At 47.5% G+C, this 143,189-nt stretch overlaps 1 protein-coding gene across 2 annotated transcripts; it reads left to right on the forward strand.

Annotated features, from left to right (window-relative positions):
* The first annotated feature begins 18,730 nt into the window (after positions 1-18,730).
* LOC141464325 (gamma-aminobutyric acid receptor subunit beta-4) lies at positions 18,731-92,143 on the forward strand. Of its 2 annotated transcripts, none has more exons than XM_074147153.1 (9): positions 18,731-18,810; positions 22,816-22,904; positions 45,664-45,731; positions 68,737-68,957; positions 81,735-81,817; positions 86,080-86,217; positions 87,864-88,016; positions 90,755-91,011; positions 91,485-92,143. In XM_074147153.1, exons 1-9 carry the CDS (start codon positions 18,731-18,733, stop codon positions 91,860-91,862), a joined length of 1,467 nt encoding a protein of 488 aa, XP_074003254.1. In that variant the 3' UTR covers positions 91,863-92,143. The 2 variants fall into 2 exon arrangements, with proteins under 2 accessions (XP_074003254.1, XP_074003256.1); XM_074147155.1 differs by having other exon boundaries at positions 90,755-90,999.
* Positions 92,144-143,189: the final 51,046 nt, after the last annotated feature.

Raw genomic sequence — 143,189 nt, forward strand, 5'->3', positions numbered from 1 at the left:
CAGCTTTAGCATCACCTTCCTTTACAATACGTTAAGCTAATCCAGGTCATTCTCCATAGAAACCCTGAAGAGTAGCTGCTAATACATCCCAGCCCATTTTCAAGGAAAGACCACATACGGAGTTTGCCAGCTTTCTTATATCCATGATAATTCTATATCACTTCATTTTATTACCTAACGCTGTGACACAGAGCAGCCCAGGCTACAGCTGGAACACCGTGCCCAAATTTGCAGCAGCATCTAAGAGCCTGTAGACTCACTGCCAGGAGAAATGAAAAGCAACGGAGGCTTATTAGCCTTGTTTCTTCAGGCTGAAAGAAGTGCTTTGAAGACACAGGCAACAAAGGGGGAAGTTTCGACTCACCTGAAGCATTCTGCTAAAAATAGCTACTCTACCCCCATCACAAGCTTGTGTTAGACTGTTGTAGTATTTTTAAAGAAAGGTTATATATACAGCTTCCTTCTTTTACCTCGCCAAATTTCTGATCAGCGGCTGCAGCACATACACACACACACATTATGGCACGCACGGCACCCTGGCAACCATTCTGCCTTTAGGGCTCGCCAAGTATTAGGTCCAGCTCGATAAGCAAAACATAACACATTTGCTATGGGGCAGTAATTGCTTGGGTCCCCTCAACACTTTGCAGAGGAATCACAAAACTCAGCAACTCGCTGCAGAAGGAAGAAGGCTAAAATAAACGGCAGAAGCAAGAAATAGCACCTAATTAGAGCAGGGACTGAGAAAAACCCAGGGTCTGTAGTGTCTTAGACCCAAGCCTCTGAGGGCATCTGGTTGGACTGCTGGCATTGGGTCCCTCACCAAAGTCCAGAGCTCTCTGCCCCACAGCTCTGCTGCAAGGTTGAACCAAGTCTGACCTGTGAGATCTCCCACAGCAGCACAGCACCTACCAATGAGTAAATATGCTGACTGTGATCTGCAGGTGATTAATTACAGATGATTTTACTGCAGTCTGTGGGGCAGATACAGGGGGTCCCTACAGTATCACAGGTGGGCACGGTTTGCTGCTGGAGGCTGGCACCTCCCTGTGGCTGGAGAAGAGATGGATGCTGGCAGCAGTGCCAAGGCTGCTGCTCCTCCTAGGCTCAGATTTTGTTCCTGCTCAGGTTGGGAGTGCCCTGGGTGAACACAGCACTTCGCTAAGATAATCAGAGCTTAGAATAATTCCTCAGCAAACACCCCACCTGGAGAGCAAAGCCTTCCTCTCTAATGCCCTGGTTTTGCAACAAGATGTTTTTGCAGGAGGGCTTTAAAGTCATCTAGTCTGCTACAGATCACCAGCGAGAGATGATGTTTGGGCTAATGTTCAGCTACATCTCCTAGGGCAAAGGCCAGCGCGAAATACTGCAGGAGAGCGGAGAGGGAGGGAGAGGAATTCCCTGAGCAGAAATTATTTTGAGCAGAGAAAGCTGCAGAGCGGTGTGGAGTGAGGCAGAAGAAATGCAGGAGAGGGAGGTGGCTGTGCTGGGGGAGACAAAAGAACAGAGGAGAGTGGAAACTCAAAAGGCTCCTCCAGGGAGGATGAGGGGGGAGGTAGGATGCTGCTCACTGGGGCTCTGTAGAGGATCCCTGTCAGGAGCTGGCTGGGCTCAGCAGTGCTTCCCCCTGCAAAGGGATTCCCTCTGCCACCCGCTATTGGTCCTGGCGCAGTGACGAGCTGCTGGAGTGGATTTCTCTTCCCTGCATATGTGGTAAAGGTATAGGAAAACAGCAGCCCCATCCCCCTCCAGAGCAGCAGGATTCCTTCCTTTGCCATCACTGGATGCTCTGCACCAGGGCTGAGCACTCACACAAAACCACACGACCTGTCCTCAAGGAAACCTGCTGGGGTTTGTGCTCAGCTGCAAGATGCAGGGGGGAAAGGCTGCTGTGCCAGCAGAGCACTGGGGAAGGGGTTCAAAAGCTCACTCCCTGGTGAGAGCCAACACATCTCCATCTGCTGCTGGCACTGAGACACCCCCTCAGCCATGCTGGGGTCCTGTCTGTCCACACAGAAGCAAACACCCAGACGCTAACCAGTCTGGCAAATCTGTGGTGCGCATGCAGAAGGTGCAAGCAAGGCAGCCCAGGAGATGTGGGACCTGGGCTGCACGCTTCTTGCTCACTGGTGCTTCTGCCTTTTTCCACTTGTGAAAAAGGGACACGACTGTCTACCCATCTATTCAGGATCATGCCCAACCATGTCTGAATGCAAAATATTACAGCCTAAAACCCTACCTTAAGTTCAAGTTTTATTTTAGTGACAAAACACTGATCTCTGACATAGACCTTCTAGGTGACCTTAGGACACTCCTCTTTTCTTGTCCCTATTGTTGAGGGTAAGATTTTCTTAACTTACTACCTTAAGGGCCACTTAGGAACAGGAACTGGGTCCTTCTCTGCCCAGTCCCATGGAAGGCTCTGCCCAACTGGGAAGTATTGCAAGAGAGATTGCAGTATAGGGGATTGAGTTCATACCTTCTTTCCAGGAGCACATCTGCTATCTGCGTTCCTCCTTGGATATGAGCCACAGAAGGATCCTCAGAGGGCTGCTCCCACTGAGCACTGGGGAAGCAGCAAGAACAGGGCTGCTATATGAGCAGGAGAAAACCAGGAGCCAGAGGTGACCACTGCTACTGAGGTGAAGCCCCACCATACCTCAATATGGTAGGGCAGTCTCTCACACAAGGCAAGGCAACAGGTCAGATCCAGGGAATCCAGCCACAGACAAGGCTGCAAAATATGTATGATGGTCGTCCAAAAGACAGCTATAGCATGATCCAAAGCAAAAGGCAGCTCTGTGGGCCTAATCTTAAATGGCTTCATTGCCCAATGGGTGGGTGGGTGGTGGTAAACATCCCAGGTGGGGCTGGCTGGGGAATTGGGGTTTGCACTCAGAGTCCTGACACAGCTGAAATGTTGTAAGGCAAAACCTTCCAGGGATGAGTGTCCTGCTGGCTAGGTGCTTTTAGATGTCACAGGTGACTTTTCTTCTCATCAAATCTTGTTTTAACCTGGACCAGTCTGCACTCCTGGCCAGAGAGAAAGCAGGACCAGATTGAAATGTCCCCTTGACATACCCGGACAAAGAGCAGCAGAATATTTAGCCTGGCATTAGGCAGAACTGTGTGGAACGGTGTGGTGTGTCACACTGTCCCAATTTACGTGCATGGGGGTAACACAATTGCTTTCCATGGGTGCGTGGACAAACCCTTTTGGGTTGGGAGGTAACCTCCAGGGTGGGGAAAGGGACTGCTGCCGTTGCCATTTGCGTGGTGAGTCCTGGTGTCTTCTCCAGCATCTCAGAGATCCTGTGTGGAAGCAGTGCAGGTTTTGGCCATGCAGACAGACCTGCTTTTTTAACCTCTCTACTTCTTCACTCTGTTCCTTAGGGAACACTGCATGATTTCTAATAGTGAACAAGATTACCTAATGCTTGAGAGGCCCAGGATCTTGAACCATTTTTTTAAAAATGTAATTCAGAGTCACCTTCTCCATTGTGTAATGGGGAGGGTAAAGCTGTTCAGAGTAGTGATGAGATTTGTGGGAAGTCATGGCACAAACAAAGCCTGAGTCTCCTGCCTGCACCCCAGGTCTCTGTCCACTGCTCAGCTTTGCCTTCCCAGGGAGAGATGTTTGGAAGAAAATGGGGGGATATCAAGAAGAGAAGTGGTTAAACCCTCTCTCCCCGCCTCTCCCTGACAGTCGGGACACAGATTATGCTGTTTTTCTCCCACCACAATAACATCGTTATTCAACTTGGCAGCACAAGGTGGAGTGAGTGAGTGAGTGAGGGAGGGAGAGTGCGTGCGGTTGGTATTTTTTTAATCTATCAAACATTTCCCCATTCTGCCGATCGCAAACTCCTGCCTGGCTGTCCCTGCTGCAGCATCCTGCGTTGCCGTGCCAACAGAGGCTGTCATCCCCTGTGTCGTGAGGGAACGCTCCGCTTTCCTGGGGGCCGGGGGCTAGCGACAGAGGGATGTGCGTGTGCCCGGCTGATGCTGACCCCTAACCAGGGCATTTTTCAATAATTTTTCCCCAGAGGTTCCAGTGCCGGGAGATTTACCCCTCATCAGCCCCTTTAAGATGTCATCATCAGTGCTTGACTTAATCGGGACATCTTGGCATGAAAAACAGCCTTCTCCTGACCCCTGTGCTTCCACTGCGAGCTCGGTATCATAAAGCAAACAGCTCTTCCACTCCCCGCAATGCCTCGCCGCCTTCCTGCCCTCCCTACCGCTGCAGGGGTTTGCAGGGCTGGAGGGCATTCGTGGATCAGGCTGGGATGCGGGGCTTCTGCCTGCTTACTTCTGCGCTCTCCTCTCCTCCTCTGCGGGAGCAGAGGCACCGCAGAGCCCAGCTGCCCAGCCCCATGCCAGCAGGGTTTCTTTTAGAGCGTGTTTAAAGCACCGGCTTCCCAGGGAGATGTCCTGCAGGGCTAGTCAGGAAACAAAGAAGAGAAAGTTTGATGAGCTTTGCTTCTTTCCGCCAGGGTGAAGATGCTCGCAGAAGAGTTGTGGGTGTAAATGGGAGTGCCACCACCAGGAGACAACAGCTTCCCCCAGGATGTTGGTTGATTCCAAGGACAGGGAAGCAGTGGATCTGCTGCCTGGTCCCAAGCTTACATCAGGCTGTCCTCCCTTCTGTCCCTGGGGGGAAAAAGTGTCAGCATGGCAACATGGGGAAGGGGTACAGGGCTTGGGCCAGAAGAAAAAGCAATGGCATGACAACCAGCACTTACCTGAGACCAGGAAAACAACAATCCTCTCAGATCAGGAGCGGCCCTTGCTTTGCTTGCTGGTTACAAGGTGTGGATGGCTTGCAGTGTGAGGGAAGGTTGGACTAGATGATCTCCAGAGCTCCCTTGCAACCAGTGTTCCTATGATTAAATCTCTGGCCATCACCAACTTGTTGGTTTAGTTTACTCTGCAGAACTGGGCAGCAGTTGCTGGAAGAAATGTTGGTGGTCTGGAAAACACCTTCACAGCCAGAAACTGGGACAGTGGGCTGGCAAGCAGGCTGGAAAGCTGCTGCTTCTCCTGGGAGGTTGCTGGCTGAGGCACCCTAGGTGCAGATTCCTTCGGGGACAGAGATATCCAGCTCTGTCTTTGCTCCTGGGCTTGCTCCTGGAGGCTGTCGCTTATGGTAATGTCTACAAAGTGCTTTGTCCTCTCCAACTGGAAGAAAAGTTGCCCCTGCTCTGGGTAACAGCAACTGGAGGAAGAGGATAGTAGAAATACAGGTCACCTCACTCCAGTATGGGTAGTGTTTTGCTGTGTCCTCCTTTGAAGAGGACCCAAGAAGATGTGAAGGTCTGGATTTAGCTTGAGCTGTGGATTATTTAGGCTTTGCAGTACACATCCGATAAGGCCCCCAGGGAAGGCAGCAGTGGGATTTACTTTTATTCAATTACAGAAACAAAACAAGATGCATCACTGGTATCTGGGAATCCAATATGGCTAGCTGCTGGCTTTGAAAAATCATGACCAGCCAAATGTACAACTATACCGTGCCTGTCTTTCAGCCTAGCTTCATGTCACCTCCTATAGCCTTTTGGTTTGCAAATGAGGGTCAGAAACTCCAAAGAAAGCAAAGAGAAAGATGAAGTTTCCACGAACTGGGAGTTCAGGGTCAAATGGCAGCCCATGGGAGCGTGGCAGAAGCCAGCGAGACCCCGGTGTTGGCACCCACCACTGATCCAGCCAGGAGCCAAGCTTTGCTGGGTCCCAGGGCAGCACAGACCAGGTCCTGCTCACCTGGGTGCTGCTCCTCTCTGCAAACCCCTGCCTGCACATCCCACAAGAAGGCCGAGTGCTATGGCCATTGTTATTTCCCATTCATAAAGAAAACTGCCTTTCCCTCCCGGAGGAGGTTTGTACCGAGCAGCGTTGCGGGAATGCTTTATACTTCCCCTTCCAGTTGCTTTGTTCTCTTGCCTCCCTGCTGTTTCCTTGGAAAAGTTAATTTTCCCTATGGACTTTCTTTAGATGGAAACATTTCCCCTCAATGGATTTGGTGAGCACAGAAAACAACAGTTTGGAACCTGAATGGAAATAATTTGAAACACCTTGGTGAAGAAAAAACGGGCATGCTCTGAGAAAGCTTGCACCCCTATATCCATGCCTCGGTTCACAGTACGTATGAGATATGGCCTAAATTTATGTCAATAGCTTTCCAAAAGCTCTTGTGCTAGCTTCAACTCGCTTTCTTCTACCTTCTGCAGCAGCTGGCACCAGCATAAAGCAAATGTAACATGCTACTAAAGTGTTATGTCTTTGCACTCACTTTAGGCTGGTGCTAGCTGCAGCAGGAGGTGTTGGCTGGGGGAAAATCAGATGTTTCAGCTATTGCTTCAATTATAGATAGCTCTTCCTGAGAAAAGACTTTTCTGCCTGAGAAAAAGGCAGTGGAGTGAGAGGGACAGCAGCCCAGCACGAGGACGGCTGAGAAAGGATTCCTAGCTCCTCTCCAGCCTGCACAGGGAACAGGCTGTCAAGTTTTCTGGGTATTGCTCTTACAAAAAAAGTTCTTTTTTTTAAGGCTATGGCAAGGACAGACATGGTTAGATACACAGCTGACACAGGCAAACTCAGTGTGACCAGTGCACACCCTGCTCTCTCATCTCTTTTACCCTGCGAGCATTAGCCCCAAGGAATGCTGCCTCCCCTTAGGCTCCCGGGTGCTGTGCTGAACCTTAACTTTTAAAGAGAAAACAATGGATCAATTTTCTCAGAAAACACTTCTGGTATGAAATGGAAATGTCCCTGTGGAGAGAGATTGATTATTTTTTTTTCAATACTCATGATAGAATATTGTAATAGGCTGTCTTTTTAAGTGTTGCAGTCCTTAGCAGTTTATATTTAGTTTTGCCTCATATTAGAAAAGACAAGAAAGGTACAGCTAAAACAAAACTTTACCCTGAACATCTCAGAAGCAGCTGTACTTAGAAAAGGTATTTTTGCTCATCTTTCCAAATTGGGATAAATCAACCGCTGGATTTATTTGGGATTTCCTGCCAGGTCAAAGTCCTGTTACAACGCTGTTTTCAGTGAGGCTGGGTGGAAAAGCATCAAGATGGAAAGAATGGAGCTAAAAGGTTTATCTTAATTATTAAGACTCTAGAGCTGAGCATGGGGAAACCACAGTCTATCGCAACCCTACTACTTCCTCACTATATGAGCGCGAACAAGATACCTTGTTTTATGTGTCCCAGAGGCAACATGCATGAATGCCTCCTCCTGAGGACACTGCGAGATAGTGTGGTTACTATAAAAAAGCGAAAGAGAAAGCCAGAGGGTGGCCAAAGGGAAGGCTGACATCCTTTTTGCATTGTGTTCTGTACAGGAGCAGTCTTGTGTGGCACCAGGGGACTGATGTGGAGGGCTGAGCTGGCAGGATCCTGTCTGATTCAGTACTGAAAACCAGCTGAAATGCAAGCAGAGAGAGGTGAGGAAACCTCATGCATGGGACAAAACAGCACTCAAAAAAAGTCTTTGGGATGTCTGGGGCAGAGGTCTGCAGCCAGGACTCATGGTGCCGTGCTCCACATAAGGGGGATTATCGCCATCCCCTGGGAAGGGATCAGCAGTGGTGAATGAGTGACTTACCAAAAGGCTGGCATTTCCTGGTGAGAAAAGACTGAGTGTCACTTCAGTTGGCTTGGTGGCCTTCCCCAGGGATCTTCCTGAGAACTGGCTGTACCTCCTCTCTGCCATCCCTCTCTGAGCCATAGCTCAGCTCCAGGCAGGGCATCCCCTCCAGTCTGCCTGTTGATGTGGGGAAAGGGATCCCCAAAAGTTGCGGATGCAAATAGGAGGACAGAGGTGCAGGAAGACCTGTGGCTTTGAGAGGGATTAACCAGACCAAAAGCATTTAGCATGGTTGGAAACCAATTGCTTTCCTTGTCTGTTTACGCTATTCCTCCCTCCCTCCATTCCTCCCTTCCTTCTTTCTTTCCTTCCTTCCTGACTTCCAACCAATTAGAAGAAAAGGAAATGAAGACCAGACTCACACCGTCTGTGCTGGCCAAGCCTTACCCCTCAGCCTGATTGTGGTCCCTTTGGGACAGCTGAGCCGAGGGTGGGATCCTTTTTGGTATTTGTCCGAAAGGCGGTGTTTGCTATTCCTTGTGAAGCCTTTTGTGGGTGCTCCTTGCTCAGAAGAAGTGTCTCTTACCCCAAATCAGTGCAATCAGCTTTGAAACTTGTCTGAAGTCTCTGGGGATTGTGAGGGCAGCAGGATGTGAATCTCTTAGAGGTGAAGAAACACTACTGATGCTCAGAGGAAAACTGCTTTTTCCTGCAGTTCTTCGGGTCAAAGCTAGGACACATCTGAATAGACACTGCAGCTGTCCCTGGGAGGTGACAGCCAAGAACGCTTGCAGCTCAGTGAGTGCCCAGATATCTTCCCTGGGATCCCGTTCCCTCTCTCTCTGACTTCTCTCTTTTCCCTTACCCTCAGTTAGACTTTCATTTCCCTCTTGGTTCTTCTCATGTTTTTGTGTTTGTGCCTGTGCTCCAAGACATGTCCCATTCTGCTGGAGCACGCTCCCCTTCCCTCTGCTATGTGCACACACGTGCAGGCACCGAGGCTGGAGATGCTCCTCCCCAGTACAGCCCTGGAGAAGAATTGCCCTGTGCTCCATCACTCCCGGCCTGTTGCCAGGCAACACAGCATCACACGGATTTCACTCCCAAGCTCCAAAATAAACTGTATCTACCGGGGATTTTCCTCCTGTTTCTCCAAAGAGAGACTTCGCAGACATGGGGACTGGCGGGTCTTAGAGGGTGAGGGGTCTCCAGCAGTCACAGTTGGCTGCTGGTTTTGCTGGGGTGCTGCTCTGCCTGGAGCAGGAAAGCTGGGACAGGGTGAGGTGGTGAAGGCAGAAAGGAGATACCTGTAACTCCTGCTGGGACCAGCCATGGTTTGCTTGTCCCCTCTGCATGGCTTGCTCACACTTGACATCTACCTCCCACGCTGCAGTCACAAGGGATGGGCAGCAAGACTTCTGCCAACTTGTGAGACCAACACTGTGTTTTCTGTTCCACTGGTGCACATCAAGGCAGTTTCTTACCAGTGTAAGAGGGAACACAGAATCCATCTCAGCTGTCTTCTCTTCCGAGGTGGAGACATACTTAAAACACAACTCCTCCCTTTACTTTCCCATCTGCCAGGTTGGCACCTGGGAAGTCCCACACTGAGTTTTCGTTGAAGGCAGCAGCTCCCTCCAGGCACAGCCCCACAGGCGGCTGGAAGCCAGACACCTGGGAGCAGTAGGAAACACTGGCACAATCCTTGTCTCCCACAGGAATGTGTTTAACAGGTGCCTCACCTTCAGCCTGCACAGGACTGGCAGTCTGCAGGCTTTAATTTGGTACTCTGCATACTTACACAAGAGTTATATTTCCACATCTACAGAGTGAATGCTAAGATGACTTCAGAAGTGGAGGCATGACCCGAGCTTACTTGTTGTCAGCAGGGTGATGGACTGTCAGACCTATTTCAGGAGCAAGACACATGTCTCACTGTCTTCCATCCTGTAATGTACAAATTGCATTTCATGACAGCCATATAACACTCCTGAGAGCAAATTTTGGCACAATTATCGCCCTTTTCAGGTCGTAAAAGTCACTCAGCTCTCAGCCACCTGTTTTAGAGCTGTCAGCCAAAGCCCCTTGCAACCATTGCAGTGGTTAAACACCATGGGAAAGCACATATGAATGTTATCTCACATAAAATACTGAGCTAGTGAGGAGCACACACCATGTTTCCAGTGAGAACATATTGCAAGTACCCCACCCCAGGCAGGAGGAATCCTAAAGGAGGCATGTCTTTCCCAAATCAGCATACGCCTTCAGAAAGCACATTTCAGATGTGTCCTCCTGCATTTCCACACCAAACACTGGACTCAGTATACTCTCTCCATCACAGAAGTTGACTTAGGTGTCCAGTCAAAATGAAGAGAGACCAAATTTGGACAGTCAGAAACCTCCCAACCGGGAATGAGGCACTTACACTACCAGTGGGGACCTCTCAATCCAGCACGTAATTAAAGAGGTCCTGGTCCGTTCCAGAGAAGCAAGTGAGCGGAGTGGCTTCCTGGCATGGTGTGACACTGGAAAACTGCAGGCTGACTTTCTGCTGTCCTAATGTCCATGGCCCTGACTAATGCTAAATGCTCTACAGGCACTGGGACACAGGAACATAAGTTTCTGTGAGAGAGGGAGACCTTATAGCAGCTTTCCAGTATCTGAAGGAGGCCTGCAAAAAAGCTGGAGAGTGTCTTTTTACAAGGGCATGTAGTGATAGGACAAGGGGTAATGGCTTCAAACTGGAAGAAGGGAGATTTAGATTAGATATCAGGAAGAAATTTTTCACTCTGAGGGTGGTGAGACACTGGAACAAGTTGCCCAGAGAAGCTGTGGATGCCCCATCCCTGGAGATGTTCAAGGCCAGGCTGGATGGGGCTTTGAGCAACCTGGTCTAGTGGGAAGTGTCCCTGCCCATGGCAGCGGGTTGGAACTGGATGATCTTTAAGGTCCCTTCCAACCTGAACCATTCTATGATTCTATGATTCTAAGTGCCTTCCCTCACAGGGGCCAACTGTGGTGTAAATCTCTTCGGAAGAAGCAGTCATTGGGATTGGTGCCACCTGACACTAAAGGAGTTTTTCCACCTGGTTTTGGACTCCCTGCATAAATAATCACCCACGCCCAGTCTCTCTGACTCAGAACAAAATCAGAGTCTTCCCCAAGACAGGAACATGTCACCTGCCTCTCCTTCCTTACTGAAGCATTTTGTACGTCTGATCCCCAAAAGTGTCAACTTCTCATTCTGAACCAGAACTAAGTATTAAAAACCTCTCTGAAATCATCAGTGAGCTGAAATATCCCACTGACTGAACAACCCAAAGAACTAACCTTTGCCTTTTTGACTGCACAAGTCCATCATGTTTGGGGCTGAGATTCTCTTGCAACATGGCATTGCTCCTGCTGTGCTTTCCTGGGTTCTTGGTCCCTCACAGAGCTGCTCCTGGACAGAAAACTTTCTGGCTCTTGATTTAAACCATCAACTCAGGGAAAATTACTCTTTCTTACTGTCTTTTTCTTCATGTTAATATCTCAGATGTCATCTTACAAAATTCCAGGGTATTTAAATCTTCTACAAAGAGAATAGTTGAATAGTTAAAAAGGAGGCAGGAGTTTTAGAGGATTGAAACTGTGAATTGTAGGCAGGTAATTAAGTTAGTATCTGCCTCAATTTCCCTCCTGAAAAATAAAACCAGGAATTTTTGATGAACAAAGGAGTAGGGTTGTTCCTTCTGCATTCAGTCTTGGCAACTTTGAATGCAGTTTTATGTTCTCTCTTTTAGCTCTGCTCAGAGTAGAAGGCCCAGATGAGCACCTTGATGTGTGTGACATCAGTGTCCTTCACTGGTAAGCAATGTGCTTACTCAGGCACCTTCTATGTTTTTCCCCCATGACATCATCACTTGACATTGCTCTCCACCCATGACATCATCGGCCATCTTTCCCTGACATTGTGCAGAGCATGACTCTGCCTGGGTGATCCCTACAAACCCTGATCCATGGCCTTTCTTGTGCAAGAGACCTCTGCAAGCAAGCAAGCCCAAAGCCAGTGACCCAACCAGCCCCAGCTGAGCAGGAAAGTCATGGGAGAGAGCCCCAGCTGCCTCCAACCACCAGGGCATTGCCTGTGGAGGACACCACCATGAGCTTTGTCATGGGATAAAATACAGTCAAGGTCTCACTCTCTCCTACACGTGTGGGACGCAGGAGACATGGGCTTGACCTTCTTGAGGCTAACGGGGGAATCAAGTGCAGGTGTCCCATGGTGTGCAGGAACCATCACATTTACTGTGGCCCCTCAGTGCAGGTGGTGGATGCTGCAGGGCTTTGGGAGAAGACAGCTCCAGGTGGCACCTGCTCTGGGAACACATTGTTCCCATGGCCAGCGGGGACCAGCAACTGGGTTTCACAGCTCTTCCTGCCCCCTGGGTGATGGTGTTGAGCCCTGACCCTACTCAGAGCAGGAGAGCTGCAGGGACAGAGGGAGAAAGAGGAGCTGAAATCATCTACACCTCCATGTGGTGGTCAGGAGTGGAATTTTTACCTAAATCCTTGCAATACACTTCACTGCTGCTTCTAGCACTTTTGTTGGATCTCCATGACTCAGACCAGGAGCTTTGATTTCTCTGCTGGCGTAAATGGGAAGGAGCATTGCTAGAAACGAGAGGTGCTACACCCTCTGAAACAGGATACTTCATGGGAGACATGGGCTCAACATACACACTCTGTGTCAGAGCAAATCTCCATTGTTAACAATAATGAGCAGGGAGGAATTTTTTGGCACTTCTTAACTGTCTGCAGGGGCTGAAGGGCCTTTTCCTTGCCTTGGGCCCTTCACACTGCCAGTCATAATATGAACAGAAATGCCAGTCCCAAAGGGCATCGCTGCCGCTCCTAAGCACCATCGTGGAAATGCAAAGAGAAAATAAACTTGGGGCCTTTTATGTGTTAATCTCAAACCTGAGCAGGCCTTTGCCACAGATGAGGAGTTTGTGTTTACAATCCCGAAGTGAGATGTGCAAGCAGGATAAGTCCATGACATGCCGCTGCACTAAGCAGGGCCAGGCAGGCTGACACCACCCAGGAGCTGGCCCCGATCTCCACAGCAGTCAGTAGCCAGGGGATACAGCCATACATGCATTCACAAGATGACTAAGGCTCTACATCTCTCAACACACAAGCAGGAAAGAATTCACACCTCTCAGGGTACCACAGCTCTGCTACGGCTGCGCGTCATCCCTAAGGCTGCCCTGCGGACCTGACTCACCTGCCTCCCCCCTCACCAGCCTTCAGGGGTGGCTGAAGCAGATTGTCCCTGTGCCACAGGCTCAGCATGGAGTCACCGTCACCCTACAGGTTATCTGTGCATGTCAAGAGAAGGCTGTGGCATGGGGAGACCAGCATGCATTGGGCTGTTCTTTCATGGTAGATGTGGGAGCTAAACCTTCTCAACAACCACAGCTATCACAGCACTTCTGCACTCTCATAATCAAAGGTCCTTCACTTGGCCGTACCATTTTTCAAGTGAAGGAAAGCCCAAACTAGACTGTGTTTGTAGCCTCTTAAGCTAAAAGACAGGCGGAAAAGGGAGCTGGTGCATGAACCCATCTCCACACTTTCCATCCTCTAGCTAAAGAGATTTGAGCACAGAGGAGATGATACAAGACTGCATGTAAAGCTCTGCTTACCAGTTCACCCGTTCATGGTTCCTAAAATGGTCAACATTTCCACTTACTCTGGAGAAGTCTGCACTATCTTGCAAAGTGATGAAGGATCTTTAACTCAGCAAAGATGGGGAACCCTGTATATAAACTATGTCTTTGGGATATTTCCTTAGGGATATATAACATCTAGCATATGGTGCATCCAAGCAGAGAGGCTCCTGGGCTAATACATTAGGAGTGATTTGCTGGCTAGAAGACCAGAATTGCCGGAATGACAGTCCCAGTTGTCTAAGCAGTTACTGGCAGCTGTCAACCCCATCAGTACGTGGGGGCAGCAATTGTGGTCTTCTCTTTCCAATGTCTGAGGGTGAATAGGTGGCCCTGTAACCGCTGATGGAGCATTTGTCCTGCGGGACATCCCGAGAGAAAACTTTCCTGCTCGAACTGCAAAGGCTCTCTGGCTTGGTGAGTTCAGTCCTGGACACAGCTACACCAGGTGGGAAAGCTTCCTTTGTCTCTGCCCTTCTCTATTTCCACCTCATGAGATGCACTTCATTTACTTTCAGGGTATTTTCCACCTTCCACACAGAAAAGCCAGCTTAGAGACTGAATATTTTTTCCCTTCATGCAGGACTTTTATTAAACTTCTGATTTAGTGCCTGTTTTGTTTTGCTTTCTCTTCTCTTGTCCTTTTTCTGCTTGAGAAAAACAACCATCTTCTGCTGGGAATTGTTGGCTTGACAGAAGAGCCAGCCATCCTGCCAGCGGGGAGAAGGAATAGGAAGATTGTCCACCTTGATGGCAAGCCCTTGGGAAAAGCAGCACTTAAGTGATAATCATGATGGCAAGGGAAAGAGCTCCTCATTCCCTCCTGCTGTGAGGGAGACACATGACACCTCCCCATGGCAGGAGGTGACACAGCTAAATGGTACTGGTGGACCTGTATTTTGGATGCTTCCTACTGCTAGTTCTAATTATGGTATTTCCTAATGTTGGATACTTTCTACTGAAATATCTTCCCAGAATCCATTTGCTAAGTGCATCTGCACGCTTGGAGAAGAGGACTAAAGCATGCCTTGGTGCTGGCAAAGCTCAGCCTCCCTCTTTCCTTTTTTTTTTTTGTTAAAAGGTAGAGACAATGTGATTCATTGCCTCGCTGCTTTACTCGTGCAAACCCCTCAGGACAGCACTGATCCTTCTCTCCCATGCCACAAGCCCAAAGACAGAAGACAAAGCAAGTGCTCAACCGTTAGACACCATGGAGAAAAAAAAAAAATAGAAAAAAAGGGAAAAAGGAAAGAAAAGGTAAAAGAAGGAAATTGCACTGTCTCTGGTGGCTGTTGTCCATAAGCCATAATCTGTAAGGGCTTTTGGCACAACACTGTCGCACCAACTGCAACTTGGAGTCAGCAGTGGCCACAGGATAAGAAGGGAATGCAGGGTGTGGAGGTTGCAGTAGAGCAACAAGTAAGAGGAGTGAAAATGAATAATTTAATAGTGGAGGACAGCAAATGGCCACGAACAATCCTCCATGGCCTTTTCAGGATGATTACAGCCATAGCATGTCATCTCCAGCAGCCTCTCGCAATGTTTTTTGGACTCAGAATATGAACTTCAGGAAAACCCATCGCTGTGCTCTCACTGGAGAGCAGATAGCCCCTAGCAGGGGAGGGAGACCCAGCATTTGGGATTCTGAGAGGAACTCAAGGACGCCCATCTCCCAGCGGGCAAGAAACAAACACCTCAGTGAGCATCATCACATATCAATGTGCATCAGCTTTAATGAGACTCAGCAGAGATGGGTGACTAATTCCAAAGCAGTCCTTTATTCATGAACATGGCTTCAGGTAGATTATTCAAGAGCACACAACAGCTTCTTTGAATGCATTCATGGTTAAGCAATCGGCTTTCCAAAGTTTCCCCGTTGTGGCTGAGTGGTCAGATAATTCCTGTGACACGGTTTCTGCTCCCGACTGGGTGAACTTGCAAGCACAAATGTCACCATTTGTGAGCATAATTTTTCCTCTTCATGTATGCCTCTGACATTTGCTTTCCACTTACCTTTTTGCCAGTAACATGCGCTCACAGCTGGTGGGAGAGAGCAGTGCTAAGGGGACAGAAAAGGGAGGAGTGGAAGGGCCCAGGAGGGGCTAAATGGGGCCTCTGGTGCCCAGAGCCTTGGCAGAGGCAAATGCTTCTCATCTCCCCAGGAGCTCCTCCCTGGTACCCAGCAGCTTAATTCAGAATAAGTGCTTCAGAAACACGTTGCTGCCAGGAGACCTGTGTGCTGGCAGCAGCGGTAAATACTGTACCTGTACAATCCGAGAGGAGCCGGGGCAGCTTATCCCAGGCTCAGGACTCCTGGTGGTATGCATGCACATGGGGAGATCTTGCAGGACCCCAGCATATCCATGCCATGGCTGGCTGTGCCCTGCACTGCAGAGCCATCCACACCGGGTGATGCACAAGTGACCACACAGGAGACAAAACTGCCCCGTGGAAATGGTGGGACGGGCCGCTTTTCAAGTTGGGGCTGAGCCTGACCCAGCACAGCCCAGATCTGCTGGGCTGGTTCCTCTTCTTCAACAGGCACATGGGGAAACCTTATTGCTTTGGCCTGTCTCCCCACAACCCTTTAGCAAAGATGAACCCCCCAGCCACGGGAATCAGGGAGCCACAATCTTCTGGGGGAGTTGACAAAGCGTGTCATGCCCATGACACCAGGGCACATGGAAGATAGGGGACATCCTGAGGGCATACACCCTCGGCACAGCAGCCAGCCCAGCACTTAGGCAGACAGGCAGCAGTTGCTTTGGGCTATGATGCAGCTAAACAGCACCAGCCATCGCTGGGTGTCATGGTCAAGTCCCTGCATCTAACTGCAGCCTGGGAGGCCACAGTGAGTGGTCTGCGGTGAAAGCCTGTGGGTAGCGTGCTGCATCCCAGACCCTGGCTCTGCACGCGTTCGCTGGCATGTGACAAGTGCCACTTAGATGCTTTGGCCTGAGAGAAAACACAGCGGGAGATCACAGCTCTGAGCTTAACTCACAGAGGTCTGGAGGAGCAGGGATGGTCCATGCTCTAAACCAAGCAGACATCATTTTCCACCAGCCTCAGCAGCAGGTGAAAAGACTTTTTCCCCTCCCATTCTAGCACAGCCTTGTTGCAGATGCAAAACCTTCCTGGAGTCCTCCTTTTCCCCACAAGCCTTACACACTGGCTGCCCCCAGGACCTCTCTGCTGTGACAGGAGCCACATTGGAGATGGACCAAGCTGTGACACCGGGACAGTGCATCACACAACCCAGCTTTTCCTTGTTTTAATGTCTCTGCATCACAATAGCTCAGTCTGGCCTGTAATAGGGAAACTCTTCAAAATGGTCACTCTCCAACCCCCTTTGTGGTAGGAGATGCAGAGTACCTGATCTGTGGTGTGCCTCTGATGAGGAAACCACAAAGAGCCATGCCAAGCAAGAGGGAAGGCAGCATTATAAATCTCATAGCCACGGATTTGACCAGCTGGGGCTGGGGCAGATCTCCTTGCAAAGAAATGCAGGACAAGGGTGCTACCTGGCAGCCACTGTTCACTGCCCTGTGTCCCTTCAGAGGCATTCTGGACCTCGTCCTGCCCAGCTGCAGTGACACATCTGCTTTGCCCTCCTGGCCCAGACAGCTTTGGAGATCATCCACACACAAGTGTCAGCCAATACCAGGGGAGGGGAGACTTACCTTCTTGGAGCTGCCAGGGAGGTACAGAGGAGACAGCATCCAGGATGGTCCTGGAGTAAGAACTCAGACATTTCCTTCTTGGGCTACGGCTGCCAGATTTCTTCTTTTTCCTAGGAAAAAATCCTCCATGGAAATAAATTACTGCATGCCTGACGTAGAGATGTAGAACTCCTTCATTATATTACTTTAAGATAAAAATCAGAATCTGATGCACAGGAGGTTGTGACTGAAATCTTCAAAGGCTGTTACCATTTCAGCAGGCAAAGCCACAGCACCAGGAGCTGATCCTCAGCAGCATTTCTGGAAGTTCAGGCTCCCTTTTCCCACAAACTGTATTGTACCCATAATACAGCACCCTCCAGGGAAAGCTGAACATCCCCTGCTGAGCTGGGCTTCCCTAGCCTGGGAAAGCCTCCAACCCCACCAGAGGCTTCAGATCTTCCCCAGGAGGAGGCCACCAGGCCACTCTGCCCTATGGCATAGAGAAAGTCTCACTACATCACCTTCTTTTTTATCTCTGTGGCTGAAGGAAGCTCAGCCTTTGCTGATCACACTATTTCAGGCAACCACAGCACCCATCATCGCTTGCAGCTGAGCTGCTCTTGTCCAGGCACATCCCCCCGCTTGCCAAAATGCCATCACCTTTCCCATCCTCTCCCCTGCTCCCCCCTCCCTGGGAAAAAAAAAAAAAAGGGAAAAAATAAAAAAAGTCCCCACTGCAAGCCAGCAGGGGTTAATGTTGTCAGCCATGACGTCAGGATCCCAATTTGCCCGGAGAGTCCCCCTCCCCATCCACAAACTCCCTCTCTCCTCCCCTCCTCTTGTGACTTTGCAATGAGCAGCAAAACTCCACAGGAGCTGCGGCAACAGCACTAGGGAGACATCCAGTCCTCCCTCAGAAAGCAGCGCTTTCCGCAGACAGGGATTTATTTATTTTCTACACATGTATATATGTATTTATTTATTTACTGGGCTGCATTTGTTTTTTCTTTTTTTAACCCTTTCAGAAAAGCCCCAAACCTTCCAAGCACCGAGCTTGAGATTTCCCTAAAATAAAAAAAAAAACAGCAGAGTGGGGTTGGGTTTCTTCCCCTTCCCCCTCGGAAAATAAAGAGGGAGGGGGCAGCAAGTAGGTAAAATCCAGAATAAAATCATATTGCTAGATAACTCACACCTCCCCCCTCACACACACACGCACACGCACACACACACTCTTTCTCCTCCTCCTCTTCTCTGAAGGTGGGTAGCAGGAGCCATGCAACATCTGCAGAACCGGATGGCAAAAGAGCAGGAGGAAAAATAATCCAAGTGGAGTGCTCAGGGGACACTGAGTTCTTTTTTTTCTTTTTCTTTTTTTTTGTTTTTTTTTTTTTCCTAATTTTTTCTTCTTCTCCTTCTTCTGCGTACCTGTGAGATTCGATTTCACATTTTGCTGAGCCCATTTTGGGGCATTTTATTTTTCTTTCTCTTGGGATTTTCTCCATTGCCAGAGGATGTCTCTTGTTGAGAGGATGCTGAAAGGAAGAAGAAACGAATTCTTTGACTGGCACTGAAGGAGGGGGGGGGATATTTTTCCCCCATATTTTTTAGTTTTTTCATCATTCTTTTTCTCTAGGAAATCATTAACTGGGGGGGGTTGGTTTCTTCTTTCCCTCCCCCCCATTTTTTGGAGGGGGATTTCAGAAGATCCATCCTTCTTTCCCCTCCCCTCCAAAGATTTTTTTTTCATCCTTCGTCTTTGTGGAAATGTGGACATTTCAGGCAGACAGATTGAGTGGAATTGTCTCTGCTTTAGCAGCTCTTTGTCTCGCCTGCTGTGCGCAAAGGTAAGGATTGCGATCCCAGGCTGCAGGGACAGGGGGGTTGATACAGGATTTGCTTGTTTTGTTTGGGGTTTTCTCCATCGATCCATATGTGGGAAAGGGGTGGGGGTTCTTTCCCCCAAATTGCTTCCCCTGCTGCCTGCTGTTGTTATTTCCCAGCCCGTGTCATTTTAGGGGGAGGATGGATGCTCATACATGAGATGTGGAGCAGGATCTCTGCAGACGGAACCCACCTCACAGCCCACTTGCAGCGCGTCGTCCCCCATCCCCATCCTCCCCCCTCCCCTCCTCCTTCCTCGTACGCGACCTGGGGGAAAATGGCAAAATGAAGCGTTTTGCTGGGGAACATGGTGACGGCAGGAGCCGACGGAGTGCATGGCACCGAGCTGTGTGCATACGCACCCGGCACAGGGCTGCCTTGGCCATGCCTGTGCCTGCACACACACACGGTACACACGCAGCCTCATCCGAGCGTGCTCTGCCTGTACCAAAGCCCCGGCTCTGCCGTGTTCGGGAGGCGATGCCTGCGCCTGTGCCTCCGCGCAGATTTATGGCATGTAACATAATCATCTGTGATCCATTCAGACACGTCCCTGCATGTGCGTGTGCCCGTTGGGGTGCACACACGTGTATCACAACACACCTACAGAGCACAGCACGCTTTACCTGCTCTGCCTGTAGCCATGTCAACGTTTGCACTGACACCCCGCATACTCAGGCTGCAGCTATTCCTAGTATATGCCTTGAGCATTCCGAGTGATCCAAGCAATCCAGGCATCCATCCAGCCTGGACAAGGTGCACGGAGCACACCTGTTTGCTCTCACACGGGCGTTTATCCACTGCCTTCACACACACGGGAGTTTATCCACTGCCTTCACACACACGGGAGTAGCGCTGCCTCCTCCTCCTCCTCTCCCTCCCTTCTCACACATGCGGACAGGTGGGTTTGTACCTCTGCGCTGAGGGCGTGCATGGAGCCTGCTGGGGAGGGAGCTGTGGCATTCCCTTGCTCAGCCGTCCACACCGAGCAGTGTGGCCCCGGCACACACATGCAGGTCCCCGCACAGGCTTGCAGATCTCTGTACACAAAGATTTATGTTCCCATAGTTATAAACATGCACATGCGCAGACTCCTGCCCACCTTACCCACACCATTCATGCATGGTTCCACTCTGTAGGGACACAGGCACAGACATGCTTAGTGTCCAAGCAAATGTGCAAAGAGCAATGCCCGTTTCCAAAGCCTTTGCTCAGACGTGTCCTTGCATGTGTGTTTATAGCTGGACCGATATTTGCCTATAGTCTGCACGTATATCCGTGCACACCTTGGAGACTAAACACTCTCCCATGTGCACATGCCTTCAGCTACTCCCACGCACCCCCGCCAGCAGCACGGTGCGCATATATGTAGATGCTTGGCTGCAAACGTAGTGTGTATGCAAAGCACACAGAGCCAGGGACACAGTATTCACAAATTCAGTTCACAGGCTGGATGTACGTGCTCCCTAAGCGGATGCAGACCCACATTTGCCAGGAATAGCGCTTACACGCAGCTGCTCGCCCACAGCTGGGCCAATGCACAACTTGCCTGTTCAGTGAGAGGGATGTGGTTTTTTGGATCAAAAGGAGCACAGAGAGGCAAGAGACTTTGCTCTCAATCATGATGCCAGTTTATGTCCTCACCAGGCCAACTTCTAGCTGGCAAGGAGGAAAAATCCCCTATATCCCTCTTCCCACTGTGCCCCTTTCTGCAGGGCCCCTGGAACATTGGTTACTGTCTCTGCCTCAATTTCCTTGCCTAAATTAAGAGGCTAACACTGCTTCCTGAGTTTATGTCCTGTGTGAAGCTAAACAGAAGTGTCTAATCCCTTGAGAAATACATAACGTCTATATTATGAATACAGAAATCTATAAATATGGAAATCTATGTACCTAGGAATGACCGTCTAGAGACGAACAAATGTTGGTGCACGCTGTTATTCCACAGTGAGCATATATACATAAGCATATTGCAAAACCGCACATACCTGCATAGAAATCCACAGGTTCAAGTGGACCTTGCAAGCCTAGACACAGTGTTCTGAAAATGTCCACCTGTGTGCACCTCTCCGGCCTTTTTACAGTGAATAAGGCAATGCAATGAAGAGCTGTACCCCTGTAAGGTGCATGCTCAGGAATGCAGCTCAGACACTCCCCCCACCCAGTACAAGTGCTGAATGGTTTGTCCATGCACCAAAGCTGGGCCTGGGAAGTGTTCTGCCTCACATTTGCACATCCCTCTTTGGTTGAGAAATCTCTGCACATACACAGACCGTGCATCCAGAGCCTTAACGCATGCCCAGGCACCCCAGTGGTCCCACATGCCTCCACCCACACCTATACAGAGAGTCTGGGCACCTGGGAACCCAGTCTCAGGCACCCACAAATTCCGGTTTCTGTGCTCCTGGATCAAATGTGTCCACAGCCCAGGGTCTCGTCATCACGCAGTGGGGCAAGATTTGCACGCACAGTCACCTCCACACAGGCCTGGATGTGGTCACACACATGCACACACATGTTTGTGCACGTTTCACAGCTGTACCCTTGAGCTCCAGTGCTTTCATGTGTCCGCACACCTGTGTGCACAGGCAGGGAGTCTGTACATCCTCTGTACAGTCAGAAGAGCGTGTGTGTCTGTGTGTCTGTGCGTGTGTGCAGACACACGGACGTGCCAGCGCAAACCCCAGTGTCCGGTGAGGCACGGAGCTGGCTGGCAGAAGTAGCGCGATGCTGCAGCTTTCCAGCTTGACTTGGATGGATGTGGGAGGCGGTGTTGACAGGGAGACATGCTGTTGTGGTGGGTGACTGCAAAGAGCAGCAGTTGTCACCGGCAGAGTCTCTATTCTCATGCAAAGCAGGGGACGAGGGTGGCACAGAGGCTGGGTTTTCAGGCAGAAAACCTATATACCCCGCAGCACTGAATAGGTTCAATATTTTTGGCATCCTCTGCTTTCTGGTTTCCCACCTTCAGTTTTGCTTTAGCTCTTGGGCTGTTATGAGAGGGAGTTTCCTTGTTGCTGAAATGGCTGGAGAAGCTGGATCAATGGTAGGGAGGACGGCTGCTCCCCTTTTGTGCAAATCAGAGGGTTGGGAGGGAAAGGATCGCTGCCCTGGCACAGAAAGCAAAAGATGGACTCTCCTTCCCTGTCTCTGTCTCTTAATTTGCGTTGCTAAGAAGTCACCGTGATGCTGTGTGACAGAAAATGAATTTTTACATGCCAAAGATCAGCCATATGTTAAGGCCATAGGAGAAAAGGAGCGTTGTTTTTTTTCCTTTACTTCAATAATACGAAGAAATACCTGGGTCATTGAGAGGCAGGGGTTGCGCTGGGATGTGTGACAGTGCAGGGCACCTGCTGGAGGGGGCACTTGTGTAGTGGGGACCTCAGCGTGTGACAAGTCCGTGCTGTGCGGCGTGAGAGCGGGAGCACACAGATCATTTCTGCCTCTCTGTGTGTGTGTCTGTGTGTGTGTGCACCCACCTATGGGCGGGAGACAGCGAGGTGCCCCAAGTGTCCAGGTTGGTGGCCAGGGAGAGGGTGTGTGTGGTGCCCATCTTGAGGGGTATACCAGTCCGTCAGGACTGCTGGGATGCAGGCAAGCACCAGGAGGGAATGCAGGGGGATGGAGTTTAGAGTACCCAGGAGTTGGGGTGAGCCGCAGAAGAGGAGCCAAAATAATTGCTAAGACCTCTGTACCACCCCCAAGGATGGCTTAGGACCCCTGGCAGCCCCCCTGGCCCCTGCAGGGTTTGTGTGCAAGCCAGGGGCCAAGAGCTGCACCAGGGACAGAAATTAGGAGTGAGGAAGGAAATGTGGAGTCTGTGCACATGGCTGGGGTGTCTGTAGGACACACAGGTGCTTTGGTGTCATGAGGCATGAGGGATGCTCTGGCAGTGCTGCCCAGCCAGGACCCCCTCCCGCAGGCGGCACATGAGATGACGAGGACTCTCTTCTTTTGTCTTTCAGCCCATCCACTGGGAATATTTCTGTGGTGAAAGAGATTGTGGACAAACTGCTGAAGGGCTATGACGTCCGCCTCAGGCCTGACTTTGGAGGTATGGTGATGGCCGGTCGCGGGGAGCAGAGCGCAGGGGGTGTCGCGTGTCTATGCTGCCGGCTCAGCTGCTCGTAACATGTACTGACCTCGCAAAATGCTCCCACCTGACTTCTCCCCCCTCCCTGTTTGATAACCCCATCTCCTTCTTGCCTTCTCCCTCACATTTCTTTTTTGCCTCCTGGTTCCCCCCTCCTCTCACCAGCTCCTCTCCTCCTGCCATAACCAATTTCTGCAGGCAGCTGGGGGGTTGTCCAAGGTGGGGCGTTTCTGAGGACATTTTGCTGGGACAGAGGCACTCTGCTTTTCCTCTACTTCAAAGTTTCCTCCATTGCGGATGACAGGTCACCCTCCTCCATGTCTGTTCCCAGTGCCGGATTTTTTAGCTCTTTTCCCTGCAGAGGGTTGGGGTGTCCTTTGGCAGGGCTGTCGGTCATTCTGCCAAATTGCCCCCCTCAGCAACAATATGGGATAAAATATTCCCTGGGGAGCTGCTGGCCTCGCTGCTTATTCAGTAGGAGATGTGAGGATCTGCAATTCCTCTCTAGGGTCCTGTGAGCAAAAAGGAGAATGGGAAGAGCCTTGGGTACCGTCATACTCCAGGGTACACTTGAGGTCCATTTGCTGGAGGTGAGCAGGCAATGGAATACCATAGCTGACCACACAGGGAGGGAGATTTGGAGGACTTCTGGCTACAGCCCGCTGAGCTTGGCTGTTTTCAGTTTCATTTTCTGGACAATGCTATTTCTTCCTCACAGTGAGATATGTGGGATTGGGGGATCTTCAGCCTATGACTGCTGGGAAGCACGTTCGTGCTTGTGCTCTCGAGGGGGAGAGATGCTAGGGCCAAGTCCATGGTGATACATGAGAGGAGTTTCCTCCAAAAGGGTCCAGAGTTCCTTGAAGATGGGGGTGGGTGAAAATCCCCACTGATTTCATCAGGTTTTGAAGTCACCTCAGTGTATTCCAGTTTCCCGTGACCCCATGAATGAACCCATTTCTCCCTGAAATCTCTGGTTTCCTTGCACCTCACCCAAACCTGCCCCCATCCACTCACTGCCCCTTTACCTTTGGCAGAGACTGCCTTCCCTGCCTGCACTCGCTGTCCCCACCGTCACCACCGCACTCTCCCCCGGTGTGGAGCAGGGGTTTCAGGCAGCAACACCAAGTGGAAGCATCAAGCTTCCTCACGGAATAGAGAGGAGTGGAGGAGATTCTCATCCCTCCATAGTGCACAGGTCACTTCAGTGCAGTGGGGAATGCTTCGGGGAAGTTTGCAGCGCTCTGCAAAGAAACAGAGGTTCCCCCTCTCCCATCTCTCCCTTAAACATGGATTTGATTTAAAGGCTGTGTCTGGGAAACATGAAATGTCCCTTTTAGCTGACCAGCCCCAGCCACAGGAATTGGTGCAGTCACATTTTATGAGGGGAAGAACTGCAGGTACAACATAAAAACTGCAAGAAAACCATCTTGTAAGCCATTGAGATGATTATGATACAGTAAAACAGTAGGTGATCTGGCTCCGCGGAGGATCAGAGCAGAGGGGTGCTGCGGGCAGTGGTGGGGCTGGAGGTCCAGCAGCCCAGGTCCATTTCAGAGCCTGTGTACTCTGATGCCAGGTCCCAAGGGCATCCAGCCACCCACCCTCCCCTCCCCAGGACATGGACTACTCCTTCTTTCAGCCTGGGCAAGGCGACGTGGGGCTCGGTGCAGGCAGTGCTGCTGATCCTGCCAGGTCTGTGCGGTGCATGGGCTTGGCTTGGCAGACACTGCGTCCTTCCTGACTGTAAAATGGATGGTTTTGGGGCAACCATTGCGTTTCATTTGATTTTACTCTGAATTCCCAAAGTACAAACTGCATTTCCCTCACTGAAGAAGAGAAATAGAAAGAACCCTCTTTCCTGCACTGTTGCCTTTCACCCTTTCTTGTCCTTTGCTCTGCTCGTGAGTGCAACATCCCGGGTGACAGGACCAGATACGGTGCCTTTGGTGCTCAGTCTGCAGGGATACCCTCAGCATGTCTGGTCCCCTCCCCCTGAGGATAAGCTTATCTGGACAAAATTTCCCCTGCAGCATGTACAGATGAAGGAAGGGTGGGCTGAGAGGTGAGTCTGAAAGCTGGAGATCATTAGCATTACAAGCCCAGGGGAACAGGTTGGAAGTTTCCTTGCATCACTGCTGTCCCCAGAGCTCACCAGTTCTCTGAGATTTTGGGCCAAATCCATTCCTGGGACAAATCCATTCCTGGGACAAATCCAGTGGGATCATGCCAGTGTGTGTCTAACCCTTTGTGGCTTCTAGTTCATCCACAGCCCTGCTGTGGAGAAAGCAAAGTTCCCCCCAATAAATTGTGTGCAGCTGGAAAAGGCACGCTTTGGGCAAAGCCCTGGAAGCGTTGTGTATGCAGACCTGGCATTTCTCAGGGACGCGTGGGACTGGACTGAACCCCAATCCCAGCACCCAGAGGACTGGGCTGTTCTCCAGGACACTGCCCTGCAGCCCACCTCATGCTCCACTTGGACCATTCTGCCACCCCTCAGCTGCCTTCCAGCTGGGCAAGACGGGTGTAAGCCATCTCTTCTAGGGGACGTGATCACTCCAATCATTTGTGCTTTGACCCCGGGAAGACCAGTTAGGATGAGCTGCAACTAGCCAAAACAGCATCTTGGAGGGGTGGCAGGTCCTGCTTAGAGCCATCTGCCCTGGAGGAACAGCGTGGGGCTGTCTTGGGGCTGGCCCAGCAGTGACCAAGAGGTCTGGCTGGAGAGGCAGGAGAAGTGGACAGGACAGGAGCAAAGCAGGTACCGCTCAAGTTTCCTGTGAGCCAGGCTGAGCTGCTCCAGAGCGCACCTTTCTGAGCCAGAGCTCTCGGCCCTCTGCAGCTCAAGGATGAGGACATTGAGGGCAGGAAGATTAGAGCAGCCGGTGATGGGCATCCCAGAGGTGCAGGCAGAGAAAGGTCCTTCTCAGACAGATTGCCATGTGAGAAATACAACCCACAAAAGCGATAAACCAGGCTGCCCTCCCTTCCCACCTTCTCTGCTCTTTCCCTGCTCACTTTCCCCATCTCTTCCTCCTACCAGAGCGTTATTTCCTTCTTGCCATCCTTCCCCCATGTCAGTGCCTGGTGGCAATCACCCCTGCACTGTCCACAACCTGCTCAGCGCTGCAGGCAGGGCACCACCTCCACATCCTGGGATGCCTCCTCCATGCACCTACTGTTGGTGCCCCCAGAGCAGGGGGGAGTTGGGGACCTCCGGGTGCAGAGGCACTGGAAGAGCCTGTTCCCATGGACCATTTGTGATCCTTGCTATGGTGAGGAAGACCTTGCACTTGTCAACCTTTCTAAGAGAGCCAGTGCTCACATGGCACAGCAGCCCCAGGCTACCCTCTTCATCCCAGCATCCCCACCGTCCCCAGGATGTGGTGCTTCAATGGCTCCAAATGTAACTCACGGCTCCCCAGTCCTCTTTTTTTTTGAGAGAGAAAGAGAACTCCGACTAATGCCAAAAGGAGGACAGGCCTGCTGGGGATTGCAGTTCACTTTTTAATTTTGAGATGCCTCGTTAGCTCTGGGCCGAGCTGAGTGGCTGAGAAGCGTCAGCCACTCACTCTCCTCCCCTCTCCCCCACCCCCTTGGAAACCCATTAGGCCGATGAGCAGGTCGGCTCTCAGGGGTGGTGTTGTGGCAATGAGTGTGTCTTGCTCATCTGGGGAGCTGGGCTGGATGGAGGGACACACAGGAGAAAGTAAGAAAGTTGGATCCATGTGGAGCTGATGGGAAAATCCGGGAGCAACTCCTCCAGAACTCCAACCCGGGTCAGCAGGGGCAGTCCAAAGAGGTCAGGCACCAGGTGAGGTGGAGTGGAAGGGCTGGTGTTGAAGGGCCAGCAGGTACATCAGTCCTCAAGGCACACATGATAAACCCTTCCAGCCTTTGGAGGCCGGGACAATCCCTTCTTACTTCTCAGCCACAGTCCCCCAAGCCCTAGAGCAGGACACAAGTTTGGAGAGATGTGGGACAGTGGAAGGGTGGGACATGTAGGACCACAAAACCCAGTTTTCATGGGCTGAGCAAGGAGATGGCCTGGGACTGAACGGAGAGGGGGTTATTGCAAAGTGGGTCTAAGGAGTTTGGCTAGAATTGTGGTGGGAATCTGGACCAGCCTTGGAGGAGGGATCTGCAGGGTAGGAGGAAGATCCAGCCAGGGCTCTTGGGCTGCTGAAGAGGAAGATCTCTGTCCTGGTACTGAAGATCAGCAACGATGCAGGGTGAGGTCTTTTGGCAGGGTGTGCCGAGGAGCCCACTCAGCTCTGGGAACAGGGCAGCGTATCTCACAGGGAGATCAAATCGCAGGTGGGTGTCATCCAGCCAGCCCTGGCCTGGGGGATGGACAGTATGGGGGGACAACGTTCGGTGGGTATTTTGCCAGCCAGGCCAGAGTGAGGCAAGCAGGCTGCTCATGATTTAGGACTGGATGAGCAGGGGATGCTGCAGATCAGGTCTGGGAAGCATTGCAGTGCCACGGGAGCTTTCAGAGCAGCACCCTGGTTCTTGTAAGTGCTCTTAGGCACTTACTTTCAGAAGCATTAGTTCCATAGGAGAAAAAAAAAAAAAAAGAAAGAAAAAAAAGAAAGCAAATGAAGACTGTACTGCCCCAGGGTAGAGAAGGCAATGAAGGAATGGCAGGAGGATCCCACTTTAGCTCAGTGACTCAGCTGCTCTCTGTTGGTGCAACATTTCCAACCCAAAACTTTGCAAGTTTCAAGCAGACGGCTCTGCTTCCCAGGAGCGGGTGGAAAGGGGACCCTTTAAGGCTTACCAACATCATTTACAGGTCTTGTTAGTCAAAAGGAAGGTGAGGGCATTCTCCGCTCCTTGCCCCCAGCGCACCTAGATTGCAGGGTCCCTAGTGTTTCTCCTTCCTGGGTGGTGTGCGCATTTGCACAGTGTCTGAGAATGCCTGTGAAAAAGGAATGATCAGGAACCCCTGAGGATTACACAGTAAATCCTATGTTTCCATGCCTGTGGATTGGGCAGCTTTCCCTGCCCCATTTTAAATTCAAACTTTCCTAAGGAGAATTAGTGCTTTGGGGCTTTTGGACTGAAAGAAGCCTGTGACCTGCTCCTCATCTGCTCTGCGGCAAGGACCTGGCTTCCCAGCTCTCGTCACCCTCACCCAGTCTCACCTCTCTCCTTTGACACCCAAACCCCTCCTTAGCTGCAATATCTTGGCCTCTTTCCTTTTTCTCCCCTGCCCCTCTTGCCCTCAGCTCCTCTGCTCCATCACACCTGCACCCTCCTGGGGACCCAGCTTGCCCCCACGTCATGCTTGTTCCTCTGCATTTCTTCTTCAAAGGACACTCCAAATTCAGCGGACCTCGGGATTAAATCCTCAGCCCTTCCCTGCGTAACAGCATCACTGGAAACCCAGAATTGTAAAAAATAAATGATTGCTGATGCATAAAGTGTTGCAGTGAAGCGTCGTCAGTAGTTCAGGGCTCCGAAACTGGTGGGGCTGGCAGGCTGAGGGGCCACCTTGGCTGGCACGAATGCGGCAGGAAATGGAGGGGCTTCTGAGCCCGGGCCCACCAGCCCTGTGTGGCTGGGAAATAGCAGGTGTCAGTGGTCCTGAACTGGAAGGAATGGCAATTTGGTTTCTTGCGTAGTCAAGGCTGATGGTATTGCACATTGTTAAGGCTTCCCGAAAATGTCCCTGTTTTCTACTGCGTGTAAGGTTCAGCCACAGTGGTTGTGTTTTTTCCATGCAGTGAGCTTGCTTTGACTTTTCAAAGGGGAGGGGGGAAATTTTAGGCAAAATGATTCAGAAATTTCTGAGAACGAGCTGAGGCACGTACGTGCTGGGGTTTTTTCCTCTCCTAAAATGTTGGGAGGTGAAACTGGCAGCATCTCCAGCAGGGCTGGCCCAGGTGCCCACGTAGCAGGCGAGCACCCAGGGCCACCAGCGACCTGGCTGGCACAAGCACCATGTCCCCATCCCCTCCTGTGCCGGTGCAGCATCCTAGGGTGGTGATGCTGGTGCAGCATCCCAGGGTGGTGCAGCATCCCAGGGTGGTGGTGCTGCTGCAGAAGGGCCAGAGAAGGGGACAGGCCTGTGGGGGTCAATGCTGGTCCTGGCTACCTGCCCTGGGGGCAGCAGGAGCTGCAAACATACCTTTCTAGGGCATAGTCCTCAGCTCTCCAGCTCTCTTCTCCTCTGAATCTGTGGCAAAAATGTTTAAATCTCAGAGCAGCCAGATTCAATTTTCCCTACGCTTTTGAGATGCCTTGAGCCAACTGTTTTGCATGCTTTGGGGCAGGGAATTGAGACTTAGCAGGAAGGCACTCCTCCCGTCAGTGCTGCCATCTCCTTCACTGTCTGCAGGAGAAATTGCCTAAAGCTGGACACAGGGTTAACCTGAAATGCTGCACTTCACAGAGACCTTGCTACAGTACGAAATATCACCCTTCCTTCCCTACATCCAGGTAGGGCTAAGCAGCAGCTCTGGATTCGAAAGCAGAGGGGTGGAGGAAAGGAGTAAACTGAGGAAGGAGAGGCAAGACCTCTCTGGAGATGTCTGCAAACCCCAGTGTCACCTGGGGCCAAAGAAGAGGTAGATATGCCACCACAGCTGCCAGTAGTCCCACTTTCCTTCCTGAGAAAAGAGTGTTAAGAAAAGGATGTTCTTGGTCAGTAAAACTGGCTGCAGCTGTGCAGCACCCACTTCCTCCCCCATTTACATGACTTCTGGCTCCAGACCATGGGTCACATCCTCTCTAGGGCAAATCCAGAAGGAAGATGACAACCTCCTGCTGTTGTGTCTTACTTCATTAACTGAAGCGGCAGGAAATGAAAGGATCCAGTCCTTCTTGGGACATATGTGGATGTTAACACATTGCCACATGACGGAATTTCTATTTTTTTCACTTTGCTCTTTTTATAGGAAATACATGCTGTGAAAAGGACTTTGAGGCTGTAAAGTCAGACACTCAGGGCTTCAGAAATGCCAGAGTTGGGGTTGCTCCCTGGAGCTGTATTTGGTCCCCTTCTGAGGGTGCATTAGGAGGCAAGGTCCAACAGTTGCTTCCTCCTGAACACCTCTACAGAGCACACAAGAGATGCCATTTACACGCGGCGCTGATCTTTCTTGTTCCCTTCATTCAAGAAGGGGACAGGCTGGGAGTGTGACAGTGGGGAGTAACTGAGGTGGTCAAGGCAGGTGATTAGGACAGGTTGAGCCAAACCAGAGTGAGATGCACATCTGATGCAAAGCCTGGGACTGAGCAGGCAAAGACCATCTTGGGCTTATGCTTTCTTGGCTGCTCTGTATTCAGAACTGCTATTAACACAGAATTAGCTGTTTTTATAACTGTTGTCAAACACACCAGTACAGCATAAACCTGTTCACACCTCCCCTTCGAGGAGTCAAAAGTATCCTCTGCTGTGGGGTGCCCAGCCAAAATACCTGATTTCCCAGAATTCTTAGCAGCATTATAGTCAGCACAGAGCACGTTCAGCGCACAGCTCCTATTGATTTCAGCCACAGCTGTGAGTGCTCAGCCCCAGTGCCCCAAGAGAGACACACACAGAGTTCATGAAAACCTGTGAGGTTTAGGTGACTTGCATAGGAAGGAACACGTAGGAACCCCTTGTGTTACATCCAGTTGTGGAGAACAGGACTCAGTTACACAAATATCTTTCCTTTCCTGGATGCCTCCCCCTCACTCACCGCATGGGTATCAGCTTCTTCAGCAAATCAGGCAGGGACCCCACTGTCAGCACTATCCTCCGGTATATAATCCTGCGTCATCCTCAGAGCAAATCTATCCTCTATCGAACAAGGAAAAGGAATGAACAAAGATGCTGTGGACTCTTTAATTAAGAACTGGATCCATAACATCCATTCAGCAGTGGGCATCCTTCCACCTGTCTTTCATCCATTTCGTTTTTGCCTGCATTTTTTTGAGTGCAATAATATTTTAGAATATTAGACCAGACCCTTCTTCCAGGGTGACAGAGCTTGTGAACTTCTTGCTGCATGTTGGACATATTTGTGCATTCATCTGTGGCCCCACGAGATCCTTATTATCCTCCCTTACAGACAGGAAGCTCTGAGAGAATGTGGTGGAGGGAGTTTTGGGTGGTGTGATGAAGACAATTGGTGACATGAAGATGAGTTCCCCCGAATCTCAGCCCAGAGTCAAATTGGACTCAGGTTTCTGAGCAATCTGTGTGCCTGCCCTAGAGCTGTGCTTGGTAATACCAAGCATAGTTTTATGGATTTGGTATCTGGTGGAGGACATGAAGTCTTGCTGTCGTTCATTAAACGACTATACTTTCACAGAAACTGGAGGAGATGTTGATTATCGTGTCTGTGCCAAATCCCATGTAGGAGAATTGCATCCGGTTGCCCTTCTCCTTCCTTTTCACCCTTGGCTGGTGCAGCCTTTTGCTGCTTCTCCACACCACCCTGACACAGCCGCTTTCCAGCACTGCTGGAGCTGATCCATGGTAGTGTGCTGTGGCTAACGAGGGGCTCTGAGACATCTCTCTAAAAGAAAAATGTCATCATCATTTTAACAAAGCATTTATTCTGTGAATTTTGCCTCTTTTCTTAGTCATAGATTTTTTTATGACTAAATACAATGCATTCAAGTTATTGATTAACAGAATCATTCCAATACTTCTTAACTAATTAACTGATTAAAAGCAGATTGTTGTTTATAGCCAGTCTGGTGGATGTTTGCCATCTCACCTGGACCCGTCTTCCTCCTTGACTAACATCTACATAACACTCACCGTTTCAGAGACTATTCCTGCTGGTAAACTTGCCTTCAAGGGACTGCCACCGAAAGCAAAATGTAAAAAGAGTGCAAAACCCATTAGTACAAGTCCTTTTGATTACTCAAAATATATTCTCACAGCCCTAGAGCTGTTCATCAGAGCAGCTTTACATATCTGCATTGTTCGTTTCCTAAGACTCCCAATATCCCAGTTAGGCAGAAAATGTTTTTAACCCACATAGCACGAAATATAAAAGGCAAGGGATGTGCTGTAGTTTTACTGCTACATGAAAAACAGACTGTGTGTGCATGTCACTTTTCTCACCTATGTCTGGTTCAAAGGGAAAAAAAAGTTGGAGGCTACTAAAGTGTCAGGCTGAACTGATGTAATGCGGTTCCTCAGCAGTAGTGACAGCATTTGGTGCGGAAGTCTGTAAGATCCATTCTTGCAGATAGCCCTTGGTGGCGTTCGTTAAATGTCTATTTATATCTTGATATTTCATGTGAAATATCATGCACTTGTTAAAACATGACTAGAAACATGGACAAGACAAATGATGTGCCTAATGATGGCACAAAGCCCATTAAAGGAGTTCACATCACATACGTGTGAAAGAGAAATGTTGTACAGTGGAGCCCTATGGCATGAGCAGATCTGTCAAATAAACAGGTGTTCTGGAAATCCAGTGATTGATCCTGTTCCCATTAAACGGAAAGAAACAGAGCTCTTCCCCTCAGCCCTTCCTCCCAGGCTGCAGGAGCACCACTGTTTGCTTTAAATAGGGTATGAATTCCAGGCTGGTTTGGAGAACAGTGATCATGAGTTCCTATAGGCTATTCTTCTGGTTTTGGCACTTATCCTTGGTTCTGTGTCAGAGCTAAAAACTCTTTTTCTTCTCTGATCTTTCTCCCCTCCCTTTCCTGCTTCTCCTGCTCTTTGCAGTCCTGCAGAAATAGTACTGTTAAGTAATTGTGCACTTATAGATGTCTGTACTTGTGACAGGAGTGAGCCTCAGCCAAACCTACCATGGCTTGAATTTCCCTCCCTAGACCTCAGGACCTCTTACTGCAAGTCTATGATGGCTCCGAGTAGAGTTATAGTTGGAAAAGAGCCTCTGTAAAAATTACATCTTGTTGTTCCATATTTATTCTCCCTCAGTGGTTTCCATGTCAAATTTGCTCAGTTTACCAGTCAAAACAAGATATTTCTACCTGCCAGCTCTGCCAGCTCAGCCTGGGCTCTGGAAATCAAGCTGTGCTCTCTGCTCTGGACATCATCACCAGCCAAAAAGGATTCTTGAATCAGGGCTGAGCTGGATGTGATTTTGATTATGCATGAATATAATTTGTTCTCAGGTAGTATTACGGGCTCTGTGTGACAGATAGCAGCGAGGCTTCTGTGCTGTACAAACATCGACTAACAGATCTTCCCCAGCCTGTGGGATGATGGGTCACCACTAGGTCCATTTTACATGCAGGGAACACCAAGAGGGAGCAGCTTGTTGGGGACGACACAGAAAACCCGTGGCAGCACAAGGAATAGCACTGGGAAGTTCTGCTTCCTGCTATTGCTCTTTGTTCACGAGAACAGACTTGAGCACCTTCAGTGCTCTGGTCCACTGCTTGGTCACCAAACTGTGACCTTTCCTTCCACTGCGGTAGCCTGTGAAATCCCCAAAGAGAGTGGGCAGGTGGTCCCACTTCTTGCTGCAGAGAAATGGAAGGGATACAGCCATAGGAAAAGCTCTCACATGCAATAGACATTAATTTTTTTTTCACAAATAGTTCCCCTTCTGGTTGATGGAGCAGGAGGGCATTCCCCACCATCCTTTTCAGAAAAAAAAAAATTATCATTGGCTGAATATATCAAAAAAATTTTATGTGGCAGATAATATATTCACTGTGTATGATCATGTCATATAGTAGAAAAAGTGGGAAGGGTGTCCTGGCTATTGCACCTTCCAACTTTCACTCTTCTTGTTCTTCTGTGATAAATCTCACCGCGGGCTGTCAGCAAGAAGGGACACCAGAACCTTCCCTGCCCCAGTGTGAGACTCTACTCTTTGAGCCTACAGGGTCATTTCAGCCACTGAAAGTCATTTTAGTGGCTTTCATCTACTACACAGACCAACCCCTGCCAAGAGCAATGACGTTCCTCTTCCACAGGTCATAACAGCAGCTGTGTGGCAGAAGCAGGATGGGTTTTCTGATCAGGACATCTTTCCAAACACATCTCCTCAGCTACCAGGCAGCTTCCTGGTGTTCTTCTTGTTCTTTTCTTACACATTGGCCACAGTGAGATAATCCACCTGAGGGCTGCTTTCTTTAAGGAGCTTTGCATTACTGACACCACAGCAGATGACTCCTCCAGGTTGGGGGAAGCTTGTGTCACAGGAAAGGACAGGTTTGGGGGCTGCCCTGGTCAGTTCAGCAGGGAATATGTAAAGAAGTAGGCTACCCAGTGCAGGTGGAAAAGCTCTGGGTGTAACAGCAGAGGCCGTTGCACCAGGAGAGGAGGCCACCCAGGTTATGGGTGGGAGCTTACTGGTGGGTCATTGTCACTGGAAGAAGGAAACTCCAGCTGGGGAGAAGGTTTGGGCCTCTGCTGGCCTCTGGGGAAGGGTCTCAGCTTGGTAGAAAATTTTTGGAAGTGAGGAACAGGGTAGGCTATGAACTGAGTTTTTCTTCTTATCCTCCTTTCAGAGCAAAAATAGAACATTCATCACAAGTTCCCCTACATGTTTTCCTTCCCTATTGCACACTAGTTCCTTGCTAGTGTTTGAAGCTAGAGAAAAAAATTTGATGAGTGCTCAAGTTAATAATGCGTGATTATTATGTTGATGAATTGCTGGAGATTAATATATATGTAAAAGCTCTACAAGATTCGCTCATCCATGCATCCTGAGTGAAAGCAATTATTTTGGTGAACAAATGGCAGTTAGTTCTATCTCTTAATAAGAGGTGCTGGGGTAAAACGTAACCTGGTAACTTTTGTCCTGCTGAATTTCCAGGACACTTTCGCAAACCGATCATTACTGAAATGATGGAAACACCAGCACAGGGGTCAATCTTTCAAAAGTGACAAATTCACAAACTTGTAAGATTTTCTGTGTCTTGAGACTGTGAAGAAAAAACAGAACAACCCGAACAAGGCACGTCCAAGAGGCTCAAAAACTGTGCGATGAAAACATACAATCCCACGTATAACATCTGGAAGGGGGAGGCTTGTTTGTATGTGTGCTGTGCTTCTCATGATTTCTAATCCAAACTCATGATTTTAATGTGAATGTCATGATATTTTCACGCCTGACTCACTCCTTTTTTTCAATACTTGCACTGTAAATTGCCCTGGCTGTCACTGAGCATAAGCCTTGGGCACTGTGTGACCCCAAAGCTCTGCCTCCAAGCCCTTCATAGGGTAAGGGAAGGATTGGGTGCTCAGTATGGGGAGGTGGTGGTGGGAGGCATCTGAAGCCAGCATTAACAAAAACCCTAATAACAGGCTCTGTTGGGAAGGATCAGGTGGGCACCACGAAAGGGCTATATCTCCACAAAGGACGTGATAGAAGTAACAGAAAGGAGTGACCTTCTCTCCCTTGGAGAATCCAGCCACTGACTTTGCGCTGTGTTAGAGGAAGAAGGACCATGTCCAGCACCATCAAAAAAATAACCTCATGGAGGTATGGCAAGGGGGCCACAGGAGGGCTATCCTCTACTGCTCCTGCATGTCCCATCCCTGATTTCAATATTTGTGCAAGTTTAGTGTGTCCTGACCCCAGCCATCTTCTTTCTTCTCTTTTTTCCCCGCATGCTGTGCGTGTCCGGCTGGATTCAATCCAGGAGTTAGGTTCTGTGGTATTCTTTAAAGACAAGAGTCCGTAAACAGTGATGAGGAGGTGTGACTAACTCATTAAAAATTGAAAACAGGAGAAAAAAAAGGAAAACACCTTCTTCTTGTCACTTTGATAAAAATGACAAGTCCAGATATTTTGTTGTTGTTACAAATACTTCCAAGACAGAGTAATGGATTTGATATGAACGGAGAAGCTTGTGTTAACCCATTTAAATTAATTTTGTTCGGCTCATTTTCAGCTAAGGGGATTAGATGGCTCAGGATTTGGTAATGTGTGAGAGTGTTTTCCCAGACAGGTCACATACTCAAGTACAGGCCAGGTCTGCAGTTGTTTGGGGGATGATACTTCCAGTGCACGTAAGAGAGATGCTCCTCCATGTAGCAGACATGTATTGGTAATGTGCCAGAAAAGCCCAGCACTAAAAAGGTGGGTCAGGACCTTTGTGCCCTGGGTGAGGAGATGAGAAGTGAGACAGACTGATGGGTAACATGGGAGAAATTTCCACAGCTGCCAGCTGGGATGTAGGAAAAATTACTAAGTGGCCTCACCTGCCTGCCATCCTGGCAGCTCCACCTGATGGGAATGGAGGTTGCATCCCATATCAGTCTCCTGCAAGCGCTGGGATGGGATGAGGTGAGATGGGATGTCCCACATATAGCATCACCCCTGGCATTAGGAACTATTTAGCTGTAGGTAGGAGGAAGGTGCTGTTGTTTTCCTGGGTAGTTTGCTGTACTCCTACCTCTTGGGCTCCTGCAAGGAGTGTCTTGGTGCTGTGGGAGTTACAAAAATAGGGGTTCAGCCCTAATACTGCTTAAAAATCTATGTACCTGTGTGGACCTTATAGCACTGGAGCTTGTGCAATAATCCAACATTTTGGGATATAAAGAGTGTTTTCCAGGCTATGAGGGGGCCCTGGGAGTGGGTCTGCTTTGAGAATAACCTGGTGAGATGGATATGGGGCAGGAAGGGGCAGTTGTGTGCGCTGAGGCTTGTGGTGAGTGTGCTCTGGTAGAAAGCTGTAGCGACCTGATTAAATACCGTCTCCCTTTTGCACATTTACCTATGGGGTTGAAAATGCTTAAAGTCTATATGCAACCCTTTCTGAAGATCTGCCTTCTTTGTGCCTTCAAAAGCAGTGTGGCAGGCAGTGGGCTAGGAAATGAGGAACAGCAGGGTCCCAAAGGCTTCTGAGTCCGCCTGAGCTGGGGAAGCGGTAGCTCTGGGAGTCCAGAAAATTGCCTGGGCTGGCTGTGAGGAGATGGAGCAAAAGTGAGCTCTGAGGGCCTGAGTGAAATCAAGAGGGCTGGACTCCTTCCAAGTCCCCCACAGCTTCCCAGGCAGGCAGAGCTGTGCCCCACAGCTGCAATGGCAGGGCCCGCAAGGGAGGTGCGTTTGCCTGCCAGGATCTTGACAGAGGTAGGAGGGAAGTCTTCTCAGGTGGAGAAATGTGGGGGTGGCTGATCAGTGTGGGTCTGATGCTTCAAATTGCTGCTGGGGAAAAAAATGCCTGGCTTGTGTTCATCTGCTGTCAGTCTATAATACATGCTTGCTCGGGAAGCCCTGTTGCCCTCCTATTACTACTCTTGGTGGAGAGTAAGAGTCGAAGGGATCTTGGGTGCTCGGTGCCTCTGCTTTTCCCAGGGTTAGCTCACTGTAATTGAGGGAAATGCAATGCTTCATGGAAGTCCCCTGCTCTGCAGGGAGAGATGTGAAAGAAAACACAAAATGTGTGCCCTGCAGGCTGCAAAGCCAGGGAGCTGGTCTGTGTGGAGGACACAGGGAGGAATGTCCCTGGAAGGGGAGGGCAGGTGATCAGTCTTTGCTCTAGCAGCCCTGTGCACCGGAAGGTCAGGGCATTCCTGCATCTCCTGATGGTCAGATCTGGATCTGCCTTCTGCAACCACCCTGCTCTCACATGGAAAATGATGGTTGAGGCAGCCCTGAAGGGTGAACTGGCTGTGGTCTGAGCTGGGTGTTGCCTACTTCAAGGAATGGGTGGTAGTTGGGAGTTGGTGTTCATTGTAATGTTATTCTTAAAAAGACTTGATTGCTTGGGATCCACTGGTGGTGCGAAGTTGATAATGATCAGGTCTGGTAAGGTGATGCAGTTGTGTATGTTTGTAAATGAGAACAAATATGTAGTTTGTTAAACCTGGGAACTTATTTTCCTCTCACTTTGCTGTAACCTTACCCAGTGTGCACTACCCAGGCAAGAGATATGCATATGAAAGGCTTTGGGAGACTATCTTCATCACTGAGGATGAAACAGCTTTAAAAATTTGTCTCCTGAATATTGACTTAGGCCTCTCCCTAGGACAGATTCTGAGTAGTCAGTTGTTTTTCTTAATGCTGAAAGCCCCGTGTGTGTGTGTACAGGTGCTTTGCTGAACTGAGTCCACCAGTAGTACAGACGCTGTAAGGGTTGGTGTCTACTCTTGTTCCATTTTTAAGCCTGTACATTTGAGACCTTGTTTTTATTCAGCTTGGGTAGCTGTCTACCAACATCTTTTAAAATCAACCTTGATTTAGCTTCCTCTGTAATCCTTCAATACCTCTGGGACAACCTTTACACTGTTTTTGCAGCCAGTTGATTGTTCTCTCTCACTTCCAAATTTCCATGGGATATTTGCAATATCCCACTCTAATACCTACTAATCCATTAAAAATACCCACGAGATAGATTAGGTAATCCATTGTGCCTCACAGATTGTGCTCCTTAGCTCTCTGCTTTCCCTAGAACAGTCACAGAATGAGTGCTGTACATCTGCATCGGGAAAGCATTGTTCCTCCAAAAGGATCCCTCAGCACTGGCTCACAAGCAGGCACAGCTTGTGTGAGAAAATCTTCTTTATCTATTCAGATCTACAGGGACAGCTTCTTTTGACGACATGCTGGAAATGTGGCTGCTGTTATCAAGGTTAACCTGTGTGTTTGCAAAGAACATCGCAGGATAGCAGCTTTTGAGTGGTCAGTTCTGCCTGCTCTGCAAGTGCTGTGTCTCTTGGCTCCTTGCTGAAGAATTGGCCTCATTGCTTGCTTGGAGGAAAGCAAGTCTCATACTGAAGCTCTTGATTTGTTCAGTCTTTGGAGTTTCCAAAGGTCTTCTCAAGAGCTATGCTATGGTTGTATTCTTCCTTAGATGTTCCATCAAACCTGCGTGCTGTCCTTGATATCACCATCTTGGTGAGAGCTTGTTCCAGCTTTTCATTTCTTTGGGAAATCCCTAGTATTCCCTCTTCTTAAATGAAGAGTGCAAACTCAGTCATCTGACTGGACGCAGTGAAAAGCCAGGCAGAATGGTACAGGCCGGAAATCCTCGTTAGCCTCCTTGCACAGGGTATTGCTGTGTCTGGTCTGAAGTGGATGGATGGCAAGCCTAGCAAGGTTAGGCACAATCTTGTTCTGTGTGCAGGTTCAGCAGCTTAAAAAGTGCCAAGCATTCCCTAAAGAAATATGGCAAAATGCAGGAAACCTGTCAGGCAGAAGAAACTGTTTTCTGCCAGACCTACTTGGAGACTACCTGCAACCTCCATGAGAATCAGTGGTGGTAGATACCATCCCTGCCCCTGCAGGACAATGAATCCACGGGGAATTAGCAGGCATTGACAGCCCCAGATATTCTGGAGACCAGGGCCCTGACTTTCAGCTCAAAAATACCATGCTTGCTTCATGTGAAATAGGTTCCTCAGCAGCAGCAGCAAGTCCCTCATACTCGCTGTTCCCCCGCAGGCAAGAAGGCAATGTCATACTTGCTGATTTGCCACGAGACCATCTCTCTTTCTGGTAATGTACAGTGGTGGCCAAAAGCATAATGTCATGGCATGCTTTGCTCTTTTAAATCTGACAGATGTCATGGAATGACCTGCTAAGGGTAGGGGAAAAGCTTTGATATCAGCCTCCAAATGTGTTTGTTCCAAATCGTAATGCTGAGCCTGCCGAGCTTAGTGCACAGCATTGGCTGCTGGTGGGGGAGAGGTCATGGAAGTAAGAGTAAAAAACCAAATGGAAAAAGGGTTGGAGAGTGTTTACTGTGTATTTAAGCCTAGATTTTGTTAGAAAATTTTAAGCAGGTTCTTAAGAGTGGTGATGCTGGGCTTTGCCCTTCTAGATGTCACTGTAAATCAGAGATGCTGGTTGAAAGTGGTTCCCAAAACATTTTTGCTTTCATGATACGTGGTCAACTGTTTTTGCTCCTGAAGCAATGTTAACATTTACTGAGTTTGTGCTTGATGCTGTACTTGAGCCACCAAAAAAAAAAAAAAAAAAAGGAAAGGAACAGGAAAATCAAGGTTGGGAAACTTCTTTGTGATTTGGCTTGTGTAACTTGCTGGGATGACATCTTTTAGACATTCTCCTATTAAGTGCTGTAGCAGAGCCTCAGTCTTGATCTGTAAGCACAGCTATTATTCAGATAGCAATTTGTGAACACCTCTTACAATCCTTCTATATGGTGAAAACCCAAGAGCTTTTCCATCCTCCCTGTCCTGGGGGATAGATATAGACTCCTCCACAGTGAATTTGAGTGTCCTGACAGTAGGCTGGCCTGAGTAATCTTTTGTGTGGGTTTAAAAACTGTGGCCCAGGACTAATTAGTTCAGCAGCTGAAATTATTCAAGGGGATCTGTTTTGGGAAGGACAGAATGGGATTTCTTAAGAGATTGTATGGTTGCATCCAGGCAGCAGCTCCTGAGCTAGTGACAAGCCTCGTGCTGAATGTGCTGCCTTCTGCACCTCTGACTACCTGGGATCTCTTGCCTCCTAACTAACCATGTCTGTCAGCCCTTGTATAACCAACTCATCGCTGCACGTAGCAGTGACGTGGGTTGTGGTTTTAAGTTGTAAACATAAAGCCAGGGTGCCCTGAGGTTCAGTGCTGTGAACAAAGCAGAGGCAGCGGCTTGGACAAACCATTTTCCGCAGCAAGAGCGAGTAGATACTGAACAGTTCTCCCTTGTTCAGGAAAGCGAGGATAAGACTGAAGGAAAAAGTCCTGGGAGTGAAGTTACAGTCTGTGTGCTGGTCGTGCCTTTGGCAAGCCTGAGAATACCTGATCTTGTTTGGTGTGGGGGTCATTGCCAATACAAGTAAGGCACTGCAGTCCTGTAGCCATGTCTGTCAGCCAACCTTGTCCTCTTCATGCCTGGCTGTATCGCCCTGCATTTGCAGAAACGGTTCTGCCAGCCAGTGCAGGGCAACCTTGTTTGGGACTTTCTGTTTCTGGACTCTGGTGCCACTGCTGTCCTCTGGCTTCTGGAGAGCTGGGGTTGAGAAGAGTTTTGCATGAATGGAGTCTTATGCATGTGGGTATTTCCCATTGCAGGGTAAGGCACAGACCTGTTCTGTATGTAGGTTTAGTGGCTGAAACCTCTAATTTTCTCTGGTTGGCTTTGTTTACTCAGCAGAAGACCTTAAAGCAGCTTTCCTGCTGCTGCAGGGATCTCAGAGACTGGTGATGCCACAGGCAGGGTGCAAGCAGGGAATGCTGGGGCTCATGCACAAAGCTGTCTCGAATAATCTTCCCTCTTGTCCAAAAGAGACAGTGCCGTACTCCCTCTTCCTGCTGCACGCATGATGCACTCTAATGGCAAGAGCTAGGCTGCCCCTTTAACATCTCTAACCTCCAACACAAAGTGAGCAGCTCCCAGGACGGGTGCGGTGGGTTTGGAGAGGCTTCTGTGGTTTTATGAGAATGCTGTACACGGGAGGTTGCTTTTTTCTTTTCTCTGTACTGGTGACATGTCACCTTCGCTTCAGTGGCTGGTTTCTGGATACCACCCTTTAAAATAGAGATGTAGACAAATTGGCAAAAGGCCGGAGAGCAGCACTAATTGTCAGAGCTTTAGAGAACATGACCTCTGAGGACAGGTTGAAGAAATCAGGTGCATTTGATCGAGGCAAGACTCTATTGGTGGGGGAGGGAGAGGGATGTCATGGTTTCTCAGTACATAAAAGCTGTTATTAAGGAAGGATGATTGATTTATTCTTTCATTATCATTGGGGGAAACGATGAGACAAAACTACATTTACACTGCAAAGAAGGTTTAGTTTGGATATTTAGGAAAAACCTTCAGTGCAGTGAAATGTAGGAAGAGATTGTCCAGGGGAGCTGTGGAATTTCTGACACTGGTGGCTTAAAGAAACTTCAGTCTGCTTCCGTGAAAGATATGTGCTGTGCAACCTCCCAACATGCCTGTTAGCACCTTTGTTCCTGTAGTTTAGGCTAAATGGTAGGTTTGAGGCTGATGCCAGTCCCTTAGCAACCACAAGCCTTGGCTCTGCCAGCATTGCCAAGTTCACGTGGCCAGAAATGCGTGAACCAGACTCCTCAAAGCATTGGTTGTAGTTCATAAAAATGGTGTGGCTTCAGGTAGATGATAATATAAAGTAAGGTCTGTTTATCTGCCCACTGGTTTGGGATCTTTTTGGCTGTGTCTGTGTTGCAGTTGGAGATCTGATGGCAGAGAAACCCAAGCTTGCTCTAGTCTAACTTTGTTGCGTAGGAGCGAAGAGAGGGCAGCTTGGACCTTAGTACAGGGCAGTTGCCCAAGTAAGCATCCGCTGTCTGGAGACCTATTACACTGGCTTCTATGCTATTGTCTTTGCTCTCTGCAGCTGAGGTACCGGGCTGAGATCTAGAAGAGATGTCCTGATCCAGGCTGCCATCACCTCTGGCTGTAGTGCAGGCAGACATGGGCTTGGAAACACGACCTTTCCTCTGCAGTCGTGCCATAGGAATTACTTCTGTAGCAACATGACTCTAGGTTCTGGGGCTTTTAAGCATTATAAAACAAAATGTGAAAGTAATAACTGGTTGCTGGGAAAATATTGCAGATTAGCACAACTTGTTCTCTACCTTGACTGTTTTTATATTTGACAAGTATCACTTGCAGAAAGAGGACAGGTTTTATTATAACTCTTTTGTCTACTTCCCTTCCAACTTCCTGAGTACATTTTTCACAGGCATCAAACTACTTTCAGGACAAAATGTTGATGATTTCTACAGTGGTGGTGAGAAATGGGGATGTGTGAGGGTGCTGTTCACTGGTGAAAGTGGCAGAATTTCTCACACTCACTCACTTGTGATCTTGCCTACAAATCTTTTCTAGGCATGAGATTTTTCTTTAAAGGGTCTATTATTTTGCACCCATTGGCAAGGCACAGATAAAAGCATAGACCTTTAATATCAGGTTTGCTTCTTCTGCCTTGTCTCAGATCCACAAATGCAGAGTTCTTCCTTTTTGGACAAATTTACAGATGACGTTATCCCATATTTTAAATACCCTACTTTTGTATCCCTCTTGCCTGAAGCTATTAACATTGGCAGAATTGATGTCCTTTGTTTATTTTGTGTACTACTTACAGCCTGAATGTTGGACACCAGCCGGTCTAGTTTTATATTGGGCTGCAGTAAGAGGTAGGACATGCTTTTTCTGTTGGCTGTGTATATGGTCTTGCATATCCCTGTCCTGAGGAGACCGAGACCCAGTCCCTCAACAGGGATGGAGAAGATGAAATGGCTTCCCTATGATCAAGCTAAGAGTAAGGTCCGGTAAAGGCAGGACTTTACATGTGTTCATCTTTAAGGTGTTTGTATAACAATCACACACTTCTGCCTGTGGGTTGATGGGCACACACCCCAGGGGTTGTGAGCGGGCAGTGGAGCCTCCCACTTGCTGTGATAGATAAGGGTGCAGAGGTCTTGGCAGTGCCCAGAGTGGCCAAGAGGAACATTGCTGACTGTGCGCTGGGTGCAGCTGAGCCCAGGCTGATGGGGAGCAGCCTGATCTCCACTCCAGCCTTTGTCTTGGAGTTGGGAGTCGGGAGGTTTGGATCTTATCCATGGCTCTGACACTGAGTCACTGCATGACCTCAGGCACTCAGATACCATGGTGATGAACACAGCACAAATGTCTAGACAGATAGATTAGATTGGATAGACTCTGTATTTGACAAATATTTGTATATCACCGCTGTCAGTGCTCCCCTGCTATAGCCACCCATCCTGGTGGTTTCAGAGGGTCTCCTACGCAGCAGGCAGGTGAAGAACCACTTTTTACACTGAGGAAGGAGGGATGCATAACCACGGCAACACAAGAAACGATGGCAACAGACTGGAAGCAAAGCAGGCAGTAGGGCAACTCTTGGAGGGAATGACACTGCGCTGGCTTCTCCTCAGATCTGCTGCAACCCTGCTCATGATCCTGTCTTTCCTCCTGTAACCAATTAGTCTGTAAGATCTTCAGGTCAGCAGTGACTTCCTCCTCCTGCTATGGCTTCTATCACAAGCCCCTGATTTCAGGGGAAAAAAAAAAAAAAAAAAGAGAAACTACCAAAGTGAGACTCTCTTAAAAGCTTTCCAGTGCCTCTGGCATAAGGGAGGATGCAGGAGAATCGACTCTCTCCAGAGTAACTCTTGGTTATTTTCCCACCTGATTCCCTTGTGAAAGATGAACATAGCAGCACCGCAAAGATGTGGCTATGAGTGTGCCCGTGCAGGGATTTTCGGAGGCTCTGCAAGGTCTCCTGAGCACCCCTGCCTCCGGCACCCTGATAGCAAGCTAGGAGCGCTGGAGAAGAGCACTGCCTCTTTAAGGAGATTTGCATAGCAGGGCCTAATTACAGTTGTTGATTCTGATGTTTTCAGTGTTGTTCATATTCCATTAAAGGATAATGCCGCTTAATTTGCAGCAGAGGGTCTCGGTTAACAGTACACCCAATCACAAGGCAGCCCTAATGACACTACTTCCCTACTTCTGGTAACACATAATTAAAAAATCACTTCATTTCCAGTTGTGTGGTTCTCCCCTCTCCCCCAATCTCCTAATTACTTTCTAAGCCATTTCATGATTATCTGTAAATATTTCAGCACTTAGGTCTACTAATGAGTCCATGGAAGAGTTAATACCTTGAGTGGCATAACTGCTTGCCATTCCCTTTCTAGTACTGCATTGTAAGGAAACATTTTCCACCTTGCATGTGTGAGAAGAGGAGGTTTGCTTGTGGTGGGATTGGGTTTGTGCTCTGGTTTTGGGGCTATGGGGATGACAGGTGAGGCATAGAATGCAGAAACTCCATCTCAAACTACAGGAGGGGTTTTGGTAGTGGATGTGTATCTCAGCAAATTGTTTTATGTGGCTTAAATACCACTGAAAAGGATGTCCTGTTGCCTGGTGGAGGGACCTGCTAGTCAGAGGGGCTTATGTAGAACTGAGTATGAGTCTGGGTCTAGCCGGGATGCCAACACATCTGGAAGAATTGGCTGAAATGGCTGGTTTGTGGGAAGTGGTAATACAGCTCTTGCTGCACTTGGGCAAGAGAGGGCAATAGGTCTGGCTGTGCCTGCCCTTGCCTGGTGTTTCTTCACAAGCTCATCTTGCATGTCACAGTCAGTGGCACTTACTGCAGCATGAGGGTAGCTTGGTCACTGGGTAAGGGAATATCTGAATTTCCCAGCAAACCTGTGCACAGATGTCTACCACAGCTCTGTGCCTGCAGGCAAGAGGGTGTGGGGTGACATGTGCCCTGATGCCCATGGTATAACGTGGAATCTATTCTCTAATCCAAGTGCTGCTCTGCTTTGAAAAGCCACTGTACAAATGCTGCTTTCTCACTTCATGGGTCTGGTCCCTGTACTTGTCTGGTATCTTGGGTATTGAAATTCACTTGGGATTTTCAGACTGAGCACTCGGAGCTGACAGTGATGGAGGAGTGAGCTGGAGTATCTTTCCTGACCGTGTCTTGCTTGGGCTTGATTGCTATGTTCATTGTATGGTCAATCAGTAACACCTTATGCAAGCCCACTGGGAGCCTACTGATGGTCTCTGAAGGCATTATTTGGAATAACCAGAGATAATTGTATAACTAGGGGGTAATTAACTTCCAGGAATTAAAGAATCAAGCTTAGGCTGTGCTACTCCTAGGGGTGAGTCTGTAAGGCTGGGAGTTAGAGAAATCTACTCTTCTCTAATCGTTTGAGCACATGTGACTTGGAAATCCTTGATACTTGAGGAACGTGACGCTGCTTCAAATCATATCCATGCACTTCTATGCAGTTCTTTAATAGCAGATATGGGAGGAGAGTTTGAATGTGGTCCTAACTCAGTCCATTTGTGTTTCAGGTAACCCTGTCACAGTGGGAATGAGCATCCATATCTCCAGCATTGACCAGATCTCTGAAGTCAACATGGTAAGTGTGGAAAGAAAGGCAAAAAAAAAAACCTAATAAACTGTTATTCCATTTTCGGGTTGGAATGTGTTTCCAAGACAGTGGCTTTTTGGAGCCGCCAGAGATCTCAGGGTGCACTTCTGAAAAGCAGGGTAGTCACACCCCTGCTTCCTTCACCTCCTACTACAGATCTTCCCTGCAGCTGGAAAGTTGTTGGAGGAAGAGTGACATTTGTCTGGTACTGAAGAAGTGGGTTTTTTTTCTTCTGCTTTGGACACAGAATTTTGAGGGGTGATGGGAACTCTGATTTAAGACAGAAATCCTCCTCACTATAGAATAAGGAATTTAAGGATGATTTCTCCATGCAGAGAAAAAGAAAATCAAACACTTAACTGAGCTATAGCAATTGAGGTTTTTTTTTTTCTCCAAATGTCTTTCTCAGCATACTGGTTTCAGTCTGAGCCTTGTTCTTTCCACCCACTGAGTGGCCTGTCTCACTGTGACTGCCTGTCAGTTGTCCCCACACCCTCAGCTCAGCCCCAGGCTGAAACAATCCTGAACTCACTGAAACAACACTTGCAAGATGTGACTGGCATGTGGGACCTCTGAGGTACACACCTACCCCAGCTGGTGGTACTTGTGGTGCAGTTGGATATGCTGAAAGACTGTAGTTCACTTCCTAATGTGGGGTAAATTCTAGTAGGGTTAGTGAATGTCTATATGGGCACATTGAGGTATCCCTTGTGTTACTTGTGAACATGTGGACGGATGATCCCTGCCAGCATCTCTGGAGCTAGTGGCATCTTATCCAGAATAGATTCTCATCCTTATCCTTCTGTGCTGGCTGCACAACCACTTCTCCGAGCCATTAATGCTTATGCCGTAAAAGAGTAGATGCGAATTGTGTTTCTCAGTTGACACATAGACAGTGGTGGCTTTAGAGTCAGCCTGTGCCTGCCACGGTAAAAAACAGTGAGTGGTTTTTCATGCTTGCTGGTGGTATTTTAGCACTTCTTTGGGTATCTGTACTGGAAAGGGAGGCATCTAATAGAGATCTGGCCTTTGGGTGGCATTGATAGACTGGAGCTCTTCATACCATTGAGAAGAAAAATATTATCTGCTCAGATAGTAATGTTTTGGAGTGAAATCTGTTAATTACTTTGATCATGTTTTGTGCACACATCCAGGCCTGTGCTCTCAGAAGCCCTTAGCACCCAGCAGAGGACATGGTTTGTGCTGATCATTGCCCGACCTCGCCTTCCTCCCTCCTGCCCAGAGGCTTTTCCTCCAAACTCCTCTCATTTCTGAAAGGCTGAGTGGAATGGAAGGCTGGTGGGGATCTCCTGGCAGCAGCTGTCCTGTTCCTTGGTTCCTGACCCATGCAGAAGAATCCTAGGCCAGTTTAGAGCTCTTGCTATTCAAGTCAATTAAAACCTTGGTCTCCCGATGGTCCTGTCCTATTTGTCTGTTTCTGAACTCTCCTGCCCTGTTTCTCTGGCCCACCAGCTATTCATCTGTTGCATGGCGGGGGGAGGAGGGGAGGTGAGACAATCTGACTAGTTGTTTTGGTTTCCAAACTGTTTGAAGGTTATGAATGTATATGTTGATATGATCCAGGGTGAAGGGCCAACCATGAACCTTCAGGTTCTCATATGGAATATCAGCACGGCATGTTACACCTCAGTCTAGTAACAGTGACACGGGACAGTGTGTACAATCAGAAATTCGGGTACTGACCTATGTTCCCGTTGCATGGGGTAGCTGTGCTTGAGGTTAGGCTCAACTTAGAAGAGCCAGATGGCTTAACCTAGTTCCATCTATCTTGCCTGTCAGGGCAGCGCTCAACTTTGAGTCATCTCCTCCCCCAGTCTCAACTTGGACCTGAATTTTCCTACATGCTGAACCAGCTGTCACCCTCTTTGCTAGAGCCAGCATGAACAATTTGGGGTATGGGCCTGTAGCTTAGGACCCCAGCTTGCACAAACAGAACTGGGAGACAGTGAGGGATTTGGCTCTCAGCTTACCTGTAACAACTGCCCTGCTCTTCCTTTGTGGACCTCAGAAGACAGCTGAGCACTGCAGAGGCTGGTTCAGGATGAACTTCCTGCTGGAGATGTGTCCATGGACTATAAAGGCTGATGGAGTGCTTTGCCATACACCAGTTGTGAGCAACTGTGGCCAAGCATGCTGTGTCCTAGGCTAGTGGCCATTCTCTTAGGGACACTTTTCAACCCTTGCCATGTGAATCCAGTGCTCCCCCCTCTCCAGTGAGCACCTGCCTCCCTCTGCCGCAGGATGTCTGAGGCAAAAGTGTGCTCGGGGCTGGGGAGAAACAGCAACAATAATCTCTCTATGGGGCGCATGGGAGAGCAGGTTTCCTGGCATGGACCTTCACCCACACGCTGCTCTGGATCTTGCAGGATTTGGGCGGCGCTGTTGATGGACATTGAGTGCTTTGATGGTGGTGGTGTGGCTGTAATCAGGCTGGGCACCAGGCACTGTCCATGCCACACTTCTGTCCATACTGTGAAGGCACTTCTGGGCTTTTGATTATTGCTCCTGGCTCTCTGTTCAAGTTGACAAGCGTAATTTCCTGTCCATCCTTCCTACGTATGTTGAGAGGGAAAGTGAGGGACAAAGTGACTATATGCAAGAACCTGCTCAAGATCAAGATCTAGGAGAACCATGGTGAAGCAGCTTCAAAAAGGGTTTAAAAATCAGAATCATCTTAAAGAACAAACATTTAGGGAGCAGAAGAGTTCTCATGTGATGTAAGTTTCCAGGCTGAAGGGATTTTATGTGCATTATTCTTCTGTGTGACAGATGCCCCGGGGAAAGGGCTGTGTCTTACCCCTGCTTTGGACATGGATAACGAGAAAAACAAGTCATTTTTTGGCATCATGTGTGATTGGGAAAGGGACTGTGCAATGAATAAATTAAAGGCACACAAGTGAAGCTGCGTTGTCATGGTAACCAAATAGCTTCTATTGTTCCACAAGGAGTGTTATTACTTACTGCCCCTCGTAGGATAATTAATTAATCCTCAGACATCCTTTTGGGAACAATGGCCCTGGTGCTGGGACTGGGCAGGCTGAGGAGAGTCCTCAGCTCTCCCATGCCTTTCCCTGGGACTCTTGGCGTCTGCTGGCTGCGTGATGGCAGGGAACAAGTGCGGTCAGTGACTAGCCATTGCATGATTCAAAAAGTTGTTTTCCACGGGAGTCCAGCTGGATGCGGTGCTGTGGAGGAATACAGCTCCACCCATGATCCAAGGAGCACTCCTTGCCTTCATTCCCATGGGAACTGTATTCCCAAAATGATGATGTGGTGACATTTCAGTCCTGGAGGATACAGGGCTCTCTGCAAAGGCAGCACAACTGTGTCTTTATGCTGGAAGTTCCCAAACACTGATACACAAAATGCTTTGCAGCTGCCTGTGCGTGTTATGTGTTTCCTGGTGCCTTGCTATATGAAGTTGATGCACCTCCATCTGCTTGAGGGTCATGCTCAGATACTGTGCCATTTTAAAGCTCAGAAGATGGAGCCATGTTAGGGTGCAGGATGTTCATAGGTACAGTGCTGGCTTTGTAATGATCTCCCAATGGTGAGGGTCTAAAATTAAAACCTTTATTTAAAAAAAAAAAAATGGCACCTTCTTGTTAATCGCAGCTGCTGTCTGTGTGTGGTCAGCTGTATTTTCAAGCTCACTTGCTGGAGTAATGCTTTATTACTGTGTACTCCTCTTAGCCCTGCTAAGCAATGCTGAGCTGCAGCCTCTGTTCTTGTCAATGATTAGAAGGATTATTTGTTGAGCCAAGATCAGTGACATCAATTGAAATGCACGGGAAAGGATGCCAGGGGCCAGGCCAAATAGGTATTGGGGAGGGCACATTTGACTGGCAGACCCTCTGGGAAGTGCTGATCCATGAAGATGAAAGGCCTAGCTGGAGTCTTCGTATCCTTTCAAGTTGGGGATTTAAAGGCAGACTGAAAGGAGGAATGTCTTCATAATGATGTTAGGTAGCTCTGATGATCTGCAAAGAATGGAAGGATGGTATCTCCTAGTTCTCCTCAAAAGGAAATGGGCTGGATAAGTTGTCTGGTGAATGCCATTTTGCTACAAGTGGCTGAATTTCAGTAAGCATAGAACATCATGTAGGTATTTATAGATGCTTGTTGGTGTACAAGGGTACTTGGACAGTTCAGACCTCTTTGTATGGTACCCGAGTTACTGGGGAGTCTAGCAGCACTTCTGACTCGGGAGAATGAAGGGCAGCCTGGGGCTCGAGTGTCTCCGCAGCTGAAGCAGGATGCAGGTTTCTGTCCTTGTGGCACATGGCCTGAATGCTGCCCAAAGTCACTATCGACTCAATGGTCTAACCAGCTTTGGTGTTTCCAGTTCTGATGGTATTCAGTACCACTGGCTTCAGAAGAAGCTGAGAGCCTTCTCCCACTCCTGCATGTCCTTTCAACGGTCCGCTGAGGACTGGCCTGTTCAGGGTATATTGTACTTGCTGCATGGTGGGACTAGAGGGTAATACTTTCAGCTGTAACCTTCTCTCTCTTTAGGTAGCCTTTGGGGACATATTTTTATAGTACCAGACAGTTCAGACTCCCTTCAAGCATTAATGAACTATTTCAATAAGGAAAACAACCAGAAGTTTTGTATGCATTTGAAATAAGAGATCGTTACCCTTCATAACGCTTCAATTTTCCTGCCCTATGATCTGTGCAGTCCTAAACCTGCTCCCTCCTGTGTATCTGCGCACCGTAGACAGCTCGGAGCATCCAGCCGTTAGAGTTGTGATTTCTTTGTGGCTCCTATAATTTATTCATCCCAAGATGCTCTCCTACAGCTGCAATAACATTGTTTCAGTTTGTTATAGCACTAGCTTTAAAGTTTTATAAACCTGGTGACAAGTTGAAAAGTTACAAGGGGATTGTTGCAGAGGGCTAGCGTAAGAAACAAGGCTTCCAAACAGAAATGTTTGCAGGAATATACGTGTTAAAGGAACGATGCCTACGGGATTGGCAATACCTTTTGCTGGGGGAGAGTCTGCGGTGCAGACAGGTTAGAAGTTGGTGCAGGACGCTTGGCAAAGCTGACCTTGACGCTTCGCTTCATTACCTCCTGCTCCCTATGCCTGTATCACTTGTTGCCACGCTGCTGTCTGGTTGGAGTGACTCGTGCTGGCACGCTGCACTGCATCTCTTGGGGGCTATGGAAGGAACCATCATGTCTGCTATCTCCCAACTTCCCAAAGCTTGCCTGAAAAAAAAGCTGTCTTGTTTGGCAAAGAAGTTTTCCCCTCTTCATAAGAGATGTAAAGCATGTCCCAGGACAGCGATGAACTGCAAGCATTTTAAATTGGTTTTTAACACAAAAGAAAGTGGTGTTCTTGACCAGTACAGTTCATCCTGCAACCTGTTATGCCATCACCAGTGGGGCATCACTTTTCTCACGACACCAATTTTTTCATCTGCTAGGAATGCTTGAAATAGCCTTTGTAGTGGAATCTGTCCTGATCAGGCTTTGCAGTTCTGTTTTCACTGGAATATGAATATGCACAGACTTGTTGAATCTCAATTTCAGTGTAACCCATTCACAGTAATATCTGTGCTTGACTCTGCTGTACACTGGGTGTAGTTGATGAATGAAGGCAGTGTGGGCTGCTGGGCTCCATACGAGAGGCTTTCTGTGGTCCACAACACAGCAGCCCCTTAGGCTGTATGTTCTGGTCAGAGCTTTGGGCCCTGTTATGAAAGGGGAAGGGAAAGACAGGAAAATGTATATCCATGTGGGATTGCTGATCTGGATGCGTGATGTCCAATCCATTCTCTAACTGTTTTGACGGTCAAATTGTGTATGCAAACCCCTGGTTTCTTCAGGGCTGATGTAGCTTTGGCAGTAGCCTTTGAGGACCCTCAGCAGACCCTCTGTATGCCTGCAATAATGGAGAGAAACTATTTTGCTGCAATATGCCCCCAAAAAGGATTTTCTGTTGGTATAGATGTTTTGAGCTTTAAAAAACATGGGTTTTTAAGAGGTTTCTACTATTATACTGTACCTTATACTGCCATATATTCTTTTCAAATATATTAGCATTTTCCTTATTCTGTTCTGTTTTGTTGCCATCTCTTTTCAATGAAGAAATGACATACAGATTTTTCCCAATCAGTCTACTCTATGCCCCTGGATGTCCAAATGTTTTTTAAAAAGCAAAGGTTAAAGCATTTAAATTCTACAGTCAGAGGTTTCTGGAGTTATATGTTATGAGATACAAGTATGACATGGCACTCCAGTGCTGTAAATGTTTCCCTGTAGCCTAGGGTATCTCCAGCCCTGTGACACTGAGGTATCTAAACTGAGAGTGTGTGTGCACATTACATCTTGGTATTTAAGGCTGTTGAATACTGAAGACTGCAAAAAAATGGTAAAAATAAGAGGCTGCTTTGGTGCTGAGGTAATGATGGTGTGCTGTAATGGTATTACAGGGGCTGTAGTCCTGTTGGATGGCTGTAGGCTCCTGGGATGGTCGTGCTGCAGGTAGCAGAGGATGCTGTGGGGTCTTGGTGCTGGAGAAGGGCCAGATCCTACTGGTGTGGCATGGTAAGAATGGTACAGCTCTGACTTAGGGTGAGATATCCCCAGGCTCTGTGCTGGCATGTGCTTTTTCCCCATGCTAGGGGCTCTGTGTGCTGTGATTTAAATCAAGGTACTGCAAAAATGCAGCTGAGATGGAAGGTTTCTTCAGAGCTGGCAAGTGTCTGTGCCTTCCTCTGCCAATGATTGCTTCAGTACAACTTGGGTCATGCGGCTATTGTCCCTTCGAGTCCTGGTGTGCCGGGCTGCAGAGCATTGGACGGCTGTTTGCTCAGGAAATCAAACAGTGGCAGTCCTGTACATGTTAAATAGCATTTTCCTGAAGGGGATAGTTACCGGGGGGTGCAAAAGGCAGTCCTGCGCAATGGTTGTGTGTAGTGTCCTCTGCATGCTGCCATCCGTTACATATAGTCACCTTGGTGGCCTTCTCATGTCTCTGCTTCTCCAGCAAGAGGAAGTAGCTTGTGCATAAATGCAACCTCTTGACTAGCTGAAGGAAAGCAACAACTTGATGCTTTTTTCCCCTTCTGCTAGAGGGATGTTTCAAGAAATAAAAGATGGTTGCAACAGGGTGGAAAATAACCTCCAAACCACTCCAGACATGGCAGCTTTGAGCTGGTATCTTTTGCAGGCAGGAGGTACAACTGCCTGCTCTGTGGCTCATCTAGGTAGATGTTAAGAGTAGAAATACACTGAACTCCTAGAAACATCTTTGCAACTAAGCAGATGTCAGGGACCCATCTTATCTGACATTGCTAGATTTGAGGTTACTTTGTCCTTGCAGTGGTGACATCCTGTGTCTGCTGAGGCTCAGGGTGACTTTCATCTGCACTGATACAGTCTAAAAAGTCAAGAATCAGATTTGGATATCTGCTCACACCACACTATGCTTTTCTTTAACAGAAATCCCACTGATGGTGCTGAAAGATCTCTTGGACCAAAGTAGTGTATGAGGACAAGTAAATCATCTGGTCTCAGGGGAGCTCTGTAGTGTGATGGTATGGGGGAGTGGATGTTCGAGTTTAAACAGGTAGGGGTCCCCTTTCTGCCTGAAAGACAGGGATGGTCCTTCCACAAGAGTTTGCACAAAATAGTTAAGAATCAAGCAAACTTGTGAAGGGGCCTGAAGTACTCCCCGTTCGTTGGTGCTGAAATTGGTTGCAAAGAGATTGTCCTGACTTAAAAACTAGAAAATAGGTCAGTGTGACTCATATGTCAATATTTACTGCATTTATGGCAACTTGTAGAAGGGGAAAATCTTATCTGTCTTCCATAATGTTTCACAGATTATCCCATTCCCATGACAAAATTCTCCCTATGCCCTTGGTCCTGGTGTTGCTTGACTGCGGAGAAATTCACTATGTCTTGGAGTCAAGTTGCTAAGTAACAACCCAAAGGTCACCATACAGACTGCAAATGCCGTGGCCAGCTGAAAGCCAGGATCTGCACAAAGCACCAGCAATTCCTTCTGAGACAGGGGTCTCAAGGACTCGGTGCATATGTAGCAGAGAGCAGCCGGTAAAGCAGCAGTTCTGCCAGGTCCCTGCCACTGTACCTCCTGGAGGTGTCCTCATGTGAGAGGGGACAGCTTTATCGCTTCCACTATAAAGGCTTCTCCTATGCTTGTGCTGAAGGGCTCTGAAGTTTTGAACATTAATGATGTCCTTGAATGAAATATTTTTGTTGGCTGAATTGCATGCTTTTGCCGCGTACATGGATCAGTAGATGGTGAACTGTGGAAACCTTGCTGAAACAAGCTCTCGGTTTAAGCAAGACTGTGAACTACTGGACTAGAGAATGACACTCTGCCCCTGAGGCTTTCAATTCTACCGTGCTGGCTACTATCTAGGGATCTCTTAGCACTCACATGACATCTTAATGGGAGACTTTGCAGAAAGCTCTTTGTCTGCATGACTGGAAATTCTTGGTTATGGAAAAGCTGTTAGGTAGACTAGCTGATTCCTAACCTAGACCCTGAGTTTTGCAGCATGAATAAAATGAGGTGGCAATGCTTGTTATAAATGATTCCCCCCTGTGCATCTTCCCATGATGCTGTTATCCCTAAGGAGCAGCTCTGCAAGTCCTCCGGTATCACAAGTTCAGGCCTCAGGAGCGCTGAGTCAACCCTGCTCCGGTACTGAGAAACAGAGTTCACATGTTTTGCTCACTAGGCGATTTCCCAAATGAGAACATTTCTGTACTCTCACTGAAGAGGCTAAGTTCACCCTGCGTTTCGTAGGTGACTCCACCCCACAGCAGGAGAGAAGTCATGTCGGAGAGGATGAGAGTCCATGGCTATACAGTTTGCAGCATGCTTTCAGCTGAACAGTGCTATGTATTGCGGTGCTCCATCTGTTCCTGTATCAGCCAAGATATCTTTAGATCTGAACATGTCAGTGTTGTGTGGTGGTATGAACGACTTCAGCTTGTACCCCAGCATTCCTGTAGTAGTTAGAATTGCTACTGCAGAAAACTTTGCCCAGGATAAAAATGTCTTTCTTTTTTCCTTGCTTAAGTTTTTATTCAGGTTTTTACACAGGCAGAACTCCCACAGCCTTTATATATATTTTTTTATATATATTATAAAGCTGTCTGTATTTGAGAGCAATGTTCCAAACTGCCACCTGTTTCAATAGCAATGCTGCAGCATGGGAGAGGATTACTGCAGAATGCTAAAGTATCTTCCCACAAGTGAAAGCTTCATCTGGTTTGATTGAAAACCAAATTAGATCTTGAGAATCTGACCTTCTGACATCCTGTCATATATACGTTTAAAGCATCTAGCAGTAGAGAGTGTATGTGCGCAAGAGTGCCAGCACCTCAATTTAGAACCTAGATCCAAATACAAGTGCGTGCGTGTCATGTTGCTATTTGAATATGTAAATAAATGAGGCTATATATAGCTCTATATGTTATGTACATGTTAAGTGAAGGTGGCAGATACGACAGCTGAATAGCTTTGATAGCTTTGCTGTTTCTGAACGCTGGTAGAGGTTCTCCGCACGCTCCCTACATCTCTCGTGCTTGCTCCTACCCCTCTCAGCCTTTCAGCTATCGCATTTTTCAGGCCTCTGGAGAAGATTGTGTGTGGGGACAGGAGTTGTTAATATTCTGAGTCTGTGCTGAGTTGCTAGGCTACAGAGAAAAATGAACATTCAAGGAAAAGGGATGGTAAAAGGAAGAGGATCTGCTGAAATGTTTGGAGATCCAGAAAGGTCCTCTAGTCAGATGAAAGGGATCATTTTGGGGAAGGAGAGTGTGTGTGCATGTGGGATGAAATGTGGGCAGTCCCTGCCACCCTGACACATGCGGAGTCTCAGTCCAGCTCTAGCTGGAAAAATGGCAGAGGAAGGAGTAAAAGGCAAGATCCACTGGTCCCTTCCACGTCACTGCTTGCAAGGTGTGCACAGCTGGCCTCCTACTATCTGTGCCAGGGTGCAGTGGGTGACCCGACTGGAGTATGTCCTCTTATACATCCTTTGCCACCTCTTCACAGGGTGCACTGAACTCCCCATCTTAGGCTCTAGTGAAGAGGGAAGCAAACTCAAAGCATACCCACTGCTTACAGGTTGGACCTCATCTCCCTTTTCCACTGCAGCAACCTGCCACCACAGTATCTCCTTTAACTTCAGTGTGACTGCAGGGGAGGGCAGGCTGTGGCTTCTATCTCCTTGTCCATCCCCTTTGATGCATTCCTAGGTCATGGATACACAAAGTGTTCACCCTTTTATCCATCAAGAGTTTGCAGCTAAGATTCAAGGGGACTTTAGGTTTTACAATACACAAGCTCCTGTCCAAGTAAAGTCCCTGAACACACCCTCTTCCTTTTCAGCTCTTCACCCCATAAATGAGTGTCAGGTATTTAGCTGTACAGCCTGTGAGCCATCAGACCTACCAGGTGCCTTGTGTTCCACTCTTCTGGAAAGATGGCTTTGCCCTGTGCTCCTGTTCCTGTCTGCAAGATTTCTGTTCCCTCTCAATATTACTGGCTGTATCAGAACCCTCAGAAAAATTAAACAGTGCCTTTGGGTATTTTTATTATCTGGATACTTTATTTACCGAGCTCATAATGGGCTCCCTGCCAGTAACTTTCAGCCAGCTCTGCAAATAGAGCTCCTTGGCTCCAGGACTGTTGGTCCTGGTACTGCAGAGAGCACTCACTCAGCATGGACAGAGACTGCAGCTTGTTCTCCGCCATCCAGTTGGCCGTGAAGTCAAAGTCTGCTTGCTCGTGGACCTCCACAGCCTGCTGAAATCTCCTTTTCCTTCGTGCATCCTGTAATAAGCTTGCCTTGTTCAGCAGAGTGGGGAGTGTTTCATACAGCTGCATTTTGAATGCCACTGTCAGTTAACTACACTGCACCCGTCCATCAGGTTTATGATCCTGCAGCCAAGACTGGGACTGTTAAAGTGGAAGAATGATAGTGTGGGCCATATTGTGCGCACTGCTGCTGGTGTCAGCCTGGACTTGTTCCCTTGGCTTTACCCTGGTGTAATCAAGGGCAGACTAACCCATGGATGGAGGCAGGGGTAGACTAAATCTGTGATGATACACTGTCTGGTCAGTACCCTTGACAGTAGAAATTATTTTCTAGAACAGATTACTTGATACTTCTGTACTTTATGGCTGTCCCAGCACGACTGTACAGGGCTCTGTTCACGCCACAGTTGAGACAGTTGATTGCTAGCCCTTTTCCCTAGTGATAACTCAATCTTACTGAGTTTATCAACTTAGGGGCCACAGATAAAGTTATGCACAATATTCATATATAGAAGCAGTCACCCCAGATATAGAACTGTGTCTCTGTGTGCAGGAGTTTTAGAGTTTTCAAGTGCTATAATTTGCACCCATTTTGGGGGAGCTTGTTGAAAAGTAGGCCTTGTTTTTCAAACGACAGGGCTGCCATCCTCTACCCTTAGGAGATCACCCTTAACCTAACTTAACCTTATTGCCAGAAATGCGGTCTGCTATTCTGCATTTCACCATCTTAGCTTGTTCCCAGTTATCCTTCCCACATGCTCAAACTTTGCTTTTTACAGGAAATAAAAAGCATTCCAACCTTTTGGTCAAGCCAATCTCTGCCAGCCTAGTTGAGGTGATTGTTCTGCTCAAGACATTTTAGTTGTCTTGCATCATTTAAAGGATTTGTTTGCCTTTGGCTGCCTCCTGAGAAATGCCATCTTTGTGGCAGTTTGTGGAACCTGGAATATCAAACCTTCCTTCTCTAAGGTAAAAGAGTGTCTTTAAAGCACTATGTGCCTTAATATTGTTGCAGAGAGTCTCATGGTTTCAGTGCTCAAAGCTATATATACAGCATTTTATTCTGTCATGTAAAGTAGTAATATTGCTTCATTCATAGCATGATTCCCTACCTATGTAGCCCCAAAATGCAATGGTGGTCTTGACTGCCACAGGGAGTTACAAGCTCTATTTATTATTTTTTTTCCACGGGGAGAAAAACTCACTTCTGTTCATTACACACTTGCCTAGAGATGTGGGGGTCCCAAACTGCAGCATGGAAGCAAGATAGCATCACTGCCTTATTTTTATAGATAAGAAAAAATGAGGTATAGGTGAAAGTGCCCAAAGTCTCCTACAGAATTAACATCGAGTGAACTGAAATTGATACCCAGAGGTATTTTCTAGAGTATCTAATTCCAATGGGCTGCTAAGGTGCTTTATTAACTGCTTTAATTCTGTATTCCTCTAGCCTTTATTCCCCAATGCTAGTGTCTATGTGGAGGGCTGCAGAACCTTTCCTGCTTGGGGTAGAGTCTTACTGGGTTGGTGTCCAGTAAAACTCTTGGCAAAGTGAAGAGGATGTTTCATTTAAATATAAAAAAAAGGTACAGAGAAGCGAAGAGTTCTGGGAGTATTTTGGAGAAACTATATTTTTCCTTTACCAGGTTGCTCCTGCTAGAAAGCCTATTGAGCTTTAGCCGCTAGAAGTGAGCATCTCTCAGCAAGCAAGAGGTAAAAAAATCACTACCAGGTGAAAATTCTCTGAGGATACACGCAGAGGCTGTGAAGCCCCTTTGAAAAGGTTTAGGAAGCATTGCTGGTCTTCCAGCACCACCTTTCCGTTGGCATAATCCAGTTTTCTTCCCCCATCCTTCTGAAGGCTTTAGAAACTGATATCTTCACTAGTCACTGTTCAAATGTCTCACTCAAATTTAATTTACTCTAATAGGCTAGTTGTTGCATGTTTAATTAAATACAGAGTGATTATTAAAAACATTTTTGAGCTTTAATGGCTGTATATTAGATATGCCCATATGCGTATGCAGGAAGGCACTGGCAACACATTCTGTAAGGCAGTAAGGGTAGTGGTGGGAAAGTATGAAAAGATGAGTTGGGAGAAGCTAGGTGGGAGAGGGGAGAAGTGGGATACAGGGGCCAGCACTGTCCCATGGCTTGTAGGTGTGCAGAAGGAAGTTGTGTAGCATATTAGATTAGTGAAGGCAAACAGTGGAAGGTAAATAATGACCTTTCTGAAAGCACTGTGGTTTCCTGTCATGGGTCATCAGAAGCCTATGGCAGCATAATCTGTTTTAAATTACCAAATACTTCAAACCAGAAAGTTTGTTTGAATATAAACATGCCCTCGGACTCCCTTTCCCAGCTATGGAATGCATGATCATAACACTTCTCTGAGACTCCACAGAGATAGTGCATTAATGCTTGTTTGTCACACACTGTGGTAATGGGTGACCTTGTGCATACCTAGAGAGAGGTTAAGACAATCAACAAAAGGGGCTAAGTTAAGATTTTGCCTTAAGTAAATATGGTGAGAGAGCAGGTATTTGGGAAGATTTGATGAAGCCATTTGGAGATATCTGATGTACTAGGAGAACACAAATGTAAGCAATAAGCATTTAAGGATCTCCAGGAGGGGGAAAAACCCATGTCACCTGCACTGTCTGGGACCCATGTCATTCCTGGAACAGGCTTCACTTGGTAAAACATACATTGTTCTTCTCATAGAGGGAGGGGTGTCAGCTTGCTGCCTTCCCCGCACTATCTCAGGCCAGTCACCCCTCTAACTTGTCATTTTTCTGGAAGAAATTACTCAGCTGGGGACTCACTGCCTGAGCTCCCTCCTTGTTTAAGTGAGTATCTTACCTGTTTTTAGCTTTCCTGGTGCTACAATGAGTCCTTACCAGTTCCCAACCCATCCCTTTGACTTTCTGCCTGAAAACTTATCAAATTAATGCATCACCTTTTTCTGAACTTGATGTATGGCCTTGCTTCTCTGGCCTTAGTTGGCTGTCTGGACAAAGTATGCCCTTCTCTGCTGGTTTGGCATAGGAAGGTATAGCAACCAAAAATTAATTTGACCATTTCTCATTAAGTGGTTCATCTCTGGGAAAGAGAGTTTCTTGAGTTATGATGGGGATGGGAGTGAAAACTAGCTGGTGATGCAGAAACGGGAAGGTCAAACAATCCTGCTTTTGGGTGTAGAGTGGGCTCTGGGTTATGCTCAGCTAGTAGTTCATGGGGAACCGAGCGAGGAGACCAGAGCAGCAGAAATGGTATGCAGTAACTCACAGATTTTATGGCTTAAGAATAGAAACTGCCTGGCATTGTTTCCTAAGAGCTTGCCTGAGGAAGATGTCATGCTGCAGGTGGTGATTTTGGGAGTGCTGCCTGTAACACAGAATAAGGTTGCCGTTTCGCATGTGCTCATAGAGCAGGTGATACTCATCCCCATGCCCATCAGTTCTGTTTTTCTCCTCTTGACCTCTGCTTCCAGCATGACTGGGGCTGTTAAGCAGATGACATATGGTGCTGCCTCCTGCTCACACAGGGCATTGATATACAGGCTCAGAAGTCTGAAAGCCTTGTCATGGGCAGATCAATGCCCTTTTGGCTTAGGACCCAGCTAGGTATGTCCTCTGTCTTATGCCTGAGGGCCAGCACCAATCCAGGTGCTGCAGGGATAGGGCATGGCAGGAGAGAAATAGGGCAAGAAAGTAACACTTAACTTGCACACCCATAGTTGTTGAGGATATAGCTGATATCTGTCCCAGTTTCTGGACATGCATTCAGCAATTAAACACATGCAAATTACTACAAAAGTAGATCAGATTTGTGAGGGGAACATCTCCATGAAAAGTGCTTCTCAGGTCCTAAAGAAAATGAGTTCAAGAGCACAAAGACCTGCAGCACAGAAGGGCATAGAGCATATCCTAGAAGCCAACACATTCCTACTCCCCCGTGTTACTGGCAGGGAGATTGTGGGTGGCAGGGGGACTTCCTAAGCCCCAAGTAAGTATTGACATGTGGTTATTCAAAAATAAGGGAGGTGGAAAAAGATTGTGCCTTTCTCACATGCTAAGCTGAAACACGGGGAGAAGGGCAGTATGTAAAATAGTTGTCACTTTATGTATAACAGTTGCCATGCAGAACTTCAGATTTGTAAACTGGACACTGGCTTGCACCAAAAGAGAAATTAAAAGCAGTGTTTTGGCAGAATACTCTCCCATAAAAAGTACAGTAAGTACAAGAGCTGCTGCCTCTTGCCCTAAGCAAAGGTGAGCGTCTGAAGAGACTCTGTTTTCTTAGAGCTGGAAAAACCGCTATCAGGTATTTACTTATGTCAGATTAACTGGTGCTTGTTAAGGTCTGGGACCCATTGATTTATCTGTGTGGAAATGGACAATCCTTTATGAGGGCAAAGTAGTTTTCCTAAAAAAGCTTGCTAGGGAAGAACCGTGGCTGTCTTGCTCTGTCCTTCTCCTGTACATTTTACACTGCTCCAATTCTTTGCAGCTGATTGCAGGCACATCCTGTCTCCTCCCCTTAAAAATAATTCCTCTTATTTCCCCTACCCCCTCCTTAAAATGAAACATACTTGAGGACTATTTTGTCCTTTAATTTCTTTCCTAAGAATGACGGGAACAGGAGATGGTGTTTAATCATCAAAGAAGTTGAAGCCAACAAACTGTTCATTAGTCTCTGGCAGTGGCAGCTTGGTTTTTACTAAGTCAGATGTTCCATTTTTCTCCCTCTTTCTGGAGCATCTTGGCTTTCCTAATGTTCTTTTGTGATCTTGGACAAGGAGACCATATGTCATTTGCTTATATGGGGAAGGACTTTTATTTGGTCACTTCTCCAAAAGGAGGTACTTTATCAAAGTCAGAGTGGAGGGGAAATGAGGGGGGAAAAAAGTCAAGTGGCTCAGCTAGTGCTAGAGGCAAGTTGCAAATCCTCTTTTATCCCTCATGCCCAAAGTCATGCAGCAGCAAAAGAGCAGTGTGCACTCTTCCCTGCAGAGAAGTCACTGCTTTCAGTACCTTACAAGTGCTTGGTGAAACACGACTTCCACTAGCAGCCTGGAATAGTCACCTTTGCCTTCAAAGACCCTCCAAAAGGTATCTGAGTCATTTGTTATCCACAGACACAGACTAGGCAGAGGAGACATCCATGTTGCCAGAAATACTGTATTCTGAGCAAAGATTTGACCCTTTCACATACATTATTCCTCTCGTTTCTTATCCTGGCTTCTGAGTCTAGTGTAGCTCCCAATGAACATGCACACTCCTGCCTCTGGACAAGTTTAGTATTGGGGGCTCTATAGGTCATAGCACAAAGGAAAATTATCTGACCCAACCTGCCAACGATCCATGTCTCCCAGGAGCTGTGCTGAGGGTTGATGAAGCAGCCTGCCTGGGAGGGATGCTTCTGGTGAGTTTCTGTAGGAAGATGGAGCTTCTGCCTTGAAGCAGCAGGCTCTGCGTCCTTGGGCTATTCTTTCCTGTTAGTCCCTTCCTTTTATGACTTGGACCATATTTTCCACATTGATGCCTAGACCTTCCGAAATACTGTTAAGCTCCTGACTTCATGCTTTTGTAACGGCAAATTCCACAGGCTCTGTGGAAAGTTATTTCCATTACCTTGCCTTCAGTCTGTTCTTGTGCAACAACCCACTGCAGAACGTCAGATACTGTCACCATTCAGCTCTGTTCTCTGTTTAAGCCATGCAACAGTTTCTCCCCCCTTGCTGCTTCCTGCCTCTATCAGAGCCTCTATACTACTCTTGAGACTGCATGTAGTTATTTGTGTTCTGCTCAGTAACCTTTAAGTATCTAAAAGGGGGTGAGACCCTGTAAGCATGGGGTTATGATTGTTCACTGACTTAATGCAAGCACTACTGGGAGTCAGAAAAGAGTAAGTCTGACTTGTATTTTTTTTAAGTGGTGTAAATACAGTGAAGAGCTAAACTCACTACCACAAGGTTGCAGATGCCAAAGCCTGAATACTCTAGGAGATAACACAAACTCTCAGAAGAGAAACTGAGTATCTTCAATTAAGAAGGTACCAGCTCTGGCTCAGGAGATCCTTAAGCCTCAAATAGCTGGAGAATTAAGAATCACAACAGAGAACCTGTTTTGCTTATATTCCTCCTTGCTATTCTCTTTACTGTTACTGATGACAGGTTACTAATGTAGAAAGACTTTTGGTCTGACGCAGTACAACTGTGTCTCCAAAATCAGCACAAACACACTTGTAAGAATACCACTTGAGACGTATACCATGTGTGTTCTGCACACTGACATGAGACCGTGCAGGAGAAAGGCAGACGTTTCTGGAGAAGAGGGGGTCCCTAATTTTGGACACCTTCTCTCAGTGCAGTGAACAGAAATGGACACATGATGCTATCATCCAAAGGGGCATCCTTGAGTCTGTGGGCTCTAACAGTGTATCACTGTGTGCAAAGGAGGAGTGCCTCGGTTAGCTTTCCAGTTAAAGACCGAAGCTGCTCTCTGCAGAGTGCTGCCCTTGTTACTGAGGCGCCTTAACTATTCCTCTCCGTTCTTTGATCTGTAGAGAAGGAAGTTCAGATTCCCACCCTGAACTGACTCCCTGAAGTGTTGTGTCCCTCCGTGGTCTGGGTGCATCCCTGCACACTGTTCAATGCACATGGCTGGCCCAAAAGCAATTGGTCACACGCCTGGGTCCTCACCTGGGTTTTGGTGGCTTCAGGTAGTACTTGCTACCCCCAGGTGCTCCAGCTTCCTCCTGCCCTCCGGTTTGTCAGTGCTTCAGTGGCGACTAACCTGTACTCATAGTGCCAGGAGTGACCCACTGTCCTGTATTAGTCCCCTTTTCTGGACCCACATGTCCTCTCACTGTCTTGGCCTCCTTTAACTTTGCTTTCCTCTGCATGAGAGGGTTTGTTCCCAATAGGCTCAGATCTGGCATCCTTCTCCTGGGACACTTCTGCTCCAAGAGGCAGATTTGGTCTCCCGTAACAGTGGGCTCATTTCTGCTCCCAGACTGCACAGAGCCAGCACAAGTAGGGAAGGGTCCAGGTTTGCTTTCTAAGGACAGGGCAGCATTGCACTCCCAAAGGGGCTCTGTGAGATGAAGGGGCTCATATGGTAGATGCTAATAAAAGTGTTTGGAATATGAGCCAGTGGAAATTAATTCTTGAATTCATACTAACGATGCCAGATTATTTCTCTTCTTGCTGTGCCCCAGCTGCTGTTCCCTTAGACTTATCTACACTGTCGTCTGAGAAACTGGGGAATCCCTGTGCAAGCATGACTGAATTTGTTGCCTCTGGGGTTCTGCAGGAAATACCTCCATCCATGCCCCTCTCGTGTCAACATTTCAGCCTTTCCCTGTTGAGTCCTCTTACACCATCTTTGGTTTGGGGGTCTCTGCTGAGTTTCAGGAAAGGCTGTAATTATCTGTCTCCTTCTCTTGTGTGGAGATGGATGCTAGCAGCCCTGTCCTCAGCAGCCAGTAGGATGCACTGCCCTTTCAGCATGTGAGGCCCCCAGGTAAGCTTCCCTTCTGTCTCCGGGGCTTTTGTGAGCCTCTAAGTGAGTTGTCCTCCCTCCTTGCAGGGACACACCTCTGTAACGCAAGTGTCTGCCGCCTCCGCGTGTTGCTCTCACCTTTGTTTTGTGCACGTGTGTCACGCACAGAAAGGACAAGAAGAGCAAAAGAGAGCAAAGCCCTTGCAAAACCCGGGAGGGGGGGCTGGTAGCTCACAAGGAGCTGCTCAGCAGAGCAGGGCGAATGGAGACATGTGGAGAGGGAGGGTCCCGTGGGGATGGTTATGCCAAGCAGCTTTCCAGCAGGCTCAGGTGCCACCTTGGCTTGATGAGGGGCTGAAGGGCAGCTGCGGTCCTGAGTGCAGTCCCGCACGCAGCTGGGCCACGAGGTCTTCCTTGCAAGGCAGGGAGGGCAGCGTGAAAGTGCTGCGGAGAATAAAATGGTTGGAAGCAGCATTGGAGCTGTGCAGCTTGTGAGCTACTGGCTGCTGGACTTCTGGGACAGATCAAGGGATCTGGCTGTCACTGGACTAGCAGAGATGGAAGAGAGAGGAACAGCTTGTTTTGAAATCCACAAGCTCTTTTGGCATAAGGGGTGTGCAATTTGTAGGTCAGTGAGATTCTGCAGGGCTTATCTGGGTCTGAAACAAACTTTCCCCTGGTTCCCCTTGCCAGTGCTGCTGACTACAGCGTTTCAGCTTCCCACAGTGGGATGCTGGTCAGGGTAGGCACAGACTGACATGGCCAGTTAAGCTACAGTAGCAAAGCCTGGCTAGAGAAGGCATGCAGGTATCTTTGGAAAACTTGCTTTTCCAGGGGGTGGAAAACAGAGGACCAGGCGGAGGCACGTGACTGCTGGTCATGTCCACCCTTCAGAAGCCCCCTTTCCCTTTTCCCAGCCTGTGTTTTTTAAAAACTGAAATCTAGGCTCACACTGAACAATTTCCAAAGGTCTTTGCAGCGCAATGTGCATGGAGCTTCTGATGATGTGTCTCCTTTCCTCCATGCCTGCCTCTATTCTCCCAGTAGCCACCAGACAAAACAGGAGGATGCATGGGGTGGCCCAGGACACGCATGATCCCTCCAGTGTGGGTCCTGCCTTTTCTTCCCAATGCAGTAGTTGTACCTGGTAGGGTGAGCTGGGAGCTCCCTACAAAGGTCTCCCGTCCTTGCCACAGCAGTGACTGACCTTGGCCTGGCTCTGCTTTGTCTGGGCATCTTATGGTCCTCCAGAAAGACCCAGTGGAATCCATAACAGGAAATTTGGAAGCATATTTGTTGCTACTGGAGCTGCACTGCTGCAGTATTGGAGAGGGTCTAGGCTGCCAGTTTAGAGGCAAGTGTAAAGTCATACTTGCCTTGCTCCTCCAGAAGCAACAGTGGAGAAAGCTGCTTACTGGGTTCACATGCCCCCTGGCTTATCCCTAGCACAGGCGGCAGGGAAATCCAGCTGTGCTGTCCCACAAAGTGCTTCAGTGGTGAGCCGGAAGGAAGAGCTGGAAGGGTGTATGGGCTCCAGGTGTATTTGATTTTGAAGCTCTTCATTAAGCCTGGTAAATGGGCTAACTTTCTATCTGCTGGTGATGCTGGGAAGCCCATCTTGTGGTATGTCTGTGGCATGAGTAGGCTTGTTAAACCAACGACAGATAAAACCCTACAACAAAGGGATTATCATTCAAGGCTTGGAGGAAAATCAGACTCATTACTTCTGATTCCTGAACTTATGAACCACTGCATGCATTGGCTCCATCTGGCCATTCTGCTTCTGCAGAACGATGTCACCCTTGGTCATTATTTTATCTGCTTCTGAAAGGAAGGCTATGATTAAGAACTCATCAGCTCTGGCGCCTGGCCAGGTGGTGATGCTAGGGTGTCACACGGGTGCTTCACAATCGCCTGACTGGACTACGGGGTATAAAGGGGAAGACAAGCTCAGTGCTTTCTCTCCTGAATACTGGTCCCTCTCACTTGCTGTAATGGGCCATATCAGTGCTTCCTCCAGCCCCCTGTTTTGTGTCCTGCCCTCTCCCAGGGTCCTTGGAGGCAGAGCATCCCTCTTCCCTATAGCTCAGTGCTGTGCCCATCAGTATGTCACCACTCCTTCCAGGGAGAACTGACCTCTGTGGTGTGGACACTTGTCCTGCTCTTTTCCTTCTGCCCAGAAATCCTGCCCACTGTTCAGCAACGTGATGGGGTAGGAAGAGCAGGAGAATGAGAAGTGGAGCACAGGAATCAGCAGAGAGAGGGGCTAAGGGAAACCGGAGGCACTAGATGAACCATGGTTATCAAGTGTTCCAGACTTAAATGATGCTCAAAGAAATCTATTGTGCCAAGAAGTCTCTCTATTGGAGAACAGAGCTCAGCCTAGGCCTGGGTTGGCTGTTCTTCCCCAGAAAGGTCTCTGCACCTGAAGAACATCATCAGCCTGATGGCTAGTGGGTAGGCTTCTATTTCTGCACCCTTCTGAGTTTGTTCCCATCAATCCTGGAGATACAGAAGATGTGTTTAGAAGGTGTATCTCTTAGGTGCTAACGACGGTTCACTTTGTAAGCAGCTTGCCCTTTTTGACTTACAGAGATCAGTGCCACCTCTTGTCTGCTGCTGCTTGAAGGCTGGCAGGAGCCTGCAATGACAGCAGGGTGGCCTGGTTAGGGGTGAGGTGTTGCAGGGCTCTGTCAAGGATTAGGAAAATGCAGGTCAGTGAAGCAGCTTGTCAAGATGTGCGGGTGGAGTTCTCAAAAGGGGGAGAATGGAAACAATGCCTTTGTAGCTGAGTTTCCCACAGGCAGGGGGAGAGTCTGTTACCAAGGAGGGTAAGGGGCTCCAGGAGCTTTGCTCCTCTGTGCTTTCACTGCAGTGCAGGTGCAAACACCCTGGCGAGGGGTACTGGGGAGAACATTTTCCTTTGCAAGGTCTTGACCAAAATGAAAATGTTTGTGCCCCTGAGAGATGGACTGTGAGGCTTCTGAGGCAGGAGTTTAGCAGTCCTTTAAAAAGCAAAGCAAAACAGTTTCTTGGCCAGAAAGCTGTCACTGTGTTTTTTGTTCTTTTCAATATAACACCGAAAGTGACAGATATAGCTTTTGTATCCAGTCTACACCACAGATTTACTCTGTGACCTTTCGGATATGCATGTGGGTCTAGATTTCTGAATCATAGTTAGATACCCGAAAGCTGGCGTACCCATAACGTAGGATTATTTGAGCTTGTTTTCAGAGGTGCTAATCAAACCTGGCTTCAAACGAAGTCAGTGGGAGAAGGCAAGCAGGCAGGAGGCCTCTCTGCTCAGCCCAGATGTTGGTGCATGAGCAAGGTCCTCCCCAGCCCCTTTCAGAGAGCTGGAATTTGCAGAGCAGAAAAGCCCATCATGCAAATCTGTGGTCAGGAGGATTGCTGTGGCATTGTAGGTATCTCCTTGGGAAGAGACAATATATCTCTGCGCTCACCTGTTCTAGGTCATTTGCATGCATTTACAAAAATGTTTTTTATTTAAGGACTTGGGGAAAAAATCACTGAATTCTGTAAGGCCACTGCCAGCAAGACTTGTGTCCCCCTTCCTAATCAACATCCTCTGATTTTAATGCTAGCTGGTTTACCCCCAAAAAATCTTGACTCCTAGCCTATTTAACACCTGTTGTGAGAATATTTTCTCATTGGTGTGTACAAGACCCCTTCCTGTACTGTTCATTTACCTGAGAAGAAATAATTGTTCTTCTAGTATGGTGCCCCAATACTGTCTCTCTCAACAAGCTGATCTGGGGCCTCTGGATCTCCCCTGGATGTGCTGTTACTGTCCAGCAGCTCATATGGTTTCCTCAGAGCTACAGCCGTGGGCCACCAAACAGCTCTCCCTGCCCTCTAGAAAATTCTTGTCGTAGCAGCAGTTTTAAGTGTCAACACTTCACTGTTGAAAGGTAGAGGAGCAGGAGATATGTATGGCAGTGTGCTACCTGGGGACGGTTAGGGAACTGCCCCTTACCCAGTGGATCATGCTCCACTGGTGACAGATTTCCTTCACATATGTCCCTTCCTGAGAATCGCAATGAACTCCCAACTTAGCTCATGTAACAAGGCAAGTGCTAATAGCTTGTCACGGCTGGCCTGGGCTGACTTTGAAACCTTGGCCCCAAGGTGAGCTTCTCTATGTGCCCTTGGGAATCTCCTGAGTTTCTGCTCAAAATAAAATTGGCTTTTACCAACTGCATGGTAGCAAACAGTGGCTGAACGTGACTGCATTGTGGCCAGACACCTTTCCATGACTTAACTGGGAGATCAGTCCTTCAAGTCTTTGGCACTGTGTAGCTCCCTGTTGGTTGACATCCTTTAGTGTTATGGTAGTCCTAACTAATACTCGTTTTGCAGCCAAACTCTAAGCAGGCTGGGACAACATAAGTGGAATTCAGTTGTGTTTGATTGGAGTCATAAAATGATGTTTTGTGGCCTACAAAGCTCAGGTTGTTTCCATTTTCCCAGAGCAAAGCACAGTACCCCCCAAGTGGTGGAGGTGTGGACACAAACATTTGAGTGCCAAGGAATTTGGAGACCCACCAAAGGTCTTGGCAGCGGCAATAGTGAAGAGACTGAGTGACATCCCTACCCTGGAGCCAGGCTGATGTTTTCTTGTTTCTCTCCCAGGACTACACCATCACCATGTACTTCCAGCAGAGCTGGAGGGATAAACGCTTGGCATATAACGACCTTCCTCTCAACTTGACCCTGGACAACCGGGTGGCTGACCAGTTGTGGCTGCCTGACACCTATTTCCTGAATGACAAGAAGTCCTTTCTGCATGGGGTGACAGTGAAGAATCGCATGATTCGGCTCCACCCTGATGGGACTGTCCTGTATGGCCTGAGGTAAGTCTAAAGGGAATCTTCCTTGGTTATGATTGAGAATGACATCTCATCATCTAAACTTCCTCATTTCCAAAGATGTTCTGGCAAGGCAAGGACCTAAAAGCCCAAAAGATACTCCAGTGTTGCACAGTTTTAAGTATCTGTTCTTTTCCCAAGCTGGAAATTGTTGTTTCCTTCAGGCCTCCAAAGTTTTCTGTGCTGCTACAGACAAATGCTGGAGATGGGAATAGCCTGCTCTGAGCTTTTCAGGTCACTGTCATTCATGTTGCATAACACTTCCATTTGAAACACTCATTTTCAGTTGCTTATAATTTTCTGCAAGTTTGGCCTATGGAGATGAGACTTTGTTATTCTTGTATCTAAGGCTAAATTTCTGTAGCATTTGAGTCATTTCAGTCATTTTTGAGTATGAGATAGGAGACGTGTTTTTATACAGTTAAAAAAAATGTCTCTTTCCCAGAGCAATTCTGAAGATGTGAGGCTTGAAAGTTGATATCTAGTAGGGGAATGGTCCTCAGTGAGGAGGCTTGTTGTGGTGTCTGGAATAAATTAACATAGGGAAGTCCATAACCTTTGAAAGTGCTGTGCTTGTGTGCAGTGGAGGTGGCAAAGGCCTTACTGTATTATCTGGACATGGGGAAATGCCAGGGTAGGTAAGAAAGTTAAATGGTGGGGGCAGAGTGCTAAAAGGGGAATTTGCAGCTCTAGGTAAGGGTGCAGGTTTTGGATGCTGTAGATAAAATCTAGGCAATGACTTTCCCGTCCTTGTATTTGCTTGACAAATCTGCTTTGAGCTTTTCTCCTAGGGTTTTGGGGTTTTTTTTTTTCCCTTTTCGACTACCAAAATTCACAGCTGGCTTTTTAGACCTGCCTCCACATTCACAAATGATTGCGAAAGCAGCTCTGGGCTTACGTCCCAGTGCAGCAAAGGGGGAGGAAAGACCTTTCTCCTTCAAAGAGGGTACACCCACCTTTCCCATTTACAGTATCAGCTCCTCTGCTGCTTCGTGTTTTGTAGAAAAGTCTGACTTTTTATAATATCTTTTTTTTCCTCCTTTTTAAGTAGCAGGGCTGTGTTGGGCAGGGTATAGGGCTGGGTGTAGGCATAGCAAAGTAGGAGGCTGCCCAGGGCATCATCCTGCCAGGGCAGCAAGGTGGCTATCCCTTGTGCTTTCCCAATGGCAGAGCCCTGGGAAGCCAGGAGAGCAGCAGTCACTGATGGTGCTGAGGGACAGGCTGTGGTACATGGGGTGATGTAAGTACTACCTTTTCCTTCCAATTAGCGGATGTTTCTTGCTCTAGGCCCAGAGACAGCAAAAGGTGCAACAAGCCCAGCTGTGTGACTCTGTCCCAGCTCTGTCTCTCCCTTCCCAGGACAGGTACATCCATCTCTTTACCTTGGGCCAGTGATGTTGTTTGACTGACACTGCCAGGGAGCCCTGAGACAGCTTTACTGGCCCAAAGACTGTAGCCTTCCCACAGCTGACTACCCCAAATTTCCTCAGTGTGTTAAAACAAGAGTGAAGGCTGGGCAAGAAGATTTTTTTGACTTGGGCTAGGTAGGAGCATTCAGCCTGTTGGGAAGGAGGGGGCAAAGAGCGTTGTTAAGCTCAGGCTGCTCACCTGAGCACAGAGCTGCCTCCCTCAGGCTGGTGGGAAATCTCTGCACACACCTGCACAGCAAAAGAAGCAGAAACGCCAGTATATTTTTATCAGCTGCCATTTAGTCAATTCAAATAACGAGCAGCGTGAAACCTGCAGCACAGTTGACAGGCAGTGGAAGCCCTTGGAGGGTTTGCACTTGGGATGGGACACAGCACAAGCACCTCCTGCCCCATCCCTTCCCTTCCCGCGGGGCCCAGCAGCGTGGGGAAGGGAGCTCAGCTCCCTCGCATGACCTGTATAAATGGGTGAGATGAGGAAAATTGCATGCAGGCCAAAAGAAAGAAAATGACAGCTGTTTGCCCCTGTTACTTCCAGGGCCATAGTAAGAGCTGCCTGTGTTGTTTTAACTTTTGGCTGGTTTTCCTGGAAGCTGCTCTCTTGCCCCTGGAGAAAATGGCAATTGCGAAAACAAAGCACTGAGCAACTGCAGGTCCTGTTCCCAAACTGTACCTGGTCAGGATGGCTGGCTTTTGCTACCCTGAAAGCACTGGGGTTTGGGGGGACAAGCCAGGTGCCCTGAACGCTTGAAGTCCCTCTAGCTTTATTTGTAGTGGTGTGGGCAATATTTTCTTTAAGGCTGCTTTCTTTACTGACACCTCCACCTGCGATTTTGCTGACAGCAGAAGTGCTAGGTGCAGTTTTGCAGGTGCAAATAACTGTGATCCTGTTCAAAAAATACATAGGCACGTGCACAGCAGGTGTAAGCAGGTAAAAAAACAGTAATTGAATATTCACCTGTGTTTCCTTTATCTTTGTGAAAATGCACCCATGCTTGCCCTGCAAATGGGAAGAAAAGTGCAGGTCCCCCTCTGCTTTGAAGCCTGTTCTTGTCTTTTCCTGCATTTTTTGGAAGCTTTCATAAAATGGAGTTGCCCTGAAGGAGGAAGGCCAAAGGAGGCAATTTCTGTTTCTTTTCCTTTGTTTGCCTGTTTGTTTTTCCCCGAGCGAGATACCACAGCTCTTCTCCTTCACCCGCTACCTTCTCGCCAGTCACTTCCCCCTCCTTTGAGCTGATCCTGTAGCAAAGTGACTCAATCATGCTATTTGTGGCACAACAGTCATTTTTCTTTCCAGCAGTCTCTGATGTCAGAGACCGGGGAGGATGACACCCTGGCAGGCCCCTGCCTCCAGCAGCGTTCAAGAGACCGGCAGGATCAGGCTCGAGCGCTGGACCCGACCCCAAGGTCCAAGTTAGCTCACATGGGATTCAATGGGTATTTTGTTTCTGACTTCAGTGAGAACAAGATCAGGCCTCAGATAACGTGTTTGCATGAGTAAATGAAGCCCTTTATTCCTCCGCTCTGCTCCATTGTGAAAGTTGTGTGTCAGAAAAGCATATGCTTGTTTTTTGGTAGAATTAGCAAATTAGTGGATGAAGGGAGTGCAGCAGATGTAATATAGCTACATCTTAGGAAAGCGTTCGATACAAAAGCTTACTCCAAAATTAATTCACACTGGGCTCGGATTAAAAGCTGGTTGCCAGGTCTCCAACAAAAGGAATGCATAAACAGCAAGCAGGCTGTGCCGGGGCGGTGATGCTGGGCTGCTGCGGGGCTGGAATGGGGACTGGTGCTCCCTACCCCCTTCCCCAACATGTTAGCAGATGGCAAAAATCCCAGGAGGTCAAACTGGGGGCCGGGAGTCCGGATCCAGCCCAGAGGGCACTCTCATCTCCGCAAACACTGCGGTGGGAGGATGCAGAGCTGGCGGGGTTTTTAGGAGGTGTAACTTAGAGTGATGGTGCCTCAACTCGCCTGGCCCCCGAACACCTTGCAGGAATTAAAAGTGCCTGTGAAGCACAGGAGAGCTGGTGACCTGTGGCAAGTGGCGGGGAAAGTGCTAAAATGATGTGGAAAGTCTGGAATATGAAGGGAGGCTTAAAGGAGCTACCCACAAAGACAAAGCAATCAGCTACTGGGTAGCAGAGGGAGGCGGAAAAAGTAGTGAGGAAGAGCTGGATAGTACTGGCTGAATTCAATATATTTTTCCTCCTAATGGCTTTTTGTCAGAAATTGCATTGGTTTCATCAAATTTTAAACAAAAAATTAGGGAGAAATTTTTCATTTAAGAAAAAGCATTTCAGCAAATGTTGATGTTTCACTCCTAATTTTATGCAGAGAATTTTTCACTTATGTCAATATTTCCCTCACTATTTCAAGCTGTTTTACTACCACTATTGATGTTTGGGAGTAACATAGAGAATCATCAAAGGCTTTCTCTGGACCTCCAGAGACTGTCTAGTCCACCCCTGCCGCAATAGTCAATAAGCTTTACATTATCACACATTGAAGCTATACATTACAGTCTGAGATTTTTATTTCCTTTTCTAGACCATGTAGCATCCATTTGGTAGTGAAACAAGTTGACACTTGTCAAATGCTGATGTCATCAGTATTTTCCTATCTGTTTTCAGAGACCTAAAAATAGGAACAACTGTAACAATGCTGCAATTCTCATATGGTGATTCGAAACCGTATTTGAAACCAGCTTTAAAACAGCCATCAGGGAAATGTTGAAGCTATTTGATTTCATTCTAATTAGGGACAAAAGTGGATTCCAGCAAACCAGGTGCTTTGAGGAGCCCAGGCTGCATCCCTGGGCTCGCAGGGGGAGCGGGTGGGCTGGGATGCTTGGGAAGCAGGCGCGAAGCCGGGTGGACAGCAAGGGAGATGCGGTGCCTGGCTGGCGAGGAGCCCAGGCGATGCAAACTGAGCAACCGAAAAACTGCAGAGGAATTTGATGGTGGAGACTAAATCCTGTGCAGAGAGAATGAGGGGTCTCCTCCGGCGATGGTGGTAGTGGTGGTGGGGAGCGTGTGCATGTGTTTTGTGGTTGTTTTTTTTATTTATTCCTGTCCATGATAGTCACTGCAGTGAGGTGTGTTTTAGAGATGAGGCAGTTTGGGTGCATGCAAAGGTGCCAAGGCATAGCGGGGCACCTCTTTTGGGTGGTCTCTTGGGGAAGGAGACCCCTGTTATCCTCATCAATGTAAATACCTGTTCAGTACTTAAAGCAAGGAGGAGAGAATTGTCATACTTCAAAACAACTCCAAATTTGCAGTTTTAAAATTGAGAGAAGCTGGGCATGTCTTCTTTGGCACCAGGTACCCCCCCATGCCAACCTGTAGTGCCTCCAGGGCTGCCCTGCCTGCTCCCTATGGCTGGGGGTCTGCTGAAGCTCGTCTTGGGGATCTCTTCCTAGCTCCCATCTCCAGCCTGCCCCTGGATCAGGACTCAGTCCTGTCTGTATTACGTTCCCCTGGGCCCAGCCTGGGGCGATTGGGTTCTCCAGCTGGTAGAGAGGTTTCTCCTGCTCGTGTCTCACTTGAAGCTTGCCATTTGCAGCCATGTCCTTATTTTCTACATGGATGTTATTTGTTTTCCTGCAGATGGGTTAAGACTGGGGAGTTTCTTCTGTGCTGAGACCACTGAGCAATTTTCTTCTCCCATCTCACAGGCCAGAAGGGAAGAAATCCATGATTTTTGCTTCCTCTTCCCTCCCTGAGAGAGGTCTCTCTGGAAATGTGAGAGATGATTCAGGCTCTACCCTGTCGCTAGTTGTTCTGCCTGCTCCCTCTGCAGATTAGGCAAAGGCAACCGAAATCTCTCCTTTGGCAGCTTGGGTGCAAAGAGTTCATCCAGCTGGCCCCATGGAGCTGCTCCTGCAGCCTTGTATTGCTCCCACCACGGAGCTCTGCCTTGGGCCAGCTCCTTAGCACAAAGGTGTGGGGGTGGGAGAAGAGTTCATTAGGTGGGTGAGGGGAAATGAGAATTTAATTAGGAGCTCAGCTCCCCAGTTGAGGTTAAGGACACATCCCCTTCTGCGTTCTTGCCTCCTAGGGTTACGGTGAGGGACTAAGCTGGAAACACTGGAAGGAAGTTCAGTAATGTGGGATTTCAGGATAATTTTAGAAGCTTCATCGGGGCTGGAATTGCTGCCTGTGCTACATCGCGTATAAGTCTGACCTGTTTATTAACAAAAACAGCGGTCAAGAGGTATCCACAAACAGCTGATTCCCCCTGTCTCCTCACAGATCACTGAACAGCTTGTGTGCCCTGAACCCCTGGCTCACCCTGAGAGCACCTCTTAGTATCCCTGCTTATCTTGTCCCAGCCACCAGTCTGGGGCCATCCCTGGACCCTGTCTGTTCTTTGCCAAATCCCATGGGTTTACATCATGGGTTGCTGTTTTATTAATTCGACTTCATCCCAGCCTGATGCTGTGGAAGGAAGAGACCTCCTGCTCCGTTAAGTGGAAGTCACTGTTGTCTGAAGCAACCGCAACAAACGAATGTCTTTTTAAACATGTTCCACTTGGGTCTCTCTTGTCCCCCAGTCCGGTTGACGACTTGCCAGATGCACAGCGCATTTGGAATAGAATAAGGAGGTGGAAAAGCAAAACCTTTCAGCCAAGGCAACTCTGCTTTGTACTCTCTCAGGGTGGAAAAACAGTTGATTTGGGTGACTGGTACCCTGAATACTAGTTTAGAAGAGCTTTTTTTTTTTCTTTTCTTTCCCCCATCTGAGTGCAGCACACACTGTTATTTATCAAAGGATGCCTATGCAAGCACAGATGCTTTTGGAAACAGAGTGACCTTAGTAGGATTGTGCCAAGGCTTATGGAGTCGGTTTTAGGCAAACAGACACAAGGGGAAAATATTCCATATCCTTGCCTTGCTCTTGGTTCTAACATGACCTCCAGGAGTTTGCAAAGATCAGACCGTGTTAAAAGAATGGCAAAATTCACCACGGGTTTATAAATCCCTCCAGGCCCTTCGAAGTTTGTGCTTACTGCCAGGCAGAAGGTGACATTTGCCAGCATGTTTTTATGACTGACTTTGAGAATGTACAGAGTAAAAATTCAATTTTGTTTTTTTTCCATGTTCAGCAAAACAGCAATTTTGCCTCTCTTTCTCCTCTTAGGCACCAGAATTCCCTTACAAGTCTAACTTTCCCCAGGGGGCGAGCCTGCACAAGTCCTGCAAAACCCGAGCTCCTTCCATCCGTTCTCCTTATTGCTGCAAACTGTTGTGAGCTTTGGGAGTCTTGTATCCCGGGGGGACAGGAGCATCTTCAGCTTCTCAGGAGTTCTGAAATACAAAAAGTTGCAGCCAGCTACTTAAAAAGTGTTTATCTTTTTCTGTGAAAGCATTTGTATTAGTCCCTGCGTAATGACTCTTAATCCATACCTGCAAAATAGGGTATGTGCTTGAACTGCTGGCCCTGTCTCCTATTTTGGCAATCTCCACTGCCATTAGGAAAGCACCGGTGGGGGTATTTGTGCTATAGTCTTCCTCGTCTCATCCATATTGAATTTTAGGCAGCATCCTTTTGAAGCCAAAGGTATCAGAGAACATTCATAGTCAATTTGTTTCCTGTGCTTAGTCTGTGTCCACAAACAGTCCCTTGAATGTTTCCCAGTTAGAAGACAGCAGAGCCTGGTGACCATTCTCAACAGGCATTTTGCACGCATCTTACCCTTTTTCTACAGGGTAAGAATTTAAGTGTAGTCAAAGGCTGTTTCATACCAATTGACATTGGCCTCAGAAACCGGTGCCAGGCATGTTTACTTTGCCAGTATACATTATGATGCAGGCAGCGCACTAGTTTATTTTGTAAGGATGAGCTTAAGGAAAAAGGGACATCACTTGCTTTAGGAACCCCCCAAAGGTAATAGTCTTCCTCTCTCTCCCACCTGTTCCTCTTTAGAGTCTGGACCTGCTTCTTTTGAAATGAAGTGGTGTTTTGCAGAAGTAATTTTTTTGCCCCTTCCATTTGGAGCTGGTGAATTTGGTTCTCCCAACACGTTGGAGATGATCTAGAGGATGAATGGGTGGCTGAGAGTCTTCAGAGCTGAAGTTTGGTAGAGGGTGATCTGACTGGGCAGGAGCTGAAAGGGCAGCTGCCTTGGAGGAGATCAGCAACGGGATAAGGAAGACATGGAAAGAAGACATTCAACCGCAGGAGGTTTTAATAGCAGGTCAGAGCTCTATGCTGCTCTGTGTCTGTGAACTTATATAATCATTCTAAATAAGACAGAAGAAGCCATTAATAAGTAAACAGCAATGAAGGAGGATCAGAGAGGGAATGAAATGGCTGGTGGTGTTCATGTCAGGGAACTGAAATATTTGTGGAGGACTGATGGTTTGCAGAAACTTGCGCACTCCCCTTTGAGCTGTGGCTGTTGTGGGACAGTCCTCTTCTGCTGCTGGGTTCAGCTCGCAGAGCAGGCAGTGGCGGAGGGACACAGGGTGAGGTTGCATTGCCCTTTCTGTGCCAGCATCTGCTTTGTCAATACAAGCTTCAGGTGGTCAGAGCTGTCCTCATTGTAACAAATAGAGACCCAGAACTCATCCTGTGTGACTTCGAGATTCATGGCTGCTTTTCTAGAGATGGTCTCTACCTCTCCTGGTGTTGAAGGATGCTCTTCAGAGTGAGGTATCCATGCTACTTTGGGTTCTGCTTGGATCCCCTGGGTGCCGGCAGAAAAGGGGGATCTCCATCAGCCCACAGCCTGCCAGAGCTGCTTGACATCTCATGAATGCATGTCCCTTTTTTTCCTTTTTTTTTTTTTTTTTTGATATGTACAGTGGTTTCTCCCCAGCCCTGTCTCCCCCCGAGATGAACTGTGTCCACCTGCCAGCTGTGCAGTGGAGTGGCAGGGCAGTGAGGACTTGGCTGCTTGATAGCACGGCTGCCCGCAGACCTCAGGAGAAACGATTAGGGCAAGGGCATGAATGTCTTTTCTGTGGGGAAGGAGGTGTAAAGGTGGTGACATGTGAGGAGGCTGACCCGGAGGCCCACCGAGCGGGCAGAGATTGAGGGAGGGAAGGGGAATGGGAGCTGGAGTCGGAGGGTGGTGGTGGTGGCTGGGCTCGGCGGCTGGAGGGAGCGGGACCGCTTCATTGAGCGCATCGTGCAAAGCGCAGGCGAGCCTCTCCCCTCCGATGGGCAGTGTCTCTGTGAATCGCCGTCAAAGCAGATGAAATTTCACACCACACAAATTTTTGAATTTAAAAGGGGAGGGAGGTGGGTAGAGAAGCGGGAGAGGAGGAGGGGGAGGGAGAAGACGCAGCCTGGCCGGGTGCCAGCGCCTCTTGCTAACGCCATGGGGAAGGTGGCATCCTTCCCCGGCGTTCCCTCCGGCCCCTGCGCCCCCTGCTCCCTTTCACTTTGGTCGTGTCTCCTGGAGGCAGCGCGCTCTGTCTAGAGCTGTTTACAGAGCAATGGTTTGTTCTCTGTCTCCTCATCTCCTTTCTCACAGAGTGAGTACCCACTCTTCCTCTGCTTTCTGTCTTTTAATCTCTCATTCTTCTCCAGCTCTCCTTCCCCAGGCTGCTTTACCCCTTGCTTCCCCTGATCCCTCTCCTCTGTTCCCTTACCCTGGTGGCCTCCTGTCCTGCCCTATCTGCTCTCCTGTCTCTCATTCTCACTCCTGCCTCCCCCATCAGTGTTCATGCCGTCATCGCTCTTTGATCCTCTCCTCATTTTTCCACCTCTTACTTTCCTTCCAACTCTACTGCCTGTTAACCCTGCTGAGACACCCAGGAGTTCCTTAGTGTCAATTCCCCCCATCTATCTCTCCATCCAGTCCTCCTGTGATGTCTTCTGTGTGCCAAACAAACACATCTCTTCACACAACTGATCAGAGCGTATCAAGGCAATGCGTTTATACTCATCAAAGCATGAGGCAGGGATTGGTCCTGTGGCCTTCTGGACCAGAGACGGCTTGTGCTGTGACCCCACAAGGTCACTGGGGTGCCTGAGTTTTGTTCCCGTTCCCCTTTGGCTGCGAGAGGTGAGTGGAGCCTCTCATTCCTTTCTGAGTCCCACCTGCCCATAACACACCAAAGGAGCTAGAGAAATCTCTTGTTGGCCTCTCTAGGAGCAAGTCAGTGTTGAGTCAGTCACAGAGGCCACAGGTGGACATTTCACCAACAGTGGCAGCTGCAATGACCGGGTAGTGATGCTGTGGGTCAAGCATGGACTTCAAGCAGGGTATGGCAAAGAGAAGTTGGTGTCCAGGATGCTTTTTGAGATCTGAAGTCTAAAGAATTAAATACCCCCTTCCTCTCTGGAGTACCAGTTGCTTTATCCCACGTAGGTCTAGTTTATCAGGGTTTAGGAAGCTCAGAGGCAGGACCCGAGCTGAACCTGGTGCCCCAGGCCAGCTGCCCCTCACGTCTTGTCATGCTGCAGGAGCCCCACATCCAGGTAGTTTGTTGGTGCTGGTGTCCCTGGGCTTGCCAGGGGTACCTCACCATGGGTACAGCACCGCAGCTGAAGTGCTCCAGAGGAGCAAGTGGCTACAGCCCTGGAAAGCCACCTGCAGCTGTACTACCTCTGCTCTGAAAACAGAATAAAACCTTCACCCTACATGGTCCCAATTCCCACCTGCCCGAGAAGCGTTACATGGGCAGATCCCCAGGAGTTTGGGACCTTCAGCCAACTGGACTATCTCTGGAGGATGCTGAGCTACATGGTGTGGATACACTTGCCCTTCAATTGGAAAGAAAGAGAAATTATCTGGCTTTTGAGGACAGATGCCCTCTTAATCTTGTTTTTCTTCTTTCTGTCCTACCTGTCCTGAGGTTTTCTTCTTTTTGAATCAACAGGGCTAAATTCTGCCCTGATGTAAATCTCTGCTGGTATAAATTGGTGTGATCTTGCAAAAATCATTGGAGTGGCTCTGGATTTATGCTGGCTGTTAGTGTGAGCAGGATTTGGCGCATGGAGCGTGGTAGCCATAGCTCACTGTGTCGTGCTCTGCATTTCCAACCAGCACTGCAGGTGATAAGCAAATCCTGTCGAGAGGCGAGAGGGTCCCTCTTGAACCAGGAAAGGCTTCCCCTGGGTGTCCTTTGTGTGGCCAAATTAGCCAGCCAGGCTGCAATTTTGGGATGGACACTGTGGAAAGGTTTTAGCCCCCAGGGTCCCACAAATGGGGTGGAAAATTTTCATTTAATACATTTTTGCATCTCGCACTTTAGGGAAAACAGGAAAACGCATTTGTAACTGCTATTTCCCACGGGTGCAGTATAATATATACAGTATATGCCGTGTGCGGCATAGGGGGATGACTCATACCCGTTCGTGACTCTTTGGTCTCAGTGCCTGGCTAGGATGGACTCTGCACCTGCTGCTTTGGGCTTTCCTGGCAAGGTGCGGCTCCCCCCAGGTGTGCTTTGGGATATGCTCCTCCAGCGTGGTCTCCCGCGCCCAGCTACCCCGGGGCAGGGTGGGAGAGGCATTGCGTTTCCAGCAGCCCTCCCAGAGATGCCAAACTGGGAGGCTGTAAAAGCGATGCATGCGATCCCAACGCCGTGGTGATTATTTTTAAGTGGCTCCTGTCCTGCTATCCTTCTCCCCCTCCGAGCTTTCTCCTCCACCCCAACCGCATCACAGATAAAAGGGTTAAGAGCTCACTTGGGCCCCCTGCTCCGAGAGAGGGCAGTTGCAATGTTGTATCTAGACCCAGTGAGGATATATATAAATTCCCTCCGTCTCTTCGGATCTATTTATAGCACGGCAGGCAGTGGCAAAGGCTCTCCTCAAGGCTTCATCTCCTACAAACAGTCTTCACAGACAGCAGAGAGATAAATTTAGCACACGAGATTTCTTAAAGAGCCAGCAGCTCTGCAGGGCTGCTCGCCTGCCCAGCTACAGCCCCTGCCCCGATACCCCCACTGGGGCAGTCCTCTCCCACGGCTGCTTGGTTCCCCACCACCACCACCCCCCCGCCTTCTCCCCCGGCTTTCCAATTTGCTGTCCAGCTTCACCCATTCTCCCCCCTTCTGGTCTCTTTTTCCATCATTGATGTTTTTTCTTTTTTCTTTTTTTTTTTTCCCCTTCTTTTTTTTTGCTGGTTCGCCATCTCATCCTCTCTGCTTTCTTGTTTTTCTTTTTTTTTTCCTCTCTTTTCTCTCTCCCAGGCCACAGGGCTCAGAAGATAAAGCTTTCTCGTTAACAGTTCACTGGTTATGCCTACATAGTAAAAAATGTGTAGCTTGATTAATGCCTTCCAGATGGTTAATTGAAAAAAAGAGGGGGGGAATGCACCAATCTCTCCCCCCTCTTTAGCACTCTGCACACATACATTGCACAGGAAGAAAACTGCATTAAAGGGTGAGGGGAGCAATATATTTGAGAAATAGGGACAGCCTGTTAACTCCAGGGCTGCGTTGCCAGGCTGGTGACTTAGCTGTTGGTTTGCTCTGTCCCTGCTTCACCTCACCTATCCCACCCCAAAATTCCCCATCCCAGAGAGTGACGGTCCTTCACGTACAACATGTAATACACACAAACCCTTCTCCCACCCTCATGTGAACCCCGCTGAGGGCACTGTGCCACTTTGCCCCCACCTCCTGCTCTGACACCCCCAAAGCAACACCAACCCTCATTCTCTCCCCATATTTATTTTTCGGGGGGATGCATACACACAACCGTGTGTCTTTCATGAATCTTGATCACGCAGTTCATCAATGGGTTGCGGAAGAGCGGCTCCGTTGGCAGAGCCGTGCCCTCAGGAGCCGAAGGGCTCCGTCGGTGGGGTCTGGGCGCTTGGATTTGGCAGTGCCAAAGTGGAGGAGATCGAGGGGGCGTGAGTGGGGGGCTGCAAGTAGGGTCATTGGGGCAACTCAGGAGGAAAGAAGGGTGATAATGTGGGCAGCTATTCTTCTCCATAGAACATTCCTGGGCAATTTAATCAATGCATCTTCTGTTTTACGGACACGTGTCGGTTGTCTCCCTCTTACAAGCAGATATGCCTCTCCTCTTCTCCCCCTGCCCGTAGCTCTGCCTACTCCCGATTTCTTTGTCTCTCTCAAGGGAGAGACAGAGGAGGAACACAAATCCCGCCCCACCCCTTTAATAGAGATACTGCCTTGCTGACGTGAGTCACGAAGGGTTTAAGCCGTGCAGTTGAGGGTGAGACGCATCCAGCCCCCCGCCCCGCACACCTCCCACCACGGATCTCCCTGGTTTCCAGGGAAACAGCGGCCCCAAATGCTGCCTGACTTTCACGTCTGCCTTTCATTTCTCCTTTTTTTTTTTTTTTTGGCAAGAAAAACCACACAACTGATTTATTATTTTTTTTTCTCCTTTCCCCTCTCAGGATCACCACCACAGCCGCATGCATGATGGACCTGCGGAGGTACCCCCTGGACCAGCAGAACTGCACGCTGGAGATCGAGAGCTGTGCGTATGCCTCATGCCCGTTCTCTGCCACACGGTGCCACCTAATGCCACCTGCCCCAGCCACAGCTCCCTGCTCATGGGATGTCTCCCAAGGGTGTTACAGGCCACCCCTCCCGGAGGATGTCCCCTGGGGCAGGACCAGGCTTCCTCATCCAAACTCCATCCTGAGGGGACCTTATGGGTGGAATCCCCAGGAACAGAGGTCTAGCAGCAGGCTGGGCATTAAAATCACTCTCACCCTCAGGAGGGTGATGGACGCCTCCCTTAGCCCTGGGAGCCTGCCCTTGCTCTTCATGCAAGGTGGGACCCGAGCCCTCCTGCAGTCCCTTCCCTCTTGGATCTTCCCTTGACTCCTATGGGAAGCCTCTCCTGACCGTGCTGGCAGAGGAGGTCCGGCTCTCCCTCATAAAAATGCACCGCAGTATCCCCGCAGGAACGGTCCAGAGCAGCAGATCTCACAGTAATGATGATGCAGCTTCAGTGGTCATTATCAGAGAATTGCTTTTTTCATAAAAGAGGTCCCACAGCATCCATAGTTGGAAGGCGCCGTGCCGCCTTCCCAGCCCTGCCTGTGCCTGGGAGCCCCCTTCCCGCTCGCCATCGGGATGCGCAGCCATCGCAGCACTTGGCGTGGCGAGTAATGGGATGTAAATGAGGTCCTGCTGGAGGCACTAATGACATGTCATTTCTGGCACTCCTTAGCATTCTGAGACTAGTTTACGGTACAACCAAGAAAACAGAAGGCAGAGAATTACCTACAGTTCCCCATGTTGCGATTTTGTTCTTAATGGGACATGTCAAGCCAATTTGTTAGTCGAAGCTACGTTTCCTTACAATATTTCTAAGATCCACGCAGAGATGAAGAGATTCAATCATTTCCTTCCTCAGAGCTTTTGTCTTTTACACACTTTCACATTCGAAACCCACAGGGCTCCATTTTGTTTACTTCTAAGTCCACACAACTCTGGAATAACAGTCCTTTTTATGGCTGGCTTGAAAAACAAATTATATATAAAAAAATTACTAAAACAAACCCACCAAAATAGCCCTTTTGTGGTGCAGGGTTTGTAAAGCAGCAGTGGGCAGCTGGGTCTCCTTCCCCACAGCAGCTTGGGGCGTTTACCTGCAGGAGATGACCAAGTGCTGGCACTGCCTGTTGATCCCATCCCTCCATCCCGACAATAGCCCTCAGCACATATCCCCCTGCCTAACTGTGTGCCAGGATTCAACAAAAACCTGATGAGGGAGGCAGCAAACAGGCTGTTAATCTGACATTTTAAGACGTCGTATCAATACTTTATGATATTTCAGGTTGAAATGACTTGTCTTTGTGAAAGTTCTTTTACTTTTTAAAAGTAAAATGGAAATTTGGTTTTCTTTTTAAAGCTAGAAATCAAAGTGAAGCATTTATTTTTAGGCTGAACAACCTTTCCCTTCAGAATCACTTTAAAAAATGGCTTCCTGAAAAACACGTTTGATTTCATATTGCATAATACCATAATAATAAAAAAAATACAAAAATTGGTACCCGATACCAGCAGGTCATAGAATAAATGGAACAGAGCTAGTTAACTACGAAATCTCCTAAAATTAGTTACTGTAATTTGACATTTTCATTGCTGATCAGGAAGTAAATTTGAAGTCACTGCTGTTAAATTTGTGGATGATGAAGATAGCAATCTGCGTGGCTTGCTTGCTGCACATTTGAATACCTCCCAATTTGAATACATCCCGAATGCATTTGAATACAGCTAAACGCGGAGGTCTGTGCCTGGGTGCGGGAGCGCGGGCCAGGCTGCCAGACTGAGGGACTGGTACCCGCATGGGTATCGACCGGGGGAAAGGATGAAGGGCTGGCAGCCCCGAGCATCACCGCTGGAGGTTTTGTAGCAGGGCTCTGACAAAATAAGGGCTGGAGTGAGCTTTGGTTATATAAACCAGGGGAGCCGTGAGTCAGAGCAGGGAATCGATTGGCCTCTGAATATGTCGCTGGTGAGACGGGGAAAGGGACTCTGTCTATATTTGGTTTCCAAAATTTAGAAAGGAAGTTGAGAAATCAAAAGAGGTTGAGAAAAGATGCTGAAAAGTGGTTCAAGGGCTGGAGCAGATGTTTTGCAGTGAGAAACCTCAATAGCTCAATCTGCTTTGTTTACTGCAAAGGAGGTGGAGAGGTGACTTGTTTACAGGCTGGGTACACCTCTGCAGAGGGAGAGCGCTGGGTGGAAAGGGCTTGGTAACCTCCTAGAAAAAAATCAGAGTAACCACCAGAATCTCAAAGCCTGAGCCAGATGAATTCAAATGTAAAATCGCACACAATGTTTTTTAGCTGTGAGAGCTTTTGAGCCGCTGGAATTAACCACCGGGAGGAGTGGGGGACTTGGCTGTTTCTTGCTGCTCTCCACACTTGGACTCGGTGCTCTGGGAGAGGCGCTGCAGCCAGATGCAAATACCAGTTCCTCTGCACAAAGCTGGGGTACTCAAGGCAGTGCAACAGCCTGTGGCACCCCAGTGTCTGCAGCAGATGAGATGATAACATAAGGGTCCTGAGTCCCTGTGGGTTTGTGGGTGTGGGTGCTTTACCACTTACTGCCATGGGAGCAGGAGCGCGCCATGGGGGGAGGAGGTGGAGCCCTGGCTTAGCTGATTTACATCAGAAGCAGATCTGGCATGGCATTTGGAAGATTGTTATTATTTTTTAGCACTCGTGAATAAGCGCAGTAATGACTGGGAGTGCAGGATGTGGGCTTGGAGACTACACAGTCATCAAATAATTCAGTTTGGGAAGAGACTTCAGGGTGTCTCTAGTCCAGCCCCCAGCTTAAAGCAGGGTTAGCTATGAGATCAGACCAAGTTGCTCAGCTCTTTGTCCGCTCAGGAGCTGCAGAAGGACACCATCCTCGAAGGTTCACCTCAGATCTGGGGTAGCCGTTGGCCCCTAAGGCTAGGTAGAAGAATTTTTCTTCCATGGTGCGCTCGACAGCTCTTCATTCCCCTGATCCCACATACACTGGTGCTGGGTTTGGTGGCAGCTCTCCCTAGTGGATGTTAGCCTTGCTGGGTATTGCCAGCCAACTGCTTCTCTGCTGCGAGAGCTTGTGGATAAGGCAGGCTGTCGTGCTGCAGGGCACACTGTGAATAAAAGCTGTCTGTGGTCACAGGTGAAGCTCGTGCTCTAAAGGAAGCCTTGCGCCATACCATACCAAAACCTGTACGTATCTCACTGTTTCTTTGCACACAGAGGTGAACCCATGCAGCTCTGCACTTTGCTTAGGGTAAGAGGCCACCCCTTGTGCGGCAACAGCCACAGTGTTCAAAACCCAGCTTGCCACAAACGGCATTAATTTTCAAGTGGAGATGAATCCTTGCCCACAGGGGCAACAGGCAGGGCTGTGAACATCATGCTGATGGCAGGGGAGCTGCCTGATTTCATCCCCTGGGCCCCATTCCCCATGAGTCCAGAGCATTTGGGGAATCTTTCTCCTGGGACTGTGGCTTTGGGCTCCTCAGCACCTCCAGCCCATGCAGCCCTGTCTGGATGTACAGTTTGGGGTTAAAGTAAGAATCTGTACCCTTGGCTGAGGTAATAAATCCATTACCCTGAAAGGCGGGGGATGAGTGTTTGTTACCAGCCTGATTCCCCTTCCTCTCTTCTCCCATTACTGTTCTTTTCAGCCAGCACTTGGTAAAAGCAGCCCTCCATCGCAGAGACTCCGTCCACTTCCTGGCTCCAAATTTTGACTGAGAGTACTTAGGAGAGGGAGATGCTCTGATATTCAAATTTCTTTTCAACTGCTGTTGTAAATTTTTTTCTCTCTGGGAATTTTTAGTACTTAGATGCCCTGTTTACCTGTTCCCCACCAGAATGTATTGTGTGGTCTCCCCCTTCTGGTAAAAGGAGGCAGTTTTTAAAAAGCAAAATGCCGTGTTTGGTGCATTTGACAGAGGCTTCTGATGCACAAGTTGCTGTCATGTCAGCCATGGAGATTATGTAGCGCGAGTCAAGGTTTGATGGGCTGCTTCTCACCTTTTTCTCCTGAATTCTAGCCAGAATTGGGAGTTCTGGACATTTTTTTCCTCTTCTGGGTACTGTACTGCCAAATTCAGCTGAAGAAAAGTACGTCAGCAGGAAGGGACTATGCTTGCTATCTGATGGTGTGGGCTTTCCTTTAGATCCTCTTCCAGATCACCTTAGTGAAAATGGGGGTGTCATCTGCTCCAGCTTGTCAGCTTAGTTCTCTCTCTGTGCTTCTTCATCTCTGCAGATGGTTACACGGTTGATGACATTGTCTTCTTCTGGCAAGGAAATGATTCTGCTGTCACGGGGATGGAGGTGCTAGAACTGCCCCAGTTCACCATTATTGAGCAGAGGCTGGTCAGCAGGGAAGTGGTCTTCACCACTGGTGAGTCTCTGCTGAAGGGATGCGGTGGAATTTGCAAACCTTCTGCTGATCAATGTCAATGTGGTTGTTCCTTTGATTCAGATGCTGAGACACTAACTTAGGATCTAGGCTTCAACTTAGGGTCCTGGTCCTTTGGAAAAGAGGCATCTTCCCTGCCCACTGAGTTTACTTTTTTTTTGGCTGCTTTGCCTCAGAGACTTATTTGGATAATATTTTTTTTTTTCTGCAGTTGTTTTCATTTATTAGTCAAAACACCAACTGACCTCAAAACAGAACCTCTTTAGAAGGTTCTCAACCTCTACCTTATTTTTATGTGGTTTGCAATGGGGTCTCAAAGATGATGTAGGTGCAAAGTAAGTAGAAGAATGTATCAGTTGAAAAGAAAGTGGTCTATGAAATGATGCAAACCCATCTGTACACGGCAATGAAAAGATCTGGAGAGAATATCTTGGAAGATTCAGATACTGCCAGTTGGGAAACTGTAGAGGCTTGGATTTTGGTTTCTGTCTTCACTTTGATCTGGCATGGAGTTCACTGCCGAAACAGCGTGCCACACACCTGTTAAATAAGACAATTTTTGAAATGCCATGAAATCACAGCCTGAGTCTATCAGTGGTGGTGGCAGATGGTGATGTTGTTACAATAGTGCCTCGGGGGCATGCTGGGAGCAGGGTCCCATAGCAATGGTAATCTAGAGACCCACAACAACAGGCAGTATTCCTCCAAAAGAAGTTTGCAGTCTAAATAGGTAAGACCTTCAAATAAAAGGCTGGTGAAATACTGTGTTCAAGCTATACAAATGGCACATAATGGTGAGAGAACATAACCTCCTTTTTCCCAGTATACCTCCTTGATCATTAAAGACTGCTGTTCTCTTGTTACTTTAGCTGCCAACCCACGATTACATCCATATTTCAGGCTGCTGTGTTGCCTAAGGGACAGAGGTGGGAAGGAGGAATGACTTGGACTTTGTTTCACAGCAATGAGAGAGGCCCTGCTTTGTCCCTGTCAAAATGACTCTGCTCCAGTGGAAGGACTGTAAAATTGTAATTGTCATCACTATGCCCATTAGATTTGCTAAAAGATTAGGAGGAAGTTGCAACAACTTGGGAAAAAAAAAAAAAAAGACCTATAGATTAACTAACAGTACTCTATTTGCATATGAATTTGCCCAGTCTGACCATAACCTATTTTTAGAACAGCATGGGAGAAATACAATTCAGATCTTCATTGTTGTTTGGAGGAAAAGCTAGCACATGAAACATTGGAAAATCATCTCACTGCATCCAGATATAGTGTTAAAGTCTCCTGTGTAAGCCTGTATCAAACTGGCACTTACCACAATAGCAATTTTAGCACTGAACAGACATTCCCCCATGATGTCTGATATAATAATGTAACTTTACATATATAGAGTTTCCTTTCTTCTTAATATACTGAGCCAACTGAGCAGACTCTGAAGAGCCTCCTTCCAAATACTGATGAGTCTGCAAAACCAAATGAAGACAAAGAGAGATATTTCTCATTATCCTTGCCTCTTGAGAACATTTTCCAAATAGAATTTCAATTCCTAACCTAAACTCTTACCATAAATAGAGGTTTTCCCTCTTCTCAAACAAGATCTCCCTATAATATCTCATTGACAGGTTCATATCTACGCTTATCCTTGAGTTTCCGGATTAAGAGGAACATTGGTTACTTCATCCTGCAGACTTACATGCCATCTATTCTCATCACCATCCTGTCCTGGGTCTCCTTCTGGATCAATTATGATGCTTCTGCTGCACGAGTGGCACTGGGTATGTACCTTTTCATTATATGTTGAAGAAGGTGGTTTTTTGAGGGAGAGCAGCTATATGGCAGCTGTAAGAAAGAAAATACCTTTTTCTTTATGAGGTAGCAGCTAAGCAAACCATGTAGGTCTGTCAAACCTGTCATCCCAAAGGAAGGACATTTTTTTCTGAGAACAAACTTCAAATTTTCAGCCAGAAGAGCTACTTCTTTTTGTTCAGAAGTATCAGTACTTCCCAAGCTTGGCTCTGTATTATTTGAATCAGTAAAAGTTCTACCATAAATTTCTGTGGTAGAACAGAAACTCTATAACAAAAGCATAAATGGTCACAGAATCTCAGACATGTGAGACTGACAAGCCATAAGCCCACCAGTTCCTTCACTCTGGTTTGTACTTGTTTTCTTAAGAAGAGAAGTCTGGGCACCTCTTGGTCAACAGGTATGCCAGGACCAGTTACCTGGATGATAAATGCTGAGGATGGGTGGACAAAAGAGTAGTAAGAATGGTGAGTGAATGGCTAAAAGATGAAAAAAATAAAGGAAGTGCCATTACACATTTTCATGATAGTTTAGGCCCCATATGGGCACTTGTTGTAGCTGAGGACCTTCATAACCAAGGCAAACGTGGGGCAGTAGTTAAAGTCCAAGTTCTTCTTAAGCACATGCTCCCCTATATGGGAATGTTTTCCTGTAAGAGGAAAAAAATGAGCTCTTTTAAGCAACAGAAGGGAAGTGGAGGTGGATTGCAGATGAGGGTTTTGAAGAAGGAACAGGAGTAAGAGGGGATGGCTGGCATGTGAGAATGGGGCTGTGCAACATGATAGAAAGTTCAGAGGAAATCAGAGAGCCAAGGAGGGAGAAGGATTTCATCTGTGAGTGGGAAAAGTCTCAGAGAGGCAATGGAGCACAGGGAGAGGCTGGGTCTTATAGAAAACTCTGAGGACTTAAATTAGCTCTAGGAGAAGATAGAGTTTGAGAAGACTCAGAGGAGGGATGGTTTGTACAAAGATATAAAAGAGATGATTTGGCTGTGCTTGCTTGGAGATGCTGGAGCAGGGACACAGGGAGGGAACAAGAACATGGTAAATTAAAAGGTAAGTTGCATTGACAAGAGTATAAGCAGCGAGAGAAGAAAAAGAGACCACAGCAGACACTGCTGGCACAGTGAAAGTACAAGCAGAAGGGTGGACATGAGATGCACAGCTGTTGAATTTCTGCTGACATCTGGATTCAAAGAAGAAGACAGAAGAAAAACATTGTAGATCAGAACTGGAACAGCTCTCCCTAAACTGTTCCTGACAGCTCTCTATCTAACTTGTCCTTAAAAAGCTCCAAGGAAGGAGACTCCACAACCTCCTCTGGGAACTTTATCTCCAGATTTACCTGCTCATACAGTCAAAAAGCTCCTCTTTGCTCTGTCCTAAGTGTCCATTGCAATTTGTCCAGTTCTTAATGGAGACATGGAGAACGTTCTATTTCCCTTTTCTTTGCCCCAGATTTCTGGATATTTAGACTACTGTCTAAATATAGACAATACTGGTATGTATATAAATATACCCCTCTTCTGTTTACTCTTCTGTGAACTGAAGACTACCAGTTCTTTAAATCCTATATCAGGAATGACACTAAGGACATGATGAGGGTAAAAGGAACTGTGTCCAGAATGCAGAGAGAGGTTTGAGAGCCATCACTCTAGAGGCAGGGCTGAAGCCAGAAGAGCAAATTAAGGTCATGGAGACTAAGAGAGCTCCCAACAGAGAGATGAGGAGGAGGGACACTAGAAGAAAAGGGGATCAGCAAGGTAGTAAGAAAAGCAACACAGTTGAGCTAGAGAAGCAGGAAAAGAAGACTAGGTTGAAGAGGAAAAGTTACAGCCCACAAAAGAAGCATGAAGGCTCATTGCCATCTTTCTGAAGCTGGCAGAAGACTGTCAAAGAGACAGACCTGAGGCCACTCTGACAGTCCAGAGAAGGGAAGAGGCTAAGAAGAAACCGCAGAAGAGGACAGAAGCGGTGAGAATAGTCATAATGCAACCAGGCTCTTGGAAACTGAGTAGATGGGGAAAAAAAGTATTCAATGAGACCAAGAAGTGTTTATTTAAGATGCAGGAAATATGAGTAGGCCTAAAAAGGAGAGTGTGAGAACCACGTGAGGAGTGTGTGCAGATGATAACTGAGGTACTGAGTGGTTAAGCTGGTGAGAGGAAGGTGGGAACTGATGGGATCAAGGATGTAGACAGAAGCCTATGAGGCAGGCAAAAAAGAAGAGTGCCATGAAGAGTGAATCTCTTCACTCTTTCTCCTATTCATGACATTGGAAAGCCACAGCAGATTACAAATTCATGTCAAGGATACTGAGGCATTCAGTAGTGCTCAGGGTAGCCTGATGAGTTCATGACATGGAAAAAAGGGACAAGAGGTTGAGAGACTGAGAGCAAAACAGAGTGTTTCCTACCACACTGAGGGAAAGAAGGAGGATCAGGGAGGACTTAAAGAACCAAGGTCTAGAGGATGTTGATCCCCATCGTCATGCTTTGACATTTTTTCCCACTGTTGGCGGCTGCTTTATTTTCTGCAGTGATTTGTACTGGGCAGCTGGGCTTAGAATAACGACAATTTTCTTCCCAGTTGCACTGGTCCCATCCCTCCTGAGGTTGTCCAGCTGGGAGGAGGGATGAGGAATCTCAGAGTGGCATTTGAGGAAACCATCCCACCTTGGTAACAGAGCACCTACCCTCTCCTTACAGGGGTCACCACGGTACTTACAATGACTACCATCAACACCCATCTCCGGGAGACTCTTCCCAAGATCCCTTACGTCAAGGCTATTGATGTTTATCTCATGGGCTGCTTCGTCTTCGTGTTCCTGGCGCTCCTAGAGTATGCTTTTGTCAACTACATATTCTTCGGGCGAGGCCCCCGGCAGCAAAAGAAACAGAGTGAACGGATCAGCAAGGCCAACAATGAGCGTCACCGTTATGAGGAGAAGAGGGTGAGAGAGCAGGTTTGTCCCCTTCTTTCATTGTGGCAGGAGAATTCAGGCTCTCCACTGTTCATTCAGTCCTGGGTGAGCTGTGGAGCAGTCTTTCTCCTCATCACAAGAGAGAAACTCCAGTTCCCTTGTCTGGTGATTACTGGGAATCTTTTCTCCTTGATCATTTTGTCATCATCCTCAAGCCAGTCTCATCAGGACTCTTGTACGACACAGGTGTACCCAAAAGTACCCCTGTGGCTTTTGGTCCTACCATGTTGGCAGAATCACACTACCCTGCTCAAAAGTTTGCTGCAAGCACATGTGGCTAGTCCTTCAACTCCAGCATCAGTGGATAACATTTCCAAATGCAGAAGTCTGGGTTCAGAGCTCACAAATGACCCCATCAGTGGTGGTGTTACACAGAAAACAGTTCAAAATCACCCCCCATGTGTGGTGTGCACAGGACATCCCCGCTACCTTTCTCTCTGTCTTCCATGTTCTAGGTTGACCCTTATGGTAACATCCTCCTCAGCACTCTGGAGATGAACAACGAGCTGCTGGCCACAGACATGATGAGCAGTGTTGGCGACTCTCGAAACTCTGTCATGTCCTTTGAAGGCTCAGGAATCCAGTTCCGCAAGCAGCTGGCCTCTCGGGATGGATTTGGTCACCACCCAACCCTGGACCGCCACGTCCCACTGACCCACCACGCCGCGGCCCGCAACCGTGCCAACTGCCGTCTCCGCCGGCGGTCATCTAAGCTGAAGCTCAAAATCCCAGACCTGGCAGATGTCAGCACCATTGACAAGTGGTCACGAATCATTTTTCCAATCACCTTTGGATTCTTCAACCTTGTTTACTGGTTGTACTATGTAAATTGATGCCTGCAGCCTCCGAGAGAGATAGGGACAGACACTCAGACAATTACAACACAGGAGTGTTGTGGTCTTTTGGGTTTGGGTTTTACTCTTTACTATCATTATCATTTATTCCTTTGATTCATTAGATTTATTCTAAGCTTACTCTTCTCTTTTCAGCACATGTAGAACCACGGAGTGTGGGGGGGGTAAGGGAGAGAAGGGTGTATGGGAGGGGGTTTGGTTTCAGGGAGGGATGTGTTTGTCTCAATTTTGGTTTCCTGCTGAAGGACTTAAACCATTGTAAAAAACAAAAACAAAAACAAAAAACACCAAAAACCAAAAAAGAAAGAAAAAAAAAAAGAAAAAATGTCAGAAAAAAAAAGAAAAAAAAAACACAAAAAACCCCCAAAAAACCCAAGAAAAGTTTAAAAAAAGAGGGGGGGGGAGATTTAAAGAAATTGAGTCAAAAACTGGTGGGGGGATAGGTTGTCTTTGGCTGTGCTCACTAATGCGCTATCCTCACTTCCATTTCACTACTGAACTCATCTTTCTCTTCTCAGTATTATTATTTTTTTTTTGATCTTTCTTCTGTCACTGCTATTAACCCCTTCATGTTTACTCTTTCATGGATTCATGAGATGGTGAGGTTTCATTCTCATGCTATGAGACTTCTCTTTTCTTTTTCTCTCTCCCTCTCTCTTGCTTACAAGCCTAAAAGAATCTTTTAAACCAACAAATAAAAAGAATATTTATTTTGGAAGAGCTGGGAAGTGGGGGAGGACAAGGTAATTATTCGGGAGGGAAGGGGCAATGTGGGGTTCGGGGGGGTGGGGGAGGAGGGAGCTTATCAAAAACAAAGGCACATTTGCAAGTTGCCTTTTTCCACCTTCAGGAGTTTGCAAGCTGTTTTTCCTGTATGAGTGAGTGTGTGTGTGCGGCGCATCTGTGTGTGTGTATGTGCGCACGTATGTAGATACGGATGTGTGTGTGCAAGCATGTTTTCTGGGGAAGGGAGCTGGGGAGGGGGGGTTTTGTAATGTCTTTTGTAGAAAGAGAACACAGATGACATTTAACCGGCAGTGTTCTGGGGGAAATAGCAGGGTTTTGTTTGCTCATTGCAACTTCGTGAGGTTGGAGATCGGGGTCCCAGTTTGTATTAGAGAGACAGAGCTGGGGAGGGAGATTGTGCAGATACATACTTGCTGAGGAAAGAGAGGGCTTTGGGGATCAGCAACGGGACAGTGCTGCTGTCCACCGCTGGCATCTGATCTCTAGTAGACTAAGCTGATTCAGTCCTGAAAGGAGGGGCTGTTCCTAATCATTCCCACCCTGCATCTTTCTTACTGAGTTTGGGGAGAAAAAGCAGTTGCAGGTCTCTGAAAACCCAGCCCTTCCCCCCTGCCTCTACCTGTTCTTTGTGCCAGACAAGGGACTTCACGCTCCAGCCCACCGAGTGATCATAGCCTATGGCAAGGTGCAGGAAAGGGTGAGTGTCATTTAACTTTGTTGTGCTTCAGGATGAAAAAATCAGGAAATGATGATTATCCCTTTTCCTAAGAAGTCCAGAAGCAAGTGGTGGGCTAGCACCCTCTGACCTATACTGCTTCTGTCAGGCCTTGCTTTATGTCTGTTAATACATGCAGAGTGTAGAGAAGAGCAGCCTGTGTCCCTTCTTGCAGAAGATGCAACTAAGGATGCAGTAGAATTCCATGGAGCATCATCCCACTGGAAGATGATGTTCTTTAAAGACTGGGCAGGGTGAAGGTTGCAATGAAAATGCTGAGCTTGTCAGTGCTTATGGAAGCCCCTAAGTCTGTAGCAGCTTCCATCCACGGGCACTCATTATAAAGGTACAGAAGGGTAACTTGGCCTTGGACAGCAAGGTCAACTTTTTCCAAAGGAGCCAGTGACTTTCAGGAAAATCACTGAATTATTGGCCACTTTGGCAATCACTGATGATTTATTATCTCCCTTATAATATTAATAAAAGCCATGAAAATAATAAATTCACAAGTGCAAAACTTTAACCCTAGGGTCATTCTGCCATTCCTGGAGTAATGATGAGAACCTTGTTCTTACCTGATGGAGCTTTTTACATGCCAGACACACAGACACGCTGCCTTGAATTCAACAGTCCTTTTATTTTGCTGCTAGCATTCTCTTCCTTTTTCCTCGATTCCCATTGCTTGAGAGAGCAGAGTGATCCTCTGAGACCAGGGAAACTCCTGTTTTTCAGATGACAGATGCATCTAATGCACATCTTTTCATTCACTAATTTATGTCTGTACAGTGCTATGAAAATGTGAATCACTATAGGCCTGACCTGGTAACACTTAAGTCATGGAAAGTTTTGCCTTGACTTGGATGAAGCAGGATCAGGGCTCATAAGTAATAAGTATTGTTATTTTTATATCAGTAATGTGTCTTAGGCATTTTCTACGAACAGAAAGCATAGAAGTAGAGCATCCATCCTGGTCAGTCACCCCCAGTCTCTGCCTCCCTCATGTTCATGCATGCACACATTCGGTCCAGGCCTCCCTGGACTCACCAAGGTTTTAGCACAATTGTTAAGTCAGACTTAGATTCCCAGCTGCCCTGCAGAACAATCTCTTGCTGGTTTCCACATTCAAGAGTGATGCTGTTGAAGATGAGTTTTCCCAGTGTTATTGCAGTTTATCATCTAGAGGGATCCGTATAGGAATAAGAGTCTGAAAAGTGAATGGAGCTGGATGATAGGGCTAGGGCTGGATCAGGTAGCCTTGTCTACCCGATACGCAGGAAGTTAAAGCTCGGCCAATGGAGAAAGTTACACTTTCTAGTGGGATTCTATTTGGAAATGGCTTTTAAATGTTTTAATGGAAGTCATAAAGTTGTGTTTTATGACATCAGCCATATAATGTAGGTGCATATGTACATATCAGATGACTGCAGTCCTCAGATGGAGGCTGCCTATCAAGCAGGTTCAGTTTTTACGGGGAGTCTAACCAGCTGATTAATGATTAAATAAAATCTCTAAACATTTGCCCTTTATATATGTGATTGCAATGTAAAGGGTGGTCAGAATGGTAGAAGGGGAAAAAAAGAGGCAGTTATAAGAAGCCTATTAAAATTGGAGGGAGAACAAATGGCCATGTGGTAAGAAATTCTGAAGCTGTGGGAGTTGACTCAGGAACTCCAGTAATTTGCTAGTTGTAGTAAAAGCCTGACAAATGTGTGGTAGGAGTTAGGCACCTGAGACGTCTTTTAACTGGTCCCAAAGACCAGCAGAGGCAGTGGCACACAGATGTTGCAAAACCCAGCTATGTTCTTTGCTGCTTGGGTGCTGAGCCCCACATGGCATGGGGTCCTGACCAGCCCCATCCAGCTCCTTGCAGGTACAGCCCAAGACCTCCAGTAGCTGGAGATTAGGCATTGGAGGGGGCTGTGTTTAATATTTGAGGCTTCAATCAGAGATTGAGCCTGGAATTTCATAGCGACAATCCAAAAGCTTTCCAGGGAAAAAGCACTGCTCAGCTGATTTCTGCACCTGCTGGGACGGGGAGCCATACTCCTTTGCTATTGCCTCGGTTCTCTGTTGGCTGGGTTCTCTTTCTTATCAGGAGTCATCCTAGTTTCTCTCTTTGAATGTTTCTGACCTGATATTACCAGGTCAGTTTTACTTCATAGAGTCACTCTTAGTATATCCAGACATCTGGACTGTTTGGTCCTACACAATAATCTTTGCCAAAGAGTGTGTGGTCAGAACTTATTCACAGTTCAGGAACTGCCTTATAATTTCTGGTGATGGGGCAGAACGCTGGAGAACAACTGAATGTCCTGTGAGTTGGATGAGTAATAGAAAATATGGTCCCCTACAAGGGTGAGGCAAGAATACTGAATGCCTTTAGAAATGCCCTCCTCCAGAACTGAGGTGACACCTTCATTTCCCCCCTCCATCGCTGTCTGTGTCCACCCCTAAGAAAGGCAACAAACCCATGTCTCGTTTTGAGGTCCAGTGGTCCAGAAAGGAGATAGTAGAGTAAAAAAGGCATTTTAATCAAACTGAAGGCTCAGAGGTTTCAAGCCATCACCGCCATGAGGAAAGGCATCAACCTCTCATGCAGTGGGTACAAAGCTCCTGTTATTGGAAAGGTGGAGGAGATTTCTGTGCTGCAGCTTGTGTGCCTGCTGCTGCCCACCTTTTCTTCACAAAAGGGCAGCAGTGGCGAAAGGAGGAGGAAAGAGTGTGAGTGCTGTTCCAAAGTGGAACTTCTTCTGACTTGGTGGTGCAGGAGGCAATTCTGATCGGGGCTTGGTTTGTTCGCAGCTTGGGGCAGGATTGCTGCTTGCTGGGTCATGTTTTTAGCAGGGACTGTAACACAAGCATGAGGGATGCTCCAGGCTGCCTGATGGAGCTGGGCTGGGGGAGAACGTTTTGCACCTTTCCCATGCATGACAGCCTAAGTCAGGCATGTGGAGGAGAAGAAGGAAGAGGAGAAATAGAAATGAAATCTCTCTCAGGATATACATGGCCAACACAACTCTATCGCTTCATTTTCTGATACTGTATAGTGCTATCACTCAGGGACCTTTAGGAACTAGGACCTTGGGACTGTAATCCTACCTGTCCCCCTTCCTTCCCCCCCTTCACCTTGAGAATTAAGAACTGAAGAGAGAATGAGAGAAAGAGCAAAAGAGGAAAATAAGAGCCCTGGTAGCAAACCCCTGCTATTCCATGGATGAAAGTAAGCTTTGGTTACTGAGGTAAAAGGAAAATGTATACCTTTATGTCCTCAAGCATAAACCAGCCCATAGTGTATATAGGATAAGTTCACAGTGCATGAAACAAACAGGACTGTAGGTCTTAACTGGCATCCAGCTTTCTTGCATGCACATCTGACACCACGCCAGCAGCTTATGTCTTGCAAATAAGTAGGGAACCTGCCAAGGTTTGGCACTTCCTCTGTCCAATGGACAGCACATCCACTTCCCAGAAACAGAGCCACCGAGGAACTGATCCGGCCAGTCTGTTTGACCAGATCTGCTCCAGAGGCTCTGGCAGGAGGAGATAAGGGGTGGGGGAGGGAATTGGTTTTGTTTCGTTTTGTTGTCTGGAGGACGAAGGGGTTTTTAAATCTCTGAGGTGTTATCAGGCAGAAGAGAAACCTCTGGAGCTGCAGACCAAAGGACAGTGGCTTTAGGGAAGGTGGTTACCAAAATCCTAATGGAGAGGATGGGATGAGGTTGTTGATGGGTGAGAGCTGTAACTTCAGAAACAGAGGAAAGAGAGAGGTGGTGAAAATATATGTGCAATACAGTAGGTTTGAAGCGACTGCAGCACTGAAAACCGGGGACCTCCACTGAGTCAAACAGGCTGGGTGCAGCTGCAGGCAGCACTCAAGGAAACCCAGCCATTGCAGCAGTCCCCGGCAGGCAGAGACCGTGTCTCCTGAGAGATGGTGAGGTCAGGAATGGGGAAAATAGAGGGAGACTCACGGTGCTCTACCATCAGTATGAGCTCAATCCCTTTAGGCAGGGACAATCATTTGCATCTGGACAATGTTGCAGGAGATGGGATGGGATGCGCAGGGGAGAAACCACCATGCCACGCTGGGGCAATGGCCAAGCTCTACCCTGGTGTCAGAGATCAGAGCCAACTGGGCAAGAAATGCCATGTGGGTTATCAAATGCTTTCTTGGAGATGAGACTGGGCTTACCAAGCAGGGTGGGATGTCTTTACAGTAGACATGGAAATTGGGTCAGGGGCATGGGTCGGGTGAGAGATGTGATACCTATATGTTGGAAACAGGACCTAATGCAGATGCTGGGAGGGAGGGAGGAAGGGTGGGAGGGAGGGAAACGGAGACTGGGGAGGAGAAGATGTATATAGCGTTGGGGCTTGAGTTTTATTTTTCATTTGTTTTTTGTTTGGTTTTGTTCTTTTTTTTTGAAAAACAAAAAAATGTTTCATTTCTAATGTCTTGATGTAAACCAAATAAAAATGGTTCTGTACATTCAGAAGTAAAGAACAGCTGAAAGGTGAGAAGTGAAATAAAGAGGCACTGTCCTCCAGGCTGATACTATAACACATTTCCCCAGACTTTTCCCACAGGGGTTGGAGGGCAAACCTGTGCCTGTGCCAGCAAGGAGGCACAGCCCACCGGGATGGTGACCTTAGGGCTGGCTCCCAGTTCCACCTCCAAGAGCAGTAGAGGTGGAAGTGATGATATGTGAGTAACTTTTCAGTGTCTGATCCCACCATCCCCGGGGCCAATGGGAGGAGGCTGTGTATTAGACCTTGATCTCGTGCACATGGGCTCTTCCTGGAGACCCAACCAGCACTATGCCTTACTGTATCTTGGGATGTAGTGAAGGGGATGATACCAGGTATCACTTGCATAAATGAATTAACGCAGATGGAGTAAAAGCAGTATGAGCCTGAACTTTCTTTGAGAGCCTGTTGTTGCTGCTTCATTCCACCCTGTGACTTAGTCTAAGGTGACAGGTGCTAGGAAATGCACAGCTGCTCAGAAGAGGTACAAAGCAAGCCCTCTATGTGAAAAGATTTATCTTAAAACCCTTTGCAATTCAGTAGAACCTTGCCTGTTGGTTCCTGGCTGTTTGTGAAGGACGGGTTTGAAAGAGAGTGCAAAGCAGGGACCTTGTGTTAAGCTTAGTTATCTGTTTTCGTGGCCATTGGCCTTGCAGAGACAAATTCTTCAGCAGAAATACAAATGAGTGGGCTCAAGCATAGGGCGCTGATTGAATTTGGACTGAGGGACACCTGGTTTCCATGCAGCTTTCAGTTAGCAGAAATGAATGATGGGGAATGCCAAGGATGGTGATGGTAGCGGGTCTGAGACATATGGGTAACCCTCTGCATTACGATCCGTCTTTGTCTGGACTTGAAGGAATGTCCAGAATAAAAAGCAATATGAGGAATTGCATGTCTGTCTTATCTTTAGTGCTTTGGAAAAGCAGAGGACAGTCACCTCCAGCCTAGATGATTCTATGATTCTGTGACAGTTTTGCCTCCAAAGGGCAGAAGTGTGGCTTCTTTCTGTAGCTGGGCTAATGAAAGCTGTATTGTTTGTGTTACTGCAGTGAGGCTAAACGAAAGAAAAAAAGAACTTTACATGGAAGGTAGACCAGAGGGAAGTCTCAATCCTCTTAGGAAAGGCCACTCTTCAGCAGTAAAGCTTCTCTCCACTGCAGCTGCCACTCCAGCTAGAGTGCACCAGTATGGTGCAACCACACACCCTGACTCAGCCATTTCTGCTGATGAGCAGGCCAAGCAGGACTGATGGGTAAGCAAGTACAGGTGTTTTGCAGAGACAAAACAAGGAGGAGTTGTGTGAGCGTGAGCTCTTGCACCCTACTGGGCTCTAGACTAGAAAGCCCCGGAACAAAATGCAGTCCCTTGCTCCAAGAAACTGATGCTGTGATCATCCCGCCCTAGACACAATGGACCCAAACTATCCCAAACCTCCTGTTCTCAGCTCCATACTGGGGGTTGCCTGCTCCCATCTAAGGCAGCTTGACAGTGCCACAGGTAGAAAGCAGTTACAAAGTAGTATAGAATATATTCTATAGTAGTATGGCAAAGTGGGGAGATGAGAGGTAGTAGACCCATTTATGATACAGGGATGCACATTTTATCGTTTGCACAGGCTGCGCTTGGCAGTTATACTGACTGACTTTTCCTCCAGAAAGGATGAGATAGCACAGTGGTGAGTAACATTATTTTTTTGAAGAGGGTGATAATTCCTCCTCCAGCATGAGTTTTAAACAGCAGATTGGTATTGGTTTGCCTTCTGTAAAGGCTAATGGCTCCCAGCTCTTAGTGCTATGCCAGCTGAATGACATGGGGCAGTTCCAGGGTTATTTGTCATATTCAGTTAGATGCTGGGCCCAGGTCTTATTTGGTGACCTCGCCGAGCATCCAGTGGACAGAATGTCCAGGCAGGAGGGTCAAAGATCTTTTCCCTGACTTTCCCACCCCCCTGGACAGGTCTTTGACGACCGTGTTCTTCACTGGGTATGCCATCATGTGGCTTATGCTGCCCAGCTGCATAGATAGCCCTGGCACTGCTGAGCCTGGTGGGGAGGGCTTGGGGACCAACAGGCTGGGAGAAGCCAGGCCAGCAAGGAAGGAAAACTTGATTGCCTTTGTTGTGATGCTGATGCCTCTCGGGGACTCAGACTAGGGGCAATGGCCTGTTTTTCAGCATTGGGAATGCCCTGTCTCAGGTTAGCAGAGACATTTCTCTCTGTGGCTGATCTCAACTCTTCTCTGCAGAGCAAGAAACCGGCACTGCCTCTTCGCTGACAGATGCTCTGCCCCACAGTGGGATGGACTCACTTGACCCCACTCAGTCCTTGAGCAGGTCCTCTTTATTTTTACCTGTAGGGGATGGTGCAGTTGTTTGGTCTCTTCTTTCTCATCAGCATCTCCTGGCTGTGCCCAGGGCCGTGGATCCTGTGCTGCTGTGGCACCAAACCTTGACGAGGCAATATCCGTTCCCGACGAGACCAGAAGGTCTCAGTGGCGAGTGCAGGAGGTGAGCAGGTAACTCCTCACTGCAATGGTGGCTGTTGCACAATATCATGACAAGTCAGGTGGAGACCAAAGAGGAGGCACAGCTCATGAGAGAGCTGGTGCTGGCATAGCTGGTGATGCCTAACCCTGTTTCTCCAGAGACAGTGGCCCCACAGGACCTGAAGTTCTGGGGACTACTGTGCCACCTGCCTCAGGGACATCTGGTGACTCATCAAGGCTGTTTTGAAAAGGAGTATATCTTTAGTTAGTGCAGCTTCCAGGTTGTTGTTAGAGATCTCACCAGCCTTGTGCCCCATGAATTTGAAAGCAAAGAGAAGGCAGATGTGTTCCAGGCTCTCTCACAGGCAGAGACTGGGCAGAAATCCCTGAGTTTCAGCCCCCGCCAAGGCTAGGTGATGATGAAGGAAGAGGTTAGCAAGGGAGGAGAGGTGATTTCAACCTTCCCCTCACCCATTTCAATAGCACTGAAGAAAGAAGGGGATGGGTAAAGAAGAGAAACATAGTGGGATGAAACCCACCCAGTGCCCCAGTCCAGCAAAACTCATGCCTTGCTCAACTCTGAGCACAGGAGCAGTCCTGATGACTTTGCATCTGCTTAAAATCATGCCTGGATCTGACGGCTTCACCAGGTTGGGGCAATGTGCTTAGCAGACAAAGATTCTTAGTGAGCAACCCCCTAGAAAGGTTCAGCAGTTGTCGCAGAGAAGAGTTTTAACAACTAGAAGGATGAATAGCTAGGTGCTGAAGAAGAAAATGGAAAAAATGGGAATTAAGGAGAGTCTCAAGAGTTACCTGATCACATCCCATCCATTGGCAAGTACACGACCCTGGTGGCAGGACCATTCTCTGATCTGCAGTATTTTTACTTTCCATTGCCTGGCATGTCATAATACTGTGTCTTTGTATGAAAACACGTCCTCTTTCAGAAGAGAAACCGGTTTCTGAAGGACGAATGCCCACTCACAATGTCCTCACTACAGGGATGTTATGCCAAGAGGTATGAAGGCAAACAAGATTAGACCTCCAAGGCTGGGGCATCCTTCCCAGGAAAATCTAGACCACTTATGCCAATGTGCCATCTTCTCAAACTGCACCCATCCACCTTCCTCTCAAAGATGAAGAAGCTGCAATGTTTTCTTTAAGTGGGGACATCTTATGTGGCCTGAAATTCAGACAAACAACTAACTGAACAACAGTGACAATGGGACAGAGAGATCAATGGCAATGTCAATGTAAACTATCAAAGGGACTGCTGTGAACCATCTTAACATACTCTGAGTGGCTGCGTTGCATCCTGTACAGCGTTACAAAAAAAAAAAAAGAAACAAAAAACCAACAAAAAAAAAAGAACAAAACACCCATTTTTATGATCTTTAATTTGCATTTTCTGCATGAAATAAGACCTTGATCCTTGTCTTTTTTCACAAAAGCAGATTCTGCTTTAACTAATGTAAAAAAAAAAAGGAAAGAAAAATAATGTTTCTAGCAAAGTGATTTAGATGTAGACATTTTTGTAAAAAAAAAAAAGGAGGGGGGGGGAGAAAAAAAAAAGGGGGAAAAACAACAAAGAAATAAAATAAAATGACCTGAAGAGCCATCTTTGTCTACTCTAGAGGTGGGAAGGTGTGATTGGTGGGTGGCACTTTCTGCTCTCAGAGCTGTCCTGTGTCAGTCGGAGGCACCGGAGCCCACGCAGTGCCGCGGGAGGGCTCCCAGGAAGGTCGTGCTCACCAATTACTGCCGGCTGCTTTCAAAAACTGTCTCCTTCATCTTCTTTTAGGGAGAGTGGGCAGGAGGGCAGGGGGAAGGGGCACAGAGAGTTGCCTTGATTTTATTTTGGGGTTTTGTTTGGGGTATTTTTGTTCCTGCAGTGACAGTTTTTGAAAGGTGATGATGAACAAAAGTAAAAACACACAAACTTGAAAATAGTTTACAATTTTGTACAAACCATTATAAATACTAACAACAAATGTTTTTAAAAATGGTCCATACCAGTGCCAAAATAATGTAATGTATACATTAATTTCTTCTTTTTTTTTTCTTTGTTGTTGTTGTTTTTTTGAAAAAAGGTGTTAAAACACAAAAAATATTTCTTTTTTAACAAATGCTGTATGTGGACATAAATGTACTTGAACACTGTTAATTATTAATTGGTTAGGAATCTTTCTTGAGCTTTTGGGTTTGCTTTTTTTTCCTTCCCAGAACAAAAGTAACACTTATAAAATACAACCTTTAAAGGAGAAACAGTCAACTTTTTCTCTGCTGGTTTCAATGTTCTCACACGTTTCCATTTTCAAGGCACTGTCTTTAGGCCAAATCTGTATTATTTGCCTCTGAAAAGAAAATCAACCTTACCATCCAGAGGACTCAAACCTGTCCTTAAGTTTAAATGTAGCTGTAGTGATGCCATTTGAAATGTGTGTCCAAAGGACTTTGCTAAGACTTAAGCAAAGTTTTCTGCATGTCCAAGTGTTCTGCTGGGTTGAACCAAGAGCTGGGATACACACAAGCTCTGTGACACTGCCTAGAACAGAGGGGAAAATTAGAATAAATCCTCAGTCTTATTTTCCACCATAAGGTGAGTAACTTACTCTAACTTTGAGGAACAAAGAGGAGAGATTATATTCTCAAAGGCTCTTGAGTCCTATTTCCACTAGCAAATAAAGTACTCAAGCACTTCCAGACTTTGCCATGCTCACCAAAAGTGGATTAGACAGGAACATTTTCAGAAGTGACTGATGCACTTAGAGTAAGGCATTAAGGTATTTATTTCATGTTAATAGACTGAGTCTTAAGCTCACAAATTTCTTTTTAAAAGTTTAAAAGGCTTGGCCTTTTGAGGGTGTCTAGATGTTTTTGTGGATGTATAAGTAAGGCTGTCTGGACAGCTGTTGCAGATTGGGTGAGTGTTTTGAGCGGCTGGGGTGATGCAGCATGTTGGCACAGCGAGGGGCTGTGGGGACACGGAGGGATGCTGTTAGGGAGGTGGGATGCACGGTCAGCTGTGACCGCAGGTAAAAGGAGGGAGCTGGCTTTGAATCTCCACTTCCCTCTGGTGCAAAGTGTCGTTACTACCCCAAAGTCCCTCACCACAGCTGCCTTGGGTGTCCATGCTCCATCCAGGCTGTGTTCTTCACAGCTGCTCCACACCTCTGTGGCTTTACTCTGTAAGCATACATCTAAGGATTAAAAATACAGGCAAAGTGAGTAGTGAAGGGACGCTGGTGGGATGCTGGAAGTCTGCTCGCTGCTGACAGGACTGTTCTTATATCCCTGAAGCAGAGAGATGCTGTCTCCCCTGCCACTCAAGCAGGAAAATAGGAAAATTTACACACTCTGATATGCTCCAGATAGGCATTCAGGTTTCTGTATCTCTTCTCAGCTGGGACTACTGCCAGTGGGATCAGTGTGGGTGCTAGGATAAGTCAGGGGAAAAAATCGTACTAGGAGCTGCATTCAGCACTCAACATGTGAAATCCAGTTCTTGTTCCCCTCTCCAGCACTGACCAAAGCCACAACCTGTTCAGCAAACTGATTGTGTGATATTTATCTGGTGATGGAGAGGAAGGTTTCTTTTTTGCCTTTCAATTTATTTTTTTTGTTCACTGAAGTCTATATATAATCTAAAACCATTACCTTGCTTTCTTCAAATATGACAATTCAACTATTAGCTCTCTTCACCAGCCATTAGGACAGTTCTTGTCTTTAAAAGCCCTGAAGCCCCTCTGAGCTGAGAGGCTGCCCTTTCCTGGCACAGCCACAGCGGCGGGGAGGCCCTGAGAGCACCACTGCCCTCTCCTCTTGGCCTTCTTTCCCACTGACCCCATATTTGCTTAAAGCTGAAGCTTTGCAAAGCCTAACACGTGAGCTAGATGTCTGGTCCTCTGTCTCGGATGTCCAAAGTCTTTCGCCTCACCAAAATCATAGGTGAAAGCTAAAGAGGCTTTGCCCCCCAATAGAAACAGTAAAAGCCAATTATTTGGTAGCTTTAAAAGAGGAATATAAAGTGGGTAGTGTCTGCCGTGTTTATGCTTAAATAAAGGGAGAACAGAGCAGAGGAGAGCAGCACAACAGAAATCTTTAAAAGCTGTGATGGTGAGTTACAGTTCCTGCTAACCTGCCACTCCAGAGAGCTTCTGTGATGCTCTTTTTCCTCCTGCCTTCATTTTATTAAACAGAAACCTGTGTGTATGTTTAGCTGCTGGAAAAACTCCTCATCTTGCCATCTCATTTAATTTAAAGTGAGATTTTAGCCCTGTTAATCTCACTTTACCTTCCTGTTCTCTTCTGTTTAATCTATTGTCCCCTGGGTTTCCATGGCAAGATCTCATACTGCAACAGGGGAAAAAGCTTTAATGATTTCTTCTAGTCGTAGCTCTGGACAAGGTGCTAATAACCGCTTCACATCCATAGACAATGTTCAGGAGCCACTCTCGCCCAAGATAACTACCCTCTGTCCTTTTATGAAGAATATTTTGTCTAGATTAGAATTTCAGCAATTCTGCTATATTAATCCATATCCTTAGTAAGCAGCACCAGTAAATACCCAAACATCCCAGGAGACCACATAGGACAGGTCTACACTCTTTGCAGCAACAAACACCCCACTAAATTCAACACCTGCCTGCCTCTGTTATGGGGTACTGAAAGGACTTTTTGCTAATAACAGCAGGGATATTGTTATCACTAATGGTGCTAGAAAACTTATTGAATATTCAAATAATGATAGAGCTCCACATTTTCAAAAGTGATTAATGCATCTCAGTTCCTCTGACTTTTCGATGACTTGGGCATTGAAGTTGCATAATAGTAATATCCAAAGTGATATGCTAAGTGTGTAAAAACATAAATAGCATGTTCAGATTGGTTTATTCGGGAAATTCTCTTGCTGTTGGAAAGAAGAAATCCTCACGATCAGTTTGTATAACAGCATGCAAGAATACCAGTATGCTCCCTCCTAACTTTATTTGCAGGAAATACCACTGCAGATCAACCTCCAAATGCTTGGAAGGTAGTAACAAGGCGGAGTTGAGTGCATTGCTCTGCCAACTATCATGCATTAAAGTGAATATATAGCCTTTTAAATCTGAGAAAAAACAGAGATTCTAAAAAAAAGAGTTGTTTTTGAAATTTCAAGCTAATGTCTTTAATGCATGTGAAATCTTCAGTGTCAAAAAGGTTTCATTTTTTGTTGATATATCTTTGGAGCCTTTTGTGTCCAAGAATAAATTATGTTTTGACCTGTATCAACACCATTTTCATTGACTAATTTCAGGCAGGCAGAGGCAGAAGGAGAGAAATTCAGAAAAAGAAAAATTGAGAGCAAAATGGATACTAAAACTTAAGTGAAATAAAGTATTTTATTTCAAGGCAGCTGAAAAGCATTTCATTTGAATCACCACAATTTCACTGGGGTTTTTTTACAGTTTTTGAAAAAAAATGAGGATTTTTGAAGGAAAAGAATAAGAACAACAAACACTTTCCAGCCGGTTGTCTCAGGAAGTCTCATCTAATAGACCCTGTGCTGAAAAGTCCTTGTAAGTCACTCTCTGCCTGGAGAGAAGAAGGAGCCAAGCCGACTCAGCTGCAACCCAAACACGTGGTTTGAGGGAGCCTAGACATTTTGTGCTTGCTGTTTAGATCATGAGGCTTTCCCCCAGACAATACACTTCTCCAAATGAGGGTGACGCTGAAGCAGCTGTCTAAATCGGGCACTGTGTCAACAGTTTAAATATTAACTGTTCCATGTGTTCTCACCAGCCCGTGGGAAATGCAATATCAGCCAGAGGATTCAACCTTGAATCCCACTCATGGACTTTTTTCCCTCAAACAGAGCTGTTCAGTCACGAACAGCCTGGAGATAGCCCACATTCCCTTCCAACAGCCATCCTTTCTTACACCAAAAGGGCTATGGGGGAAGACAGGGCTTTTCCATGACTGCAGGGTCTGTTTGGGCAGGCTGCTGCAAACTCAAGGCAAAAGTAACTCAGCATCCCTGGACATGTCTGCTGAAGGGATGAAGGCTCCTTCTGCATGAAACTGAGGACCTATTACCTTCCAAACAGGAAGGTTTGAGGCCTTTGGCTACTTGGCCAAAATAACCCAAACCATAAAACCTGCTTCCTACAAACCCCCAGGAAGCTAGTATGCTTGGGGTCAAACAACCCATCAACAGATACTGCTGACAAGCATCATGTCAGGGTCTGCACCAGCTTTGGTTAGTGGGGTCACTTAAGTTTTGACATCATATTAAGCACAGGGCAGTAGTCTGGCCTTGCACTACTGAAGGCACAAATTATGTCAGCAAGGTCTGTAGCTGGAAAAATAGTCTCCAGAGGAGTTCCTGGTTAAAAATGTGATTTATATAAGCTGTTATGGACAGTGGTTTTGTATCACCATCCTAGTTTTAGAGCTGAAAATTCATCTCTGATAGCCTGTATGTTAAATATCACTCTCATTTATGTTGTGTATTTACAGGTCAGGTCCTAAATAAGGATTTAGAAGAGCTCCCTAAAGCTCACTATACTGTGTCAAGGAAGGATCTGACTTCAGCCTGTATCCACTATATGGAAAAAAAATCTACCCATCCCTTTCCCCTGTACTTACACTCATGTGACAACAGAAGAGTTCAGCTTTAGCACTCACACTACTCTCTTAGGAGATGTTGTCAGGTAAACATGCAAGGCCAATTAGAAAGTATAAGTCGTTGAAATAAGAAGCCATATCAGCAGATATGGCAAATATAAGGCTGTGTTCTTCGTGCTCCATGTCTAACATCTCCGCTGTACAAGCCCTCAGGGAAGAATTCTCCCCATGCAGAAAAAGCCAGCATTTTGGTGGCATGATACAGAGCTCACAGTGGTACTGTTTTGAGATGGCCCATCTACCATGTACAGGGTAGATCCATCCTCACCCACCCACATCCTCACACTGTATATTCTTTCACTCTGTGGGTTTATTGGTGAATGATGAGTACATTTTCCACTGGGTTCATCTTTCAGTTGCTATGCCGAGATGCACCCTCCTCAGGGAGCTGTGAAGATCACAACAGGAACTGCTGCCCAGTTTGTTAAAATACTGAGTTTAAAGGCAGGTGCTGCAGGTACAGCTGGAGCCTCTGTTTAGAACAGGGGTGGAAAGTCAGCACTTGTTCTGCTGAGCACCACCGGTCACACTCCTGCTGGAGCAGGAACCGCTGCAGGTCTCGGTTCTGCACTTGGACGTCACCGTCATCTGACACAGACATCCCTCTTCTGCCGTGCACCTGCAGGCAGAGCCGCTGGCAAGCGGTTCTTCTGCTTAACGTTGGATGACCAAGGAGGCTACACAAATACTATTACTATTTCATATTTCTATTTCCAGTCTCCGTTCCTTTTCCCAAAGGCAAGCTCTTTGTGTTTTTTTTTTTTTCTTCCTAAAGTTTGAGCAAAATCCATTCTGCCATTTTGAAGTCAGATGGGTGAAAATGAGCCAACTTTAAATGAGAGTTGCCAACTGGTTTAATTTAATTTGGTGAATTAATCATGAGCCTAGTTCTAAGTCCTCCTTCAAAAAAACAACAGCATGTTCTTCGATTCATGGGAATTCATCCAGGGCTGTGTTTGCATTTAAAAACAAAAAGTAAGTTTCTGTCATGGAGACAAGCTCTCATAAATATGACTGCTGGAGCATGTTATCAGAAGGTAAATAAAAGGAATCTTCCATTAAATGTTTATTAATCAGGTAATAGGTTTCAAGTCAAAATCAAGATTTTGGAGACATGAAAAGGCAAATAATTAATGATTGTTGAATGATTTGTGTCTAAGGGTATTTCTGTACCCGGTCCAAAATCTCCTGAGCTCCCTTCCCCTGCAACATACGTATATGTGTACAGCACCCACACCCCCACAGATGAATTTAACTTTCTTATCTGGGGCTCTCTCACAACAGCGCTTCTGATCAGCTTTTCTGGACAAAGAAATAACCATAATTTATGCAGTGAAAGCAAGGATGGCATAGAAGTGCATGACTGCTCATTTTTACATTTTTGTTGGATTAAGTTTCCACCTGGCTTCATGTTATGAAACAGTGACGATGATTCACACTACAGGAGCACATGAATGCCCCAGGAGGTATGTAAGCAGGGCAAGAGGGAGCGCCCAAGAATGGTATAAACAAGAAAAACAGAAATGTAGAGTTCAGGTCTCCAGATCCCCTGGTGCAGTACCCTATCCACTGGAGCATGGCAGAATCAGAGAGCATTTGTGGTCTTGATGGGGAATTTACAAGAGTTCCTGCTGCAGTGAAGAGCTTGCTTCCTCTCCAGCGATGGTTCAGAAAGGGCAGATAGGACTGTCATCCCAATCAGCCACTGTTATTTATTGGCAGAATTGCCCAGCTGGAGTAGGGGGAGGCGTTGCACTGTCCTTGGAGGCAGGATAAGGTATCTGCTGCGCAACTTAGGGAGAAACACCTACAGTCTATTATGACAATATGCGTGCTGCATTGGCAGAAGCTGTTGTGCATTCTGAGCCACCCTAATTGTATGAAAAGTTTGTCCACGGAAGGGTGTCGAGAAGGATAAAACAGAAGAGGATGTTCCACCCATCTTCTCCCTGCCCTACATATTTGCACACATATTGACCTACCTTTCACTACACAAAGTTCCTAGACAAAGTCATGTTGAGGTATTGGGATAGTGAAAAGCATGATCTTCACAGGCCTTAGAGGTGAGTGGACAGTGTTTTACAGAAGAGAATCCTTTCCCTGAAAGTGTCGTCAGATCACCACTTTGTCATCATTCTTTATGGCAGCGAGGGGGTTGATGTGTAGACAGGCAGAAGGAAGATGAAACTGCTCATCACTGAGAGAGTCTTTTGCAATTTCCCCTCAAACATGTGCATAGTACCTTTTCTTAAAGAAGGTCATTCACAGGAAAATCCCTTCCATATGCAGCTCTCCGAAGCTTGCTAGATGTTCCTATATGGCTCATAAATCATAGAGGCAGCTGGTACCATCAGCATTTTCCTTCTCCCCTGAAGTACTAGCAGCCCCAGCAGCTGCTGAGTCTGAAGTTAATTTCACAAATTAACCTGAGAGTACGCCACAGTCCCAGGACAGCAACCCTACCTGCTCCATGCATCTTCCTGCATGGAGAGGGACAAAGCCTGCAGCCTCAGCACTTCTGTAAGCTTTCCAGGAGGAGGGGGAAATCTTAGGAGGGGGAAACCTCAGCTGGTTAAGTGTTTCAGCCAGAAGGCAAATGGAGAAGACAGGATGCATTATACAACGGCAAAACACAGAGCAGAAGTAAAAATGAGAGACGAGAACGGCTCCTAAGAGTATGAATGAAGCAAAGAAGGAGATGCATAGTTGTCAGTTATACTTAGAAAAGACAGAAATAAGGAGTAAGACTGTGGTTGGAAGAACTTGGTACCCGTGAGTTATCCAGGCCACAGGGGCCAGAGTCCCTTGGCAGGTTGAATACCTTTGTTTTGTTTAACGTGCTGTGAATTTTTCAATGCCATGCTGGACTCACACACACACACCAAGTTTGCCCATGGAGATTTGTCTTTGCTCTCTTTTTTATCTCTGGGCTGCAGAGGCTTTTTGTGAACCCAGCCCTACATCTCCCCATTTCAGCTGTAGGGACTAAGCCATGCAGCTCATCACTGGGCTCTGTCTTTTCTCCACTCATTTTACCAACACACCTTCATTTCCACCAGACCTTGGCATAGGAGAGTTTAAAGCCAAAGAGAGAAAAGAAGAAGAGTGATTTTTCTCTCTTTCCTTGGCAGGTATTTGAAGCTACTCCAGTGAGCTGCAGAAGGTGCAGGGCCCCCCTCCGGCAGCAGGCTGTGTGCTAGGGGCCAGCAGGCAAACCCACTAAAGCAAACCAGCCACCTGCAAGGGATGCACACCTGAGTCATGCTGTTTGCTATCCTGGCTCAGGGCCCTACCTGCCCTAACAGGCTTTAATTAGCCTGAACAACCTCAGCTGGGACCTAGTCTTGGCATCAGCGTTGCTGTTGGTGGGATTTGCATTGTATTTGTCTCTTCACCTCACATTTGTCTCACAGTTACTGGGCTGTCAACTGATGTCATTGCCAGCCCTGCTCTGTTTGAGTACTGTGATTGCCATTGTCACAACCCATGGAGCAGCTCTGCTCTTGCTGCTTTCCATCATTGCAGAAGATCTAGTGGCATTTGGTCTGCTGGGACAACTCCTCACTTTAAGAAGGTAAAATACGAGACAGCCAAAACACATCTGATGAAAACCTGACTTCCAAGGCTGGGATGCAAGCTCTAGGAGAAGGGGTGGGGTGGTGGAAGTTCTCTAAGGGAATCTTGAAGTGTGTGAGGGACTTCCTGAGGTGTGTTAAATGTCCTCCATGGTGTCCAATACTCCAGAGTTCAGGTTTGCACAGGGTGTTTCTTGATATTGAAACTGTTGAGTTCTGTTGTCTTCTTGCTCATGAAGTGGTGGAAAATGTGAAGGCAGTGGACATTGTTAAAGACCATGTATAATTGCTGCAGGCACTGCACCTGGGTGGTCAGGGCCTTGGAAAGCAGGCAAATACACTTGCTAATGCAGATGAATGAATTTTGAGCTCCAGTAATTGATTTGGGTTTCTGTCCCTAGAAACACAACTGGTATTAAAATCCATTACCTACATGGGGTTTGTATTTCTCCTTTAAGGCTGATTAACTAAATGAATTTTTTTCGTAAGTGTGTAGCAACAAGGAAGGAAGGTGGCTGCGAGAGACTGGAGCAAACAGAGCAGGCTCCCTTTGATTGCTGAAGAATGGCCGATTCCCTCGCCCCAGCCAGGGGAGTCTTGTCCACCTGCCTAATCAGGGGGTGAGGGATCAATACTGCCAAGTGTCTGGTTTGCTCCTCAGTTCTTTTTAGACCAAATAGCTCGATTCAGGGACTGCATGACTTGCTGTTCTGTGGAGTGAGAAATCTGGGCAGTAAATGTGGCCTTTTCCTGAGGATCTTGGGATTTACCCTGCTAAGTCCCTCACCCTGCTTACTGGAGAGGAGGGGGTGTGTCTGCAGGTGCTTTGATTTTCTCCTTGGCCAGCAAGCTTCTTTGGTCAGGACCCTTTCTATATGGTGCATGGGGCAATCTCATGATATTCCCACAGGTGAGGAATTTCCCTGAGCACACAGCCAAAATAGCCTTAAAGGTGGGCAATGCGATTGCAGAGGGGGTATTGAGCCACCCTGCTTCCTACCATTTCCCCATCCTTTCCTAGGCTCAAAGTCAAACCCATTCTCTACCTTCTGCTGGAGAACATGCTCTGGGGATGCAGTCCATAACCTCTACCTCCTGCGAAAGTGCACGTTTTGTTACTCATGTAAACTGGGAAGCCATCAAAATGGGAGAGGTGGAGCAGCCTGGTATGCCCTCCCCACCCCAGAGATGTGGGACCTGCTGCTTCTGACGCCTTTGGGCAGAGGAGGGAGCTGAGTCTGATCACATCCTGACTGTAACTGCCGAGCCGATGTTGGGATCAGGATTTTTCCACCTGCCCAAGTTCTGTTACTGCTTAGTTTCTTCATTTCTCTTCTTCCTATGGAGCCGAAAAAAAAAAAGAATTAAGCCTTTTGTATGAAATGTCTGATTCAGTGTAAAGCCACACACTCTTCATCTCCCACCTTTCTGTGAGAATTGCTTCTTTACTTTGACTAATAAAAAACAGTGTTTGTGTGAGCACAGCCCTACTTATCGGAGGAAATGAAAGTTCAGCATTGTCCACAGTTTTGGGCTTTGATATTCTTGAACACAATGTACTAAACATAAAGAGTCCGAGTCCTTCTACAGAAAGGGGATGTGTTTGAAGTGCATGTTTGACTATGCAAAACCTAACCCTGAGCACCGTTGAGCACCTGCAGAACTGGAAGCGGCAGAGCTGAGGTGACACTGTGCATCCCTTGTCCTGTGGAATGATGATGACCAGGAACCTGCTTCTCCCTTGCTCGCTGGTGTGAGCTGTGCTGCACCAACCCCTCTGCAGGCAGCTGCGGGACCGGAGAGGGATGTGTGCGAGGGGAGAGCTCAGCCCTCGCATCTGCTTACACTTTTGCTTCCAAGAACTGCTCTTAGGTAAAGAACACTTTGATTAAAAGAACTAATTTACAAAGCAACTATAAGCAAAGAAAAGCCTTCTGCGAACTCTGTACAACAGTCGCAGCACTTCATCACTTCTAAGCTCAAAAGACCAACTTGACATTTCATGCTGGCTCCTGTGCTGAAGCAACAGAAATAATGGGGACCAGAGAGGTCATGCAAACCTTCGGTCCTCTGGGTCCTTCAACAGCCAGCTCCTCCCAAGTAGGGCCATGATTACCCCAGAAAAAACATCTTATCATGAAGCCATGGGGTCCCAGTCATTCTGCCCTTCGGATTCCACTTCAGAGGGAGTTTCCTATATAATGTCACGTTAGGTTAACACCTTTTACCTGCTTCTCTACCATCGTCTTTAATAAATGTGTTACAGGGCTTTGTCCTAGACTCACACAGTTTTCCTAGTGCTTCTTCTTGATTTCTGTCCCAGCTTTCTCAGTCAGGACCTTAAGAAAGAATTGCCAGTCTCACAGTTGAAGGTCCACACCTTCTGCTCTGATATGTGATGTCCCCTGGAATCTTTAGGACCTAATGCAGGGACAATAATCAAGAAGACTGACCCAGCATGTGCAGTTCTAGTCTTGGGTTCCTCTTCACACATCTGCTTCTGCACTGTTCTGGTACATATTGAGGGGAGACCTTATCTATGTTTACAAGTAGCTAAAGGGTGGGTTGAAGAATGATGGAGCCGGACTCTTTTCAGTGGTTTCCAGCGATAGGATGAGGGGCAACAGGCACAAGCTGGAACATAGGAAGTTCCATCTAAATATGAGGAGAAACTTCTTTACAGTGAGGGCGACAGAGCACTGGAACAAGCTACCCAGGGAGGTCGTGGAGTCCCCTTCTCTGGAGATTTTCAAGACCTGCCTTGATGCAGTCCTGAATAATGTGCTCTGGGCAATGCTGCTTCAGCAGGGGAGTTGGACTAGATGATCTCTAGAGCTCCCTTCCAACTCTGACAATTCTGTGATTACGTGATATGCAATCCCCTGCTACATGTTCTTACACACAGTGTTGTTTTGGTGAGGTTGATTCAAGCAGTGACAAACGGCATCATTTTTGATCCCCATCCTGATTTTACCTTAGGTGTCTGTGGCTGGAAGGAGAGCACATCAGGTTCAATTAGAGAGTCCCTGTGGTTAAAGGGGTAACTGGTGGCACTATGCTGTGTAGGGGGCGGAAAGTGTGGACTGACTATCTCAGAAGATCCAACACTCTACCTATGTGTTGACAGAGCCCCTTTTGGATAAGGCTGTGGAGAGGCTGCTGCTTGAGAGTCCTATCTATTGATGTAAGTAGCTACACCCATCTCAACCTGGAGCTAAATGCCCAGGAAGTCTGAATCTACAGCTTGGTTTGAGTCTGCTGTGCTCAAAGCTGAGGCTGTGTTGCGCACCCTGCTTTACACAGAGGATCAAGAGCTCTTCTTGGGTCTGCATACTCCTTTCTGATTTAATTTGGTCCTAATTAATTTTCACAGTAATAGGATGAGAGGCAGAATTGCAACAGAGGAAATTCTATTAGATAAAAGGAAAAAATTTCCATGGGGAAGGAAGTTAGTCATCAAAACACAGGCCCAGGTAGGCTGTGGGATCTTTGTACTTGGAGATAACCATTATTTGACTGGACAGACATGAGGACCTAAGTTAAATGCAAAGGTGGTCCTGCTTTGGTTAGGGGTTAGGCCAGCTACCTGCAGAGCTCCCTTCCCATCTGAGTTATTCTGGGATGTTGTGAACTCTGTGTTGGCTCTTGCCTTGCTTTCACCTGCTCCTCATCCCACACCACCAGCCTTCAGTGCTGAGGACGTTTTGTGTGGCACCACAAAACACAAGGGCATGGTCCAGACCAGGGGAAAGAGTTTGGGTGTGCAGACATGGCTCTGGAATAGGATTCAGTGAAGCACACTGATTTGGGTGGAGGAGAGTAAAAACAAAGCACTGCTTTTATCAGCGGTCTGTGTCCAGAGGCCAAGGAATTAAACCAGAAACGTACACAAATGTAGGGATGGGGGGGGGCGGGAGTTAATCAGCCAGAATTAGCTGTGGGGTTTGTCACTTCAGCTTTTTGTGTTTGGAATGATTACAATTAAAATGCAAAGATCTGACTGCTTAAGTGCTTCATGCTAATTGGGGGAGCAGTGTGCTTTCTTTTCCCTTTCTCCTCTAATTTATTTTAAGGCTTTGTTTTCAGTGCACAAGGTGTGGCAAGCCCAAGAATCTGAAATGAGGGAGAGAGGTGGGAAATACCAAATCAAAACTGTGCGGGCAATTTCTCCAGAGCTGAGGAGGGAGGGAAACACAGGGCTTTCCCTGCGTAGGGAACAAATCTTTCCAAAGGTATGCAATAATCTTGCTTTTCTCTCCCCTGCTTACTTTTTAAGCTCTGGTCCAACAGCTGTGGGATTTAATTGAATGAGATGGGTGGGTCAAGAGTTTGCATGTTTTTCAGCCAGTGTGTGGGCCGGGGCAAAGCACTGCTCCTCAGAAAGAGCAGTCAGGCATTTCCTTCACCAATGCGTGCTTTTCAAGGGTGAGGTCCCAGGTTTTTGGAGAGGGCAGCTGAAGAGCTATCCCCTATACAGGTCTTTTCACGTACTGTCATACAAGCAACTAGCAGCCCATGGCTTGCATTCGTGAGGTAGATATGGGCAGTAATTAGCACACTGACATAGCTCCCCCAAATCAGCATGATGCTTCTTGTGCCTGGAAGGGGGAAATCCCACTTGGGTTACTTGAGCAAACAGCGAAAGGGAACAATCTAAGGTGTCCAATATGCAAGAGGGTACAGAGTGGAGACTTCTTCGTGCACAAGACGGTGTCTGGGGAAGAGTCCTGGATGCAGTGGCACTGCAGTTAGCGATGGGGCTGGTCTACAAGTCCAGCCAGTGCACTTCTGCTCCTGAAGCCAGCTGTGCTTTGGGCCATGCTTAAGCACCCAGCAGCTCTGTGGTGGGGTCAGGATTCACGAGCACTGGTGTCACAAAAAGAATAGTGTCAAGTGCCATTTTGGGCAAATATAGATATTCCCACCCAAAATTTGCATTGTCAGCTCTGCTCCACAGCGAGCTGTGGTCAGCAGTGATGGGAAGCCAGGCAAAATCGCTGCCATCTGCTGAATTAATCTTTTATGTAGCTGAATGCTCCTTGGTAGCCTTCTACTTGTGCCTATGCCTGCCCCTTGACAAGGTGATATGTTACCCTCTCCTTTTTGATGAAGAGCAGAGGCCCAGAGCACACCTGAAATCCAGCAAGGTGACTCCAGTATGGCAGGGAGCAGAGCAAGAGCCTTCATAACCATCGTGTTACAGGCAAGGGGTTTGCAGAGCACAGCAAGGACCACCAGAGCGATAGCTGGGGATGCAGCGAGTCACGGGCTGCTCCACCAGTCGCTTGGGCGGGCAGATGGTCCTGGAGAGCCCCTCCTCAGAGGAGTGTTATAGCGATCCTCTGCAAACTTCATGACAGGCTCTAGAGGAGGGCAGGCATTTCGTATGCTCAGTAGCTCCATACCAGGAGGTAGCTGCAGCACTTAACAAATTAAATAAAAACCCAGGTTCCCTATTTTAAATTCCCCTTCCCTGGAACAGCCTGCCCGTCTGTTGTGGGGCTGGGGTGGATGCCCAGGAAGTGTCCTTCTGCAGCTGGAGACCATGGATGGCTCTGAAAGGGTTGAGAGGAGGTGGATCCCTCCCCAGAGAGTGAGGGGTGCACTGGGGCTGCACTGCCTGCGCCATGGCCAGGGCCCGCGGGAGCCCTCCGTCCCTAACGAGCCCTTCTCACGCCCAGCCGAGCACGTCAGCAGCACAGCCCCATCCCCAGGGAAGGGGAGGACGGGTCCCCGGGGCTCCGCCACAGCGTACCCAGCTATACAGCTCCTGCTCTCGCTCCAGTGGTCTCCAGAGATGGGCAGCTGTGTGTGAAACGTGTTCATCTTTTTTTCATGAATTCAGCAAGAATTACCAACGGGAAGGGAGGAAGGAGAAAGGAAAATATCTTGTGATCTGGAGGTTGGGGTGGGGGAGAGAGCAGAGTTGAGAAGGAAGAGGGGGTCAACTGAGGAAGCCCGTAGCTGTTATAGCAGAGGTACCGTGAACTCACTGGCTGTTGTCTATGATGTTTTATGCTCCTCCATTGCCCATGCTCCTCCCTGTTTCCTCACAGGCAGCGCTTGTCTCCGGATATACGGGATGCAGGAGCCCACCACACCAAACCCTGAGCTGAGCATCAGCTGTAGCAGGGCATGGCTGTGTGCGTAAAGCTCCCCTGGGTGGGCTGTGGTGTGTGTGCACCACACACGGACCCCTCTTCAGAACCAGGTCCAGCAGTGTCTCTACCCGTTACTTGGCTGGGCTTCTGCCTGTCAGCACGTCCCTGTAATGCCCACATGCTGTGAGCTGGAGACAGCCACTGCTGAGCACAGGGCGTTAATGTGCCTCATACTGAAAGGAGGAGAAGTTGCCTCTGAGTCACATCATCATATTTCTGTTATTTTCCTTGCTTGGGGATGGTGGGGAACTAGTACTTTCAGGTTCAGGATGCAAGATGGTGGGCACCGGCTCCAGACTTTGTGTATTTTTCTGCAGTTTAGCAGCTGGTACCCTGGGGCCTGAGGTACCTATGGAAAGGGCCATGCCACTGCAGCAGGGAGGGCAGGACCAGCATCAGGTCTCTTCCTGTTGGTGGGGAGGATGGCCAAAACCCAGCTGAGAAACTGGCTCTGGCATGTGCACACTTAGGACTGGTAGCTGGTTTCAGATCCGGAAGCGTTCTCCATCCCTCTCGGTGCCTGAGCACCCAGGGAGCAGTGCAATGATGAATTGGGTTCTAACTTCTCCTTGCTGCTGCTACTCAGCAGATCCTATCCTACTTCAGGCTTGGAGGCAGGCTGTGTGAGGCCAGGAAGAGAGTTTCTTCTGTTCCTATGTAAGCTTCCCAAGGAGCTGGGAATTTGGCTTGAAACAAGAGCCAAAGTTTGAGATCCAAGTCCTAGGAGCAGGTTGCCCTTATTGAGAAATCCACAAGCCACCTCCTGTGCTTTCTCCTGCACTGAAGATGTGACCCCAAGCTTCAGGGTTGGCTGGTGGGCCCCAGATCCTTCAGCTGCCCTGTAACACTGTCACCGTTTTCCTTCCAGGCCCTGCCAGGCCCCACTGGCTGGCCCACAGTCAAATAGGCATGCAGCAACTGCAAAGAGCATCCATATTTCCACTTGGGTGGGTGTCTCAGCTGGCTGTGCTCAGGCCTGGCTCCCTTTGGGGGTGCAGGGGTGTTTGGGGTGATGCCGCCAAACATCCAGGCAGAGCAAGTGGGGAAGACTGGAACAAGAACCACCTGCAACACGGTGTGGGGAGAGATGACTTTACTCAAGGTTCTCACTTTGCTATGGTCTCCAAAGCAGGAGGGCAATATTTAATGGAAATGTGCTGGAATGGCAGGGAAGGAATTAATCTTTTTACTGTTTCAAGTCAAACTGCTGCAAAAACAAGTTTTGCTGAGGCAAGCTCTAAACTAAAGGGCATGAGGGTTTTCAACCTGTCCTCCTGAAGGGAAACTCAGAGGCAGAGAGGAGCAAACCCTTCTTGCCTAGAAGCCTTGGAATTTTCTTTTTCCGCCCTCAAATACCTAAGTGAAAGCACAGAAATACATGCCAGCAGCATAACCAAGTGCCCTGCTTGAGAGCAGTGTTGGGTAGCAAAGAGACTTTCCAGAAACCACAGGGAAAGCAGGCAACCAACCCAGTTCTAGGATCACACTGGGCTCTGTAGAGATGTCTTCCCTTCGGAAGCAGCAAGAACAATTCAACTGCTTCCTCAGAAGCTTGTTTGTGTTGAGACTGCTTGGACTGATGCTAGTCCTGGTTTTTTTGAGCAGCGAGGGAAGGGAGGGAAATATTCTTCTTGCAGTAATGAAATGTGGGAAGGCAGGAGGGCAGAGCTGGGCGAGGAGGAGACACTGGGGTCACTCTCATGGTCTAGACCAATGTACAACTGAGTTTTTCTACTGGATGTCCCCAAGCTCTGCAGCACCAAGTATGTGAAGGTGCTTGTAAGGGAAACCTAACATGCTGGCTCCTAAAGACCAATCTGAGAACATCCCAGCCTGCACAAATGTGGAGAGAATTGGATTCAGAGATAACACTTTTTGCAAAGTGGAAAGTACTGTTGATGGCTGTTTTCTAATTGCAACAGAGTAAAAGAGAGAGGGAGCCATTTGCCCCAAAACAGTGAAACTGGGACTCCAATTTCTGACTAAGAGAGTATCTTCTGACCACAGCAGGCCCATGGGACTTCTCTTTGTGTGGGCTGGTTCCTTACCTCAAAAGTAATTGGGGCAGTAGGACAGAGTTGGCCTCTTGTATCTCCCTGCTGTCCAATGGGACATACAACTTGAGCCACCACCACTTGGTTTTGTTTGGAAAGAATTTGGGAGCATCACCGGGAGCCAAATGGTGCCTCTGTCATGAGGCCTTGGACTCTGCTGTTCCTGGCACTGAGATGCTTCTGGAGCCAGGAGGGAGCACAGCCGCTCAAAGAAAAAGTCAGTTTTCTTGTTCTCCTGACAAATGAATTTAAATTGAACCAGAATTTTGAGTGAAGCTGATAATAGCTCTGCTATTTTAATCCATCCGTGTCTCCCTTGCCTCAGCATCAGCACCGACGTCAAAGGCTCCTCAGCCAGGAAAGACCCTGGTCGGATCTCCTGGAAGCTGGCGCTCTCAGCAGCGGCACGGGAGGATTGCAATGCGCAGACGGCTGCAGCCCTGTCTCTGCTAATTGGCTCTGTTCCCCTGGATGTAGCACTGAATCCCCCACAACGCAGCATAAAAAATGTTGAGGAAGGTTCCTCCTGCAATAGCAAATCACAGACCCATACAGCCTTAATGAATAAATAAGGATCCATGTTCTGCTCCCAGATGCTGCTGTGGAAATGCAGAATAAGTTCAGTGGATGTGTTCCAAAGACACCAGTGTCAGGGAGAGCCGAATTTAGCCTGAATGGCAGAGGAGGGAAATGGGATGCTTTTGCTCACTGCATTGAAGCATAAACATAATTTCCCTTGTGAAGTTTTATAGTGATTCTCTGAAATATAACAAAAGGAAGCGGTGGCTCCTCAGCATCATTTCTTTCTTTAGCTGCTCTTTGCCGATTGTACCAGAAGCAATATGTTACCTGTGTGTCCGAGGCACAGCGCCACAGAGGAGCATGTCTTTGGGACTGTTAAAGCTGAGCGTGTCCCAGGTGGGCTTCTTGACGTCAGTGATGCCTGTCACGGCACAGGGAACAGCAAGCTGAAAGACCTACCGTGACCCTGGCTGCAGTCCCTTCTGCCTAAATTTGAACCCCATCTCTGGCAATACTCGAGAAAAATCGCTTTTTTGCCATGAATTAGGGCAAAGACCTCCTTGATCTTTGCATGAGGCAGATCAGCTGAGCACACGAAAATTGTAAGAAAGGCAGAGGTAGTGTGGTTTTACTTCTTCAGCCTTTTTTTTTTTTCTTGTATCTCGCCTCGTTCCAGTTCCAAGTAAATTTTTTTTGAGCTCAATTATCTTTTCCATTGTACACAGCAAAATTTAGCAGTAGGTTGTGTAAAAAAAAAAAAAAACAAATCAGTGAAAGCCTGTAAACAACACAAAACAAACAAACCAGAAAAAAACAATGCAAAAAAAGTTTCTTTGTAACCAACTTGATGCCAGCATCTGTGGAAATAAAATATTTAGCCCAGGATTCAGTGCTTATCCTTCTGGTGTCAGCTCTAATCTGAGTTGTCACTTAAGAAAATGAACAAACAAAAAATAGTCTAACCTTTTCACTTACGATGATAATTTCAAAGATGTAAATTCAGGACTTGGAATCCATCATAATGAGTTTCTCTGCATATACCAGATTGTTCGGGGGAACTTGTGATGTCCCACCATGGCTTCTGCAGCTCATCTGCACCGTGGCATCTCTTCCCTCCCTACCCCCAGCTCCCTCTCCATGCGCTCATCGCACTCCCGAGTGCCAGCGCTGACACACGCCCTGGGGGTGCAGCAGCTTCAGACCCTGTGGGGCACCAAGATTTTTGACTTAGTCACTTTGTTATTTGCTGTCACTGCTTCTCTGTCCTAGTGATGGATGGCTCTCGCTTCCGGTGGGCACCAGGGCAAGGGAGCACACCTTCAGAGAGGAGGGGGACTTGCACCTCTCCAGACCTGTGCCAAGCTCCAGGCCGGGTTGCCCTTGTAGGGACTCTCTAAATTGACCTTTAAACAACCACTAATGAGATTCTGTTTGGGGATTTGGTTTTGATTTATTTTTGGCAACAGTAACAACAAAAACCCAAATAATATTTTTAGCTTTGGACACCCCAGGAGCCTTAACAAATCCAAAAATATTCCTGAAAAGCAAGACAGCGGTGGTCTGCTTCTCCCATAAATGCCAGAGAAATGCTAACCCCAGGAGAAACTCTTTTTTAATGCCAAAAGTAAATGCATTTTCAGCGAAAATAGAAGTTGATGTAATAGATGTGACCTTTTTTGCTTGATCTTGCATGGTGCTGGTGCTCTTCTGCTAACACACTGCTAATCTAGGGCCTCACCACACCACAGTTCAGCCTTGTTGTATCTCAGACATAACATGTCCTCTGCCACAAGGTTGCGAGCCAAGCTGGGGGTGCAGAAAAGCTCACCAGCTCCAGGGGTTGCCCAGATTGGTGGAACCCTCTGTTTCTCTGCTGTTAGCAATGCTGAGGATGCCTGGCCAGTCTTGCTGGGGTCTGGTGAGGGGTCCCTTTCAGTTGGCCTTAGGTACTGATGGTGGGGGCCATCCAGGCCAACCTCAACATAGGGCTGCCTCTATCACTAGACCAGGTCAGTGTGGCTTTGTCTTGTGAAAAACTGATGAAACAGCAGTGGCGATATGAAGCCAAGGGAATAAGTCGCTTTTATCCCAGCTGAGGATCTTGCACTGATTATTTATGTCTTGGGGATAGATGGTTTGGTCTTTCCCCTGTTCTCCAGGGGATGGAAGGGCTACTTAATCTGGAGGCTGGTCTGGAGAGTGCCTTCGCCTCAGTCAAATGGCCCAGTTGTCCCCACCTTGGAAAAGTCATGGACTCCCTGGAGGGCTGCTGACTCTCACCTTGTGCCTCTAAGGTGGTGTTGATGCTGGGAGTCAGCGTGCTCTCTTTGCTTTTAATGACCACAGCAATGTTCTCATTGCAGATGAGCCTGCATGCGTTTAAAGCAGCAAAATGAAATTCCCCCTGACCCCTCTCCCCAGCCAAAAATGAAAAGTACAGCAAAGTTGGAGGGGAAATGGCGCAGCTATTTGTCCTGTGTGCTCACCCTCACCAGAGGCGTGAGCCGTCCGTCTCTCATGGACGTTCTCTGAAAAGCGTTCCTTCGCAAATCAGCCAAGCCCCGGTCCCCAGGGCTGGTGGGCAGGGGGGGACTGGCAGCCGGGTGGTGGTAAGGACACAGAGGAGGGAGTATAAGCAGAGAGCCGCATGAGGGTGATAGCAAGGAAAGGCTCCAGAGCAATGGCTGTAGAGCATTTCCATAAACACACAGCAAAAAGCTCTCAGTTCCCGAGCTTGGCGGAGGCACCTAATATTAAGGCTGAGCACTGCTCAGAAAAGCAGAAAAGGCATTTTCTCCCCAAACGCTGCTGTGGCACTGCTCATAGTGCCTGCCGTTTGGGAGATTACTGCCACCATGTTGGGGTTGGACCAGGGGTATGCTGTGTCCCCAAGAGGGTAGCCCAGCACAGCAGTGGCTGCTGCAGAGTGGGTGGGCAGCTGCAAGCCTTTCAGAGCAAGGCAGTCTCTCTCCTTCATATCTGTGGAACAACGAGCATGTTTTCAGTTTGTTTCATGGTTTCTTGGTGCTGCCCTAATGCGTTTCGTGGAGCTCCAGGTGGGCAATAAGGCAAAATTAGACTGGTTCCCTGCGGCAAACGTGCTGTCTGATCTTCCTCTGGCTTTCTCCTCTGCTATTATAAGCCAAATCCATGGTTTCCTGGATTTAGTAACTGATTTTAACCCACTCATGGCTTTCTTTCTACCTTTGATCCCTGCCATTGGATAAAACCACCAGAGCAAATGATATCTGCCCACCTGCACTTTTTATTATGAAGCTGAAATTTAGCCTTAGCTCACCAAGTACTTTTGAACTAGCCGAGGACAAGCCTCATGTCACAGGCCTCTGACTTTTTTGTTTCCTCTGGAAGTCTAGAGGAACTAGTCCTAATCCTCTAGTCCCTTGGGTATACAAATGTAGGCATGGCCTTGCCTTATATAGTCCTTGCAGGATGCCAGGGACGGTTGGTGGGTGTCTTGGTGAATTCTTTTTTAGTAATCAAAGGACAATTCTGTAAAGACAAAAGTAGATGTGAAACAGGAAAGGTGTCAATAAATTATACGTTTTCCAAAAAAATTCCAGAAAACCCTATATAAACATGTTCTAAACAAAAAGATCAATCTTTTTTCCCATAAATTTATATCCACTCATAGCTCAGGATCCATGGCATTTAAAAGATCAACAAGGAAATGAAACACAAAAATTACCAGGATAATGTTTCAGCAGCTCAAATGTGCTTATTTGGTTCATTTTAGAACTTATTTTTCCATTTGAAATTTTCATCCTCATTTAGGCTGAAAAAATGCACATGAAACATCAAAACCACACCTGAACTGGAAAAATTATTTCCCTCTGCTTTTGAATGGCTCCTTTCCCAGGCTGTCAACCACCCACCCAGCTCTTTGCAAAGTCCCTTTGGGCACGAGCAGTCTGCCAGCAGCTCATTTCTGCAGTCCCAGGCCTGCAAAATGCCGCTGCTGTTTCCACAAAGGCCTGATCTCTCAGTGGGATGCCCCAAGAAGCATCTTGCTGATAAGCCACTGTTGGCTGCTCCATGCACCCTGCTTCTCTGCCCCTGGTCCTCCCGCGCCTGCCCGCGGTGCTGAGCTCCTGCCAGCCAAAGGCATGCGGTGCCGGTGCTTGGCTTTGTGCCTTCCTCTCCACATCCCTCTCCAGCTACTAATGTAGTTGTCACAGTTGTGGCCATGATGGGAGCTTGCACAGTCCCTTGCAAGGCCAGCAGAGGACACTGGGGGATGTTCCTGGCACCCTTCTACTGAGTCTGAAAGGAAATGAGGGCAGCTGGTACCTGAGTCTTACTGACCGAGGCAGGTAGGAGTGCAAAGGAGAGATACAGAGCGCCCCTTCCCTTTCTTGGGGCTGGCTACGAAGCCCTGAGGTTAGCATTGCTGTGGCTGAGGAGCAGGAGGAGGTACTTTTGGCACTGAAACCTTGCACAAGGGATGCCAAGAAGAGGGTTTGTGCAGGTGTCTGTGTTGGCTTCAACTCCGTGTTACGTAAAACTGATGCAATTTTTCTGTGCAGACGAAGCCCGGGTAGAAAGGGCACATGAGAGATGCGAGTTTGGGAGAGCATGAGGAACAGAAAGGGGAGGGTGGGGATCTCTGATTCAGCCCTCATCAGTCTGGGAATTTCAGCAGCTGCAAAAAAGCTCCTGCATCTTGGGGGAAAGAAGTCAATTGTAACTCCCCACAGGACCTGACTATGACAAAACTCAGCTGCAGCTGCAGCAAAGTGTGCCATTCTGAGCCTCGGACCTCTCTCTCCCTTGAGACGTGTTACTCTTAATGCAAACCTCAGCTGCTCCTTCCCAGCCTCCTTGAGGAAAGCAAACCATTTTCTCACCTCCAGCTTTACTTAGAGAGCAGAAGGGGAAGCCCACATTAGATTGAGTGCTGCTTAAACTGGACACCAGGAAAATAGTCCAGGATAAGCCCTATCCCAGTATTTCTGCTTCCTGTAAACAGCTGACAACCCGGACTGTTTCAAAAACATGGCCCAGACTAAATAACTGGTATAGATGGGTAGGTCATTGCTCTCTGTGTGGAGAGCAAACCATCTCCACATAGCTCAGGTTCTGCCTGCACCAGTTATCTGAACTGGTAAGTGATTCAAGTGAACAATGCCAGTCTGTGTCCTCTCAGTTTGGGTTAAGAAGTGTTTACCTTGGAGGCAAGAGAGTTAATTGTAATTTTCTCCTCATGGGCTCAGACTAAATTGCAACAGGAAATTAGGGCATTCTCACAGCATCTGCATAGGTCTAATGAAATGCACTTAAAAGCCTAGATTTAAAGCTCACCTAGGCATTTGTTGATTTTCTTTTTGGAGCGGGTTTAATTATATTGGTTTAGAAAACAAGGTCTTCAGCATGTTGGATGCTCCTGTGAAAAAGTTACTCTTTGCCTGGTTATTTCACTAGGATTATGCTGGTACAAACACTTCACTGAGAATATAGAAAAAAGAACTGGAAAGGACCAAGAGAAGCAATCTAGACCCAACCAAGCAGTCATCTACCCGAACCCCACCAGAAGGTTTGCATGAATGTACTTGTCCTGCTGGGCTCAGCCTATGGAAGTCAGCCCAAAGCAGCACAGAGACAGGATGTCCCAAGTTGCACTGGGTAGGTGACTGCAGTGTGTTACTCATCTGAGCTTCCCAGGGGCTGCCCAGCTCAGGGGCAGCCTTCAGGGACCACCAAGGGCAAGTCCCACTAGTCCTTGCCTCTCCCGAGATTTTTGGGCTCTGGTTTCACCACTGACCAAAGCTCAGAAGCAGAGATCCATGAGCATACTAAGTAGTGGGCAAATGAAGAGAGCAAGTTATTCAATTGTATTACAGCTGAGGTAGATTTAGATCTCTACAAAGTCTGGCACTGGTTCCTATTTTTCACCCAAAGTGTTCTCTTCAGTCTTAAAAATGGCTTTGATATGTGCTGAGTACCGGAGAGGCTGTGATCAATTTGTTAGAATGAGTTTATTAAAGAAGAGAATTCCCGGAAGAAGAAATTGGGAATGTGGCACTTGTAATTATCTCCATCAATTGAGATGGATTCTGAAAACCTGAGCTTCCCCACTCAGGTTTTGCTGCAGCTCCGGTGTTTCGCACACAAACTGCATCTCTGAGACGTGCTGGTAGATCTGCTTTTTCTCCTCTGAGCACTAGGTGATTCCTTCCTCTGCCCTCCCACCGTGCCATGAATAATCAAAACAAATACGCCAAAATGCTGAAAAATTTCCTTTTTGAGGTAGACCAAACCTACGTGCAAATTTGGGTCAAATTCCATAAAGAGCTTCAGCCAAAAGCATGCAGGACATACTGAAAGATTTTTGTTTTGACATCGAACTGAAATGTTTTGAAATGGCCTGTTTTAAAATTTCAAAACTGAGGCAAATTTTGTTTACCCAAACATTAAAAACCAGACTAGACAGTAAAGGAAATTCTTCTCTTCCTGTTGAAGGAGCTACTTAGGCTTGATTCTAATGATCTTTAAGGTCTTTTTTTTTGTTTTGCCGAAATGGTTGACCCAAATTTCCTCTGATTGCTTTAGGTTCAGCCACTCGCATGAAAAGTAGTCTGTTCAGCCAGCTGTAATTCATACGCCTCTTCCAGTTTCTTGCCTTCTGCCCCAGCTTTCTTCCTGCATGGTCTGTTTTCCTCCTTTCCCCATCCAGCTTGATGCCAGTCCTCACTAAACCACCTCGGTTTGTGATACACTCTCTCCTTTCAAGGGTGTTTCTCGGTGGAGGGCCATTTAATTGTTTGGCATAATTCCCTTTTTATTCAGCGCCACACGTGTATGTACACGTAATAGGAATGAATAATGGATGCTAATAATGCATAATTAATTCACGATAAGTGTCTGTTACAAAGTCAGCATCAGACGTGGGATCACCACAGGGAAATTCCCTATCTTCCTCTCAGGCTCCTGATGAGGGGTTTGAAAAGACCCAAGCTCAGGGTGCCCCTGTGCGTCTCCAAGCAGAGGTCTGGGATGAGGAGAAGAGACCATCCCCATGTGCTCAGAACAAAGGGAAGGGCTGAAAACTACAGTGCCAGGAGCTGAGTTACTCCCACATAACACTGTATGAAACTGGGCTGGGGACAAGTTCCCCTACCTGCTCCTCATCCTTCCCAACCCAGGACAGGACATCAGATGAACACCAGCTGCTCTTCAAATTCTCACCACTGTCAGGGAAGACCTGGGCAGAGCCTTATCTTTCCTGCCTAATCGTGTTTGTTCCCCATGTCACCATCAGTCAGGCTGGCACTCGTGCGTGACAGCTTTGATCTTCCCAACTGTGGTGTGGGAAGCCTGGCAGGGCCAAGGTTGCCTGCTGAAGACCATTAAAGCCTACTTGTTAATGTACCTGGTGTCTGAGGCTCTTTGCACTGAGTCCAAGAGCCAAGGTTGGGCTTGGAAACGAGCACAAGTGAGCTCCTGCAGTCCCCAACGTCTGTACTGCTGTCCAAGGAGCACCCACGCCTCCTCCACCTCTTCTGCTTTCCACTGAGCACTAGCAAGGCCACAGATGGTCTCTGGCTGGGACCAAACAGGAGGATGTGTATGTGATGGGGAAGGAGTTTCCAGCACAAAGCTATTCTGTCTTTTGGAGAGTCACTACCTGGCCCTAGTTAATAGTTCCCGTCTACGTGAACAAGGGCAATATCTCTCAGGGTCTGCTTGTGTGGTAAGTATGGACCCCATGTGTCTTCGGAAGAGTCCTCATTTGGTCCCTATCAGGAAGGCAGAGCACTGTTATATCCAAGTGGACTGTAGACATGGCTGAGACAATAATTTCATGCCCCATCAGCCTATACATCCTTGTCACATCTGCAGGGACAAGAGATGCAATGCAACATAGCTGGTCTTAGCTACGGCCCATAAAGGAGCTCGGTCAGGCTCTGACCTCACTCACAGGCATGGGGAACCCCAGCACCACCCACCAGCAGCTTCTGAAGGCAGCGGTTAGAGGCTCTGACTCATGTTTGGAGAAATCCTGCTCCCACCCCATTTCCACTGCTACAGCCAGGCTTCTGAGGATCAGGCACTAATAACAGCTTGAAATGACCTCACAAAAGTATCAGCGGTGTTAGTGCTGAGTACCGTACAAAGTCTCAGCTGAGATGTTTAGCAGCTTCTCTGCTGTTCGCTTTCCCCTGACCCTGCTTCCCACATGTCCTCATTTCCAGTTTGGCTGGTTCCAAAACTAACAAGCCACTGCAATGCTGCTGCTTTCCATTACCGTTCCTTCTCTCCTCCTTCATGTTCAGCTCCACACTCCAATCCACTTGTCATCACCAACAGTGGAACAGCTGCTGTCAGCCAAAGCCTTACTTGAGGGAAAAAAGTTTAAATTGCTCCAAGAGGGACTCTTCTGAAGATTGGCTGAAAAAGTGAGGTTCTTCAAGTCATCAAATACAGCAGTAACCAGGGAGCCCTTACATGCTGGAAAAGGAGAGGCAGAAAGTGTAAGAAATCCCCTGCAAGAGGGACCTGACCCTGAGTTATGCTGAGGACCACCCTCACCAGCAGGGACAGGGAGGCCTAGGGACAGACCCAGGCTGTGAAGAGCCCTAACTAATGGGCCCAGGAGATCAGCGTCTCACCTGTAGAACTGCAAATACATGTCCTCCCGACCCAGCATGCATCCGAATTCACAGGAGCGCTTATATCTTGCAGAGCATGGTTGCTCTCCCTTCCCTCGCCCATGGGACAGTTAGCAAGACCTGACACTTCCCTCCCCATGTCTTCTGGGATGCTTACCCTCTCTTCAGACCCCAAGGCCACAGCACCTGACAGAGCAAGACATTTATCCCCTACAGTATGAAGGCAGCCATCTACTTGCCATGGTCCACGCACCACACAGGTGTCCTCTCCTCCCTGCTGCCCTCTGCATGGGCCCTGCAGCATCTGCCAAGGGATGGGAACGCTTCTCCTGTGCCATCCTGCAAACTTAATGTGAGGGAGCTCTGCTGATCCCAGGGACACGCTCCCATCCTCCCAAAGCCAGCAACACTGCCAGTACATCTTGCATCCCACTTTCCCACGTCAAGACTTATACGCATAGTACAGTCCCACTATGGAAAAATTGCTCTTTTCCTAACCTTGGCACATGCTGCCTCCAAACTCCCTGCTGCAACGTGATGTGGTACGACACCAGCATGCAAAAGGTCAGCTTTCCATTATAAGCAATTCAAGGCATTTAAGCTGTATCAAACGCAGAAAAGGCTCATGATTCTGCACCATATAAAAACATGGTAAAATTGCAAAAATGTGTTTGACAAATCCATCAAGTTACATCAACAGAGCGCCTGGTGTTTCTGGATTACTCCATGCATGCAATTGAAAGTAGTAGGAGTTTGCCAGAGGCTTTCACCAGAGCTGAGCTGCGCCCTGGAAATGCAGCTTTCCATGAGCTAATCATACACTCACAGTCAAGCACGTGAGCTATGTGGTCTTATCCTCTCCATCTTCCTGAGGTCAGTAAAAGGGCTGTGCACAGGCCAGTAGAAAGTGTGGTTCATTGTATTCTCCACCCACCAGGTGACTTATTTCTTTTATTTCTAGATTTGCTGCAAACAACCATCACATCCTGGCTCAGCCTTTGCTCTTTATCCAGTGACAGTGTGAGCACAGGGGCAGGTTTTACTCCTTCCGTCCTCCCTTTCTCATCTTTACCCATGAAATCTGGCAGGAAAGGAAAGCCAAGGAAAGGAAAACCAAGCTGGGGGCAGAGGGCGACGACAGTGCCAGCAGTACCCTCACCAGCCAGGGTGCAAACTCACCACCTTGAATAAGGCAGACTCGTGACAGTAAGAGGTCTCATGGGCCTGTGGTCACCATCAGGCAAGGGAAGATACTGCCCATGTAGTAGTTCTGTCAGAAATAGCTGAAGACAAAGCTAGAAACTGAGCCAGAGCTTAAGTACAGCTTAGACCCATGGGTGGTTGGTTCAGGCAACTAAAGCCTATTAGTGCACCCAGAGGCCTGAAAAATATCTTTCACTTCTCTTTCTGGTGTAATATGTGTAATTTTTCCTGCATCAGACTGTCTGATCACCATATACAGTAGTTGCTTTCCCAAGGGAGATAAGTGCTACAAAAAAGACTCAGTACCAAGGGAAGAGCAAGGATGCAGATAGTGCCCCAGCTGGGGAAAGCCACACAGGCATTTGGATGAAGCAAGTCCTACTCCTCCTCATGGAACACCCCAGGAACCACTCAGTAAGGGGAAGGCTTGGTGAAATGGCTGGGAAGGAGGTAAAATGAGGTGGCAGTGCCAGCTCTCAGCCAGAACCTGACCCTTATGCCAGGAAGAAACAGACCAAAGTCATCAGTGGTCACCTGGCTGCCACCATGCCATTGTACCCCTTCAGGTGGAGGCTACACCACCCCCAGCCCTATCAACTGCGACTGCTGCAGTTTCTGCAGCATCTGTTCTTGCTCTGACAGCAAAATGAAAGTGAGTACGGAGGGTGAAAGGCTGGCATCCAAGAACAAGGCACATGAGGTGGACGTTAGACGTTACGGTATGACAGCTCTTCAAAAGCCTGCCTGAGGAGAGAGATGCTGCCTTCAGACAGAGCCAGGCTAGTGTAGCACCAGCAGCTTTGCAGGACACAGAAACCTCAGAGTTCCTCTTTCCAGGTCCCAGGATAAACTCAGGAACTGTTTTAGTAAAAGGGTAGCCTATTATATGGAGCTGAGTGAGAAGGAGATGTGAAGGCCTGACTGAACATAAAATTAAGCCTTGATGTCTGCTTCTTATCCTCCCTGCCTGGTGTCCTTGGACAAAGCTGGTTGTGCCGTCAGTCCTGCACTGACCTTGCTGGAAGTGCTCCACTGGAGTCTCCCCTGGAGTCTCCCCTGGAGTCATTGTAACCCAGGGTGTGTGGGAACAAAATTTGCCCTATGATGCTCACTTAAACACTGAGGGACTTGTGTCCATCTGGCCATGGATGAGAGCAGGGCATATTTGTATGGGAAGTGTATGCCGGGAGAGGGTTAGTATCAGAACATCTTGATGCTCTTGATAAGAAGACACATTATTTTTCTTTAAGCACTGCATTGCATGTGGTTCCCCTGCTTGAATCACTTGAGTATCATGTTGGATCATATTGTACCCAAACTAATCTTCTGCATCTATCAATCCATCTGTTTGTGTTGAAGAATTCCCAGAATGGGAACATGTCTTCAAATGTTTATTTAAAGTGTTTAGCCTGGGTAAAGACTTCATATAATCTTCTGGGAAATGAAGAGTGTTGCCCTTGGTGCAGCGGTGCTGCAGATTGCAACAGAGAGTGATGTGTGCTGTTCTGAGCCATGAATTGGGCAAATTGGCTGGAGTGAAACAGAGGGTGGATTGCTTCTTATGGATAGGAGACAGCAGGTAGACAGCTTTGACATCTCATGAAATAGGAACTGTAAGGAGAAGGATCTTTGTTGCTAGGAGAACTATGCACCAGTCCCCAAACGATTTTAATCCTGGGAGCAAGCAGCAGTAGGAGCTTTGTTTTATGGTACCTGCAGATACCTTGTAGTGGAGCATCAAGCCCTGTCGTGCTGCTATGTGAACAATGCTTTCTAAACAGGAGGTGTACTTCTCCCTGGCTTTCTGGAATCTTATACCTGAAAGGGAAAAAGAGGTGGTATTTGATTGCACACCCTCTATGCTTATGGAGTGCCTCATCTCAGAAGAACTGGTATTCACATACAACAAGGCTACCCTGTTGTTCACCAGCCCTGTTCAGTCAGCCCTGCCTGCCACAGCTGTACTGAGTTAAAGCTAAAAAGGGCAGAGCCCAGCAGGAGAGGGCTGCTTTAGGAGAAGGGCTGGGGTTTGGAGAGTAGTTTTTGGATGTAAGCTTTTAGGTAAGTGTTCAGGTGTGCTGTGTTGTGTTATTGGCTAGGGACTGGCTGAAGCAGGAGAGTTCAGCATGAAGACGTGGAGCTGCTGCTAAAGATTTGCCTGAGATGTTGGGCAGGTGGTGGGGAAGAAGAGGAGCAAGAAAAAATCAGAGAAGAAAAGGCAAGGTAAGGAGTGCCTTGGGCAACAGAAAAGTTGGGTTTGGCTGTATCTTAGGTCTGGAGCTCAGAGATGAGGATGGTTTTAATTTTCCCCACCAGCCCTCAGGGAATGGGGGGATGCAGAGCGGTACCAACCAGGGACCCACAAGTTGCAGGCAGCTTGCTGCATACCTGGGTACAGGATTTGACCAAGCAGGTTCTGAGCTCTACAGGGGAAGGTCAGGTTCAGAGCTGTCTTGTGTCTCCCAGGGCTGCAAGGACGTGCTGCAGCCTTTTGAGCTCATGATGACCCTTTTCATAGAGGAAATCTGGATCTTCACAGTTGTGTGGGACCAGAAGTGGGAAGGCTGCCTGGCTTTTGCTGTGTTCACCATGTACTGGCTCTGCCTGAGCCTGGCCTGAGAGTGCCTGTGGAGCTTGTGGTCTTTTCCTCCTACAGAGTGATCTCTGCTGGTGGCAGTTTGATTGTCTGTTGACAGTTAATGATTTTCACAATTTAAAAAAAAAAAAATAGTTATTTACCAATTTTCTTTCCTGTGGAGCTGAAAATAATAGTAAAATCAATCTAAGCTACATAACGCTAAGAAAACAAATAGATTATCCAAGATGACCAAATTAAGCTGCTCACAGAACTCAGGGTGATTCTGTTCAGTTGCAGCCATGAAATTCCAAAATATTTATTGCTAGCTGCCAAATGTGTGATGGGTTTGGGCTTTTTGGGAGGGAGGGCTGGCCTTTCAGCAGGGCCTGGGAGAAGGAAGGACAGGCACAGTGGAAAACATGACGATAACTGCTGGTAGCACATAGGTTTTAACAGCACTTGGTGTTGGTTTTTTTACTATTCAAGAGAAGCACACAGATAATAACAGTGATATCAATGGTACTTTTCAAGGTGAAATGCAGAAAACAAATTTGGAGTGTGAATCAGGTTGTCTGGTAATGATGGGGAGAGTCTGTTTTCTCATAGTAAAAGGCTGCGTGGAGCAGTAGGGAACCTAAAGAAATAATAGAACAAAACCATCATCTTTTAGGAATGAAAGCAAAAGAAAGGTGAGAAAAGGAATTAGAGTTGTTGGGGGTTTTTTTATTTATTTTTTTTTCTGGCTGTGTCACTTGCAAGACCATGTTTTAGCTGTGATACAGCCAGGGTGTTAGATAGCATGTTCTTGAATTTTTCTGATTTTAATGAGGTATTCCCGGAACACTGTTTTATGGTGTTAGATTCAGCTGAGATGCAACACGAGGGAAGAGTGGGCAGTACAGAGCAGTGGGCAGTGGCTTAGTAGGAGAAAGGCTTTTAATCATAGAAAAATGTTTCCCTTTCTTTGGAAAGTGGTGTGCCTGGAATAGCTACAGTATTGAACTGTCATCTCTGAAGGAAGGCTCCTAGAAAGGAAGAAGCAAAGGTAAAGAAGCAGTACAAGCTCTTCTGAGGAGAGAGTCTCAGAGCAAGAAACAAGGCTGCAGTCCCAAGGGGATGCATTTGTGCCAGTGCTGAGCTGGGGGAGATGAGTTTTGTAGATATCAACAAACAAAAGGTTTGGAGCACGGACTGTACTTTCTTACTCAAAATGCAGCAGCAGTCAACAGTCTGACTCTGATTTGCTCAGGTATCTTTTTGCTTTATCCTCACACACACTTGAATGCCTTACTGGTGAGGTTAGACCTCCCCTGGTTTGTATGCTCGGTGCAGGCTTAGTGCCAGTAAACAGTAAACACCGGTCACCCATCTCTGCTGTTCAGCAGCAGCCGGCCTGAGTGCAGCTTTTCAAGATGTGCAAGTACAGTCTCTTGGTTCCATGGCCTGTCCCAGTGTTGAGTGCCTTTGCATCGTCTGCGATGCAGCTGGCTGAGAGTCCGCCCAAGGTTGGGGGATGCTTGGGTTTTGTGAGCATCAGGAGGCCCTCTCATAGCTTTAAACCAGCTACCGGGCTCCTTCAAGCTGGCAAAGCAACTGGGAGGGAAGATGGGAATAGCTGCTAGTTCCATTCCACATCTAGGATCATCGGAGGGCACTGACACCACAACTGCTTATGGTAAGAATAGGAGGTTGAAACTGGTCTTTAACTGCAGCCACAGTGATGTTCCCTTAAATGTAAACTTAAAACAGGATTAGCCAGCAAGCTGATTTAGAGGATGGAGTTAGACAATGCAATCCTCCCAAATCTGGCTTTGCATATGGAAAAGGAGCCTGAGGAAGAAGGGGCTGAGGGCAGACCTGCTGACTGGCTGGTGACACGAGGCCGGCTCTCCCCTGCTGTCCCAGGCACACACGGAGAAAAAACACACAGGTCGAATGTGGAGGCACAAGCTTGAAAATCTGAGAGGCTGCTTCTGCAAGGAGCAAAAAGAGACAAGGACTTGGTGGGGATGAGTGAGCAGATGCAGGTGGGGCAGTGGCTTGTATGTTAGCGGAGGAGGACTTTGGACAGACATTGTAATGCAGCACTCCAGTGCCTGGTCAGCCTGCTGCTCTGCAACTCAGAGTCACTTGCTGTCTTGCCAAGGGAGATTTGTATGTGCAGCATTTTAAAGAGGTGCATTCCATCTCTCTGGATGTGCTGTGGCATTCCCCAGTTGGGGACAATTGTGTTCCCTGGTCCCTGAGACAGCAAAGCCTGTGCCCCTGAGAGTTTGTCACATGCCCAGCATGACATGGAGATGAAAGAAGGCCTTTCCTGGAAAGAAGAGCTTTCAGACAGGTGGCATAAAAGGAAGCCATGTGTTTATCCACAAATCAGATTATTATTCCAGGAGGCTAGAGGGAGGCGGGAGGGAGGAGAGAGGCAGTGCTTGGAATTTGAAATGAGACTTAAAGGAATAATTAAGGGTTCTGCCACTGAACAATGCCAATGAACTGGCTGGGAATAAATCAGATTGCACTTGAAGGAAGTGACCTGGAAATATATTACTGCCTGTCCCTTAGCCAAACCTCATCACCATAGGGCGTCATTGAATGGAGGGTGAGGTAACCCTGGTTGGAGCCAGGGAGGGCTTGGTCGGAGAGTGAAACCTGCTGGGCAGGGGCTCGGGAGCTTCTAAGGTGGCCTTTGTTCCAGACCACGGAAATGTCTGCTCCAAGTAGACCAACCCTTGTTGGTACAATTTTGCCTCTTGAAAATGCACACAAAATCTTTTATTAAAAACCTTGCAGATGAGTTAACAGCTGGGAGAAGCTGGAATATGATTAATGTCTCCTGAATTAGCCCTGGAGGTACTTTATGGAAATAAGATTTACAACACTATTACACACAGTCCTGAATGTTTTTTACATTTTTAAATGAGGGGAATGAATGTTTCTCTCTGCTTTGCTCCCTTCTCCCTTGGGCCCTTGCAGAGGTACAGAAAGACAATCCTGGCCAATTTGGGACAGGCGGTTTTGGCGCTGGGGGAGGTATTGGACTGTGCAGTTAATTGAATGATCTAACTGGCCCCAGCACTTTATCAAGCAAGGAATCAAAATGTGTCCTGACGTGTAGGGTGCAATTACAAGTCATTAACAGAGAAATTATAGATGCTAGGATGGCAAGAAGGGATCTATTGGGCTGCTTTGTCCATCCTCTCTCTGCCAACATAGGATTGCTCCTGACAGTGTATGGTTCGGTGCTTCTGGAATAATTTAGCTCCTGACACCTTCTGAGCAGTGCGGTGCTTCAAGCAGTCCCATTTGCTTCAGTTTTAAATGTTCTACTTAAGATTTTCCTTCCAGACTACTCAAGTCCCTCTAGGGAGATTGTAATCTCTGTGGAAGCTGCAGTAGGTGGAGCCCCTGCCAGGGTACATGCTCCAAACTGAGGAGGATGCTCTGTGAAGACCTTCCTTGGGAGGAAAGGCAAATGTCCCCTCCTGGGAGCTCTCTGCGGCAGGACTATGGTACCCTGGGTTTGCCTGGCAACAAACGTACACAAATGTAATGAATGACCCTATGGTGGTGGAGTCTCCTTCTCTGGACACATTCAAAACCTGCCTGGACACGTTCCTGTGCAACCTGCTCTAGGTGGACCTGCTTTGGCAGGGGGGTTGGACTAGATGATCTCCAGAGGTCCCTTCCAACCCCATATCATTCCATGATTCCATGATCTTTGGCCATAGCAAAATTCTCCCATTCCTTATGCATGTCATCTTGCATCTGAAGAGAAGCTGGGCTCTTGAAGCTGTGTGACCGCCTTGTACAACACTGACCAAGTGTGGTCTCTCCTAGTCTATGCAGGAAAGATCAGAAATGGGCAGTGTAAGCTCTCAGTCTGGTGGTTCTGCTAAAATCAGGCCAGAAGATATGTGAAGGAAGGAAAAATCCTAGGAATGGGCTGTAGAGGATGGCTGAAGAGCAATGAACCCCAGACTCCCATCACCAGAACTGACCAGAGATGATGAGAGCAAACTAGTTCAGGTAACCACAGGGTAATAAACCTGATAAGAATATAAAAGATGGTCTTGGGAAGAAGGTGATGAAGCAGGTGTGTCCACTTGGGTGTCTCTACTAAGGCACTGGTTTTATTGGTGACTAGATGATGAAAGAAGAGCTCTGAACTGGTTTTGAGCTCATACTGGTTTTGAGGCTGGTTTTGTACCCAAAATCCTGTAATTTTCCATGAGTACTTAGTGTTTTAAAAAGCTGTGTTTGGGTGGGGACTGTTTTGCTAGAGCACCCTGCCATCCATAAGCATCCTTGAGCTTGCCTGTGAGTCTGTCTGCTGAAAGCTCTGTCCCAGACTCTCTCAGATGATCTTGGACCCCAAAATGATGCCACCCTATTAAAGGGTCCAATCGGACCTGCTTCCATGTCTGGTATATCTTCTCCAGGCAAGCTGAAGGCTACAATTATTCACTGGTTTACTGAATACTTTTCAGTAGATTAAGCAATCTGAGAGAAACTGGGATCTTTGTGAGCGGAAAGTGGAGGTGGCATATCTCCGGTGGAGGAATGGGATATCTGAGCCACAACCAGGCTAGGAGGGACTAGCGTGACACAAAGCCTAGCAGTTCCTCCTCGTCATTTCCGTGATGTGTCCAGGGAAATCTTGTTTTTCTCTCTGAGCTGCAGGTCAGGAAGCCCAGCTCAGATGGAAGCAGTGGGTAAAGCACATATAACTTCTGGGAAGGTGGGTGTCTGCATGAATGTGGAGCAAAGACTTGACTAAAGCTCCTGTGTGGCATATAGCCGAGGTCCTACAGGGGATTATAACATGGGTTAGCTCTGTCCTGTGCCCACCACAGTTGGCCCTGCTGGCAGGTACCACTGTGCAATGTGCTTTTCTAGCACAGCTGAAGAGCCCAACTGCTGCAAGTTGCTGTGATTAGGAGGTGATGTCAGTCTGCTGGACTTAGAAGAAAGCCACTTGTCCCTTCAGGGCTCACAGGCACAGAGGGGCTGTGGTGTAGTGTTGGGAAACTCCTGCAGCTGCAGTTGGCAGAGATGCTGATGCCAAGTCGGTTTTATTATTTTAGTTTTCATTACCATCTAGTGGCAGGCCTTGGGAATTGAAGTCTTAAATCAGACTTAAAACTATGCCAGAATATTGCATGATATAATCTCATAGCCCCTTGCTCTCCCTTTATTTTTTTGCCCTTACTGATTTTATCTTTCAGTTTGAATTATGTTTCCATGAATTATTGGCTTCCCAAAAATTCAGCCCTGAATCTCCATGTGAAAAGTATTACATATACTTGTTTTACAACCCATGGCTCCCTTGGTGCTTCAGTCTCTTGCAAAGCATAGCTTGAAGGCAGCAAACAAATCCTAGAAGATGACTACCCTGTAAATTAACTGGAAACTAATTTAGGATAGATTGATGAGAGGGAGCTGATATGGGGCTCTGAATATGCTAAGCCATCAAGGTCTTGACATCAAGCTTTAAGGTCAAACTTGTTCAGCGCTGGAGGGCTGCTGAGGCAAATCAGGACTGTAGTGGTGTTGCCATGTCTGGACTAGCAGATGTTTTGGATGAACCAGCCCCATCCCTGAAGGGATTCCCTGGTAGAGATGTGAAAACCTGTCAGAGACGAGCAGGAGTTGCACAGGTCACTGGAATGCTCCATCTTTGACCTTACCACAGAGTCTGTACTGGAGACCACTGAATCTGCAATTAGCAAAACTAATCTTAAAGTGTAACAGATAAATAAATGCACTGAACTTTGTTTTTTAACCTGACTGCTAATCTAGGTCTGTATCTAATAATTTCTAAGGTGCAAGTCTCCTCTGTCGATTTTCCTTTTTTTTTTTTTTTTAAACAAAACAAAACCCTCTGGATTAAAATAGTTCTGCCCTAAAATACCATATGCCTCTGGAAAGACCACCTGAAAATTTGCTGTACTGTCAATAACATGAAGTTCATAAATCTTTAATCTGAAATTGAAATCTTCCAAGAATCCCTATCTGAAACAACATGTAAGTCACCAGGTGGAGACATGCACTTCTACCACAGAGATAAATAATCCTAGAGATGTACTTTCATAAACATTGCACTATCTTATGTAGCTCACTCCAGGTCTCTTGAAGATGAGGAAATTATTCCAGGCAGAAGGACTGCGTTCTTGCTGCTTGTTCTACAGTAATGGAAAGGAGTGGTTATGACTGTATTTTCAAAACAATTATAATCCCATTCTTTAATTGTTTGGGATCAACAGACAGTCAGCTTCAGAAATGTTCATTGGAGACCACTCACAGAATCACAGAATTCACTCCCCTTGTTCTGGAGATCTTTTTTTCATGGCTGTGTGGATCCCATTTGGGGATTTGCTGGTTTACATGCAAGCGAGCCTTCTGGGGCTGAACACTCTTCTCATCAGCACGGGACCCATACAACCAATTGTGCCATAGCTGACTCAGTTGCCCACCTCAAAAAAAAAAAGGGCTGATGCATGCAGTGTGGTTTGATTTGTCTGCCAGACTATTTTGTTGATGGCTAATTGCATCATAGCAACTAGAAGCAAATCACTGTGCAATAGGTGGCTGGTCTGTGACTTTGTGGTGTTACAAAAGGCTCACAGGGAAACAAGGCTGGAAAAGTCAGAGCTCAACCATTTTAAAAAATCTTTTCAAAGGGGGGTGGGTAGGGAAATATGATGGTATGATGATCAGATAGTGAAAGACATAGTTTTGTTGCTAAAGATACTGTGGTAGAATAGAACTATAACCTTAGAACACCTTACCTATAGATATGAAAGGGAGAAGATTCCAACTCAAAAGCCAAAAGAAGTTGGATACCAGCCATTGACAAACCAGTCCTAAAAGAAAAAAAAAAAAAAAAAAATAGTCTTCGATACCAGTCCCCATCTGACTTTGACTGTTGCTGTTTCTTGTGGTGCTGACTCCATGCTGAGGAAATGTGCCTGCTGCCTGCAGGAGTTGTCCTGTGAGGTGTGTCAAGGTTTGCTCCTTAGCTCCACTTTTTTTGCATTTCTGAGACACTCCACTGGGTCAGGGTTACTGGGTGTAATGGGTGATCTGGAATTGCATCACCTGAATTTCAGAAAAAGTAAGGAGGTGAACGAAGGGGGCCGAGGTGGGCGGGGGGAGTCCTTGCACATCTCTTTAAGGAGAAGTATTTAGTAAAGGAATTGGAGGAAGCATTCTGTCCCACATAATCTGGAATTTATAAAGCAAGCTGCTTTATGTGCAGTCACACATGAAGAAGAAGCCTTCCTGCTTTCCAAAATTCACCACTTAATGGTTTCTTTCTGAGTATTTTAGCAAAGCTGCCATTCCTGAGCTGGGAAAACAGGAGGAAGCGAATGGAAATAGAAAAGATAAGGTGCTTCACTGTTGGGGGAGGTGGGGAAGTTTTTGCCACATTTCACTCTCCCCCTAAAGTTTTGGCCTTTCTCCTCCACAGGATTTGACACTGCAAAGCAAGCTTTTATCCACTGCCAGAGCAATAGGTGATCCCTGGGTGTACTCACAAGCTCCTTAAGCAGTGGATGCCCGTGAGTGTATCTGCAGGTGCTGTGTCATTGCATGTTCTTGCTTTGTGGTGAATAACTAGGAAGAAAGAACAGCAAATGCTTCTGGCTTAAATGTACAAGATCTCTACCAACCTCCTAGCCAGCTTCATGTTGCTGTTTGGACTCCGTGATGTTTTTCATTCACTGGTTTTGGCAGAGATGTTCAATGCTTTGACCGAATAGATGCTTAGAAGTGAGGTGGGTTTGGGCCTGTCTGGGAAGACTAATGGTCAGTGCCCTACCAATTGGCACAACCTCAGAAGGTCCTGGAGAGTTTTAGGAGTGAGGGGAGCGCAGTCTGGATTCTCCCTGCTGGGTCCCCAGCAGCTTTCAGCTCGTGCTGAGGACCTTGGCTGGTGGGGAATTTCACTGCTGGAGCTGTAGGCACCCACAGGTGGTTAGACTAATTCCTCATTTCACTTCTGATATGTATGGTTCAGATGTCTCCATATGAAACTTTCACCGAAAGCTGCATTTATAGACCACTTCTAGGAGATGATTCCTTCCAGTCACTGCATGGGAGACACACTCATGGGAGAGACAAATTGTGCTCTGGAAGTGGAGTACGAGTCCCTCCTTCTCACCCTTTGACTTTTTTAGGCTAAGCAAAAACATTTATCTGCTTGGTGCCTTAAGTCTTTCATGGTGATAGATATAAAATATGTTGGAAGAGCTTCCCTGCATTACAATGAAGTATTATGTATTTCCATCATATTTTCATGCCTCTCACTATGCCATGAGGTTAAGGCAATAAAAGCCATGTAGGAAATTCTGGCTCCCTTTTAATGATCTTTAACTTCTTCAAATGATTTTGTGAATCTCAGCCTATGTTAACTGCTAGCCTCTATTTATGGCTCAGCAACCACGAGCAAGTTATAGCTGATAGATGAGGCAAAAGCTAAAAAAGGAAGCTTTCTGACATCATAACAGACTTAAAAAAAAATCATGTGCATCTATTCTGGGAACTCAGCTGCCAGGTTGGCACTACATGGGGTGTCACTGTGGCTTGAAGAGAAGTCGTAACAGTATGTGGAGGATTCAGACAAGCAGGTTCCAGTTTTGTCTCTAATGTCCCATTTCCCGCAATAAAACATGCCTGAAAATTGGAAAGAAGCACAGTCCAGCCAGATGTCTGTGATGGGGGAAGACATCCCCAACAGCTTTGCAGTTTCACATTGGCATATCCACAGCTCAAGACTACTTCTCCATTGCAATGTCCACCTCTGATCTACATCCTCACTTCACAGGGCAGCCCAGCTGCACCAAACAGCAATGCTGGCTGACGGTGCTGATGCACAAAGAAGCGTAAGAAAACTATGGCCACCTCTTTTTTCCAGTTCCTCTAGCAGCAGGACTGGACAGATGGGTCACTTGGAGTCTGCCCTGCGTCTCTGGGCTGGTTGTGGAGATATGGGTTTAGCACAGAGGGTCACTATTCCACCTCATGTACACACGAGTGGAAGATGCTGTTCTGGCACCGTCAGTGACCAGTGGTGCTGGCAGCCAGCACTGAAAAATAGTAACATGGTGAGCAGAGAAAAAAATACAAAAATGGCTTTTAAAACTGAGACATGAAAAATAATAATCAAGGGTGCTTCATGCTTCTCTTTCAATAGCTTTCTTGCTACAAACATTATGATGAGAAAAACATCTTCCTGCTACCCGGTGCCGTGCAGAAACGTAGCATGCGGGCATTTTAGGGCCCACAGAAGCTTCAGATGCTTACAGTTTGCTGGTTGTACTAATGTTTTGCCTTGTCTGACCTACCTCCTCAGGGCAGCATAAAAATAACCAGCTTTAGTCCACTACTTGGCTGCTAATTGTCCACTTGTAGATCTTAGTCCCAGCTGGGCCTGCTTCTGCCCAAAGGCAGTTGTGTTCAGTAAAGTGGCTGTTCGCATTTGTGAGCAGCCTCACAATAGAAGCAGGTGGCTGCCATTTTCCATGCAAGAAAGCTCTTTGGAGCAAAGGAAAAGGGGCAAATGAGGAGAGGGGGGGAAAAAAAAAAAAAAAAAAGAAGAAAAAACAGCAAAAAAACCTCAATGCAAAGCATCTATGAGAGGAAAGCCTCTGCACTGCTCTGGTTAAAAATGGATAGAGACCAAAAGCGTGCATAAATTAAGGGAAAAGAAGCAATATTTCAAGACATAGGAGGGAGAAGAAGAAATGCTGCTTCTGTCATTTCTCTGCTAACCACTGCATCCAGGCCTGCCTTCTCTGTTTTCAACTTTGATCGGTATGCAACATCTAAGTATTTTCCAGTGAAGATGCAGCCCCCTGTACAGCTAATTTAAGCCTCCTGATTATGACTTCCTCCAGTGAGTTACCTTGTCTCGACAGCTTACAAGTAGTATGTATTTTCCCTGGGGTGCTGCAGACCAGAGGTGGAAACCTGCAGCTAAGCACAAAAAGAGAAAATGGCAAGAAATCACTTCACCGCTGCAAGCTTTACTCCTCTCCTTTCTTGAGTAGGCGAAAAAGGAAACTTCTAAACTGCCTGTCACATCCTCTCTCCGGTAACAGCCGTCACCTGGAAAGGGGACAGCACAGAGCTTGTCTCTGGAAAGAAACAATAGAGGAAAAGCACCACAGAATGTGCTTGTTCAACAGCACTGCTTAGCAGAAGCCAGATTTTTGGTATCAAAGGAAATTCTGCTATTTTTGAATTGTTTTTCATGCAGAAATGTTGAAAATGAAGCCTTTGAAATGTCTTGCCTTGTGACAATTTTGGTGGGGGGGGGGCATAAACCTGTCAGTCTATGAAAGACTTTATATTATAACACTGTATTCCAATATCTATTTTGTTACGCTATCCAATATCTACTCTAATAACTCATCTATATGCCCGCAGCACATATGCATGTGAGCAGAATAGAGAGAGCGGTTGGACGCTGACTGTTGACCTCTCTTCCACTACAAGCATCTGGAGCCATCAAACAAAACTGATAGGAGCAGACTGGAAGCAAGCAAAAGGCTGTGATTCTTCACTCAGCCAGTAGCTGAACTGTAGATCTTCCTGTAAAGGGACATCAGGGATGGCAAAGTTTTACATGGGATCAAGGGGAAAATTAGTGAAAGACGTTCCTACTAGGGCTGCTAAAGACAGAGGAATTGCATCTGCCTCAGAGTCATAGGAGCTGAAAGGGTTTTAAGGTATTAGAGAGTATTAGTATCTCATGGTCTTGCCTTGCTCTTACCTTCCTTCCCTTCGCTTTCAGCTCCTGTCAGAAGTGACATGTTAGGACTGGTGGACAGTCGTGTGAATCATTATGATGGTCTCTCAAACTTACAATGTTATTTCCTCTTACGAGGAATTCTTACAAATTCTTAAGAAGAATTCATTCTTAAGATGAATTCTTACCAAATGCTTAAACTGGTATGTTGGAGTATTGCTAACTGGTTTTCATTCATCTTTTGGAATAAAATGGTGTCAGTTTTGCATGTTGATATTGTTCCATGTTTTTACAAGATGTTTTACCTTCAGACACGCATCATTTTTGAACCGTAGTCATCAGCATTAGGTCACTAATTTCCCAGAGCAATGTTTAAAAATGTTAAAAATGTGAAAAAACTATCCTCAATGCACATAAAGTATGAATGATTTGTAAGAGCCACCTGTTTTGATGTGCAGGTCATCTCATTCCAAAATAACTCCAAGAAGGGTGCTTTTCAGAGGGGTCTGTGCTTAGGCTGCCATAATAGGGATTTTCCTTTTTAGTTATGAATGTCTTGCAACTCTGGTCACCTGAGGATATAGAGGCTTGCCCCATCTTCAAAGGGCTGAAGCTACAGCTGACACTTGGATATTCTTGCTGGCCCTTCAGACCTTCCCTTTTCAGTAAATCTAGACCAGATTGAGAT

This window comes from Numenius arquata, chromosome 5, assembly GCF_964106895.1.
Source record: "Numenius arquata chromosome 5, bNumArq3.hap1.1, whole genome shotgun sequence".
Classification (NCBI taxonomy): domain Eukaryota; kingdom Metazoa; phylum Chordata; class Aves; order Charadriiformes; family Scolopacidae; genus Numenius; species Numenius arquata.

Bases quoted from the DNA above. Each gene is read 5' to 3' on its own strand.
- LOC141464325 (XM_074147153.1), top strand. From the start codon at position 18,731: ATGTGGACATTTCAGGCAGACAGATTGAGTGGAATTGTCTCTGCTTTA. The intron at 22,905-45,663 runs GTATGGTGATGG...TTTGTGTTTCAG, and splicing joins CCTCAGGCCTGACTTTGGAG to GTAACCCTGTCACAGTGGGA. The intron at 88,017-90,754 runs GTATGTACCTTT...CTCTCCTTACAG, and splicing joins TGCTGCACGAGTGGCACTGG to GGGTCACCACGGTACTTACA.